Source organism: Pithys albifrons, chromosome 1 (genome assembly GCF_047495875.1).
Source record: "Pithys albifrons albifrons isolate INPA30051 chromosome 1, PitAlb_v1, whole genome shotgun sequence".
Lineage (NCBI taxonomy): Eukaryota > Metazoa > Chordata > Aves > Passeriformes > Thamnophilidae > Pithys > Pithys albifrons.
The window spans coordinates 54,455,819-54,599,997 of NC_092458.1; positions in this window are offsets into that span (position 1 = coordinate 54,455,819).

Consider the following 144,179-nt stretch of genomic DNA (forward strand, 5'->3'; position numbering starts at 1 on the left):
AGCAAGTCAGAACTACCATGAAGCTGCTTGCTTCCACCTCTTCAACTTGAAATGCCGTTACAGGTTCCTTAGGGAAGGATGAATAATCAGGTCTTTTTTACTGTGCATTAGCAGAGCAGTACACAAGTATTGGTGAATTAGGCTCAACTTTTAGTCACTGCACAATATGTTAGAAACTGGCAGGTCATGGGTAAAATCCTGACCTATAATTCTGTAGCCATGTAATATCATATTTCCAGTTGGGTAAGTCCATAAGTATATTGAGTTTGTAAGGGCTCAGGGCTACAGCTTGCCAGGCCCATTCCATCTGAACTTGTCTTGTTCAAGAATTAGTTTTAGTTAAAAATAATTATTACATTGAGAGAAAGAAGACATACATGCAGACAAAATATTAATAATTATGCACACTCCTTAGTTTCTATCCCTTTTCCTGGATCACTTTTCAAGTACTGTAATGGTTTTGATCCATGGCTTCCTCAGTAACTAAGTGTAACTAAGGAAGCAGATATCACAAGTATTCCACACGTGTTTTCCACGTAACAGAAGAAGAGTTTAGTTTTTCTTCTTCCGGGGAGCTGGGTGTGGGAGAAGCCTAGATGGTCTGTTCTGTTCTTGTGGTGTTCCTGGCCTGGGACATGGGTGAGATCATTTCATGCTTGTTTTTCTTCGATTGCATTTGTCTGTTTCATTTATTTAAGTTTGGTTTTGTTTCTTCCTCTTTTCTGGTTAACAAGTTGTTTGAGTTTCTTCCTTTTTTTCCCTTTTCCCTTTCCCCTGGGGGTGGGGTCCTACATAGTGTGTACACATTATATATATGTGTTTGCAAATGTCAGGAAAATATAATTTCTTTTTAATTCAGTTCAGTTTCTTTTGAGTTTTTCTCTTTTCAGTTTTCTTGCAAGTTTTTTTCCTTTGCTACGAAGACTCAGGGGGGAAGGAGAGGGCAGTCCAGGGTTGGTAGGAAGCTAGGCCAAACCTGAGACAAGTACAAATGCCAGAATCCTAGAATGATCAGGGTTGGAAGAGATCTTTAAGATCATCTGGTCCAATGTCAGCCTGGTTTAGAGGAAGGCAGGAGGCTTTGAACTAGATGATCTTCAAGGCCCCTTTCAATCCAAACCATCCTATGATTCTGTGATCCATTTCAAAGTATCATAGGTCATCATAAATCCTGAGTTGTTATCTGCTAATCTTATGTAGATGTCTTAGATATCTTGTAGTGTCTCAAAGGGCTCCCTAACTGAGTATTATCTCCATGGACTACAGAAGGAGCTTAAACATATATGTTGACATCTACAGGAAGGTTTCAACACATTATTGTAAGTTAATAATAGTTAATCTAAAGTAGAACCCAATAAATACATAAAAATTAATAACAACATACAGAATCTACTTTAGAGTGGAGATGTGCTTGAAAAAAGGCCACTAAATAACTTCAATTAAGATATAGAGACCCTCAAACAAAATCCATTTTCTGAAGCATATTGAAGCAGAGACATGAATCTGTGTCTTCTATTTCCTAGAAACCAGTATTTTAAGCACTTGCCTAACTAGTTAAAGTGGAAACTTTTCTTTTTTATTCAGCTGGACTAATTAATCAAATTCAGCATAGATTTTTCAGTGAATCTAGTTTTACCCAGACTGATTTATAATTTGGGAACCTTTCATCAAACAAATTATGTGTTAAAATAGAAGGAGAAATAACTACCTTTTCCTGTCCTAATTAAAATAACTTCACCAGAGTTCATTTTAGTATTAGTTCTCTAGGTGCTATTTTGTGAAATACTAAGATACTTTAACACTCTCAGTGATTATATTTACACTGCATTAGCTGTCATCTTATTTTTCAAGTCAGATTCCACTTGCCACATCTTTAACTCTTAGCTTTGTTACCAAGCATACTGCATCAGGTTTCGAAGGTGGAAATAGTATTTTTCCTTTTTTTTTTTCTTTTTCCCCACTGTCCTCTTTTTTTTTTCCCCTCTGCTGTATTTGTAAAGAAAAGGATTAATAATGCTTGGGAATAAATACTTTCATTATAGCAGAGGGTTTATGTAGAGAAGAAAACAATGCCACGTGTGCAATCTGCAACACATGATATGTTGGACAAAAGGCATTCACATTACATAACATATGCCAAATAAGGCCAAAATATTTATTGATAACCAGGTTAATTGCTCATCACTCAGAAAAGTTAATCGAGTCACAGTTTAATCTTTTAATTGTCACTTAGGCATACCATACTGGCTCAAAATATTCACAATACATACCTAACTAATCACATTACCTACAAAGATAGTAATTTAGAGTTTTGCCACGTATTTAATTAGTGTGTTATATTTTTTGTTATTCCACTGTTGTCACCTGTCACTCAGTGAAAACGCTTGCCTGGCAGCATACAGCATCAGTGATCTTTACCTCATGTGAAGGAGGTGACACAGATTACAGCTTCTTCAGTCATTTCTTGAATGTAAAAACTTTGCAAAGTTCCTTTATATGTCTAGGACGTCAGACTATAGATCACACTTCTCATCTGGAAAGCAAGGATGTTAATTCCTTCAAGACATTAACAGCAAAAGAAGAAAGGATTTTTCTATTATAATAGCATAACTGGGATTTTCCAAAGATGAAAAATTAATAATACTTAAGAAGAACAGAGAATATTTCAAAACAAGAACTATTCTTGAGGGATATATTAATGTTAACCCATTCTACTTATTAAAGGTTGTAGAATTGAACATAAGTCATATGACATGAAAATATTTATTTAAATAGGAATTAGCTCAAATTCTACTTTTAGGCACAAAAGGAACCTTTTTATGGATTGGATCTATCAAGAATATACTCAAAGCAGTACTAAGATTTGGATAACTTCACCAAGTTCTCAGAGTTTGCTTTAGGAAATTCAGTGTTTTGGAGACACAAAATGTTTTCTGTGCTTACACATGGCTATATTGGTTTTAAAACTTTGCACTACATATTTTTTAAATTAAATTGCTCCAGCTTATCCCCAAAAGCTGTTATACTTGAACTTTTATATAATTATGGTAGATATGAATTTGTTTAATACCAATATGAAGTCAAGAACTAAGTTAAAAAACCAGCAGGACTATAAAAGTTTTGTTTTCACAAAAATATTTTGAAATTGTTGAAGAAAATTGAAGACAATTTGATGACCTTCACCACTGTTACTACGATTTTAATGTTGTTTTGATATCTTAAATGCAAAAATGTTTTGCAAATTTCTCTTTATTTGTCATTGATAAAGAAATTTTGATATGAAAATAATAAATGAAGAAAAGGTAAACAATAATGAACAAAAAGCAAGATCAGAAGTTTGCTGAAGTGCAATAAGACATGAAATAGTGACTATACAAAAATTTAAGGATAATAGGAAGACAACTATATATTTGCATGTAATACATTGATTTTATCTCTGAGCTTATTTCCATGTGTACATGCAGATTACATGCATGTTTAGTGTATATATTTACATATTATATATATATCAATATATGTATACAAATAGACATTTATGTAGACATATATTTATATGTAGATCATTTTTTTATAAACTGCACTGTCTGGTAAACAGGAAAAATATTGATATAAAATAGACATACACCAATGAAAATGATGAAATAATTTATATCCAAAGAGTATCTAAGGGGTATTTTAAACAATAGCTCTAACAGTACTTTCAAACCTCGAAATTTTTGTGACCTACCTAAGAGTATTCTGAAAATGCTGACTGAGGAGCACACCAACTCACTAATACTGGTTTTTAGTGAGTGTTATACCATTGGGAAAATCATAAAATGAGAAGAAAGCTAATGGCGGATTAACACTTTAAAAAAGAAACCAGATAACCTGTGTCAGCCAATAAGAAGATATCAGCCCTTGCAAAACAATACACTAGATTACATATTATTTAATTAATATTAATTAATTAATTGGTAACTGATTATTTTGTCTTTCTTTGCTAAGATTTCAAATGTGATATACAAAATGTCATACATTTTGGATTCTGTAAGGAATCTCGCTCATTGCCAAGCACGTATGATCACTCTGATCTTGTCCCCATGTGGCATGTTAAATGGATTAAGAACTAGCTAATTCACAGATCTTGGCTTGATGGTATTTGACACTGACAATGAGAGGGAAATGGGGAAGGGGTGGGATTTCACATGGCTTCACATTGGTATGACTGTCTCAGAAGGTTCTGTTCGTTCCCTAATCAAAAAAGTGTTCTGATACAATGGTGAGTCAGTCTACATATATGAAGAATCAAAGTAACACCACACTTTAGGAGACCCATAGTGCTCTGATTTTAACAAAGAAGAAAACTACAGAGGGAACTGACCAAAATTTTATTTTCTTCTTTTTACTTTTTCTTCTTTTTCTTTTTTTTTTATATTTTCCCTAGATGAATACTCTCATTCAGACATTAAATGATTCTTCAAAGTCCTGTTCAGAAAGTTATAATGTCATATTGATAAACCACTACATGTATAATGATAGACAAACATATTAATTCTGAAAAGACAAAGTGTTTAAAGTCTACAGTGATGACTATAGGAGATAGTTTTCACACAGCACAATTTCATATTTGCTGTACATTCACTTACAAAAAAACAAATGAAGAGAAGAAAAAGGAGAATAAATTTCTAACATGACCTTGAAAAAAACAGGAAAGGGAGAGGAAATAATTGCAGAGATGTTGTAAAAGAGGACAGCTAGAATTTGTGGACCAGATGATTGAAGAATTCCAGCTTCTCTAGTGAAAAAGAGTGGTCATAAGCCTAAGGGCCCATTTAAACCATCTTTATATATTTTTTGAGATGTGCCTGAGGTGTAGAACAGGTACAGGAGATGTAGGAGCTGCATGTCTGGATTTGGCCCTGTGAATTGTGAGTTCTTTATTATGGTATTTTTGAGAAGCATAAGTAGTGACAAAGGCTATCTCACTTTATGCTACATATTACTAATATCTCCCTTCCAAATGGCATTATGTAACTGTCTTCTACCCACAGAAACTGCAAAGTTTATTGCCTCTTCATTGAATGTCATTTACACATCAGAGAACCAAGGTTAGTTGCACATCTCTTTCAGTAGTGCAGAGAAGAATCTTGCCATTCTTAACTAAAGACTGCATTTAAGCCAATATAAACAACTGTGTACCAAGTCTAACAAATTAAAACTTCTCAAAATGCATCTGCTTGAAATGATCGGTAATGAAGACCTAGGTAATTTTAGAAGTCACTTTTCAAGATGTGCTACTATTACAGAATTGTATTCTCTCACAAAATATTTAAGCAAGACAAGCTGTATGCTCTACATTCACTCTGTAAATTTAAATTCCTTCTTTTTTTACCTTCACTATAACCCCCAGAATCATTGATTGCTGAGGTGCAAGGCGCATATTTTCAACATATGTTTGTTAAAATATCCAGATATGCCTGATTTTCCTTCAGGAAAGCAGCTATGTGCTGGGATTTGCTCTTCAAATCATGAGGTAGTTTGGTGTCTAATGTCATTGAGGAGTGTGTTTTGTATGCAACGTGTTTTGTTCAGCTACAGCCACTTGGCAAAAGAAAAAGCAATAAAAATTCTTTACTGAAATTGTACTTTAAATTCTTCTGTAAATTCTAGCTGCTTAAATAGAGAACACAGCTTTACGTAAAGAAATAATCTAATGTCTTCTCTGATGTTTCTATACTAAGCAGAAAATAAAGTTAAAATTAAACAAAGAAGCCAGTAACTCCAAAGTCAAAATACAATAAAATTAGGTATAGACATCCACCATATTCTAAGTACATTCAAAACCAAATAAGAGGAGAATATGATAAATTCCTGAAAAGCTGAAACAATATATCCTTAGCTACATTATCCAAAGTTACAGGGCTTTTCAGGAGAGCTCAAGCCCTCTCCTTATTCAAACATACATCTGAAATTGAAACCTCTTTTTGCCAGGCAGCTTTACCCACTAACAGTCCTAATTTCTTCCTTGTATTACAGTTCCAGAATGTGCATGTAGTTTATTTCTTTCCTGTGAAGTCTGAGAAAAAGGTGAGAGAGATATATATCTTGGGTTGAGCTGGCAAAATGCCAACTGCCCAAGTACAGAGTTAGAAAAGGGAGAAGGAAAGAAAACCTTCACACTAGGTTTTTGCTTAGACTAACTACATATATATTTATACAGAAAAGAGTAAATCTACAATACACATTTACACAAGTTAGAAATAACAAGAAATAACTCCCCACTCCCCAGATTCTATCACTGTAGTTTTATAAGCACCCCAAAAGACACTCAACAAAGAACAGAAAGAGTAACAACAAAATGTTTCTACTTCCCTGAAACTTAAACAAAATGCAAGTAGCCGCAGCAGGAGCAGGGCCTAGCAGAGTAGAAGAGCTGTAGCACATCCTGCTTCTACTTCAGCCATGGTGGAACGGGTCTAACACCTCCTACTACTGCACTCATATCTTAGGTTTGCATCATCTGGTATGAAATATCTCCTTGGATACCCAGTCAGGTGATAGGTGTCTCTCCCAATCCATGTAGATTTTCTGAGTCTGCCAATTTGAGGCCTAACTAAAACCACTACAATATATCACTGAGTAGGTGAAATAGAATTTTTCTCAACTACAGTAGATTTCTCATCTGAAATGAAGATGCTTAACAGGTAAAGACCCAACTCAGAATATTGAAGAAGGCACAAAAGGGGAGATTGGGATGCAAAAATAAAATTCCAGTGTTGCAGGTTCTCTTGAGCATACTCCAGCTATGGCTCCAGAAGGCTGCAATTGATTTATGCCATGCTGTAACAGCCATCACCATGCAAAAGTTTTGGATTTCTTCAGGCATATGAAAATGATGCTATATGCCAGATAACAGTTTGATGTATATATTACCTTAGAAAAATGATGGGCTTTATATTCCAGGACATCTTGATGTGGTTCTGAATGTAATTTAACAAACTATCTGGAGCTGTATCATCTGTAATCTCTTCTTTATGTTATTCTAAGACAAATACTGGGATAGAAAGAAATGTCATATAAGATTCTAAAATTTCACTAATTTCTTGCAGAACTACTGTCCCTACATAGATATACTGTTAAGCTCTGAAATGTGAAGCATTCTTATGGACAGCAAAATGTAATTAGTGCTAAAATACTGGATATACTCTTCTCTTGAACTGAAAAGCACTTCAAGTTTTCATTGCCTTTTTGATTGCGTAGTACTTTCTTATTTAATTGTGCTTTTCACAAGAGTTATTGATGGCTATACACATTGAATATGTTTGATATGACCGAACTATGAAAACTGGGGTTTATACTTTTGATGAAGTTTGAAAATACAATCCAAACTGCAAATGTTTAAACAAAAGCTGTTGCTATGTCACACACACACACACACACACACACACACACACACACAAAAACCCAAAACCCACCCCTTATTAAGACCCTTACCTCCTTCATTACTTTCTTTATTAATTTATGGAGAAGTAGTTCATGTAACACCAAGATATTGTGGAGAAACTCTAGTGTTTTGATGAGATGTAATCTCTATAATTTAACAGGTCTGGTCCATAAAAGAAAAAAGAGCATTCTCCTGCATGTCAGCTTTCTAATGTAGTGATACATCAGGAATTTGGTGCAATAGAAGAGATGTTTTGTTCCACTCTGACCTTTTGTAGTAGGAGTGATGCGATTAAAACCAAATGAATGTTTGCTGTCCTGATAGTGCAGCTTCAGGGTGGAATTCTTGCCAAATGGTATCTAATTATCTACTAAATGTAATTCTGTATTAAAACGTGTTAAAACCTTACAATTTATGCGTTTCTAAGCAGAGGAAAAGGTAAATCTTCAAATAATATCCCTTAGAAGTGTGGAACAGGGAAATCAGAGCACATAACTTCATAACCAAATACGGTCCTTTGTTTCCATTTGTGTTAGAAAAATATTTCATGTTCAGCTGAAAACAACTGAATGAAAAAATAATTTTTTTTAAAAATCATGTAATTTGTAAACAGTGAACAAATCTAAAGATTCAACACACAAAAAATTCCACTGATGTTCCACTGACAATTTTCCCTCTGAAACTGATGCTTTCATTATGTCATTAAATATTTAATATTTTTGGATTAAAAATTTCCACTTTTGTTATTCTATTATGAACTAAAACTGAGTATGTAAGTAAAACATAAGACAGGAATGACTTTCAGGGGGAAAAACCCCAAAACTATTTACCACTGATAACAGCCTCCCATTTCAGTATGACTTGTTTACTATTTCCAAGATTAGTTTTGTCTAATTTGCCAAAACTACTCCCCTTGCTCAACAGTATTCTATATCCAGGAATATTTTGCATTATTGCAAGAATTAACATTAAAAATAATAATTTATTCTGATTTTGTACTATATTATTCTTGGTCAAAATGCTACCATTAAAATTATAAGAAAACAAAAGCAGGAATAGTTACCAAAAATTTAGTCTAAGAACATGCTCTGAACTCAGGCAATAGCACTGTTTGCTGTCATTTGCCACACCTGAAATGCTGTGTTGAATGTGGCATCATATGTTTCCCATTAACTCTCAAATTAGAAATTAAATCCGAACAAATAGAAACAAACAGTTGTTGTGCAGCATTAGAATTATTCATTTGCTCTCTGGCAGTACCTACCTCCCTCATTTATAACTCACCCATAGTATGGTCCCATAGCCTCTATTCATCTAGATCCTGCAGATACAGAAAAAAATCACTTCTTTAAGTCTCCTGAGAAGATAAAAACTCAGATTTGTATGTTAAATAGATGTCTAAGTTCAGTGTTTTTCCTCTAGATGTGTCAAGATCACAGATAGATACCATCTGCACAAGACCCAAAATATTTTTTTCCTTACAAGAGAATTCTAAAGCACATGCAAGAAGGCAGTACGAGATGGTTTGTTCTGACTTGCTCTTTTCTTCTGAACAGATTTTTCTGAATCTGTTCCATGTCATCAAAAGTAATTAAGTATGTATTGATACAAGATAAACAGTAATACAAACACTAGGACACTTGTTCAGATGGCTAAACATCTAATATAGATTTTTACATCAATAATTGTAGAAAACCAATGGATAGTTATCCAGTCTACAATTCTCATTTTTTGTTTAAATTATCAATATGGGCACTATCTGAAGATGGCTCATATTGCTTTAAATATCTATCTAAAGATGGTTGTCACAACCTCCAAAAACTCTTCTTTCCATTAATATGCAGGGAGCTTTGATAACTACAATATAGACATTAATTTCAAATATCTGAGTTAATTGGAATGAAACCTACCTAAAGACATGTATCCCTGGTGTAAACTGCCTTTATTAACAGGAAATCAAAGACTGTAATTCTGAGGATTTCTCATTCATGAATGTCTCTTTCAGGGGGATACTCTACCACACAGCAGTAGAACAGGTTTGAGACACTCCCCAGTGTGTGATCCAGCACAGGCAGCACACAGGAACAACCACAAATGAAATGCAAAGAGCAATATTTTTTTCTTTTTTTTCTTTTTTTAATCCAGAAAATCATTGGATCCCAAGTATCTGGTCAGAAGCACACAAACATGATGCAGGTCCTTCAGAGCTCAGTCCATGCAAGAGGATCACCATACCTGCTGGCTTCATCTGTATGTCAGGGATTCACGCAGGATTAGTTTACAATTCTGCTTTAATTTTTCAGCCAGCAAGAATCTCAAGCATGTTCAGTGGGGTGTCTCTAAGTTTAACACAGGCCTATGATATCGAAATACACATGTTCTTGTCATATAAGACATAAGACTAAACGAGAATTAACATGATATACGAGTTTTTCAGCATCTCAGCTGGAAGTCACTTGAGCATCTTTATAATCCTCTCCAGTTATTTTCTCACACCCCAGATAAGACTAATGTCCTTATTAGTGTAAAAATCTCCCCATTGAGTAAATGACAAATGCAAAAAGTGTTTCTAACGTGTACCACCACAGCTCTTCCTCTCACCGTTTTTCCTTATAAATACACATTGGATATTTTGTGCTAATAAATTCTAAATACTTAGATTTTTTTCCTTATTTTTATAAAGAAAACAGTAAAACCACATTTACATCAAACTCTGATGGGAGGGAGGGGGTAAGGCCTTTCTGTTCATCTGTCATACTGAATGCTTGATTGCTTGTGTATGGCATTGTGAAAGAGTACTACTGTAAGTTAAGAGATGTGGACTTCCTTTACTTTTTGCCTTTTTCTTCCTCTTTAGCTTTTATAGATACAATACAAAGGTGGAATCAGAAGCAACACAGATAGTGTCTCAGTATTAGATACTTTGATAGGAACATGTGAGCTGCAACTCATACATATGCTGTTCTTAATGTATCACTGGCCAATAACTGACTCTGAAGACAAAACCATGTCAACTCTGTTGGAATTTATTTTTTTAGCTTGAGCCATTTACCTGAAATTCATTAAGTTAAATGATATTCTCCATGGTATGGAAAATTATTTCATACCTCTATGTGTATGAAATTTTCCATACCTATGATAAATGAAAATATTGCTATGAAAATTCAAGCTCCACAATGAACAAATTATACCAAGAAACTGTCCAGTGATCTAAAAAATAAAGAAATTGCCAGCTATAGTCCCAAATCTACAAAGATTTTAAGCTGTCTAACACTTGAGGACATTATTCAGGTATTTAATTTTGAATGCATGTTTGTTAAGTCTATGTTATAACAGTATTGCATAACTGTTCTTTCACATTAAGAAAAGAAAAAGGGTTTATAGCCTTAGGTCATATGAATATTTTAGAGGCAGGAGAGTGACTTTAACTTTTCCTTGTGATACTCCCTATTGCTTCTTTCACAGTGACTTCTATAACAAAAGTCAAAGTCAAGTAAAGCATAAATATGAAAATCACATTCAAGTCTCCTTTTGATTTTAAATAAGGTAAACCAGAATTCAGTTCTTCTTTCTTCTGATAGTTAAGGAATCTCTTTTTAAAGATATCCAAAGGACAAGAATGACTAAGATCATTGCTTTTTTAGAATCAATTTATCTATTGAAGTTTCTAAAACATAGCCTGATCCTTTACAGCACAAAGTTGTAATCAATGCCATGACATTTAATAAATGTTATAATAAATACAATTAATATATTAAAATCAATAAATATATTCATGGACAGTATCTTATGAATTCTCAGATAGATGCACCATAGTGGAAAGATCAATAACATGATTGAAATTTTCTTAGCTAACTTTAGATCTCAAAAATGGTGTAGGTAAATCATGTACATCCCCTAGAGTCAGTGAAGATATGGGATATGTCCTTGAGAGAAAAATAAATACGTGTTATAGACCTCTGTGTAGGGTTGGGGACAGTGAATCACTTCTTTCTATATATTATTTTGGGTGGTTAACTGTAGAAATCCCAGATAGATAAACTCTATAGCAATGTTTTTGATGGTTGCTGTTTGGACTGATGAGCTGACACCGTTTGACTGCAGGACTGCCTGTGCTGTGGTGCACTAGTAGTACCGTGTGCTATTAACGAGCTAATCACTTCTGCTGTTTAAAGCTAAACTGCTGCTAAACTGTGTCAATGTGTTTGCTGAGGTCAATAGCACCAGTGTTGGGTGCTCCACTGAGCAGTGCAGTCATGTCCAAGTGAGTTCTAGGGGAAGGGGTTAGTACAGAAAGGACAGTAATTTGATCAGATGGACCCAAATATCTGTGAGAACAGCACAAAAAACCAAACCAAACTAAACCAAAACAACAACAAAAACAAAACAAAAAACCAAAACCCAACAAATACCAAAAAAACTCAACCACCCAGAAACAAACAAATAAAAAACCACTTTCACACAAAAAGCCAAACCAAAACCCCCCAAACAAACACAAGTGTTTCTGATTGCTGAAAGAAATAAGTTCTGCAGATATTTTCCAACCTATTTGAAAGCTATTGCGTTATTTAATTTCAATCAAAAAGTGTTAAAAAACACTTTTTAATTTAATCTTTTTAAATTATGTTCTTATATGAATTCTAGTTGTCTTGAATTAAAAAATTAATTGACAATATTTTTGTGATATAGGAAAATCTTTAACAACACCATTAGAATGGAGAGGAATCACACCTGAGAAAATGCTATATGTAAGGCTACAAAACAATCAAAATAGTTAGATGTCTCAATAATTAAGCGAGGTGTCTTTTAGTACTGATTATGCTGCCCTGCACAGTAAACAAATTCCTTTTTATATTTAGTAGGCTATATCATTAACAGCTTACTTTCATCACAAGCAGTGCTTCTTCCTTCCTTCCTTCCTTCCTTCCTTCCTTCCTTCCTTCCTTCCTTCCTTCCTTCCTTCCTTCCTTCCTTCCTTCCTTCCTTCCTTCCTTCCTTCCTTCCTTCCTTCCTTCCTTCCTTCCTTCCTTCCTTCCTTCCTTCCCTCCTTCCTTCTTCCCTCCTTCCCTCCCTCCCTCCATTTGGAATGGTGTTTTCACTTCCAGTCCTTGCAAGCAAATAGTTGTCAGCTACATTTTAATTCTTTTATAATTTATTCTAACACCTTTACAATCCAAACTCAATGCTTTCTAGGTGAATCAAAACAAAATAAACCTATTCTTTCTTGCTTCCCTAAAAAGAAGGCCTAGCTGAGCTATAATGCGGGGGGGGGGGGGGGGGGGGGGTTATAATGGTATTTTATAACAGAAAGAGAAATCCAATTCTGTTTTTAGAGCCTTACTATAGCACTATACAAATCTTGTTAGTCTCATTTCAACTATACTGAAAGATTTTGTCGTGGTGATGTAGAAAGGATTTAGAAGATTGGCACAAACAAAATGTCACAACAGACTTTGGGCAAAGAATACCCAGAAAGACAGGTGAGCAACTTGATGAATACTGAACATCTATGAAATATATGCTGTGAATGACAGATAGACTCTTTAACCACCGTAAGTAGATAAAGTTTTTTATCTATCTTACTATTATCTAGTATAAATTATTTAATGTTCTATGGGTATAGTGGATAGGTAAGATGGATTATAGAAAGAGTGAGTTGCCAAGTAAAATTGAAAAGGAATCCCATCTCTGAGGACAATATTGTTCCTTGTTAATATTTTGTCGATATCACCCTAAAAGACTATGGGTATGTACAGGAGGGGCAGTGTATATGCTTATGTAGTGTAGTAGGCACACTTTATTTGGCTAACCACTGCACACTCAGCAACTGAACACATGACAATAAATGCATAGAGAGTTTTGACCATCCTTTTCATTAAAAGAACAGAAGATACTATATGAGTACTGTATCCTACAGTTACTTTTTTGAAGCTCAATTAAAGTTGGAGTTACATACTTCCTTTTCTTTAGGTGGCCTAAATAGTAATACTACTGTAAACACCAGCTATGAATCTTAACTACAGAGAATTGCCTATTTGACCTCTGTTTGCACAAGAGCATAATACTGTTCATGAAACTGCAATATGAGATGCATTCCCACATAAAGCAGTTCATCATTCAATTTGAAAATAGCAGTGATGATGAGTCCTCAAGATGTTTGCCAAGTCCTCAAAGTCAACATTCTTACGAACATAGCAAATTATGTCACATAATTTGTATAGGAAATGAGTAGAGCTATGATTTCATTAATTTGAGACCATCGGTGGAGTAAGTTTACTCAGAAGTAATCCTAAATATAATTAATGGATATAACCATAAATAATATTAATGTGAAGTTGTTCTCCAAGCTTTAAGAGCTTGTTATGGTGATAATATATTAAACTAAAAATTACTATGAAATTTATTCAATATTAATTCCAAATTTGCAAAACTATCAAGAGAGTAAGGAAATTAAGATTTTTTAAAAATTAGTCAAAGCACCTGCATGTGTTTCATGTGCAAAATTAATTACCATATTAAATTAGCAGAATGACATTAACATTAAGGGATCATTAGTATCATTCATAATTATTCATTATCTTTAAGTTGAATCATATGTCATTTCCTTGACATACTGCATTTATTATTAAAAAGGTTAGCTTTTCAAAGCTCTAATTATGGGTACAGAACATATGGAAGATATAACAAACATAGTAAAGAAACATAAAAAGAAATGTTTTAAGCAACTTTTTCTGGAAAGAATGGAATATTTTACCTAGAAACTTAATCCACTTAGGATCAAAGCTGGGAGAAAGACAGTAATTTAGAATAATATATAGTGGTAAAAAAAGAAAAGCAATGTCATCAAGCTAATCAGTGACTGTTTTCATTAATAGTCTAGATGTAGCAATACACGTCTTCATATTCTTTGAACTAAGATTGGGCAAATGACTTCAAAGTGCTATTATGTGTATAGCTTAGTTTCAAGAGCTAAATATTTGATTTTTTTTCACTGATTAAAATATTTAGATTGTTCATATGAAGACACTTGCTTCTTTTTGAGACCCTACACACCAATTGTGCAACCAATCTGAAGTGTACTTTGAGTCTGTATTATTATCTTACACACAGATAAAAATATAATTTAACATTTATTCTGGTCCAGATTTCTGCTAGTAAAAACTACAGATTGCAGAGCCATGAATTTAACCTTTACTCAAGTTTTCTGACAGATGGATTACCTTCATGGTCCCACTTCTCTCCTGACACGCCTCTAAGTGGCAATCATTCGATGTCTACAAAGCCTCAGATGTTCTGCACTGACAATGATAAACAATAATAAAGCTCTACTGGCTTCAGCAGATTCACACTAGCTGAAAATGTGATTCTGCATTCCCAATATAATAATAGCTAGCAAAATCACACATTCAAGATTATCCTAAGTGTATTTTTAGGGAAAAAATAATATGAAATAACAAAAAACAAACAAACAACAACAAGAAAAAACAAACAAAAAACCCCAGGCAGGTGTTCAAACAACATAACCAATGTACTTGGTTTATAGGTTCAATATGTTTAGGAGACTGTGGCAAAGAATTTTGCCTTCCTTCCCGTCAACTCACATATGCACTAATATCTTTAGATACTTAATGTCTAAGTCTTGTTACACTCCTTGGAGACATCTTACTGTGTCAGTAGAGGAATCCAGAAAACAGTATCAAACCCTTGTCTAGGAGTTACATTTTTGAAAGAAAGGCAAATCCTAACAGAATTTTGCACAATCTTCTCTCTGGAGCCTTTTACCTTAAGTCTACTCTTTTCACATCTTTCTCTGAGAGTTAAACACTATTCTTTGATTATTTTGCACTAATACTATTTAGTATTTACAGGAGTTCACAAAGAAAAGGAAAGTTTCAGAAACAAATGGATAGACTGCATCTTTCCCAGAATATGCAAGTATATCGACAGAATTCAGCCTTTCACTGAGGGTTGCTTGAAAAGCCCACTTTTTCTTAGAAGCTGCTAGTTAGGAAAAATGGACCCTATAGCAACATATTCAGTTTTTCAATTAAAAAAAAAATCATGGAGATCAATTATTTGGCATAGCTCTTCAACTCTTTCTTGATAAAGTCAAAAATACTGAGCATTTATGGGCAGTGGTTGCTATAATTAATTAATTTTGATTTAAAGCTGTCAACAAATAGATTATGGTAACCTTGAATCACTTTTGATGATCTCGTTTAAATTGAAAAATAATAATTAATTAAGGTAGGAAAATATTAGGTTTTGCATCACCTGAAATGAACCCACTAAAACTGAATGATAACCTAATGAGCTGCAGTCAGCTGTTGTTAGTAGTGGAAACATAAAGATAGTTCATCATATTGATGTTTAGCTTCTCAGGCAACTCTTGCTCCATGCCCACCCTCCCTCTTTCCCCAGCAAACACTGAGAAATAAGCTATTTATCTACCTACCTTCTCCTTCACAGATGTTCTGCAGCATGTCCACTGATTGTCATTTCCCCACTTTAAAAGGGGGACACTCTTTTTACTGCCCATGTAGACTCACAGGCTGTATGCAGCTGGGTAATGGAAGTTAGCTATTGTGCAATGATCTCTTCTAAAATAGCTGGTGTGTTCCTGGTACCCCAGAACTGTGCCTGTTAGAAATCTGCTCTCTCTTTACTTGTAGTTTACTCTTTTGGCAGGAGGAAAACCACTAATCTGGAATAGCAAGTAACACCATTCAGCAAAATCAGTATGTGTGGCCTCTCATATACAAAGTCCTACTTCCAGAAAATCTTAAGGGCAGGGACAACATTGTTTGAGGATTTTTTCTTTTTTTTTTTTTAATCTCTAACTGAAATATCTGTCCTTAAATTCATTATTTTTCAAATTATGCTGTGCAACACAAGTTAAAAATAGTAAAATATTAAATAGGAGGAATTAAAAACCATAAAAAATAATCTTGCATGTTTTTCCTTCAGATACCTGGAGTTTTTCAGATGAAATTGCACATCTACTCCAACACATAACTTTTGAACTATCTTGCAATATTTGGATCAATTATTTAAAAAGCTTTCTTTTTTATCCCTTACATGTACAATTTTCTTCCTTTACTGTGATTGACTCTTCTCTGAAGTACCTCTAGGCTGTAAGTGAGGCAAGTACAGGTGGTGAATTGGAATGGAGTCATTGACTGGAGTCAATTGCCTGCACACAATTATCATCTAAATTGCTTTGTAAAACTATTTTACATGTTTCCTGCTTAAAAGCACAGTTCTTTATTCTTGACCTTTCTTCTAGTACTTTGAATATAATTTCAGATTATTGAAAATAGGTTTTTAATCTACCGATGTTGCTCACAGTCAACTTGGACATTTTGTGCTTCTATTTTCTCTCCAGCTTGGATTCTGAAGAAACAAGATTTCTTAAGATCTCTCAATCATTAACCCTCCACCCTTTCTTAGGGAGAAATCACCTCACACAGTCAAACTCCTGAATATTTAAACTGAAATGGAATCAGTGTGGTTTGTTTGCATAATAATAGCAATAATAACAACAATAACAAAAATTACTTATTCTGGGGTATCATTGATGGATGTATGACACATTCTTGTTTTCATGCTAATTATATCAATCAATATTCCAACACATTCAATTCTTACTCTATCATTGTCTCATGGACTAATTTTTATTTTCTTCATTTTTATCTCCATATACTTACAGACAACTGCTGTGTTTCCCCATCAAAGTTTGGAGAACCAAAACTCAAGTTTTCTATCTTTCGCACATATGAGGTACTATTAATTATTTCAATACTTTAATAATTTTTCTTTATAGATAAAATATAGATAAGTTTGAATAACATTTTCTTGAAACATGCACAGTTTTGTGGCCTGGGTCTTATCACTGACTTTTAATGGATTTTGTCTTTTTTTTCTTTTCTTTTTTTTTTTTTTAACTATTTTGGCAAGAGCATCATAAGAAGTATTTATAGGCAACTAACTTTTCTCCCTCCAGTAGAACAATTGTAATGGTATTTTTCCAATATCATCTTTGACTTTTTTAGTTTTACTGATATCTTTGCGTTCTATGCATGATTTTTTTGTGATTCTTTTATTTCTATCTCTCTGATGAGATAATACATTTCATACATGCAGTCCTTACTGTTGTTCTTCTAGATTTCACTTTTTCAGTCTCCAGATTCACTGCAGATACAGGACTGTTTTTTGTGGGGGTTTTTTTGGTTTTTTTTTGTTTTTTTTAGCAAAGAGTAAACAAGTGTGAGTCCTTACTGGTATCTGTGAATTGCAGCCTTCCATGTTCCACTCGCCTCAAGACTACCTTGTCAAAGACAGTCTTTTGTGTACTCCTGAGTCACCATCTTAATCAAACAATTACCAGTCATACTGATTAAAAATGTATAAAACTTATTACATTACTAGAATAAAAAAAAAAAGGAAAACTTTAAACTTCCAGTTTCCTTAGTCCAATATAAATGAACCTCTCAGGTACCTGTAATGCAGAACAAAAGCACTTCTTCATGTGACAAAAATTCCTACTCCTTCTGCTAGACAGATCTTGAAATGTTGTATTGGGTCTGGTTGAGATGGAGCTAATTTTCCCTACAGCAGCCTTCATAGTGCTGTGCATTCTACTGATAGCTAGAAAGGTTCCAATAGCACTCCAGTGTTTTGGGTCCTGCTGAGCAGTTCTTGCACAACATCAACATTGTCCCTCCAATATTCCCCCCTCACCAGCAAGCTGGGAGTGGGCAAGATCTTGGGAGGGAACATAGCCAGAACAGCCTACCCAAACTGACCAAAGGGATATTTAACACCCTATGATATCTGCTCAGCAATAAAAGCAAAGACAAAGGAGGAGGAAGGGGAAGGGAATTAATTATTACTCTCTTCCAGATCAGTGCAATGTGTGCTGAAGCTCTGTGAAGAATGAAACTACTGTTTTCCTTTGCTTCCATGTGCAGCATTTGGTTTTGCTTTATTCAGCTTCCTTTATCTTGACTTACAAGGCTTTTTCCATCTTCTTTTCTCTCCCCACCATGCTGCTGAGGAGCGCAGTGATAGAGCACCTTGATGGGTACCCGACATCCAGCCAAGGTCAACCCACGACAGTTGTGCATGAGTCCATTTGTTTCTCAGGACTTGATCCCAAGTAAGATTTTGATTGCTTCCAGTCTTGTACCACTGGTGTTATCTTCCAAGAAACTGGGCTGGTTTTGCACAATGAATACCTGTTATGTTATCTTTCTTCTTGCTTCTCAGACTCCAGCACCTGAATACATCACTTTCATCTTTCTGTTACCTCAAGAGTTGGCTGCTCTATTCTTGTTAATCTTCCCCCTTCATCTTTTTCTTCTCCCTCATCTATTCCTTTGAACTAGAATGCGTGAAAATAACCTTACAAAGTCTCTACGTAAGAAGCTCTTAAATCAATGAGAATACTGCAGGAATAATCATCCAAAAGTTATTTGGCTGATGTTAAAAAGTCAGCAGGAGGAGCTCACAACATTAATTTTCATCAGTTGTTTAATAATTCTTCAAAACAGTGTCTCTTATATAAAACCTGTTTGCACGAATCCTCTTGGTGTTTGGACACAGGATATATCTGAATATGACTGAACTTGTATTTAAAATTTAACAAATGTGATAGATATCTCTTGGGGAGAAGCAGCTGGACCTCTGGATGTAAAAGCTGTGAGTATTTATTGCCTGAACTAAATGACCTAGCTTTCCTAGCTCAAAGGCTAGATTAGATTAAAAAATGATTTGTAGTCCAGCTACTACAGAGGGAAAGAAAACCACACTAATTGTGGGTTATGTGCATATTCACATAATGTTTTACTTTATTATTTATCCTAGATTATTGCTTGGTCTAAGCAGGCTAGTCTGAGTTGGCTTCCAAAATCTGTTTGGTTTTCATTATACAAAAAAAACATTTGCTATTTATTTTCATCTACTTCCTGGAATGTTTGAAGAAGTCTGCACTTAACTTTCTGCCTTAGACACAGCTCTAAACCAAATCCACTGATCCAAAAATTAGTTTCATGAAGAAACACACTGAGGAGAGGAGTCAGAAATGGGAAAAGTCTATTAAGGCATTCTCCAGGCATTATATTCGTACATACACTCACTTGAGGAAAATGCCTGGAGGAGAAAATTGCACAATATAGATTTATAAAGTTCCTATGTGTAGCAGTAAATAGACAGCATTTAAATTTAAAACTGATAAAAGGATATACTTTGTTGCACATGCATAATTAACCCAGAGAGCTCATTGCCACAAAAATATCACTGAGGCCTTAAAGATTAGCAGAATTTTAAAAAGGATTAAACATTTATATGGATAATGAGAGCATTTACATTTGCATGGAATTCGAATTATTTCTTAAAGGAAAAAGTTACAAACTATCTTATTTCAGGACATAAAACAAAAGACAGTCACTGGGAATAGAGAGAAATTTCCCCTCTCAGTAAAATTATTGCATAATTGTTCATTTCAGCTTCTTTATGAGTATGTGCTTCTAGCCACTGACAGCAACAAGATGCTGGACTACACATAAATATTGCTCAATCCAGAATAGCAATTACCAGGCTCCTATTGACTTATGTTAATGACTTCACAGGTACTATGGTGGAAAAAGAAGTGTTTTATCATTCAAATTATTGCACAAGGAGATAAAGATGGCACGCAGACATAAAAGTGTCTTATAAAAAAATTCTTGTTTCTTTTGCAGGAGGGAATGCTTCTGGATAGATGTTTCAGAGAGTATTCAATGAGTGAGTGGCACAGAAATAAAATTATTGCCATGAACAAGTTAATGACCAATTAATTACAAAAACAAAACTAAATTACTTGCATTTGGTACCTCATTTAAAACTGTGATTTTAATCCAGGTAATGGAGCTCTGCTGGAAGTGTTCTTAGCACTCCCCTAACAAAAAAGTCATTACTGACTGGCCTGCTGCTTCATATAATTGCTGTGATAAGCCACCACAAATATAATTGGCTTCAGATAAAAAAATATTTCATCATAAAGCAAGAACTACAGTTATACTTTGATTTATGTATTTATAGCAACTTAACGAAGATCATTAACTCATTTGGTATTCAGACATTTTTACTGAGCCAGAAACTGTAAAGGAAAGATCTTAAATGATCTTTAAAACCAATTTAATTTTCCTTAAATTGTACTCCTTTTGAACACTGAAATAACTTAAATAAGGACATTTTGTCTGTTAAAGCCAAAAGGGACTTCAGATTCATTTCTGTACTCTTTTGGCAAGTTTTGCTCTTATAGTACAGTCTGAGAAGCTTTTTAGTCCTATAAGACTCTGATGAATTTGCATCTTTCCTATGCCTTCATTGATATCCACTATCATTCGCTGTTCTCTTTTTGTCTAGCTCAAACAAATATGAACTTGAGGTAGTGATAGATAAATATCTTAAAAATACAGTGTGAATATTCAGTAGAAAGCTATAAAAACAGAATTTTATTCTCTTAAGACCCTCCAATTCCCAATCCTCTGATGCTTATTCTAACAAAGAAGTTTATCAGTTAGAACTTGCTTAGAAATACTCATTTTAATTGATTATTAAGCATAGTCATGGCAAGTTAATTTTAAAAATCATGTACACTGAAAACTTAATTATAAAAAGCTGCAGTCAGCCAGTAAACATCAAATTGTATAACATGTGACTTGTGTGTCCAATGTGATCTAATCAAGGGCATTTAAAAAAATCAATATTGGCTACTACAATTAGCAATTTAGGTAGACATTTTTATGTATTTAGTATCTGTGTTGTCATATACAAACACAGATACTAAATATTCTCCTTGCCATTCCAATGGCAAATTGTATTGACTAGTTTGAGTATTTGGATCGCAGAGCCTCGAAATTTCAAATAAATAGATAAACACATACATAAATTACTAAACAGCAATCAATCATATGAGTACATGTGGGGTGGCAGAAATCATGCAAAAATATGATTTTCAGTAACTGGCACTTCTTATATTTGTTTTCATTAATCTGGCACTGGTTTTACTCTTCATAGGGACAAATGTACAGCAGAAATTGAAGTAAAACTGATGAATTAAAATTTAGGAAAGAAACATATAACATGATGTTTTGTTTAGGTTAGTTGACAAGTTTATTGCAAATATTCATGCTTTTTGACAGGGAAATTACTTCAATTTCATTAATTTTAAAATATTTCTGTACTGTGCTGTTTAAGTAAAAAATTTAAAAATTACTTTTTCCTAAACATCCTTTAAAAAACCCTGATATTATATTAAAGCATAAATTCAGTAATCTTAGATGTGTTTTTGTAGATAATAGTTATCAATGTCAGTTAAGGGGTTTAATAAAACTTTATAGAACATTGTACTAAGAACTCAAAAAATTCTTCATAATAACATGAAAGGTACATCTGGCTTAGCAATTTAGCCCGCATTTGCAAACCCTTCAGAGCATGTTGACCTCTGAGTATGAAAGAAGTCCCCCTGACACTAATGGATTTTGGATCAAACCATAAAAAGAATAGCAACTCTCATCCTTAGAGTACTGCATCTGTCATTTCCTGTACCATTAGCAAAAGAGCTAGTCATTCATCAAGGCTGCAATGTTGTTGTGAAAAAATTCAGGAGTCACTGATGCAGCCTTATAATCAGTGTATCTCTGGAAACATTCTATCATGCACTAAGTTAAAAAGTGATCTGATTCATTGTTACATAATACATGAATACATTAATATCATAGTACTACTTGATATTTATGTTCTTTTTGGACAGGGGAAAAGCAGAAGATAGGGAATATCTGTCTAATTTAAAATGTAAATATAAATATTTACAATATAAAAAATATAGAAGTTGGTCTCCTCTACTAAGCAGTAAAAACACAGTGGAGGAAATGATGTCCTGTTCCCCTGGGAAAGAACACAGAAATTTTTCTGCTAGAACATCTGTGTTTGAAATGCCAGTTTTTTCTTATAGATATGTTTTCCTTAAAAACAGTAACATTTTCATGAGCAAGCAATTGCTTTTCTATTGAACTATTGTACTTGATTTAGCTGGAGTGGAGTAAGCTTTTTTCACAGCAGCCCATCTGATGCTGTGTCTTTGATTTGTTCCAAGACAGTGTTGATAACAGACTAGTGTTTCAGCTGTTGCTAAGTAGTGCTTGAACAGTGTCAGAGTGTGGTTTGACCTTGGGTGGCCATCAGGTGCCCACCAAAGGCACTCTATCACACTCCATTGAAAACATAGGAGAAAAATAAAACAAAAACCTCATGGGTTGAGATAAGAACAAGGGGAATCATTTACTAGTTAACATCACTGGCAAAACAGACATCTTGGGGAAATTATTCTAATTTATTATTTATCAAATCAGAGTAAAATAATGAAAAATAAAAACAAATCTTAAAACACCTTCTCCCCATCTCTCTCTTCTTCCTGGGTTCAGCTTCACTCCTTATTTTTTCTGTCTCCTGATAGAGATGAGGGCAATTGAGATCTAATCTCTCCTGAACGGCACAAAGCAACAGGAGATGGGGCTTGTGATCAGTTCACTACACTCGTCTCTTACACTCTTTCTCCTTCCTGCTTTTCACTCTTCCCTTGCTCCTGTGTGGTGTTGCTCTCATGAGAGAAAGTCATTCACAAACTTTTCCCATGTGGATCCTTACCATGGACTGCTGCTCTTCATGAAGTGCTCCAGCATGGGTCCTTTCCAGTCTTTCAAGAATGGACTTCTCTTGGGTGAATTCCCCATTGGGTCACAGATTCTGCTAGAAAATTTTCTCTTCCATGGGGTCCACTTCATGGGCAGCTGTTCATGACTGGAGCCTGTCCCAATGCGAGCCCTTCACAGGCTGCAGCTTCCTTCAGCATTAATCCAAATACTCTTGCCTGGGGTTCTTCATGGGCTGCATGTGGATATCTGTTCCACTGTGGACCTGTTTCCCAGTGATCTTCTGCATGGGCTGTAGGAGACTGTCTGCACTGGGGGCCCAGCGCACCTCCTCCCCTACTTCTTCACTGACTTTTGTGTCTGTAGAGTTGTTTCTCTCACATACTCTCACTCCTCTCTACTAGCTGCTGTTGTACAGCAGCTACACCTTTTTACAGCTGTTTACCTCTTTTTAAATATATTTTCCATGGAATGCCACCACCATAATTGATTGGCTCAGCTTTTACCAGCATCAAGTTCATTTTGGAACAGTTGGAAGTGGCTCAATCCAGCATGGGGTCTGCTTGTAATATTTTCTCACAGAAGCCACTCATTCTGCTCACCCAGTATCTAAACCTTGCCACACAAAGCAAATACTCAGGGCTTTTTCTTTTACTCACTCTCCTCCTCAGCAAGGAGGCTGGGGTTGATCAAGAAACTGGGTGGGGACATAGCTAAGTTGGTTGACCCACACGGGGCAATGGGATATTCTGTCATATAATGACATGTTCAGCAATAAAAACCATAGTAAGTAAAGACAATTTGAAGATTTTGTCTTTCATGATGGCCATGAGTCAGACACTGGCTGGGCATTGGTCTGTTTGTGAGAGGTGGTGAGTGATTCTCTTTTGCATTTTTTTCTCTCTTTCTTTGACTTATTAAACTATATGTTAACCCATGAGTTTTACTGCTCTTTATTCTCTCTCATCTTATTTGAGAAAAGGGGATGGGGAAGGAGTGACTGACCATGTGAGTGCTTAGCTGCTGGGCAGGATATACCTACCACAGCTACATATGCATTAAAACTTGAAGCCAGTTCTACACCATAAATGAACTGAAATGATCTGAAGTTGTCAACATGCTGCAGACATCTAGGTATCTAATACCTGGTGGGTTACGTGATTTCATCTACTAGATACACAGACTATGAGAAGAGGAAAAGATCTCATCAACGGTTGGATTTGGCAATCTTAAAGGTCTCTTCCAAACTTAATAATGCTATGATTCTATAATCTGTGATCTCAACTAGCAGGACTACCATGTTCAAGAAGTAAATACTATGATTTTCTAAAATAACATTCAACAGACATAATGTGAGCAGACAATCTCATTGTATTTCTCCAAGTATTTTGAACCAGAACCACTGAATTCATCTGTTATTTAACTAGTTACCCTCTCTGTGTAAGCTATTCAGACATAACATTGTCACTCAAGAGGTAGTGACACAGCTGGAATTTTGATCACTGCTTATGTATAAACAGCATCAGAAAAAAAAATCAGCAAAACCCAATGTCACCCAAAAAAAGCCTGATCTTTATTCTGATGCTTATGTTTTAAAATACACTGAAGTATGGTGTTGTTTTGGTGTAATACTCCAAATACACAAATCTACAGAGAAATTTCAGTTTCATGTTTCATTTAGGTATACAATATGTTCACCCACATAAATCCATAGTCTTTAGAAATTATTTCATGGACCGAAATTCTTTCTTCTAATGGTACTCACTCCCCATAAAAAGCTAGTGCTGCCCTTATGAAATGTGTTAAAAAAAAGTGGAAAGAATTCTGTATATGCAAAGTCTGTATAATACAAGTGCTCTGTCACTTAGTATTGTTGTCTAGGTCCATAGAAATTTAGGTATTCATTGGCCTCAATCTAGTTACACTGTTTTTCAGTCCCCTGAGTGTTGTTTATTCTCTGCTTCATTAGAAATTAAAATAATTTAAAACTGTTCCTGACCTAGCTTTCAAGGGTTTTATTGGGACAATGATGCATGAGAAAATTCCAGCACAATGGAATGAGGAAAAAAAATTGTAGGATAAAAATAGGTCACTCGGAGGTGGACCCACTAAGAATTAGCAGAAGTCCCTCTAACTGGTGCATCAACTTACCACATTGAACAGTGCAGAAGACTCAATAAGAAAGGGAATCTTGATTTGCATTGGTAGGCTATTTTTGCAACCTTTCAAAAGGTGGTTTTGGTTTTGCTTGCTAAATTTCAGCTCACTAATCAATTTTATGTTTACTTATTAGACATGCCTTTAACAGATCCAAGGTCAATGAAGGTTATCTGCATCACAATACATGAAACAAATGCTCTTTGTTCAAACTAAGGGCTCTAGTCTTTATTTTCTGGGAAGAAAACTAAGATACTAACAGTTATGTTTTACAAAAAAAAAGGAATTTGGAGAACATTCTTTGTGGTTCTGTATGTGTGTGGTGTGTTGGAAACATAGTTACCAGGAGGTTGATTACAGTATTTGCTATTTAAAGCTGTGTTTTTACCCTTGCATGAATTTGAACAATTTAGGTATTGCTCTAAATTATGACTCCTGGCTGTGATTCCCCAAGGAATCACACTCTAGCTGGAAATCACCCAAAAAAGGCTTACTCCACCTCCAGCTTGCAAACAACCTGATTGCATCACACAACAGGAAAATATATGTATGCTATCCAAAAGAAAAAAAAAAAAAGAAAAGCTATTAGGAGTGGGGTCTCAGTTAATCTGATGTGCAAAACCACAATATTTTCAATAAAATTATAATCACAGAGAACAGTAGAAAATCTGGTCCCGAGAATTCAGCAACACTGAAAATTTTCAAAATGATTGAATTATGTAATCACTTATACAATAAAAATGTCATTCGTGCCTAATCTATGCACTTTTTACAATTCATTTTGTGATGAGTTTGCAGAATTATATTTTTTTTCTTCTTTTAGTATGGCAAAATCTTAAACCACTTAAATTATATATTTCTCCTTAACTTTCCTTCCAGTTGATTCTAGCAGACATCTTCCCAGCATTTTTAAAGGACCAAAGGAAAATTGGCACAAAAGTCATCCTTGAAGTACTTTCAAAAAATAGGCTTCTATCCTCACTGCAGGCCTTTCCTATTCTCTCCTCTCCATTCTCAAGTTTAAAACATCAGACTTGGTGATATTGAACAGTTTAGTTTTCCCTCTTTCTATATTTATATAAAGATCAATGTGTTATTTTCCCTGAATACAAATTGCTATTGCAAAGATTTTTACCAAGAGTGAAAAAGGTCTGCGTATTGCTCCAGAACTGGAGTTTCCACAATAGTTTCCTGAAGTATTTCCAGTTTATATCTTTTCTCCTGCATTGTCTAAAGGCCCTGTATTGTTTAAGTATCCAAGAATTCATAATTCTCCATGGTCCTTGTTATCCTCCACAGAGCCCAGTCTGCAGAGTGTTTAATCTCTCATTTTTAAAATCAATTGAGAGGAAGCAATTTTTCTTCTCCATTATGCACCTTCACACTTCCAGAATCAAAGTCTTTCATCATCAGAAAAATCTGAGGCCCTGCCTCCTGTTATGGATGGACTGAAATCCAATACTAATGAATAGTCTTTTGTCAGAGTGTGTGTTTAGACTCTTGCTTTGTTACTTTATTTCCCATTTTAAAGTACCATATACATGGAGCTTTCACAGTTCAGTACTCAGAGTCACAATTTTGTAGGGAAGAGTTCTAAATGATGCAGAGTTACCAGCTCCCTGAAAAGGGACTGGTTGCCAAAAAAGCCCTCCTATTAAAGAAACACATATGGTGTGGTTATGAAATATTTTCCAGTTTTAAACTTGTCTAGTGATGATTTGAATTCATGAGCTTGAACCATGTAAAAACTGGCTGCTCCTTTATTTTAAGAATGTTTTCTTCTTATGGCATTGGCAGTACATTGTGTTTTACTTATATTTGCCATTTCATGTTAGCTTAAACAAAGGACAAGGTTAAAGAATCAACTATATCTCTTTCCTTCTGCATTCTTTTTCCAAAAATAGTAATGTATTCTTGTGCTACTGGTATAATCCTTTCTACTAAACAAGTTTTTGTAATTAGTTATATGTTCCTCAGAGCAGGAAACTCATTTAGTGTACACATAGGTTGATGAGTTATAATGCAACCGTAAGATCTTAAATCTCATATTTTCCATGTTTTCCACGAAATATAAACTCACAACCCTCCCTTCTGAAAAAACTTAACCAAAAAGAAACTCTGTGAAATATTGAGCAGATTTCCACTGGAAATGCATCCATCAAAAAAGTTTGTCTTGTCCCTTTGACTATACATGTCTGAAATGTATACAGGCTTCTTCCACAACATTATGGCTTAATGGGCTTATTTGACTTCTGTCACTACAGTCTTCTTTACAACAAGGTAAGGGTTTGAAAAACAGTGTATTAATGATTACTTCCCAACTTAAGGAAATCCTCCTGTTGTACAGCTGAACGCTGTGTAGAAACTTTCTATATTAACATATTTGGTGTTCCATTTTGAAGATTACTTCCATGCAACAAAATCATACAAAGTAGTCTTGTTATTGCTCTGAGCCATGTGTAGGCTGCTGATGATGTTCAGACAGCTTTATATGCAAAGAGTCTGCAAGGATAACTGCAGCAATACAGCATATGTACAATCACACAAAAGCCAAAATCTAAAATATCTCTATAAGCAAGTATGGCTTGCTTTCCTAATATATTTTCTTTTAATTGTTAAAAAAGAGATTAATTGTTACTAAATTGTAGCAAGACAGCAGATATGGAGGATTGCATTTTTAAAGGTAAATTACAAGCAATTGAGACCATAATATAAAAGCCATGAAAAGGGAAAATATTCAATTAACTGAGAGTGTTATTTGTTAAAACCTTTTCACTGGCTAAAACTAATAAACTTCATAAATTAAGGACTTGAAATGCTGTTCTAGTCATGAACTGAACTTTCATCTTTTACAGAAACCTTCTCTTCAGATATTCTTATCATGTCAAAAAAAAAAGAATATTCACATGTTACTGCAGTGACTGAGGTGTTTTGCCTGATTTTCGGGGTACACAGTATGAGTTATTAGACATATGGCTGATTCTCTATACTTGTGACCCTATCCAATAATTTCAGCTTGTGTCAGGTAACACTCTGAATGCTACAAAACCAGGTGTTATTTTAAATCCTTTTTGCTGTGACTATGCAAAATTGTAGTGGGTTGGATGTCAGGTGCCCACCAAGCTGCCCTATCACTCCCCTTCCTAACCAGACAGGAGAGAAAATAAGATGGAAAATATCTCATAGGTTGAGATAAGGCAGTTTACTAAATCAAAATTTGCACATGCATAAGTGAAGAGGAAAATAACAAGGTTTGTTCTGTACTCCCCATTAGCAAGTGATGTCCAGCCACTTCCCGGGAAGCAGGGCTTCAGCATGCATAGCAGTTGCTCTGAAGGCAAATGTAAACACTGCATGCCCCTCCATCTTTCTTTTCCTAGCTTTTGTATCTAAGGTGATGTCATATGGTATGGAATATCCCTTTGGTTAACTTGGGTTAGCTGGCCTGGTTGTGACCCTTCTCAGGAGCTTGCCCTCAATGGGAGGGGGAGGAATGTTGAGAGATACCACTTGATGCTGTGCCAGCTCTGCCCAGTAGTAGACGAAACACTGGTGTGTTATCAACACCTTTCTGGTTACCAAGGCAAAGCACAGCACTCTGAGAGCTGCTATGAGGAAATGAAGTCCATCTCAGCCAGACACAATACAAAAGTGTAAGATGGCACAAAATAATTCTCTATATCTTCAAACCTTCTACAGTTGTCTGTTATTATGCTTATCAAGTTATGAACACAGGTATTGCCATAGATATATTCATCTTTTCTAACAATTGAATTTTTTTGAACAGCTGCATATTCTTCCTTATGTGTATCAGCTTTTCTATAGATTTTTAGTAAAGCTCTAGCAAACACATCCTCACAGTCTATTTCAATCACTTGTTAACTTTACCTTGATGAGATAATCACTGGTGTTTTTTATGTCAGTTGTCTTTGAAGACTGTTTGGTCAGTGAGTTGACACCACTAAAAAGGTGTGGGATTTAGAAAGACGCATAGGTAGAGCCTGCTTTCATAGGAATATATCTTTTTTTTTATGCAGAAAAAAAAATTAGGTATCTGGTAATTCAAATATCAAAGAAAGCAATTTATTTTCACCTGAGATCTATTTTTTTGAACTAGAGAACCAAAAACTTTAATCTGAATGGCCAAGACTAGCTGGCAGTAATTATTTTTGTACCCCAGTGAACTGATTTCGTAGTTTAGGGAAACTATTTTTAAACCAATTGGTAAAGGTAGAAAGCATTTGTACCTTTTGTACAGAAATCATAACTATATGCTTTTGGGCATCATGTGCACTGCTGTAATACTTAGATGTCTTAACATGTCTTTAACTGTAATTTAAACAACTAACTTCAAATGAACTTACCTTTTTTTTTTTTTTTTTTTTTTTTGTACTGCAAGAAAACAATTTCCTTCAGGATTGATCCTTTCCAGTTTAAGTTTGATTTTTGAGATAAGGTAGATAAATCACTTTTCAGATGTGTGTAACTCTTGCTATTGATTATAAAGGAAAGTGATTGTCTGAGACTTAGGAGTCTGGCTGTCGGATACAGTAAGTCAGTTAAAAAGAATTCTATGCAAAAGAAAGAAATCCAAGATTTCTTCATTCCAAAACCCCAACCAACTTAACCTCATGTGCCAAAATCAAATTCTTCTCTTACCATATTTTGGTTGCAGCTCTACACACTTGTTAGGTTAGTCTAAATGATAGACCACGTTAATTTTCCATCAGTAGGATACTGTTGGACACAAACACAATATCCATGTGCAGGAAATTCAGGCATTATTTCTCCATATTTTGTCTTTTCCTTCTTCATAACAGATATTTCATTTTAACTGTCTTTAGGCTGAAATTCTAAAAGAGAGTATCTTTGTAGTATTTGAAGAAAGAGAAGGATTATAATATGACGGAAAATGAGAACTGTTTCCATTCTGATTTGTATGGTTTGTCTTTTGGGGTTCTAAATATGTAGCACACTTTGAAAAATTGTGTAATTCCAGTAAAATAAAGAGAATTTTTAATATTTGCATTTTAAGTTATGACAAGGGTTCCCAGAACAAAAGAGTGGATATGAAATCTAAGTAAATTAATTAAAATTCCTTTAGAAAAGGGATCCACATTTCTCCAGAGAGATATTTTGATATTTTTAATACAAAGCCATCCTGCAATTTTAAAATAAGAAACCTCAGCTTGATGTTAATTTAAAATTTAATAGCATATTTTGATAGTGAATACTTTGCTGGAAATAATGTTCAGTAGCAAAATACATGACTATGTTTTCGTGTGTTAGCCTACAAACTCCTCTCACAATTGCAGCCTATTTTCTCATCATTAAAGAAGAAATTAACAAGTCAGTAATTGACATTCTGAACTTCAGTAGCAATCACACAGCACTTTCAGGATGGACAAGGGATTAGACCCAGCCAGCATGGGTTTAGGAGGGACAGGTTCTGTCTGACCAACCTGATCTCCTTTTACAATCAGGTGACCCACCTGGTGGATGAGGGGAAGGTTGTGGGTGTGGTCTATCTGGACTTCAACAAGGCCTTTGACATTGTCTCCTATAAAATACTCCTGGAAAAGCTGGTAGCTCATGGCCTGGACAAGTGTACCCTCTGCTGGGTTAAGAGCTGGCTGGAGGGCCGAGCCCAGAGAGTGCTGGTGAATGGAGATGCATCCAGCTGGTGGCTGGTCACCAGTGGTGTTCCCCAGGAGTCAGTGTTGGGTCCAGTTCTGCTCAACATCTTTATTGATGATTTAGATGAGGGGATTGAGTCCATTATCAGCAAATTAGCTGATGACACCAAGCTGGGAGGGAATGTCGACCTGCTGGAAGGCAGGAGGGCTCTGCAGAGGGATCTGGATAGACTTGAGAGATGGGCTGATTCCAGTGGGATGAAGTTCAATAAGGCCAAGTGCTGGGTCCTGCACTTTGGCCACAACAACCCCCTGCAGCGCTACAGGCTGGTCTCAGAGTGGCTGGAGAGCAGCCAGGCAGAAAGTGACCTGGGGGTACTAATTGACAGGAAGCTTAACGTGAGCCAACAGTGTGCCCAGGTGGCCCAGAAGGCCAGTGGCATCCTGTCCAGTATCAAAAATAGCATGGCTAGCAGGACCAGGGAAGTAATTCTTCCTCTGTACTCTGCGTTAGTGAAGCCACACCTTGAGTGTTGTGTTCAGTTCTCGGCCCCTCAGTTCAGAAAGATATTGAGGTGCTGGAGGAGGTCCAGAGAAGAGCAACAAGGCCGGTGAAGGGACTGGAGCCCAAGTCCTATGGGGAGAGGCTGAGGGAGCGGGGGTTGTTTAGTCTGGAGAAGAGGAGGCTTAGAGGTGACCTCATCACTGTCTAGAACTACTTGAAGGGAAGTTCTAACCAGGTGGGGGTGGGTCTCTTCTCCTGGGCAGTCAGCAGCAGAAAAAGGGGGCATGGCCTTAAGCTCTGCCAGGGGACATTTAAGTTGGATACCTGAAAAAAATTCTTTCCAGAGAGAGTAATCAGGCATTGGAATGGCCTGCCCAGAGAGGTGGTGGAATCACCGTCCCTGGAAGTTTTTAAACTGAGATTGGACGTAGCACTGAGTGCCATGATCTGGTAAACGGACTGGAGTTGGACCAAGGGTTGGACTTGATGATCTTGGAGGTCTTTTCCAACCCAATCAGTTCTATGATACAGCTCAACAACAATCTACCTCAGTATTTGCAGGTCAGGATACAGCCATTGTAGAACAAAATCCTCTTTTGATGATGGTTCTGAGTGAAAATATATGCATCCTTGCATTAAAATTCACCTCTCTATTTACATACACAAGGTTGACTGCCAAGGCTATTTTCATTAGGCCAGAGAGCACAGATCTGTCTTTTATGGAGGCAGAAGGCAAATATGACTGTATAGGAGAAACTTCTGTGAGGAAGGAAGGAAGGAAGGAAGGAAGGAAGGAAGGAAGGAAGGAAGGAAGGAAGGAAGGAAGGAAGGAAGGAAGGAAGGAAGGAAGGAAGGAAGGAAGGAAGGAAGGAAGGAAGGAAGGAAGGAAGGAAGGAAGGAAAAGAAAAAAGAAAAAGAAAAAGAAAAAGAAAAAGAAAAAGAAAAAGAAAAAGAAAAAGAAAAAAGAAAAAAAAGAAAAAAGAGAGGAAAAAGAAGAAGAAAAAAGGAAAAGATAAAGGTTGCGACCAAGGTTGAGGAAGAGAATGAAGAAAGATTAAGAAAAGCAGTTTATACAACAATGTCTTGTAGTGTTTTGTTTAGAGCTTTAATTTTTTTCCCTTTGCTGATAGCAAAGAAAGATTTTAACTATTTTGTTATTTATGTTTTTTAAATTGTTTTTCAGATTCAAACTATTTTCTCTTGTTTATTTCTATTAATGAAGTCCATATGAAATAAATTTTGTTAATTAATTGAGCACATGTTCTACACTGAATTTTAAAAGATTAGCATGACTGTGTGATGATATCCAGTGCAAAGAAAATTTAGTCATGAGAATTCAAGGAAGTTTTGAGGAGAAGTTGTTTATTTTAGTTTGTTTGAATTTTTTACTATCTGATAATGAGTTTTAGCATAACTCTTATTCAAGACAAAATCAGTTCTCTTTGCACTGAACAAGAACAGAACAGTTGGGTTTCTAATTTCTTAATAAGGACATAATTCTCAGAGGACCAAGAAAGACATATATAATGCTGAAATTAAATAGCAGGTAAGGGCCACTGAGAAGTATAAGATTTATCTCATGACAGTTTTAATAAAAGTTTTAAATATTTATACTTAGATCGGACAAGGGGACAAAGACATGTCACTAAAACCAGTATGTAGAAGAATACAACTGCAAATTCTATCATTAAATCTCTGTCTATGTTAATAAATATGATAGATCAGGGACTTTTTGGACCTCAGGCTAACTGGAACAACATAGTTTTCTTTACAGGTAAACTCTCTTTACTTCATAAATAGACTGGCTGTGTTCAAACTGGTATTGGGAATAATCCTTGGCTCAGGCATTGACTGGGAGAAAGTTGATCTTAAGAATGACGTTAGGGATCATGTTAACAATTCTGCAGTATAGGTGACTGTATGCCAGTGATCAGGCCCTTGCCACATCCTATTAGATTAACTGTTACAGGAGTATCTCAGAATCACAGCTTGCTTGGCTCACAGTACTTGGAGTGGATTAATACAGTGATATCTATCTACAAGGCTGAATAGGGTAGGTCTGGACTTATGTAAGTTTGGATTCTGATAGAGTTGACAAGTCTACTAGGGCACTTAAATGCAAATCTATTTTATCTATATTTAAATTAAAGAAATGAGTGCATTTACCCTATTGTTTTATGCAGACATAAGGTACTTTTTTTTCTCTTGAGGCCAGTGTAAACATACCTGGGATAAGTAGTGTTTTGAAGTCTCAGTTTGTTTAAAACCTAAGCCAGCTCTTTCAGTAATTGTTATACCTCACAGTGACTAAAGCAAATGTGACAAACCTGGTTCCTGGCAGTCTTTTTAATTCCTGGATCTTTCACAAATCTAACTGTTAAGGGATCCATAATTCTACTTCAGATTAATAGTGTAAAAAAAAAAAAAGAGAAGTTGAAAGATGTAATTGTGTATCTTACTTTGTAACTACCTCTCTTCATATAGGTAGTTAAATGCCAACCTGACACCCAATCCTATCAGATCTTGGAAGCTGAGCAGGGTCAGGCCCGGTTAGGACTTGGATGGGAGATCTCCTGGGAATACTGGGAACGGTAGGTTCTAGTCCTGAGGATTTCACTGTCACTGTCCAAGCTCACTTGGCCGTGGCAGATGAACCTGAGGAGTCAAAGGGTGGGGCCAGTTCCACGCACGCTGTGCCTCACCTAAAATGTCCACTGTGCAGGCTCGAAAGACACACCCATGTGAGCAAAACCCTTCCCAAATCTTCGTTCATGAATCCTAGCCATCATCATCACCTTTCTTCATGCACTTCAGAAATTCTTCTCATTTCTTGAAACTAGTCAGGGTGTAACTCTGGCACTAATGAAGACACCTGTTCCACTTCAGTCCAGTTTTACTAGAGGGCATCTAGAAAAGAACAAAAGGATTTCTACCTTTGAAAAAATTTCTTATAGTGAGAAGTGTAAGAAAATATTCAGCTTATTAAGAAATAGATTTTAAGGACTAATGAAGTTACCTTTGGCAAGAATGTATGATGAATTTAGCAGAAACGAAAGATGGAAAAAATTCAATGGTTGAAAACAGGACTAAAGAAATTCACACAAAATGTTGCAGCGACAATTTGTTAATAGCAAGATAATTTAAACATTGCAATAACTTGCTAGGTAGTATGGGAAAACACTTCATATTTAAAAGTATTTTTAAAAGTTTATGTTGTAACTGTTTCTCTGGAAAAGGTTGTAGCAGCAAGCCCGAGTAGGACTGGTTAACTACAGAGTTAGCAAACGAACTTAGCTGAAATTTTATGAAAAGAAAGTAGCCTAGTTTTAAGAGCGGAGAAGCACCTCCAATCCTCACAACCTTTCTCGCTGAGAAAGCTGCAAACATAATGAGAACCTTCCAGGTGGGTAGATTTTGTGCACCAGTGATGGCAACAACCAGATCTTATGCACGACTGGAATCTGAACAGGCTGATCAAGCTTCACATGTTTTCTACCTGATCCTACCCATGTTGGTATCCAGGAAGAGAATAGAACAAGAGGCCTGGGAACCCCATGGCCCAGCTCCAGGACCACACAATGTCTGGCAGGGGCCTCAGTGCTGACCTGCCAGAGCTTCCTTCTGGACTGTGCTATACCTCCCGCAGGATAGGGAACTCTTCAAAGTGTGCATTTAGCAATGGTTGAATTGTCTTGGTATTCAAGTGTCTGCACTGTCCTTTGGTGTCAGAAGTAAGGTAATGATTACATGAATCACAGATATCTGTAGGAAGGAGAGCAAGAGAGAGGAATGTCTGGTCCCTACACAGGAGGATGAAAAGGACCTTTTAAAATATTTGACCAAGACGCATGCTCCTCTTGGAAGGGGAGGGTAGAAATTCTGGATTATTGTGAAACTAAGTTCAGGAAAGTGTCAAATTTTGTAAGGCAAACGAGGAAAATTATGCAACATTAGTGTGGAGTAGTACTTTTGCATACAAGATTTTAGTGGAAAAATTACAGCAACTGGAAGAATAGGATGATCCAGAAAAAAAGAAAGTGCATTAGAAAATGGTATGGCTTGTTGAAGAGAAACTGACAACTGTCCACCAAGACTGTGATATAGAACAGAAAAATGTGCAGAGAGCAGCGGTGGAGCTAATGTACCCCCAAGTGAAAGTGGCTGCCAAGTGAAAAATGCTGTGTTCTTGTTCTCTAAGCTCACTGCAAAGATGTTCTCCTGACTGGGACCTGGGAAATTTTGATGAGGACATCTGGTCTTCCACTTCCTCCTCCAAGGGCAGGGGGATTTGCTGGCTCTACAGAAGGGGCAATCCCCATCACAATCATTAAACCAAGGTAGTAATGACTCAAATGTATTTGCATAATTTCTTGCTGAGGCATATAACCAAGGTGTTCAGGCTACAATGCAGCCTGAGTGGCCACAATGGCATGTCACCACCCAGCCCTGCACCCTAGCAGGGTTGTGAGAGCTGGAGGGGAAGTGATAACATAGTTGCTGCAAGGTAAGGGAAATAATGTAATTTATAAACCTGCATGCATCTGTGACTAGATGCTTTTTTATCCAAGTCTATTTAGTCCCTACACAGTCATTTGGTCTTAAACTGTGACAGATGTGACAGGGGTATATGTCTCCTCTTTTCAGACGTGCTTTTTGATGCTGCAGCAGAGCATAGCTATAAAGTTCTTACCACTTTCCACTTTCACTCATTGTTAACATTTTTGGCGTTAGTTACAGATTAAAAACAAATCATTATGTTCACGATGTGACTGTCTTGTCTGAAGAGTTGGTGAAGCCGAATGGCCATTTTAGTCTCTTCCATCCTTTGGTAAAAATTTATTCCAGTACATTGAACTTTCTCAGATAAACAGCGGCTTGAATTGGGATCTTTCCAAAGGCAAATGTCAGAAACGAAACCCTCACATCGCTATGCAAACAGATCTAAAATCACAAACAGACAGACTGAACTAGGCACACAGCTTTAGCCTGAAATCAGATGAAGTGAATCCATCTCATTTTTCTTTGCTTTGATGCTTCAGTTAGTTGCCTAAAAGCAGGTGGAAGAAACCTGGAGCCTGATATTAATGAACCTCTTTATTTCAAAAGACAGTTGTTTTCAATAACCCAATGATGTCAAGAGATTATTCTCTCTTCACAGAGCTTTCTTCTGTGTCTCCATTGTGAATTTAGAACAGACAATTATGGAATTCTGACAAATGATCCCCAGTTGTTCTTAGGAATGCAGACTTTAGATCAGACCATGGTTTGGGCCAAAATCAGTGGAGCCCACATCTGAGCTGGGCTGGGCAGGACAGGACTCTGGCATGCCTACAGCATCACTGAGGAATGGACACATGGATCTGGGTTGAGCGGAAATGGAGCTCCTGGACTAACTGGCAGGGGTTGTGAACAGGCTCAGGGGAAGCACAGGAGTAGGCAGCAAAAGTGAGGCACATTACAACATTGAGACAAGGCCCTGACAGTTTGCATTAATGAAAGTTGTATGTGCAGAGGAAATGCAGAATTATAGAAATTTAGAGGAACCTGAAACTGTTTCAAGGTGGAATCTTAGAATAACAGAATCATTAAAGTTGGAAAAAACCCATAAGAGCATTGAGTCCAACCATTAATCTAACTTTGCCAAGCCCACCACTAAACCATTTACCTAAGCACCACTCATATCTGAAAACATCACATTGATGCCGAAAGGGTTTTTGTTCTGATTTTCACATTTTGTAGATTTTAGGAACACAGTAGTTGTAGATTTTTAGAGGGTTAATATTTCTAACAGTTTAAGTTTAATGCCTTTCTATCACTACTCCTGTCCCAGAACAGGGAGCTCAAATTCCTTTAGTTAATTAATCTTGTTTAGACTCCTTTCCAAGGTAAAGAGCTGAAGGATATCAGAAGGCCTACAGAATGAAACATAAACACAGGTCAGAGTGACCCAAAAGCCAGAATCGGATGAACTCCAAGAGACCTTTGTGTGCCCGAAGAAGAAGAGCTGATGAAGACAGAGGGTCTTGATGACCCCAGACCCAATTCCAGGGGCTTGGACCAGGGGTGGGACTGGGGCTGGACTGAGAAATGTGTAAAGCACTGATTGGAGGGATCTTATTATAAAAGCCATGGAAACTAGAACTGAGACGCATGCATGTCATCCTGTATTCCTGTGGGCTGTAGGCCCTGTGTTATTAAAGGACCTTTACTTTTTATCTTACCCTACACTAACGTGGCTCGAAGTCCTGTTTTTGGGGGGAAGGGTCATTCACGGCATCACATCAAGATTGCACTGATTTTGTCTTATGCCTGGGTTTTCCCATGTGTATTTCATCATCTCATACTGTAATAGTTCAATAAAAGAACTTACTTGTGTGATGTTTTGTCTCTTGACACAGCTGATTGAAAGTCTCTTTGAATTGCTTTGAACTCAAAGTTTCAGTGTTGGGGCAGAGCACTTAGCAGCTTCATCTGTAAAAGGTGATTTTTTTTTTTTTTTTGCGGAGAATGACAGCACAGTTGGTACTAGAAGAGTTTGGGGGGGTTGTGTGTTTGGTTTTGTTTTTTTTTAGGGGGAAGAGGGATTGTTTGCTTTGGGTTTGTGTTTCAGTTGTTGTTGTTTTTGCTGCTTTTATTATTTTTCCATAGCACTTCTTTCATTGGCATTCAAGCTCCTGTTAATGCTTCAGCAGAACTCGGAAACATGTTTTGTTATGTCATAGCTGTCAAACAAAGGTTAGTACTTCAGTGGAAACACATCAAAAATGTGGACAACCTTGAGATAATTTCACAACACTGAAATAGTTAAACACTGATTGTAATGGCATGCCAATACAAAGTATAAATGGCTCTCAGATTTCTGCTGAGTGCCTACTTATCAAGGTACTCTGTCAATAGAAGTAAGGATATTTGTACCCACAGAACCTCTACTTTCCAATTTAATTCTATTGATTAATAGGTTTATCTAATTCCTTATTACCTGTAGGCATTAGATAATGTGAATTTAAAAAACAGAGCAGAGTAGAAGTCTGCAGCTGCATCCATGTATTGTGCTCTTTATTGTATCTTTAAGGAAGAGTATGTGTCAGAATCAATACAGGAAGCAAAACTACACCAGAGAAACTCTGGGAGTAATTGTGCTTGAAGCAAGAATAATTCCTTCTGTAATTTTGAAGGGTAGAGAGGATACGTGGATGTGGATATGCGGTATGTGCTAAAAATTATCATTTTAATCTTTCCCCAACAAGCTTTGAAATCTGACAGAGGCCAGGTGGATTGATAGAGCTATCACTTTTCAGAAACCAGTGACAATTCCAGAACACATTTGGAATTTAGAAATCTCTTGCTCAAGGAAAAAACAAAACAAAACAAAAAAACCCCCACCAATCAAATATTCACATTTTGCCTGATCGTCATTTGATGAAACAAGATATTTAGGAAAAAACTTTCTCTCTCTCGCAGTTAAAGCAAGGGCATTTGTACCCAAAAACTTTAAAGGAAGCATAAAACTAAATAATCTCAGTCTGTAAATGACACATCAGGTGTTCTGTAATGTCAGCTGCTTCAAAATTAGATATTTTAATTTTTATTTGAAGCCAAATGAACTACAGAAAATAATTCAATTGAAAACACATCAAAATCAAATATGAAATGGATTTTGCCAGCAAGCAGCCCACAGCTCATTACATATTCTAAGTTTTTCCCCCAAAATAAACTAGTTACCATTTTATTCTATAACCATAACAACTGTCCTGCTGTTCTTTTTGATTTATTAATTTACCTGATTAGGTTAAAATGTATTAGAAGTTAATCCACATTGTAACTGAGTACTATACACTTCCCATTCCATTGCCCTGATAGCCACGGTTTTAAAATAATAATACTAGGTGCATAGACTTCTCATCCAAACGATGAATAGCTAAGAAGATGTGAATTCTGAACTATGTCTTATGTTGAAACGTTGCAGCTCTGAACACTATTGAGATTTTTTAATAATAGTTACTATACATTAATATCTTCTCAGAAGATTTTTAAGACTTTCAAGAATGTTTAGTTATGAAAAAAGAACTCCAAAACAACAGAAAACTCTGCACCCACTAAAATAGCAATGGCATTTGACCTTCAGTTGGACAGTAAATCTTCAGTAGTTTTGGACATTGAACGCCCTTTCAAGGTGTAATTCCAGTCTCTCTAAAACAGAATCTGAAATATGGCTGATGAATGGAACTGTTGTGGTGTTTATTTCTCTTTTTTGACTATGAAAGGGAAACTGATGGTGACTTTGACAATAAACTTTAGACTTCTATGGTGAATTTAATCCCACTCAAGGAAATTCACCCTTTTTCTGATGATATACATAATCATGACTGTGCTACATTGGTTATCTTTGGTGAAACAACCTAGACTTAAAATACTGAGGCATGAATTGAGAAAAGCAATCAGATATCCCAATCTTCATTTTACACATTATAGATAATATAACACTGACAATAGGAAAAAGTAGTATCAAAGTGGATCAATAGAGTTGCTCTGTATTCCTCCCGTGTATTGGTTTTGAGATTTTGGGACTGCACAAAGAACAAAATATATGAAATGTCCTATCAGCTAGTAATGAAAGCATTCACTTGTAAAGGAAGCTGTTGTCTCTTCTAGGTAGAGCTAAAGCATTTCCACTAAACATTCACTGTATAAAATCCTAACAGACATTACAATAAACTGTCTGCCTTAAGATACTTAATTTTCATTTTTGTGGTAGCTTTTCTTGAACATCTCTATTTTTCCAGCAACCCATTTTAAAATCTGGACTTCAGCTCTGTAAAGTACCCTTGCATATGTCTCAGAGCATTAGCTTTCAGTATAAACTGTCATTGTGTGTCATTAAATACACAGGAGCAGTAAGTATAGGCATCTTCCTAGTTAATCCCTATCCAAAGTTTCCGATTTCTCTTACCACCTTCTATATCCTGTAGTATCATTAAGTGTACCTGGTCTCTATTAGACTCCCCATACAAAGCTGCCCTTTCTCTGAATCATCTCTGCCAAATTTTTTCCCTACTGCCAGAATTGCTTCAGTGCTGCTAATTTATGCATATGCCATTTGGCAGTCAGCGAGACTATCAGAATTTCCAATTTATTGGATGCCCTCTATTCTCCACTTGTCTCCCTCTCCTCAAATAATACTATGCTCCCTTTTATAGTCTTACAGCCACAATGCTGAATGAACTGACAAGAAGGAGAAAAGAGCGGAAATAGGATAAAGAACCTTGTTGTGTTTTGTACTAGTCTGCTACTTTTCATCTCTCCTCCCAGGCTTCCTGTCCTCTTTGGTCAAGTCTCTTATTGTCTGTATTTTCAGATTTATGGGTCTTGCTTACCTTATTACTTTAATAATTGTGGGGGGGTTTCAGTGTATTTTCTTCAAATAATACTGTATTTTCAGTTATCAGATGGACACAAATAAAAGACCAGTTTAAATATTTGAAGGATGTTCTCTTCCATGTCAGGAACATATATACTCCAGGTAAGCATATGCTCACTAGTCTTTCACACCTGCTAAAGGTGTATACACAGGCAGTTGCAAATAAGCCCCCCCATTTGAAACTTGCCATCTTCCTTATATATTAACATGCAGTCTCAGCCAGGGCAATACCAGCTAAGAGAGTACATCTTTTAGAAACCATGGCAAAGATAGAACCAATGGGGTAAATGATTTCTTTTGTCCTGGTAAAACACACACTCATGTTCACACACAGGACTTTATTATTAGAATCGAAGGCTAACTGTCTCATAATCTATTTTTAAGATAAGCCACAATAAGAGTCCTTCATATGTAAGGAAGTCAATGAAAAAAGGGTTTGTCTTCTAAACAGGAGCCAATAGTTATGTACTCAGGAATGACCTTAGTATGTTACTCTATTTCCAAATGAAGCTGAACAGTCACCTATCTGGGCTGCCTCCAAGGCTGACCCATTTAATTTTATCCCTGGGAGACATCTCCATGTTCTGCCTTCTCTTCCAGGCCAAAGTGAATAGTTACTTGCCTGGGAGGCATTGTATCAAGTTTGATGAATTACCTCACAGGCTGACCCAAACCTATGCCTGTCTAGAAGGCACTGTCTTTCTATTGACCTAATTATTAAGCAGACTGTAATAGATACATATCCTAAGATGTGTAATGTAAATTATATCTAAAAGTGAGTGTCTGTAACTTTAAATTAATAATTCATATTTGAAGTCATCTTGATATTTAAAAGTAGCAGCAACTTTTTCTTCTGACAAATATTTTTGTTGGGTTTTTGTTTTTTTTTTCTGTTCTGTTTTGTAGTGTGTTTTTTTTTTAATTGTTGGGGTTTGTGGTTTGGTTTTTGTTTGTGGGGGTTTTTTTGGTTGGTTGGTTGGTTTTTGTTTTCCTTTTCTTGTTTGTTTGGGTTTTTTTTGTTTTTTTGGGGTTTTTTGTTGTTGTTTTTTTGTTGTTTGTTTTTTTTTTATAACTTGATCAGTTTCCTGATCTTTACATTTCAAAATGTAGAAGAACAAGTGTTTAGATTTCAGGTTTCCAAGGTGATTGTAAAGTTTAATTATCATACCGAATTCCTTTGCAATCTTCATTTAAAATATATAAATGCAAAATAGCACTAGTATTTTATAAATCTGTTCTGAGATCTCCAAACTCTTAAAAGAATGACATCTAAGATTTGTAGGCAGTCATTGTCAATGACTGATGACTGCAGAAGAACACACAGGTGAATTTGATAGTGGATGAGTAATAAGATTTAATAACAAATAATATGTTAAATAAAAAAGGTTAAATAAAAAGACAAGTAAAAGATGACCTCAGTAGTAAGACTAAGGTATTAATAGATAATATAAACAAACTGGAAACTGAAAAAATCATGATATGAGACTCTTTCCAAAATGTTTAATTAGTATGAAAAAGTAATAATTAATTCCTTAAGGAATGTTATCTCCACCATTATCACAGTATATTTTGACTGCAAAATTTTTCAGAAGAAAAAATAACATAGAAAACATAACAAGAAATAGATTTCTAAAATTGACTTCTACATTATTGATAAAACATTATTTAAATTGCACTTCATGTGGGAGCTGAATGCTTCTCCTAAGATGAAAAGGAAAATTTTGGAATTCTCTACTCGTGTGGATGAAAGTCAGAGCAATTGGTTAAGCAAATTAAAAAGGCCAAAACAAAGTATTCCAATCCATTAAAATGTATACTGTTATTTTTTTACATTTTTTAGACTCACCTGGTATTTCCCTTGTAGTATTCAGAGGTATCTGCTTAGCTATTTTCTTCAAATTTCCATTTAGAAAGAACATGATTTTGAAAGAAAAGACTCTAAGTGAATTTCTATGTGTGATTAGTCAGGCATAAGGACCTGTATGTCTGCAGTAGGAAGTGTAGAGGGATTTAGACCCATGATAACATAGCCAACCTTAAAGTAAATAAATAATTTTCAGGGTTATGGATACAGAATGCAAGAGACAGAACAAAGAATGCCTCTGAAATCAGAGAATATGCCAGAGAAAGGAGGTCCAAGCCTCACAAGGCAGACTATGACAGAGGACTGAGATGTAGACTGTCTCTGTGGGATCCATTAATGAGATACACTGCATTATGGACACAGTCTCAAGGAAAATTGCTCCATTCTTTTTCTGCATACTGTGGATTGGTTTCAAGAGTGCTCAGTAATCATTGTACAGAAAGTAGGTGAAAAGCCTATTCAAACAATTGACTTCTTTCCCCTGGCTGACAACCAAACTTCCTTTTTTTTTTTGACATTCTGATTCTTCCAGATCTAAAGGCTCTCGGTCCTCTGTCCTGTGAATCTGAATAAAAATCTGGTGGCATTTTTCCTACTACTTCATAATGCTACCAAACTGTGTAATGATATCACAATTTTGGATACAGATAGATATTCATTTCTTAGAATTCCCATATGGACAGAGGTAGTAAACACTCTGCTTCTCTGATTAAAGTAATAATTAAGGCATTTCATACATTGAGAATAGTATTTTATCCTTACTATTAGTGTCAGTGCTGTTAGCACTAGAATTTATTAGACTGTGCCAGTGGTTTCATAAAGTTCCAGAACATCAAATGAAACACATCAAACAGCTTGCCCAGTCTTACAAACTTAGTTCAAAGGTAAATCAACGTGATTCTTTTACTATTAACAAAGTCTATGAAAAAAAAGTAAAAAAAAAAAAAGTCAATGGAATCAAATGTCTAAAGATAGAGATCTCAGTTTTCTAATGAACAGAACTGCTGAGTAATTGGAATTTCTACCCCACAAAATTCTTTATATTTAACAGACATAATTTTACTTTGAGTCACCATAAATATATGAAAATGTAGGTGTTCCCCTGGGAGGGAAATTTTCAGAAATTATTAGTTTTCTTGTATAATTCCCCCATTCTGCTGCTTTAGAATACCAGTCAGAAGGTGGTTTAGCTTTTTTTCTGATTTTCTTTTTTCCCTTTTATATTTTTAAAGCATAGGAAGACATTTTTTATTATTATTTAATATATCAGAAAACATATTTAAATAGAAAAGAATACTGTGTAAATTAAATGCTGTCTTACTGTTGAAATTAAATACTCTTATTTGCTATGTGCCATATATTTCATGCTCTTTTATTGTTTTAAGTCTTCAAAGTAAAAAATATCATAGAGGATCTTGATTTTTGAATGATGAAAAGGTGAGTTTTTATTTTTGCACATATATTTGTGTTTAAAAATACTTTCAGGACTTTTATAAGTAATATAATTAAAAGAAATAGTATAAATTCATAAGCAAAATGATTGAATAAATAAAATAAAAATACTGAAAGCTCAAGTCAGCTTGAAAGATCTGTGTAAAAATGGGTATCTTTTAAGATGTGGCTAAAAAGCCAAAAAGCCTGGAGGGTTAAAAAAAAATCGACTTTACTTTGTGCTTAAAAGCCCTAGGGGTTACATTTATAATGTGTCACCTTACTGCTCATGCTTGAAATGCTTTACTGCTTAGTCATGTAATACTCTCATCTTGAACAATATCAAAGAGAATGAAGAACCTCTGTCTTCTTCAAATCTCACTAGAGCATCATCTGTGATAGAGTAGAAGGTTTGGTCAATATGCTTTTGCTTTTTTACTTCTTGTTAAAATCCTGTAAAACTTATTGCAGAATTCCGAAAGTAGTAGTGAAAAAACTCTCCTCCACCAGGATTTCTCTCAGCCCACTTTTAAACATGATCCATAATTTGATCAAATGCTCTTGGGCACTATTAAATAGTAATAATGAACTTCACCTAAAGCCCTTAGTAATTTTGTTCCACATTTCCTTCTCTAATTATCCACTATTCCCTATTTATTATTGCTTCATTCCCTGCCTTGAGGCCTTCTAAAAATACTAAGAATGATAAATTAAACAATACATTTTGGCACCGAATTAACCAGGGGGGAGGGTTATAATTTAATGGATTGTCCTCTGAATTAATTATTTCTGTATTATTTAATTGCAGTTTCTAAACAAAATTTCTTACTCAAACAGTGACACTGTATTTTCCTATATTCTCTAACAAAAGAAAAAGCAAAACATTTTAAACATACATATTCAAATGAAATTCACAGGGTGTCTCTACACAGATCAATAAAAGCCTGTTTTTGCTAATCATCAGTGTCTCCTCCCAAGAATCAAAAAATTATTTTTCAGGATAATCTCGCAAGTGTAATCACTAGGCAAATGGCACTGTGGAGTTAACATATTTTTCCCATTTTTATTTTTTAAGTAAAAGTAGTCATTGGCTCTTGTATGACATCCTTATACTTTTCATTCAGAATTAATTTTAAATAAAGCTCTAATTTTACTTTTACTATTAGGACTCCTTGTTTACTTGCTGTTCTTTTCCATTTTTGTTATTATTAATTCCTGATACAATTTCACTTGTTCTTAGTTTCTAAAATAAATATTTTTATTATTTTGGGGGACATGACAATTGAACGAATAGTAAGTAAATGTTGGCATTTGTGTGTGTTATCTAAGCAAGATCATATGGATAAACCCATATAAAAATTTTATTGAGATACAGCAGAGCAAATCTGTCAGTATTTAGATGCATATTCTTCCTTGCCTTGATACTGAAAATTCTTTTTGTGGAAACAATTAAACATGCAATGCAGCCTGTCACTTGTCTGGGATCAACAAAAGAAAGAGGAAACCAGGTTGTATGATCCCTTTAGCATGATGACCTACATTTTGCAGGACCATGTTCTTTCTAAATAAAGGAAGACCATGTAATTGTTGCACTTAGTAGACTTTTGGAAATCTAAAGTTTTATTCCTCATCCTACTAATTAATGTCTCTTATTCAATTTAAAATTTTCAATACCATTGTGTACACAGTTCCCATGGATATGCAGCTTTATTTCAGATTGTTTGTTTTCTTACTATTTTTGGTGCTAAGGCTATGAGATGCCAGAGTAATACTCCATTATTTATCATCCTACCAACAACTGGTGCAGTGAAGGAAAGGAAAACACATCCCAGTCACTCAAAAATTTCACTTTAGTGTACATTTATTGGCTCCTAAGTAGTCACAGATAAGAATATACTCTAAGAAAATGTCCTGCTTTCAGCACTTAAATAGAAATTTACTGAAGCTTTGGTGACATATTTTTTTAGCACATATAAAGCAAGGTTGTTCCATCAAATCCATCATCTAACTAACTCTGTTTCTCCATACTCTCCTTGGGCATATGTGCAGACTCATCCAGGTTCACTTTAAGATAATAACTATCTTTGAATTAAGCAGGCAAAATTTATGCAACATGGTCACTAAGAACAAAAAAAGCACCACAAGAAAGGTGTAAGATTATATGAGCTAAAATTTAACACCATACCATTTTATTTATGCCTTCACCTCTTCCATACGCATATTTTTCTGCTTTTAATTTACCAAGAGAAACTGCTCCTGTAGGCTATTCAGTCACTCATGTTCTGGACATGAGGCAGAAAAATTCTCTGACCCAGCTTTTGTCACATAACATGCCACTTTTCTAACTCAAGACTAAGCTGTGAGCAGTGGTATCTGTAGCAGCTGTCTTCCTGGCCTAAGAAGAAGAAGATGATGATGATAAAATTACATGAGCTATACTCGCCTGGAGGATCCCAAACTGTAAGGCAAGGCAGCAAATTAGAACATCTGAATCTGCAGTACCCTGGAAACTTTCCATTTATTATCTGAAGCAAGGTAAGAGCCTTTGGGCCACAGTTTTCCTTACTGTTCTGACAATTCTTTTCCAGTCTACTCTGAATTTCAGTCTGAATCTCTGAGACCTTTTGGTCCAAGAATTAGAGACAAAAGCCTAACAATCCTTCGCTGCTAGAAAAATGCCTATCCATTTCTGCTGCTTTGGAGTACAAATACTCAACATTACATGACACTGTTGAGTCTCAGGCAGGGCTAAGATGGAAAGTGAGGTAGATGGAAAATGTGTTTATGGTACAAGGACTGAGTATTGCGTGCTTTCTGTATAGGCAGCAGTGAAGAAGGCTAAACATTTGCATTGCCTCAGTTTCTGATTTTTAGATCAAAAGAAAATTAACTATGGACACCTATCCATACTCTTTTGGAAGAACTTTCTAGAGAGTAGAACAACAGAAGCAATTAAAGGGATACAGCAAACTGATCTTTTGGAACATGATATGTTTAGGAAACTCCTGAGAAGAGTGTCTTTTCTTGCATTGAGCAAGATCCAAGAAACGATTGATGGAACAAAATCTTCCATAACACCCAAAGATGACTGTATGATTCTCTGCTATTCACAGATTCATAAAATGAAAAGGTGTGGAGCATCTGCCTTGTGAAACTGCAAAGGCATATGTTTAATTTTATTCAATTTGATTTATAATGACACCTGCAGTTTTCCCTGTTTGAAGAATTATTCTATTCTAGTATCTTATTTTCTGTTTCAAGCATATCATTGATCTAAAGCCTGGAAGCAAATAGGAAGACAGGCTTACTGGAACAGCTTCATAAACCAACCATTTGCCTGTGTTTCTCTGTTCTCTATAAGCCACTTAGAGGAAATTGGTTGATGAGTATCTTTTCTTTTGTTGTTAGTCTTGATCATCCAGGACATAATTAGTGATAAAGATGTTCCAAACTGCAGATCTTGCAAGTCCAGCTGATTAAATCTAGACATAATGGCCTCAATCTTTTTAATAAGCCTCCTTAATACATCTTCCTTAACTCAAAGTCTGGAAGCTGTTAATCATATCTGTGTTAAGTGTAGGTGATTTTGCTTTCCTTTACTCATCTTTTCATAAATCCTTGACACATATATGGCAATGATGTAGCTTATTTGATGAAAGCATGCAGTCATATATACTGGCAGTGCAATGAAATCTTGACTACAATAATAAAAATATCTCATTATCTGAAGACTAATAAACATTATGAAAAGAAATAATAATAATAATAATAATAATAATAATAATAATAATAATAATAATAATAATAATAATAATAATAGATTTGGATAAGGTTAATATATAAACAGGTTTGGAAAATAAAGTAAGAAAAACTGTTTTAAACAACAAGGAGGGGAAAGGGGTTTATATCTTATTTTTATTTCAACTCTTGTATTAGAAAAAAACCCTGGCAACAATGTTTCAGACCATATTCGTCCATTTACTAATAATTTGGATAAATACACTTTTTCAAAAGATTTTTACAAGGGCATGCATTGATAGGATGAGTGGTAATAGCTTCAGATTGAAAGAGGGAAGGTTTAGATGAGATATTAGATAGAGAATTCTTTACTGTGAGTCTGGTAAGGCACAACTTACCCAAAACGCTATGGATGCTCCATCCCTGGAAGTGTTTAAGGCCATGTTGGATGAGTCTGTGAGAAACCTAGTTTAGTGAAAGGTGACTATATCCATGGCAGGGGAGGGTGGAACTAGATGAATTTTAAGGTTCCTTACTACTGAAAATTTATAATGATTCTATCATTTAATATTAAAATTACCTGGAGTTCATAAATATAAAAATAAAATATATTCAGAGTATTTTATTTACTTCTAAGAAGGTTTTAGTCTGTTTGCAAAACTGCTTTCTCTTTCTTCAATCTATACCACAATGTCTCTGATTAATTATCTAACTAAAATTTTTAAGCAATGTTTTGATGCTGTGTTTTTCAAACTCATTTACGAGAACACGTGTTCTGTGTATTTGTTTTTGCTACTGTCCTAAGCTGTCAAATGTTGCTAAAATATATACATGGGTGTTTTCTGTTTAATAGAAGGTGAAAAAGAACTGCCACCCAGCTGAGTTTTGATATAAAGATTAATGTTTCTAGTATAATTCACATTCAGAAATCTTCCTTACAGTGTTCACATGATTTTGCTAGTAGCTCTATCAACACAAGTTTGATTTTTCCTTTAATTTCATTGCAAGATTCATGAGCTGAAGCCTACTACATTTTCTTTTCTATTTCTGCATTTTTCATTATCCCGCTGTCATGTACCTGGCATCCTCATGCAAATGTACATAGTGACCTGTTCTACTAACAGTTATTCAGACCTAAGTGGTGTAGTTATCTAGGGTGAATGTAAAAACTGAAGTAGCATTTTAAGTCTCAATGTGAATTTTTCAACTGAAACACCACAATAACATAATGTATTCTCTTCGTTGATCTTCCTATTGGTTTTGTACAAAATTGGAATTAAAGTTTTTGATAATTTTAAGTATCTCTATCTTTCAATTCCTGTAAAAATATTAAAAACATTTTGCGGAATTAAGTAAATTTGGGGTTTTTTTGATGTACTAGTATAAGCTAAATCACTTGGACACTTTTTTCAGAACACCTAATATAATCAACTTTGAGCTAAGTATCAGATGCACAAAAATAAATGCTCATAGGAAAGTGTTAGCAAACTTTTCTTTCACTGAGAAAGCAAGAGCCAGCTATTCATACATTTTCTGACTTTCCAGTCTTTACAGAGCTATAGAAGAATTCTTATTATAACTGGTATTGCAGAAATGTATAAGCTGCACACTTAGAAATGTTGGCATGTATGTATCTACCCAGAAATTCCTAAGACTATGTACTCAAGGCCCAAAAAATGCATATATGTGAAATGATTCTAATGTATCTGTGTAATAAATTCCATGGTGCAGAGTGTCCCAGACTTCTAGATTTTAGGCATAAAGTGGGAGACAAAGTAACACACACTAAAAAGGAGTTTGGTTGCTACACAATAGCTACTACAAAAGGTAGCAGATAACGTGCTCCTTATAGAATATCTCAAATATTTTACTGAGTATCTGTGTTAATTGAAATCAGAACTGTACTCCTGGTACTTTTTATGAATGGAGAATAAGAAAGATGTTAATTTAGGAAATCGAATGAAAATTCCAATTGCTTGGAAGTATTCTTCTTAGAGAGTATATTTCCTTTTAGATAATGTGTAGGTCAGGAGGCAAGGACCAAATTTGCTTTTCAGCTATGGTTTCTAGCTGTTAAGACAACTTCCTTCAGTGCAGTGACCAAGGTACAGGAAGGTCCTGACTTTTCTTAAAGCTTAGAAATGATGGGCTTCTCACAGCACTGCATGTCCAGTTCAGATCAACAGCAGCCAACTTTATTGAAATGCTGAACCCAGAGGTGGAGGGCTAGCTGGTACAGTAGGAGTAATGCTGAAGGCCTCTCCACCAGAAGAGCTGGCATATTTTGATTCTTACATTATTGCTGAAAATCTTAATAGCGCTCTGCTCTGCAGGCTGCCCTAAAGATATCTCTTTTCTATCTGAAGTTGTACTAGGATTACCCAATGGTGTTTTCTTCAACCTCTGACATACTGTGACATGTAAGGCAGTTGAGGTGTAGGGAAAAGCAAAGTTAAATTGTTTCTTTGCCCTCCTTTCTGCCATAAGGACCTTGGGAAGTCATAGCTGGTCTCTGAAGTTTAATTTCTTCCTTGGTAAATTGGAATGAGCTCCAGTTCTTCCTTGGCAAAGAATTTTTTGTTCCCTGGCTGAAAAAAGAAGAAACTGACACTAATTAGGTATTATGGAAATATTAAAGTGCTTAATAGGAAGTACTCCTATGTGTACTAAACAGAGAGATAGTTCTCTTGTACTTATTTGTAAAAAAGGTATCATGCTATGATTTCTAGAATCACAAAGTGAAACTGTTATTGACATGTTTCTAACTTCATTGTATGATTTGAAAGCATACTTTTCTTCCTATAGTGCTGTTACCTTGAGGAAGAGAGAGAAAAAAAAGCAATGGAATAAAATTGACTGTAAATCACTGAAAACTCAGGGAGTCAGATCTCTTATAGAGATCTGTTATGGAGAAGACCACTGTGGTATTGTTTTATTAGCTCTGCTTTCAAGATAACATGCTCTGAATACTAATGTTAGGTGTCAACAAAGAACAAGAGATAGAGTGCAGGTATACAATAAGCAATAATAGAATGTGTTTGTCAGCTGTAATTTCCATCTTTTATAGAATAATTATGTCTAATCTATAAGCTATGAATTTTGTTAAAAATTGTGTACATTCACACTGTAGTGCATTGATTCCAAATTTTTGAGCTGTTCCTAAACTAGATACTTTTTTCATTAGGCATGCGTACTGTCATGAAATAGGAAAATTCACAAGTTCTCTTTTAAAGGAAATTTAAGCAGCAATGCAGAAATATTACTTTAAAAATTCTTCTAAAAACCTCACTCAAAAACCCCACAAGCACTTAAACTTTCATCACATATCACACAACAATAGTAATGGATAGCAGGTTATGTGGCAGTATAAAATATGTTACACTATGCTGTCATTAAAAATATGCCCCAAAATGAACTATCAAAGGAAAGCAAAATATTTTCCAATAAACATACAGTACTCAAGATTGGTCATTCATTTGATCTTACCTCCTGCTATACATTAGGTGAGATTGATTGGAGCCTCCTACAGCTGAGTTCATAGAATTATAGAATCATAGAATCGATTGGGTTGGAAAAGACCTCCAAGATCATCGAGTCCAAACCTTGGTCCAACTCTAGTCCATTTACTAGATCATGGCACTCAGTGCCACGTCCAATCTGTGTTTAAAAATCTCTAAGGATGATGAATCCACCACCTCTCTGGGCAGCCCATTCCAATGCCTGATTACTCTCTCTGGAAAGAATTTTTTTCTGATCTCCAACTTAAATTTCCCCTGGCAGAGCTTGAGCCCGTGCCCCCTTGTCCTATTGCTGAGTGCCTGGGAGAAGAGACCAGCCCCCACCTGGCTAGAACTTCCCTTCAGGTAATTATAGACAGTGATGAAGTCACCTCTGAGCCTCCTCTTCTCTAGGCTAAACAACCCCCACTCCCTCAGCCTCTCCCCATAGGGCTTGTGCTCCAGTCCCTTCACCAGCCTTGTTGCTCTTCTCTGGACTCGCTCCAGCACCTCAATATCCTTTCTGAACTGAGGGGCCCAGAACTGAACACAGTACTCAAGGTGTGGCCTCACCAACACAGAGTACAGGGGAAGCATCACTACCCTGGTCCTGCTGGCCACGCTATTTTTGATACAGGCCAGGATCCCATTGGCCTTCTTGGCCACCTGGGCACACTGTTGGCTCATGTTGAGCTTCCTGCCTATTAGTACTCCAAGGTTCCTTTCTGCCTGGCTGCTCTCCAGCCACTCTGAGACCAGCCTGTAGCGCTGCAGGGGGTTGTTGTGGCCAAAGTGCAGGACCCGGCACTTGGCCTTATTGAACTTCATCCCATTGGAATCAGCCCATCAAGTCTATCCAGGTCCCTCTGCAGAGCCCTCCTGCCCTCCAGCAGGTCGACATTCCCTCCCAGCTTGGTGTCATCAGCAAATTTGCTGATGATGGTCTCAATCCCCTCATCTAAATCATCACTAAAGATGTTAAACAGGACTGGACCCAACACAGACCCCTGGGGAACACCACTGGTGACCAGCCACCAGCTGGATGCAGCTCCATTCACCAGCACTCTCTGAGCCCGACTCTCCAGCCAGCTCTTAATCCAGGAGAGGGTACACTTGTTCAGGCCATGGGCTACCAGCTTTTCCAGGAGAATATTATGGGAGACAGTGTCAAAGGCCTTGCTGAAGTCCAGATAGACCACATCCACAGCCTTCCCCTCATCCACCAGGTGGGTCTCCTGATCGTAAAAAGAGATCAGGTTGGTCAGACAGGACCTGCCCCTCCTAAACCCATGCTGGCTGGGTCTAATCCCTTGTCCACCCTGAAGGTGCTGTGTGATTGCACTCAGGATGAACTGCTCCATAACCCTGCCAGGCATGGAGGTCAGGCTGACAGGCCTGTAGTTGCCAGGGTCCTGCTTGCAGCCCTTTTTGTGGATTGGGGTGACATTCGCCAACCTCCAGTCATCTGGGACCTCCCCAGAGAGCCAGGACTGTTGGAAGATGATGGAGAGCGGTTTGGCAAGCTCTTCTGCCCGCTCCTTCATCAACCTGGGATGGATCCTTTCTGGTCCCATAGACTTGTTAGGATCCAGCTTGCTCAGTAAGTCAGTAACTATTTCCTCCTGGAATACAGGAGGGCTCTTCAGCTCCCTCTCCCTGTCTACCAGCTCCAGAGGCCAGTTGTCTTGAGGGCCACCTGTCTTACTGGTGAAAACTGAGGCAAAGTAGGTGTTAAATATCTCAGCTTTCTCCTCATCTTCCTTAACTATATTTCCCTCCAATTCCAACAGAGAATGAAGGTTTTCCTTGCCACTCCTTTTATTATTAATGTATTTATAAAAGGACTTTTTGTTATCTCAATATCTCAAAAAATTAAGGTTATCCAGCCTCTCTGGAGAACCTTTTCCAATGTTTGACTGTCCTCACTGCGAATTTATCTATACGTAGTCAATTTCCATTATGGCAGATTTTGACTGTTGTCTCTCAGCTTTTCACTTCACAGTTCCGATAAGATTCTGACACTGTCTTGTGTCTTGAAATGTAGCTAAATGTGGCAAACAGGTCACCTCGCAGCCTTCTTTTTTACATGTTGAAGAAACCCAATTTCCCCAGCTTTTTTGTAATTTCATAGGTTCCTCCAGTCTCCTCATTTTTCAATTTGTCAATATTTAAGATGTATTGAGGAGCCAGATGGAGACAATCCTGCAAGTGCAGCCTCAGAAATGCCCCACAGAGGAGCACAGGCTTCACTTTGCCCACTGACTATGCTTGCCCTAATGCAGACCAGTAAGTGGTTAACCTTCAGTAAAACTGAGATTCACTGCTGATTCAGGCTCAATTTGTTGACAACTACAACCACCAGATCTATTTATACAAAATTACATCCCATCCTGTTAGCATCCACCTATATTGTCCCACAGTGTCGTTGCATCACACGAATAGGACTTTGCCTGTATAAGTTGAATTTCATAATTTTTCTGCTAGCCCATTCCTCCAGCTCCTGTAATTCTCTCTGAAATGCAGTGTACTAGTTACGTCCCAAATTTGCTTTCTTCTATAAACTTACTAAGTGTGTTCTTTCCCAGTCTCTAGGCCATTGTTTTGGATGGAGTGAAACACTTCACTTGGGAGAGAGAAATAGCAGTCTCTTTATTGGTACAGAACAGTCATTTAACTAAGTTTGATAGTAAATGTAGTAGTAGTTCAACAAGATTCAATGTCAAGGTTATTTTTCATTGTTTACTGCATAGAGGACAGGGTCAAACAAAACTGTCAGGGAGATATTCTTGTTGAGTCATGAGGTTCAGAAAGGGCTTTCTTACATTCTAAACTCCTTTCTGAGGTGAGTCTAGGTGTGGCTGGATTCACATAGTACTACACCTGGTTAATGGCTTATGTCTAAAGGACTATATGTCCTTTATATCAGTTAGCTAAGATTTCCAAGTTTCCTCATGCTTATTCCAATTCACTTACCAAGTGTCTGATGAGATAAGGATTCTCTCAGCCTCGAGTAGTAACCTTGTGCGGTGTCCCTGTGCAAGGGTGGATCCTGGTGTGCAGCCCACAGCTATGCAGGAGAGCTCAATGGGCCCTGGACTGTCCCATTGTTCTGGAGGAAGATGACTGACTTCTAGGCATTTTGCAAATCAGCCATATTGAGTTGCTGCATGCTCAGACTATGAGCAAGATTTATGGCCTTTAACTTCTGTACTGTTATCTGTAATCCAAATGCAGCCAGCACTACAATCATTGGTAGCTATTGCTCAAAGAGAAAAAGTGAGGGGAGGGAGCACACCATCACAGTCATTGATCAAGGTCGCAAACAGGATGACGCCTAGTATTAATCCCAAAAGAACAACACTCGAAAACATGCTTTTGAACTGCTGATGATGTACAAGCAAGTTTTTTATCAGTGCTGTGAGTCTTACCTACCTTTTCTCCATCATTTTAGGCCATTTCTTTGCAGTTATACTACAGAGATTTTACAGCTGACCCTGCTGCACTTGCCCATTCAGCCAGTTAACTCAATGTAGAAGACAATCATGTTGAACAGGGATGATTTGTCCTTAGTGAATCCATGCTGGCTGTTTCCAACTACCTTTTTGCTTGGAAACAACTTCCAAGAGGATTTGCTGCATATTCTTCACAGACAGCCTGTATTACCTTGGATCTTCTTTCCATTATAGAAGATGGGCATAATAATTGCCTTTCTCCAGGCTACAGGGAACTCTTTTGACAGGTACAACCCTTTGAAGATGACAGAGAGGGACCTTGAAATGACATCTGACAGGTCTATCAGAAGTCTTGAATGTCTTCAGTCTGTCCCCATTGGATGTTTATACAGTTTGTTAACATGTTCCCTAACTTGATGTTTTACTGCTGTTAAGTTGTACTTCTTTTAGTCAGAGGCCTGACAGCAGACATCACAAGTACAAACTCACACAAATGAGAAAATTAGAATCTCTGCCTTTCAATTCTCTATCATCAGCAAACCGCTTGCCTCACTCATAGCAAACCTATATCATCTTTGATTTCCAATCTTGTTGGTGCCAATGAACTGACAGAAACCCTTTCTGTTGCGTTTCACATTCCCAGTTTGAACTATGAGCTTCAGTTTGCCTAACTGTCTAATTCCATCCATGCATCTCATGCAATATTCCTATTTTTCTCCAGGCAAGCTATCTCTATTTCCTCCTTCCATAGGTTTCCTGTTTGCATTTGAATTCAATCAGGAGATTTTAGCCATGCTGGCCTTATGCCAAACCAGTCTGACTTTATTATAATAGGATGGACCATCCTTGTATCTTGAACAGTTTGTCCTTTGTGATGACCAACTCTCTTGGGATATGGTTTGTTGGCGTTTTTTGGGTTTTTTTTCTTTTTCCCTTCCCTCCCTCTCCCCCCCCTTTCCCCCCCCCGACTTTGAAGCATCATCCAAGGGATTCTTTCTACCAATTCCCTGAGCAAGCAAAGATCAGATCTTCTAAATTCCATGTCTTTATTTTACCTGATTTTCCTGAAGGTGTTTAATTACATCATTTGATGGTGCTTGGAATGAAGGCTGCTGTTGACCAGTCACACTACTTAATTTTATTCAGAAGTAGCAGTTTTGGCAGATCTAACTTCCCAGTTTCTGTTCATACAGCATCTGCATCAAATATTTGTCCTTAATGCAGTCCAAAACTCTCCTTGTTTGCTTGTGTTCAATGATATTGTCCATCCAGAAGATGTTGGAGTAGTTGAAGTCCTCCATGATAACTTCATGTTGTAACCATGAGAATTCTTCATGTGTTTTGCAGCATCAAAAACTGCTTGATCAGGAGGTCAGTATCCAGCACCACCATAAAGTTTCGTCTGTCTCTCCTCCAATCCAGTTTCAAAAATAGCTGATCAGCCTGTTGCAACTACCACAGCAAACCTCTATGTAATTCATTAATTTCTTGACATAAAGCACAATATTCCTTTTTTATTTCCCTGACTCTTTTTCCAGTATGAGCCCACCCTAACTTGCCCCACATTCCACTATCACATGACTGCAAATTTAGAAAGATTTGTAATAACATTAGAACTAACTTTGTTTCTAAATTATCCATCTGTCACAAAAGCTGTTTGCCTCTTCTGTTCTTCATTTAATGACACTTCCCTTACCATTCTGCATTTGTTGGGAATAAGAAGTCAGGTTTTATCTCGCATTGAGCACAGCTCCATAATGTACTTTCCTAAGAATAAGAATATAGTGAATATAATTCCTACGATTTGTTCAGGGTTGTGGGTTTGGGGTTTTTTAATTATTCTTTTTTTTTCTTTTTCCTTTTTTTTTTTTTGTTGCCAGTTCACATGTTCACATCCTCAGTCAAATTTGCCTTAGCAGCACAGTATGCTATAATGCAAAGCTGCCTTTTTACTAGAAGTTATCAGCAAAAATGTATTAGGTTTCCTATATTCCTGTGTTCATGCTTGCATTTCAACTATTCTTATAGAAGACTTGAGCATTTTAATTTATATTTCGGCATAAAGTGAACAATTAGCTGTAGCATCATGACTTCACACACACAAATAAATTATGTGTTTATTCACTGAAAGAACAGTAATGTGAAAATAGCACCCTTCCTTAATCTTTGAAAACTTTCAGCTTTGAGAAAATATATATTTCTTGCAGCTGTAGTGATCCCTGCAGGTTTTTCGTACAGGGAACATAGACTTTCCAAAGCAATTTGTCTGTGTGATTCAGCAGCTAACATGGCTAGGGGACTATTACCAATCAACAGTTTGAATGTTGATATGTTTTAGAGAGTTTAAAAGAGTTTAAAAGTATCAACATAGTCTAGTCTATGCCAGTTGGCCTCAGAGACTGATAATGACCATGTACACACTTACTTTCCTAATACACACACATATAGTAGACAGTTTATTATTACTTATCAATCAAATCGAGTCCTAATTTCAAAAATTCTTTATTATGTATTGTGAAAAATCTAAAAACTGTATATTTTATAAATAGTGCATAGGAATTCATTTAATCATGTTAAAGAAATCACTCATAAGTAGGGAAGCACAAAGTAAATAGAAAAAAGTCATGATGGCACTGCAGATAAATAATTGTTCTTACTACTTTTCTGTCACGTGGATTTACAAGGCTTATCTTAGCATTAGGTTTAGGAACATCTTATTTTTAGTCAGCTTGGAGTTGTTACTTTATTTTGAGGATTAGTTACAATTATCTTATTAAAGTTCTTTTTAAAATCACGTCTTACAATATAGCGTACTGATTGGTGTGGTGGAGAGGTTTTATTGCCCTGATGTTAACACTTATTGAAAGATTAACTGGATTTAGGATACTCTTCAGCTATTCAGATCACAGCTTTCTTCCAAGTCATTGAATATTTTCCTTTTGTCAATTCAATGTTTTCATTCCATTTATGAATCTGTACAGGCTGCCACACATTATAAATGTAATATATCCACAATCTATCCTGTCCTTAAATTGAAAATACTTGAAGTTAGACTAGTGGTTAAAATGACTGAAATGAGTTAAAAGATATCAGGAGTGATGTGTTATGCTTTTATTTTAATTAGAAACTCATTGAAATGGGTACTAGCCAAGCCTCCATAAATGAGTGAAATTAAGTGCTAGATTATCTGCTCTACCATATATGCACACAAAACTTTAGTGTGAAATTGTACCTACCTAAAGCAGCACACTTCTTATTTTGCTTCTCTTGTCTACCCAACACTTAAGCTGTTTTTTTTTTACTTTATATAGCTGTTACAGTCTATGACTTGCTTGAGAATTCATTAGTAGCCCAGGTAGCTGCATTGCCTGCCACATTGAAGGGACAATATCATTTTTCCTTTTATGACCTTAACATCTTTTATCATTCTCCCTCAGTCTTAAGGGAGAGGTGAAAGAAATGTGGATTTTTTTCCATATACATAAATTTTGTGATGCAGGTCAGTACTGTAGGGTACCCAGCATCCCCGTAGATTTTCTGAAAATGAAACATGAGATAGACTTCCCTTGAAAAACAGAAGTTCATATTCTGACCTACCTTAACTTGAGCATGTAACAATTCAATGTCTAACAGATTTATGTCATGTGTGTTGTTTTTGCACTCAGAAAGATACAGTTGACTACCTCTAGAAGGTATTTCATGTCATGTTAAGATGAGCAATAAAAATTACATTAATAGGTCTCTGGAGGTTCCTACTTTTTCTACTAGGACATGAAAGAAAACTGAATACGACTACACTATAGATAGCTAAGTTTTAGACATACAAAATGAGGCAAAAGTAATTTTACCCTATGTCTAACAGCTGGTAAAGTTGTCTTACCTGTGATAAAGATTACACTTACACAAATTATACAGTCACTGAATAACAGGGGTTTTTTCCCTCTTGAAACACAAGTTCTGGACAACAGCTTCATATTGAAACTCTTTATTTTTTGAACAAATTTTAAAACCATATTTTCTGGCAAAAAGACAATCCACATAAATTTATAATATGGACAATAATGTTATTTATTTTGATTATTTTTTTGTAGGACAATGAAATTTTAATCCAGTCTCGTGACTTTTAAGAATCTGTGTTTGGCAATATTATTTTTTTTTTATAAAATATTTGTTTATTTCTTAGATACAGAAAATCAAAATAGGTAAAGAACTTGTCCTTCAGTGTGAATTTTTATAAGCAGTCAGGCATATAACACAGACAAAATACCTGAAAACTGTATCACAATTACTACTACTGTCTATAACACTTTTACTAAGCAAGTTTCTGATTGCCAGATGGAGAAAGAGTGGAACTGATTGTGCTGCAGAAGAAACAGTACATAACATCTTGCCAAAAGAGTTATCTCAGAGTAAGAGGAGAGAGATTATAATCAGAGAGATAGATAATACTGTCTTATTAATTAGTGTGTTACAGGAAGAAAGATCTAGGAGGCAGTCAATGCTCCCTGAGGAGTTTTTTTGAACTTGGATAGTTTTAAAAAACATAGACTACTGAAGCAGGATTTAATTGGAGTTTGGTATGATACCATTTGTAATTCTATCAGCATACATGTATGAACCCTTATGTATATTTAAGATGCATCCATTAAGCAATTAGAGCAGATTTAACACAAGTCCACATGATTAGGTTCTATGCATGTGAGTGGCAGTGTGGACATCTATCTTTGATAGAAAGTTTAGACAGGATTAAACCCTGTTAGAGAATCATTTGGTAGGTAGGGTATGTTAAATGATATATGTTGACTAAAAGCTCATATCCCTGTTCCTTTAAGCATGAAACTGAAGACCACATCAAACCCTGCCTGTGTTGTCCCGTATTCTCATCCTCCCTGCACTCTGCTTCTAACCTGAGCCACTTAGGTGTTTTGCAATTAACTTTTTTATTCCAGATCTGGAGCTTCCCTTAATGATCATCTATGGTCCATGTACATACGCAAAAATGAGTGTTAAAAAATCATCTTGTATATTTTGAATCAGTGTCTGCATGTATTGAGAGAGAGAAATAAGAAGATCACAACAGTGAAAGCAGGTTTGTTGTTTTTTGGGTTTTTTTCTCAGAAAATCTTTTTGTGGGTATCTAATCCTGGCAGAGGTGTTTGAAACCTACACAGCAGGGAAGGAACCAATGAAGACTTAAAACCTAGTATCTTAAACATTGACATTCATATTTGCAAAAACATTATCATACAAAGATCTAAAGTTATTTCTTTACCTCTGTAAAATAGAGATGGATATCCTTAGCTGCTCTGTGAAAGCACAGCAAAATATCTGGATAGACATAAATTACCTTGTGGAGTATTTTTATGCCATATTTTTTTTCCAAATGATATTTCAGTATGTGTTAAATATGTCCAATAGGATAATAATTTCCAGCAATACAGCAAAAAAAAGTGTATTTTTCACATTAGATGTAAGGAAACACTTACCACTGTAAGAAGTGGTTTGTCAGTGGAAAGCTATGTCCCTCTCCCTTATAAAAAGGACCTTAAACTTCAAAACCCGTCAGAGACATTCAGACCTAAAATCAGGAAAATTAACTTTATTATTCTTACTTACACAGTCTGTGACCCAAAAGGATATTTTTGATTGATTTTAGCAAGCTAAGGAGTAGTTTTACTTTTGTTTTGTCCTTCCACCTGATTTTTTCACTTCATTCTTTCCCCGTGTGTCTACAGGACAAAAAAGAAACTGATAGCATTTCAGATTAGAAAAATAGGAAAACCTCTAGAAATTCTTCAGATAGATCTGTCACAGTGTGATAACCAGAAGAAAAGAATAACATGGATTTCATACTGCTATGCCTTTCCTGACATGTCATCCCATTTTATACAAGCAGTTTCACATTCAGAAATTCGTACAATATATGGCAGAGGTATGGAGGGAAGGTTTTACCTCTGGAGTTTACAGTATCATTCAAATATCTGATTTCTACAGTTCGCTACATTATAATTTATAATCTAACTTCTAATTAAAAGGTATTATCTATCTATACTTTTGACCCTGCACTCTTAACTTCTGCCTTTTTCAGAGGTTTGGTGAATCAGTATTCCTCAGTAAATGCATAAACTCTGTCAAATTAGTGGAAAAGATTTTCCACTTGTGAGCATTTTGTGGATTTTGAGTCATAAATCATGATGTTGAGTTTGTCCCTTAAAAAAAAAAATACTTACTCCTGGGACAGAAACTTTAACCATAGAATTCTTATTTCAGGGGAAAAAAAAAAAAAAGGAAAAAAATAAAAATATGTTAGCCTTCAGAAATAACCACACTTCCTATCTCTCCAGTCCAGTAAACTTAGTATTATTTAAAGAAGGTGGATTAGTGATCACTTGAGACTCGGAGGGACTTTCCTCTATTTTCCCCCAAGTAGCTCAGAATAAAAAAGGTCTGGATAAAGCTTCCTGCTCCCTGGCACCTGAGACCATATCAAATAAGGGTTACTGCCTTTTAGTCAAGAGTTTACTAAAAAAAAAAAAAAAAAAAAGAAAAAGTGCTTACTTAACTTTCATGGAATTGTGCCTGCCAGGCATTCCATGGAAGCTCCCACCAAATCAGGGTCCAGCAGAGGAGACTGTGAAAAACATAGTTTCTTGTAGGATTTAGGCATAGGATGACTAAACACTGGGATTCGGGCTGTTTTCATATCCAATGTTAAACATTAAAAATGTCTTACAAACGTTGAGGAATTTCAACCCCTTTCATAAGGACTATTGTAGGTTGATGTGGTGGGTTGATTTTTACTGGTTGCCAGTCCCTCATCCAGCTCTCTCAGGAAGAGAAGATAAAATGGAAATTCTCATGGATTGAGACAGAGGCAGTTTAATGAGAAAAGCAAAATCTGTGTGCAGAAGAAAATCAAGATGGAATTTGTTCACTACTTTCCACTGGTTACTAAGTTAATGCTGGAAAAGAGCAATGAGAACCAAGACCAAATTCAGAGCTGTGTGAGGAGCAGAAATTTGGCACAGAACAAGTACAGGGTCCAAAGCTAGAAATAGGAATCTTAAACTGATGCATAGTCATGTGCTGAAGAAAAAGGAACCAGTTTATTCACTAATATGCAAATGGAATCACTTTGAGAAACCTCCTGCACCACACAGGACTGGGATAAACCCCCCTTTCTGTATGACACCTGCTGAGCAGAGTGTAATGATAAATTATTTCATATGGGTACGTAAAAACAGCCCCTGCAAGGTAGCTGTAGCAGAAGTGACTAGATACCCCATTATGTTGCCCACAGTAATTTGTGATAAGTATTTAGCTGCAAAAGACATATACAGAGAGATGTGCTCTTACATTCATGCATAGCTGGATTCTACATTTTGGAATTACTTTGTTTATTGTCAGCAAAGTATTTTTTGCTCTGTAGCTGAAGACTTTGTTTAAAAAAGCATGGTTGGTAGTACTGAAATCATGAAAATGTGAAAATGCTTTAGGTATGTATTTGTTGTTGTGCATTTAAGAGGGAAATTTCAAGACAGTAATTACATTGAATATTTGAAAATATAAGCACTATACTACAATCAGGTAGCTTGCATTTCCTTTCATAAAGTTTATAATTTGCAACTCATAATGTTAAAACTAACTTCAAGATATTCTATTACTTAATTGAAAATGACAATGAATGTTCCCTTCTAACTGCTGTCCAACTCATTTGCTGCACAGATGCAAAGTAAACTCTGAAAAAGTTATCTAATCCTTCAAGATGTGGTAACCTACATGAGAAAGGAGTTGAGCACCTTCCACATAAGCACCTGGGATGGAGATGAAAATCAGATATAAGGAAAATTTTAACCTTAAACTCAGCCAAGTTATGAAAACTTTTTGAAAACTTAAGGTAAGATTAAACTCACTTCCTCCTTAAAACAAACAAACAAACAAAAACCAACAACAACAAAAAAGATTTCTAGGTCTCAGTTGGTTTGTCCTACTCAGTGGAAAGAAGTAGTTACATTCTGAGAGCAATTAATCTTTTTCTGAGACAAGAAACTGTAGTAGGTCAGATGGATTACCTCTAAGGATTCATGGGACTGCTCTGTTATACAGTTGTGTTGCTATAAAGAGAAACTGGAAAATCATCTTAGATTTGATGGTTAGATGGCTAAATCTAGGTAAGATTAATCCTACCCTTAGTACCTAGTGTTTTGTATGCTTCCCACATTGTTGCAAAGCATGATACAAGAAACACAGCCTCAACATCGTGAATAGTCCATGCTTTTTCCAATACTGATCTAAATTTTAGATGATGTTTATGCTATTTATTGAGAGCAGATCATTAAAATTATTGAAGGAGAAAATAAGAGTAGCAAACCACAGAGATTTATCCCTATGCCTCTCTGCAGTGCACCATATACTAGAACTGCCTTAGTAACTGAGGCACAAAATTGCTGACTTGCAGCTCTGACCTGTGCTAGTAAGAGAATTGTACAACTCTCACTCTATGTAATTCACCTTAGAGTTGCTTTTCTTGGTCTGAGAATTTTATTAAGGAGACTATAGGATGGTAATACAGAAATAATTTGAAAATAAAAGGAAGCAGCTAATAAATTCAGAATGGATAGATAGAGAGTACTAGTGAACCTGTGACTTTGTTTTTAATGACTTGCTGCAAAATTTAAATAACAATGTAATGTATACTATTTAAATAAGATGTCTGGTGAATAAGTTTCCAATAGACTTTGCTTACTCTTGCATTTTTTTTATTTTATTTCTCAACCTGATTAGAACAAATTCTTTAGTATTCAAGGCATCTCAATCAGCAAAAGAATATGGTATATTATTAATAGTTTGTGAATGCTGCTAAAAAGACTTCTACAAGAAGCAGGCATAATTACCTTTTAAAATGCAATACTCTGATCTGCTGGCCATAAGGGGTATTGCTTTCTTATGAAAAGTAATATATTTTCTAATTAGTTCTCTTGACTCTTGTTATCACTGTATATGTCAGGACCATAAAGGAACTATAGGCTTTATTGCCTCTGCCCAGTCCCACCGAGGAGCTCCCCACACCCTACCCATGCACCCAGGAGCCCCACTTCATCTTAGCCCAAGATCTGCTCTGGCATCAGCAATGTAACAGAAGTGTTTGGATCGAGCTCTGCCAAAACCTTGTCCTGCTTCATCATGGAATCCCTTGATCTGAATTCCAACCCTTGGTCTGAATTACTGGTCTGATATCACCCACCACTGTTACATGGACCTGCCTGGTCACCACAAGACCTGATCTTAGCTCTAACCTATGGATTGGCTTTCCAACTTGACCTCAGACCTGCCTCTTCACGAGGATATATCCTTATAATCCAGACTCTTGTTTGGCTCTGACCATGCTCTCTGAGTCTGCCCTGCTCACCTCACTGGGTCCGATGGGACAGGGTCTGCTGGCCTGGGATTTCCCACCAGATGCCCAGCTCATTTTCCCTGACAGTGGATCAGCAGTACTTATGTTTAGTGCTGATCATATTAGGATGAAGAGATTTTATGTTGGCTTTGAAGATACATTAAGAAACGAAGGATTGCCTTACACCTCGTAGGGACACCACCAGGAAATTCAAAATAACACATTCCCAAGAGTCTCAGGGGAGCATTCAACAGAAAGCATGGAAATGAAATGAGGTAAAATGACTTAGGTACTTCAGTTATACTTTTTTTACTGAAAAATGGATAAGCAAATTACAATTTCAAAATGATCAAATCCTCTTTGGAATGTTCTTGTCCCAGTGTCACAGAGTAAGAGATCAATAACAGTTGTTTTATCCATAAACATCACTAAACAAATAGAAGATGAAAACAAAAAGTGCTAGAAAGATTTTTTACTTTATTCAAAATTCAGAGAAAAATTGGACTAGAAATTCGATCTTGTATTTTCCCAAATGTTTTCTATATTAGTATGTGGGCAATACATGATATGAAAATTTTCACCAAGTGGGTTCCCAGAAAGCCACAGAGCAAAGAAATAACTTTTAAATTTTCATTTTAAATTAGCACAGACTTCAACTGAGAACTACCTGTGTGCATCTTGTTCATGGTTTAACAGATCTTAAAGGTGGTTTCTGCTTTCTGTTCCCCTGGCAAAGGTACATCTGTTTTTACAATCCAGCAGTTATGTAGTCATAATATATAACAATTAGTTTCCACTTACCAGGAATAAAATAATAATTTAAGATTGTGGCACAATGCTATGTAAATTTTTTGGCTTTGTGCTATTTTTTATCTAGTCTGATAATCTCATCTAAGGAATTTTCTCCTTTAAAAACTACAGAGAAAATTGATTCAGGTCATAAAAGTCAGTGCATTAAGAACATTAACCAGAAAACAACTCTTGGAGATTTATAAATTAATGTGTGCCCTACTGACTATTAAAGACCATGAGTCTTGCTTTTATCCTGTTTATAGGGTTGCTGTGAGGTTGAACTGAAGAAAGTTGATGTATCTGTAATCTCCAGTGTGTCCACTAATCCCTCATCCTACTTCTGTCCAAGCATTAACCTGTGACATGACTTGAGATGCTGCTCTCATCAACGCCAAATGTCTGACAGGTACAGTATATCTATTCTTTACAGATGAATAGAAGTTTATAATGTTTAATAAAAATCCTGAACTTTTACATTTGTATTCCTTATGTTAATGTGGGCAATCTTTTGACTCATATTGTTGAGCTCAAATACATTTCCTTCTGAGCTCCTAAATTCCTAAAAGATTAAACCAAAAGGGATTTGTCAATCACAGCAAATTACATATTTAATACTATAGACAAAGGGAATTTACTAGGATATACTGATTTTTAAAAACTTTTGGCTTCATAAATCAAGTTTTCTGGTTTTGAGACTAATGCAATATGGGATAACTGATAACATATTATTACCATGTCTTTATTCCTATTAGTATATGAAAGTGAAATGTAATTGCCATAAAACATAAAATACAATCACAATTTTAAGCATCTAGTGATTTCTTTCACCATTTCCTTGATTCTATTACTTTTATTATTCAACAAAGTTTGGAATGAAACTGAAGTTCTGTGTTAAATGCAGTAAACCAGCATCCTTCAAAGTTCAGAGAGGGTAGGGATGAAAATGAGGGGCTCGGAGAGACTGGGGTGAGGGAAATGGGATGACACAGCTGTAGACAATGTGCCTCCCAGACTCCTGTTCAGCTATCAAAGACATGCAATCAAAGTGGGGAAAAATCCTCCCCAAAACATGACCCTCATTGGTAGATGCAGTGACCCAACTAAAGGCAAGGAATTCCTTATGTAAACTGATGCAGTATATAATACTCAGGAGAGGAATATTGAAGGTAGTGAAGGAATAATGTTGGTGAGTTGTAAATGAAGATGTAAAATAGGATTGCATAGGAAAGCGTGTGGTCTCTTACCTTCATGACTTGTGCTAGGAAGCAAGCCTCAAAGATGCCAGTAATTGTATTTTTGAATGTGGAGTTTGACTTGTTTTATTATCAAAGGGTGAAATTAATCAGGAAGGGATAAAAATGTGAGTCCAGAGTAACGACAGCAAAATTGAATTTTACTCTTCTCCCTGCCAATTTTATAATTGAATTGTAATTAAAGCTTGAAAGTTTCCTGTTTTATTTCTCTAGATTTCTTGAGACCAGAGTAAAACAAAGAGGTGGACTTAAACTACAAAGTTCATTCTCTCCTGCTACTTACACCAAAACTGTTCATTCAGGCCAAAGTTCTTTGTTTGAATCATCTCAGGCTTCATTAGCTTTCAGGCTCAGCACAGAAACAATTCTGCACGTGGGCCTTCAAATCTGAACCCCTGTGACTTTTGTGTAGCAACTCCCCTTTCCTGCAGGGGGGAAGGAATAATGCAGCCTGCACTTTTCTGGGGTCTGTCTCAGTTTGGAACATTGTCAGCAGCTTAAGAAGCGCACCACTCTGCTGGTTGTGTTCTTCTGGAACACAAGAGCCCAAGGAAAAAAATTCTAAAGATGGATTGTAGCAAACTCCCAAAAGGAACATTTTTTTTCTTTTCCTCTCATGCATCTTATCAGCTTGACCTCTTTGTTGGAGTACTCAGTCAAGTACTTACATATGTGAGAGAGTTCGTCCAAGGTTTCTTGATGCAGACACTACAGACTGTAACTTCTTCATAATTGTGTAAGCTCCACTGTCTTTTCCTATTAAACCTGATCCTATATTTTTCTAGAGCTCCTATTCTCCTGCAATATAGATTTACAGATTGTGCCAACTAAATTCTAGATTTATTTGTTCTTTTGTGGAGTATAACAACATAAGTAAAGGAATACAAAGACTTTGAAAGGCTGTCTTAAAAAAATTTAGATCTTATTTTATACAGCACAAAATAAGATTATGTGTAATGAATATACAATATCTATTCATGTCAAAAATAAATTTCTGTCTTCTATTGAACCACTTTTCTTGATAATAGCAAGTTATCGATGTATTATTTTTTTGATTCTTTATATTTTCTTATTTTTCTCTGACCTATTTAATTGAATATAACTTTTCTTCCTGGTCCCTGCCCTCCCTGTCATCTGTAGCAACATCCCTTCCACTCTATTTCTCTTATTGCAACTTTTGACTGATGTCTTTTTATTTTCCAGAACCCTTAACAAAGCAAATCTTTGTTGCTTGGTCCTTCCTATGTGAACTTACTGGTTCATGTCATTTGGTGTCTTTCTCTTTCCTTGACAGAGGTGTTAAGATACCCGTGTATGTCCACATGGAAGACCTGTGGAGGCCACAGGTACCTAAGCTGCATAATTGTCCATTAGACATGTATTTCCTGCATACAGTAAATATCTCTGGGCAGAAAAAAACCCCACTAAAAAGTAATTAAACTAAGAAATGTTATATGTTGGATTTTTAAACAAATCAGATTTTTTCAAACTTTGTTTATTTTAATTTTAGAGGTTGGACTATTTGACAAAACAAAATATCTTCCACTATTTCTCACTTGGTACTGCTTTCAGATTTGGACTACCCATAACTTGGGTTTTCCTTAACCCTTAAATTGGAGATTTTCTTATTTGGCATTAAAATTTCAATATATCTATACAACAAAGCAAAGACATGCATTAGAGATTAGCAAGAAGACCACACCAGAATATAGATCATGATTACTATAAATCAGTTATGCCAGGCAGCAAACAAAGAATTGAAGAATAAAAGCTCCTGCAGACAAACCCAGAAACAACATTGTATTTTCTTGATTCATTTTCAATATGTTATATTCATCCTGGATGCAAGATTTCCTTCATAGTCTAAAATATAAGTGGTTCTTCCCCCAAAAAATAAATCAGTTTTTTTAAAAGGGAGATTGAGAATAGTGGGAGAAGGTTGTGATGCCCAGAAAGCATTCATAGTATGTAAGTCAATGGTAATGCTCAGTCAACAAAATTCAGGGAAAAAATACCACTACCATTCTACACATTAAGCATATTTGGCTTACGTCAGGACCAGCTGTCCTTGGAGAAGACTCAGATTCTGCAGAAAGCTATGTTTCGAGGCATAGTGCTGTTTAAAGGTCTTGGGGAAAAAAAAAAGGAAAATTAGTGCTCCTTCTTTATCTTTCCCTCTCAGAAAAAAACAAAATGGGCACCTTTAGATTCCCTTCACCTTCATGTTTTAACTTAAGAAAAAGTGTAATTTCCTTAATGATAGTACTACTTCCAGAATCCATTACAGATGTTATAAATGGTAATCAGTCTACAGTACTGGGACCTTATACTTATTTCTAAAGACCTCCTGGACAGTTAGTCTTGGGATTATTATATTTTTTGATGTCTCTTCTGATGATACCTGGAAAACTTCATTTCATCTTATGAACCTGATGCTCATTTCTGGTGTTATTCTGTCTCATAAACTCTGCAGTTATCCAAATGTCATTGAGTGCATTGTTAGTGGTGTCAAAGGATGAGAAGACAGGAATGCATTACAGTTTCTGGATTGTCATGGCTACCTACAAGGACTTCACAGACATCCAGTTACATCATTCTCAGTAAATCAATTCAGATTCTTGTGTCTGAAATTGATAGCAAGTATCTAATTCAAAGAAGATTTTCTTTTAAGTTGTACTATGTGAAATAAATTAAATCATATTATGCTGTGTTATGTTGGTATACTAGATGTTACTTAGGGTTAGGTAGACAATAACCATAGACTTTCCCTCATCCACTAAATGAGTTACATTGCCATAGAAGAAGATCAGATTAGCCAAAGAGAACTTGCCTTTCATAAACCCTTGCTGGCTGGACCTGATGGCCTGGTTGTTCTCCATGTGCCACATGAAGGAACTTAAGATGATCTGCTTCATGACCATTCTTGGTACTGAGGTCAGGCTGACAGGCTTGTAGTTGCCTGGGTCATTCCTCTTATCTTTCTTGTAGGTGCATTTACTAGCTTCCAGTCCATTGTGACTTGGCCTGTTATCCAGGACTGCTGATAAATGATGGAGAGTGGCTGGGTGAGCTCTTCTGCCAGCTCCCGCAGTACCCTTTGGTGGATTCCATTCAGCCTCACAGTCTTGTGTGTCTCAGTGCTACAACAGTTCACTGAACATTAATCCTTGGATTCAACTTTTGCCTCTAACTTCCCACACTTGTTTGCCCTCAGCTCATGCTGGGCTTCCTCTTTCATTTTTCCAGTTTAATCCTGGTGAGATTCGCTGGAAGATCCCCGGTCTAAGTTTTCTACTTTGATGGCTGTAGGAAATGTTCCAATTGGAATATTTCAATATTCCTTTAGTTCCTCTACCCTTTATTGTTCCTCTGATCCTCCTTCATCTTTATGTTTACTGTGATTAGCTACTTATCATATCAACTAATAGTATGTATAGAATATTTTATGACTAATAGTATCATAGAATCATACAGTACCAGTTTGAAAAGGAAGCTCTAGGATTATCTTGGCAAAAGCACAAGCTAAAAAAGACAGCCCAGCACCCTGTCCAGCTGAATTCTAAAAGAGAGCAAAGTTGAGGAATTCATCACTTCCCTGGGGAGATTATTCCAATGGCTGATTGTTCTCATTGTGTAAAAATTTCTTGTTATGTCTACTCTGAATCTCCCCAGGAGTATTTTTTACCCATTATGCCTACTCTTTTCTATGTGACTCTGTGAAAAGGGAGTTTCCATCTTCTCTGTAGACATCCCTTAAAATGACACATACTCTGCCAATGATGTGGCACAATGACATCGCATGCTGGGAGTAGTGAGTGAAACGCGCAGGACTATTTTCTGGTGCAGAGCTCATCTGATATGGAATGCTAAATCTACATACCATCATATATTTTTCTACCCAGAACATGGTGGTTGCATCAAAACAGTATGTTAGAAAAGCGTCTTCTAACTGTTCCTGGGAATTATGTGGGACTGTTCAGGCTGCTCTGTGTCAAAACTGTGTCAAAACCCAATTCTATTAAATTAGCAATAAGAATCACCAGTTCTAGTTTTAGGAACATTTTCAGGCACTGTTCAATATCCTAATATAGCTGCAACGTGTATTTTGCGTGTAAACGTCTGTCCATAAAATCAAGAGACAATTCAGGACTGTGAACCTTAATTAGAGAACCACATTTTATTGTAAGATACAGACAAACAGGAGAATTGTGAGGATTAAGTTGCATGTGCATACACTGCACTGACTCCCATGATACTAGGTGCATACAACACTGGCTGGTCCCAATGGAGGTTTGTTCTCCTGTTATTGGGTTGTCTAGGTAGATCCACACTCCTAGTTTTGGTACAAATCTAATCATTAAGTGAGAAAAAATAGTTACATTTCTTTCACTGAGTCACTGAGGTTACTCCATCTAAATCAAGTTTTTACTCTTAATGTGTTTATTTTACACTCAACTTCCAGAGAGTCACTTAGAACAGAATTCCAAAATATCTGATTTAAGTCTTCTTCTGAAGGGCATGCCTCTCGCTCATTGCTAACAAAAGAGACCTTTATGTGAACAGTTTATAACAACTTTTGCATAAATCAAGTGTCTGCAATTGAGTTTAAAAAAATCTTGTTCTTCATAAAGTTGTTTTGCATGAGCGTCATTAAAATCAAAACCTTGGAAGCAATTTAAAATGTTGAGATTCACAAAATTTAGTTGAATACTGGGAAAGAAAACTAAGGGAATTATTTGCCAATCTTCCAGTAGCTCCAGCACTGAATGATTGCAATTGTCATTAATTACTGAAAGATCTAAATAGCAAATACTTGACTTTCAGTTACATCTATATTCAATTGCATTTTCCAAAACTGTTAGAAATTCAATTACAAGAAGAAAAGTAGAAGACAATTTATTTCCTTAAGGATGCAAAAATGCATGCCAATTGGACTGCCTGAAAGTGGAGGGCTGCCCTTCTATGGAACGGTATTTAGGGGAAAACATCTTTAAGCCCTGATTCTCAGGAAACGTAATGTAATTTTCTGTCCTATTTGTAAAATGAAATTTAAATTTATAGATATAACATAAGTTGAGGTCAAAGCACTGTGCCATGATTCATGATCAGTCTACTAGTCTTGCTCTGCCACAGATTCATGGTGTAGTCTTTGCAAGATGTGATTTTCGTGTGTTTTAGCCTGGTATGGGGAATATAGAAGTAATGTATTCTCCATGAAGAAAGAAGAAACTACCAATAGAAACATCCTATTGTTGCATAAAAACTGTAATAGTACTCATAATCAATCCTGCCTTAAGCAAAACTACATATTTTTTAAAAAGCGACATATAATCTTACTTGAGAAATTGTTACTGATATAAAATCCACTTTAGCCATAGATTAGTAAAATTTTATTGACATTTCATAAGTCACTAACTTGATTATTAGAAGCCATGTATTTGTTTTAGATCAGTTTGCGCTGTTATTTCATTGTCTATTTTTTATGAAAAAATTGTAGTCACAGAGCCTAATCATAAAGGAAATTTCTGTTGCTGAATTATTTTCTACCCATCAGCTTAACTTTAAAAATCGTGTTGAAGACTGTTGACTAAGGAGTCAAATATTTGAATGACCTGGGCACTTCAGAGCAATTTTCTGAAGTATATATGATCGAAGAAACAGATGGCTTATTATCTAACCTTCCTTGACTTCAAGGGCAGTTGAGCATCTAGATCCTTGCAACAAAATTCCACTCTTCTGTGAGCAAAGGATTAAGTTAAGGAGCTGGTAGAATTATGTTAGCTGTGTAAAACTTATTATCAACAGTCTAAAAGTAAGAAGAAGGTAGAAAACATTAAGACACTAAGGCCCTTATGAAATTTGTACATAAATAGGACAATTCATACAAAGTATATTAAGAACAGATGCATGAAATTCCTGAGCTAGAGCTATATGTCTATAGATATTAAAATTTCCTCATATCATTTTCAAATAAAATAAAAATCCCTTGTCATGCCTTTCATGTGTTCTTCCAATTTTATTTTGCCTGTCTAGTCAGACTTTTCCTTGCCCGTGGATATAAATATACATTCAAACCCAAAATTATATGTCTTTACATAAATATTGTAAACTACTGATCAGTAACCACCAAATTTGACAGGAAGAAAAACAGCAGAAAAAAATTGCCATAAATTTTTTTGGTTGAGTAGAGAAGAAAAATTAGTAAATCTTATTGCTAAGATATGATACATTTAGCAGAATCCAAATAACCAGTAGGCATGTATACTCTTATAGACATGACATAAACATGCCATATTTTATAGAAATAGATATACATTGTCTAATTTTTACTAAAGAAAATTAATGAACACATGGAATTTTTATGAGGTAATAGCAGAGGAACAATTGATTTATTTTTCAGTAGGGTATATGATAAAGGAAGAGTCTCTGATCCAGAATCAGGACAGGTAATAATGAGCAATTAAGTAATGAAATCTTCAATTACTATAATCTATACTACACCTCGTGTATAACACTAATATCAGAATAGGAATATTGAATCACAATATTTTTTTTATTCTTCCTTCTTTTAAATTAGAAATTTATTCTGTATTTGAGTGATGCTGCTGTTGATCACACAGATGAAATTTATTTTTACTTAGTGTATAGAATTCATAAGTGGCAAAGAGGATCAGAATTTGCCTGTCGCTGAGCATCACATCATCTATTAGCCACATGTTGCCCAAGGAAATGGGCAAGCTGTTAGCCTGTTACTAATTTTGGTTTGTTTTTATTCAGCTTGGCTTGTTCTGTTGGGTCACTTATTAAAGTTTATATGCTATGATTCAAAATTAAGAGTTCTTCTTTTGTCTTGAAAATATTTGCTATAATGAATAGTTAGATCAATTTCTTATCATTTATCCTAGATTGCCAGATGCTACATTTTTTGCCTTTATAGAAACAGAGCAGAGTATTTTGTAATTTTTGATTGATCTAACAGTTCCCATCATACTTACTGATGTAAAAAAGTGGTTCCAAATGAGCTTGTTATTTGTGTGACCCCAAAAAACTGTGAAAAATAAGCAATTTTGGGTGTGAAATTTTTGTTGAGAGTAAATTTGAGAAATACACAATGTAGAATTCTGTGAAGAATAAATTACAACTTCACACTCTTTTCAAACCACTATTCAAAAAGACATTCTGAGACACAGTGGCAAATTGATCAACATAAAATTAAACATAGACTTGACTTTGAATGCAAACAGCATAAAAAATATATATTCAACTTTTTTCTTGATTTTACTATTTTTTGTTCTGGTAACCAACAGAACAATTTGAAAAGTTTATATGAATTTTAAAGAAAAGCTATTGCTGCTTTTTTTTTCCTTCTTTAAGCGCTGATTACAAATTATAGGATAATGTAAGTCTGAAGGGACCTCAGGAGCTCATCTTATCCAACCTCAATAAGACTTGTTACCTTAAAATCTTCAAAAGAATGTAGAATCAGGTCTAATATTCAATACGAAATGTCATTTAATAAGATTATTAACATAAACCCTACAATTCTTAATAAAAAAATCCAATACATAATGATTAAAATCCAAACATTCTCAGTTAGAAACATGGTGGTACATATTTGCTACCCACTACCATTTATGTGACTCTTCTAGTATACACATTTGCAGAGACTGTTTCACAAGAGGTTACAACGTATTTTTAAGTTTTCTCTCTATATAATGAAAGGCTAAAAGTAATCAGATTACCATGAGGCTTCTTACTCTGACCTCTCCACTGCATACTCTAATTCTTCCCCATCATCTGATACATGGTAAATGGAGAAGGAGGAGGAACTAATATTATTACCCCTGTACTAATCTGCAGAACCTTACAGCCGTTGACTGGGGAAAGTGACCTACTCTGCACCCGATGGAATGATGGCACAAAAGTGAATATTTATTGAGGAACAACACGAATATTTATAGGGTTCTGAGGGGAAAGTTCTGGAAGTTAGATGTGATTACGTGAGTGTAGGGATGCAGGAAGTAACTGGCAACTGGATAGCCAATGGGGAACAACTGGTCAAATGACAGGAAAACTAACCAATAGCAACCAGGGATTAGGGCAGAGGTGGAAACAGGTAGGAGGGGGCGGGTGCAGCACAGGCAGCAGCTCCATCATCAGCTGGGGTCAGGGACAGTCCTCAAATGGGGCCGCCCTGGCCCAGACCCACTGGAGGAACCCCCTGGCACATCCTGGATGCTCCTGTGCAGCAGTGGCGGCTACAGCGGCAGCTGCAGTGGCAGCACAAGGCAGGGACTATTCCCTGGGTGGGGCCACCCTGTCCTGGGAGACAGCCCCAGCACCTCAGGGCATGGTGATTAACTGGGGACAAAGCCATAAGGGGAACAAATGTGAGCAGTGAACAGTAAAGTCTTTTCAACAAAAACCTGTACAATGAAAACGCATAACTTTTAAACTTCAAGCTGTGAAAGTCTCTAATCTGTGTGGCTGGTCTGGTCCAGGCTGCTCCCCAGCACCATCCTCCTCATAAGTCCATTTTAGTGTTCTCTGATAAGAACCATTAAGAGACGGGAGTCATTGATCAGATGGGAAAGTCAACAAGCTCCTCTGATGCAACTTTAGGACATTCCCTCGGGTCCTGTCTCTGGTCACCACAGAGAATAGATCAGTGAGTGTCCCTCCTGCTCCCCTCACAAGGAAGTTGTAACTGCAGTGAGTTCTCCCCTCAGTCTCCTCTGTGCCAGGTTGAACAAAGTGACCTCAGCTGCTCCTCATATGGCTTTACCTCTGTTCCCTTCACCATCCTAACCAATATCATCACCAATTAAATCACTTTATTTTAGATGATGATTTTTTTTAAAAATACTGTGTTATATATCTATGGCCAAGATTGCTTTAGAGTTTAAGAAAATTGCTACATGGGACACGTTTATCAAACTATATGAATTTACGGCAAACTATATAACTAAATATTATGAGGGCAGTGAGTTATGACCAACAGGTATAAGAAGGAATTATCTACCTTGTTTATTTTTCTTAAGCTTTTCATCAGACTTGTTCACTTCTGCATATTCTATTTCTACGCATGATTCAAGAAAATATTTTATTCACACTACCCTGTACTATGTGTTTGAGCATCAGTGTAAATAGAGTTTAACTTACTCATATCCTTTCATGCCTTCTAGTTTTGTGTTAGGCTCGTTAACAACATATCCTAAATTAATATTACTATGTGTGTGGGGGGTGGTGTGTTCTGTCAAAAATCTTTTATGCAACTGCCCAGATATGCAGATAATATTTGCATCAAATAAATAATATTTAAAAAACAACTTTGCCTTCTTTTGTTACAGATATGTGACTTGAATCTGCTTAAAACCATGAAATTTGAAATAGTGGAAACTAACACATCTTTTGGCAGAAGTAGCATTTTTTTATTGGTCACTAGAAAACACAATGAATGAAATTCTTTGGATAAATGGCAAAACATGAACACAGATTAAAGTTCTATTCTGATGAATATGAAAAAATGAATTATGTGGAAATTGATTTTGCTGTTTCAGTGGATTGTTGAATAAGAAAAATATTTAGTATGACTCAGAAAAATCCAATAGTTTGCATACCTGCAATACCTTAAAGATATGCCAAGAGCTAAAAGAAAAATGAAAAAACACCCAGTATTCTCTCTGAGATCTTCAGTTATCTTTGTTTCCTATCTTACCTATTCCAACGACATCCATCCAGAAACTCTGATTTCTGCAGCTATGTAAAGTGAACCTTACAGAGATGTAGCAAATATCTGAAAATACTCTTCTATGGAGACATTTCCAGACAGTAAATGGTCTTCACTTTACTGTGTACTCTCACTTTTTACTAAAATCTTCTTTGGAAATGCTATGGAAAAAAGTACAGCCTTTTTAAGATCATATTTGAAATATTCAGAAGTGATGTATAAGAGAATCATGCTAAATAGATGATTTGTCATTGATTAACTATTATGTGAAGTGAGGAAAAGAAAAATGCCAAAGAAATGATTTATTTTCTATCTCTCCATAACCAGACTTATTTTTCTTTGCTTTTCTTAACATGTCTGTTCAAAGAATCTCTAGTGTGGATCATGGAGGCAATCACATTTGTGTGATCTTTGACTTATTTGGCTTTTTTAACCCCTTTCCAGTCATATAAAATCACAAAGAATAAAGGAGTCTGAAGCTAATGCTTATGAATTAAAAGTGGCATGCATGCAGGAAGGGAGCTCAACTCCAAAAATACCTTTACAGAGGTTTCTCTTCTTTAAGTTGATATCTGGTAAAATAAAGCATTTTATTAACTCTGTCATATATATGGATCTTGCTTTTGCTGGGAAGAGTATTGTAACTCAGTTTACAAAGCTATAAACTAGTATATTATAGTGCTAAACATCTCAAAACTGGTGTTTTGAGTAACTTACTATTTTAAATTTTACTAGGCCAAAGAGTATCTTGTAGTTAAAGCCTGCACATTTACAAATATGTTTTGTCTATGCATTGCTGTGAAAAAGAAGGAAAAGTGAGCAACAGCATTTTTCTGAATTATAGTTAGGTTCATTAAGAGTTGTTCCCAAAAGACTTAGCAGAATGAAATGCCAAGAATTTGAAAGAATCTTAGAACATACATAAACATGCATGTCTTCTTGAGCTGATGTACTTGGATTCTGACCATACTGATGATTAATTGTTTCTGATTCATGATTACAGCCAGAACCTATAGATTAAATCATGAATGGAGCACATCCCTAAGGCAGAAAGAACTAATTGTAAGAACAAAATGGCCCAGATTAGTTTTCACATAACTTAAGTACTAATTGGAAGAAAATAAGTTAGAGGATTAATTGAACTTCATAATTCATGCAGAGATCTTTCAGAAGCTGAGAATTTATTAGCTTTTCTTCTTAAACAGGCAGATGATCCTTGATACTGTTATAAAAGGGTATAGAGTTATGACAGGTATTACAGAAGTACGCTGAAAGACAGCAAAAAACTTTAAATCTGAAGTCAATGATTGCACCCCTGTGACACTGTACATGTACATGAATAAGGAGAAAACTGGTTTTGTGAGAGAAAAATTTTTTTTTTCAGTAACTTGAAATCAAGGAAGAAAGGAAATAATGTCTATTATAAGCCTTTCTACTTGTGTTGTTATTGCATAGTGTCTCTTCGAAGACCTTTGCTTTAACAAGATTTGGACAATTTTACATGAGTGGAAAAAAACACCCCTAAGAATATAAGTAAAATGCCCCTACCAAGATATGCCTCTGAATATTGAAAAGTGTATAAATAAGATGTGAAACCTACAAACTGTATTGCTTTATACATTAATGGAAATGTCTAAAAGAATAGTAATAACGGTATACAACTTATAGGTAAAGTAACATACAAAAAGAAATTAAAGGCTGATAATAGATAGAAGAATATGGTTGTTCAAGATAAGTCAGATTTAAAAAGTAAATTACGTAAGTTACTTCCTAAATCATTTTCTAGTAAAGCTTATCAGGCCTTAAAACAGCATAGCTAATGGTGTTCATTTTCAGTACATGCTCATCACAAAAGATTTTACTTCAGCTCGTCTTTGCTTTTATCACTCCTTGAAGTTGCACTGCCACATTGTCTAAGAGTTATGTAATTTATCTAATACATTTACTGCTCTGAATAAATGTCCCTTTCCAATCAGTGTTTTGTGTTAATCATCTGCTCTCAAAAGGGATACTGTTATTTTTAGTTGCCATCCAGACTTCTACATGCTACCACTTCAAGGAGAATAGCAAACAAAAGTGCCATCTAGTATCAAATTTAATAGTGTAAATCAAAGGAAAGAAAAGTTAGGAAGAGGTGCTCAAGATTATCCCAAGGAGTTCTTCATAACTGCTGCCAAGGCAACTCTGGGAGAAAATCATTTTCATAATACCAAGTCCAAATAAGTTAGTTATAATCACAGAAAATACTACTAATAAAAAAAAAAAAGGTGATGCACTCTGGGCAAAAAATAAAATGTAAACTGCATCTGGCCAAAAGGAGTTTGTTTTTTCTTGTTTTTTTTTTTTTTTCCACAGGACCAATCTTTTCAATAACCTAATTTTCTACATGTTTAAGCAATAAAGAAGCCTAGGATAAATGATGCAATTTAGCTGGGCATTGCTTCTTGAAAAAAAGGCTGAACATAATGTGCAATCTTGATGCAGTATAAGAAGGAGTGTAATTGGGTTTTGTTTATCCAATATGTATGCCAATATGTGGACAGCACAACAGTCTATTGAGTTTGTTGGCAGGTAAATTTCTCATTTAGTGAGAAGATAGCTCTTCTAAAAAAGCAAACACAGAACTTAATTGATAGTGAATGTTTAATTCATTTTCATAAAAATCAATAGTGTTTCTCAAGGGGATGAAGGTGAATTAATTAATTTATCTAGATGTTTAAAGCTGCTGCATAGTAAACATGAGACATTTAACAAAGGTTAAAGACTGCTTGTTGATAGGCCTTCAAAATAGCAACCCTATTTTGATTTGTTTGATTTCTTAACACTGGGAGGATTATTTATATTAAATTGTCATTGTATCATTCCGCACTAAAACAGGTGCTTCCTCATGTCCTTGTCCTACTACTAGTAAATTCATAACACATGCAACACAATCAAAACAGGAAAGAAAGTATTTTTTTAATAAATATAGTGAATTTAATTGTTTGGATGTGAAAAGCATTTTAAAATATATATGTTTGTGTGTGTGTGTGTGTGTGTGTGTGTGTGTATACACACTGGATACTATGTGCCAGTACTAGTCTGAGCAATGTAAAGATAAAAACACACTTTTACAAACTTGTTAGATGTTATATGCCTCAAGAGTTTTAGAGTCTCAGGAATAATAAAAAGAACGAAGAATAGGAAAAAGGGTATATATCTGAAAATTGCAGGGTTTTAATACTAGTCTATTATTAATGGTTTGATTTGCTGTTCCCTCCTTTGATAATTCCATCACATGTTTTTTTTTGGGGGGGGTTCTTTTGGTTTGTTTTTTCCTACAATCTTTACTGTCTGCTACAAATCAAAAAATGTAAAGTCAAAAATCAACCAAAAAAGTAAAGAAACAAATATTACAAAGAAATAAGCATCTTTTTCTGGATTTAAACGGCATTTAAAAACATATATATGTTATGATATACACTTTACAAATTTGTTTGCAACAGCATAAATCCTTTTTTTTCAGGATATATGCCTACAGTTTTCTGTTGATCAGCAGAAAACTCTTGGTACTGAAGAGTTGTGAAATTGTCACCAGGAGAGGAGACGACCTTGTTGAGAGTGAACAGTTTCTCTTCATGTTCAGAATAAAGTGAATACTTCAGTCACTGGCATTTTTTTAATTATAAAACATTGTTTGATCGGCCTCCCTTTGAGATAAGACTTTAGCAACTTATTAACAATAGTCATGCAGGTCCTAGTTTTAAGAGCACTAAATGCATATTGCATTTCTACATTGTTTGCTTCCTCCAAAACCAGCAAAGGACCAGCAGAACTGTTGGTTCAAAGAGGTTTGGTTGTACTTGCAAAAGTCACATTTCTAAATTCGGCACCAAATATAAGGACTCAGCCACTGAGTCACATTGCTATTTATTTGTTGATGAACATTTGTAACTACAAAGAAGTGGCTTTAGTGGCTATCGTTTGCAGCTAGGCTCATTTTTATCAAGAATTGCCAGAAATCTTAGAGTATGAGAAGACTTAATTCCATCAGCTGCAAAATCCACTGAAAAGTGGTTTAGCTACTAGAATGACCTTAATGGAACTCAGTAACTGAGAAGAGGAATGTACACCTCAGTTCTGTTCTGTCTAGCACCGAGAGCTAGGGCAAATTTGGAATACTTTACATTCAGCTTTGTAAATTTGGTATGATGCCATTTAGTCTGGTTTATGGTGATTGATCCTAACATAATGGCCAGTCAATAAGATAACCAGGAATAAATTGCAAGCTGTAGATGAAGGTCTAGTCAAGGTCTGACTTCTAGCATGCAGCTACTATAATAACATGAAGTAAGCAAAAGTCTGAATCAATAGCATATTAACTATATTTTATATCTAATTACAAAAATGGAAAGCTACAGGCAAATGCAACTATATAGGAAACGTGATATAGCTTATTCATCTATGTTCACTGTCCTGATTACAAAGAAAGGGGGTGGAGTTTTAGCACTGTGTGGGTGTGACCAAGCTGTTCATTCCATACCATCTGTGTCATCACTGAGAGTGTGGTTTTGACAGGAAAAGCTGGTGTCTGGAACCTATAAGTGTGCCTGGCTCCCTCCAGGGAAAAGGTGTTGAGGTCAGCCTCTGTGGACACAGTCTCTCTGCCAGCCTCTCTGCTCTGCCACCACTGATTCCCTTTCTGTTCCTTCAAGCTGCATCTCCAAGATATAATGTCAAAAGACAGCAGCAATGAGCTCAAGACGCTGCTCCAAGAAAAGTGGCAACAAGCCTAAGCCCATCGAGGTGGAGCCGTGCTCTGAGAAAAGTGGCAGTGGTGCCTCTAAGCCCAAAGTGCATGTCCCCAGTGCCAGCAGAGTGGAAGCAGCTGTGGAGGGAACAGAAAAATGGTGAACCAGGAGCAGCAGCAGGGAACAAGACAGCAGTGGACCACAGCACAAGGAAACAAGTTGAGCCAGATACTGACAACCGCAACCGAGCACAGTGGTCCAGAAAAGTGGGCGGTGTGATGTGGACAATCTAGGTTTTGGGGATTTGTCTGTCATTACTTTCCATTGTCTTGGGGTGGGGGATGAAGAGCATTAGCTGCAGAGCTCCCCCTGCCACATTGCCTTTGTTCCCAAATACCACATGGTGCAAAGTGCTGGAATGGTCACCATATTGCATTTATCTGGAGACCAGGTGGGAGTGATTTATAAGAATCACCCACCAACTTGGAGTTTTTAGTTTCCAGTGGTGAATACCCTTTTGTGGGCAAAACCCCCTCTCTTTTGGATAGTTTTGCTATTAATACTGCTGTTGTTATTGTGCATGTCTCATCCCATTGCTTTGTGCTTTTAGTAAATGTTTATTTCAATCCATAATCTCTCCATTACCAGAAGGGGTGGGGGAAAAGGTGTGGCTTATTTGGAGGTTAAGTTCCTGATGGTGTTAAAACCAGCACACTCACATATTAGCTACCTTAAAGGGGATAAAAAAATGCAACTTCATGTTGTTAAAGAGTAGTTAGTTATCTGACATGTTATCTTTTGCTGTTAACTACACAGACAGCTTTAAGATATCTTATTTATATTCTTTTATTTTTATTCAAAATATATAGCCTTGGTGGGTGTATTCTTTATCACTGCAGTAAAATGGTCTGCATGTGGTTTTACTTAGATTTCATTTTTTCCCTAAAGAATGCTATTATTCCTGTTTTTCTGGGTGAAAAAGAGAAAATAAAACTTAATTAACTTCCACCCCAAATAATAAACCCAAGAGCATATAGTAGTTAACAGATGTAGACACAAATTACATAATATGATGTTTTAATTTTTAAGTTAATGAGAAATCAACTCATCTTCATTTAAACCACTCCTAGAAAAAATCATCTTTCCAATGATGCAGTGTAATAAATAATGTCAGTATGTATAAATAAACATGCTATAGATGCTATAATCGGGTGCAGTATTATAGCAAAACTGTTACTGTGGGTTCATAACCTATACAGATCTATGCTGCGTCACTCAGTGTCATATAGAGATATTCAAGCTACCCCAGCACAAGCTGCATCTGGAACTAGAAGAACTACTGTTGTGCCAACATTGTGCTGTGCGAGAGCCAAATAATCCTGTTAGGAGGCTGCTCTGATGCCAAGACCAAGTGTGTATTTCTGTCTGATATTGCACAGTTCTTTACATACATCCTAGGTTGTTTGGACATTCCTCAAATGATACTGTATTTTATGGTGTAGGAATAGACATATATCCTTATTTACTATGCAAAACACAATGGACCTTGATATGCAGGATTTAGTGTTCATTCCCCTACTGTTATGAAAACTACTTATATTTGTAAGAACTCATTTTATGGCATCAGGATTTCACAGCGTCTAAGATTAAAATTGTTCCAACTCTACTTCAGAGAAAGGCTGGTACTATTCCAGGCTAGAGGGATTTTTATTTTTTTTTCACTTCAAAAATGCAACTGAGTTTCATGTAAACATATGAAGAAAAAGCCAGACCACCTAACACTGGTACTTCTGGCATTCTACCCATGACAACATAGATGTCCAAGCGAGTGCACTATGAAATAGTGGATAAGTATTCACAGGATAATGTCTGATGCATTATAGTCCTAAGGTGAAGAAGTTACACTTGTTCAAGGAAATTAAAAAGGTAAGACAGCTATTCTCTTATACTGCTATTAGTGTCTAAGCTGACTGCTTTCAAGAGACCTTGTATTTGCCTACACAAGCTGTAGTTGCACATTTAAACAGCAATGTGCTTGTACAGAGTTAGTGATTTTACGTGCTTGCCTTAGTTATAAAATTAGCCCTGTTCTTATTAATAAGGAAACTTTTCTCTAAATCAGAGAACAAAAACAAAAAATCATTTAATTGAGATCTTGCCTGCTCTGAATATGTCTACTTTGAATGTTCTCTTTTCCATAGTGTATTGATTCTGTGTGTTGTTAATCCTTCAAGCGCTTAAACTCTGCATAACTGTTCTCTCTATATATCAGCACATATACTGCAAATACACTTTAAATAGATGATGTAAGACAAGAAAGCAAGTACCATTAAGATAAAATGCTGTCAAATACAATGTAGAGTATGCATAACTCAGGGTTGAAGTTGTCCCCTTTCTTGCTAATGTTGAAAATACACCAGAAACTTCTAAGTTTAATGGAAGGAAATAAGATATAGTACAGATTTCTTACTTTGGACTTCATCAATACCCTAAAAAGAATACAATTCTATACCTGTACCACTGCAATAATGTATAATATGTGACATCAGTTAAAGAAAACTAAGGTACTAACAAGGTATTGTTTTATCTGAGTGTCAAAAAGGATCCAGACCTTTTGCATGGTGGAGCCATCTACAGCTTTCTTTCATGGTTTTCCAGCTATTGCATTGTGTTGTGATATATTTATAGGATCAGTAACCAAATTTTGCCCTATTCTAGAGACAGACTAAATACCATTACTTGCTCAGATTGCAATAGGATAAAACAGTTCTTAGCTATGCACCAAGTTTTGAGACCCTGTGCTTGAATATCTTATAAAGCACCTTTGCCTACACACAGCATGAAATATGTGATCTCTTTTTCCAGCAAAAATAATGGTGGCTTTCAAATTAGATCCATTACAAAGACTGATAAAAAGAAGCACCTTAAAAAGTGACAAGTCTTTAAATTCTTGTTGAAGAAAATGTTTAGATTAAAAATCTTGGTGAAACATTAAAAAAAAGCCCTGCCAGGGGAAATTTCAGTGGGATACCAGAAAAAAATTCTTTACAGAGAGAGTAATCAGGCATTGGAATGGGCTGCCCAGTGAAGTGGCAGGTTTCACCACCCCTGGAGGTTTTTAAACTGAGATTGGATGTGGCACTGAGTGCCATGATCTAGTAAATGAACTGGAGTGGACCAAGGGTTGAACTTGATGATTTCAGAGGTCTTTTCCAACCCAATTGATTCTATGATTCTATGATATTTAAGTTTTTAATTTGTTTCTTTTCTGACCATCATTCCTTGTCTCCTCTCAGAAAAGTAATAGGAAAAATAGATTTTACTGCACTTTATTCTTAATAAAGTATTTCTTCTTGTCAGACTTTTACATCACTCTTACAATTTCTCTAATGTAACATAAATACAGAAGCTGGTATATTATCTGATATGGCTAATTTAAGAAGAAAGTATTTTTTTCCACATCTAGTAGTATAAGGAATATATAGACTAGGGAACCAGAAAATAAGTCTGGAATTTTTTTTTTCTGCAATGACCCTTCATTTCCAAGTGTCTGTGCTATCTCAGTTTGCTTTCCTGTAGTTTTTAAATCGATATTGATCTTGAATCTTTGTAGAAACCCATGCTGACAACTCTGCAATAATTGTCTTTTCTTTAAAGCACATGGAACTTTAGCATTTTCAAACAGTATGTGAGAAGCCCAATCACAACTAGTAGATCTTCTGGACATGCTGACATGCTGACATGTCCAGAGAAGTAGCTTGGATCCTAATCCCAATTTCTCTAACTATTTAGCAATGTAGTAGCAATTACATAGGCCAGTGCGCATCCTGCATCTGTAGAGAAAATGTTTCTGTCTAGTGAAAAAGAAAATAAACAATTCCTGTTATACATAAAACACATATAAATTAAGTATACTACAGTAGAGAAGTATATATCAAGTAGTAACTTATTTGTTTGCAGCATATACCATGTTCCTAAACACATATCTTCCTGGGTTTATTTATAGTCAATAACCACTCAATAATCTTGGGACACTACAGACTACTTTGCTTCAAGCACATGATTTTCTTGGTGAGGGAGTGCACAGAGTGAGAAAAGGCATGGGGGATAAGGGGAGATGGCAAGGGAGAGAATTTTAATTTTTATTTAAAGTTTAATAGGAAATAGGATTATGGGGATGCGAACATTTAGGGTTCCTGTTAAAATTATAAGAACTTTGAAAATTATAAGTGGTGCTTCTCTCTTTAGAAAAGATAGAATTAGTCAAATGATTTCATCTCATGTTTTGAAAATATTTTTTTCTCTTTTTCATTTTTTTACTTGTTAATTATAATCAATATTTTAAGATGTAGTTTTCTTAAAAGGTATGATTTGCTTTTCCCCTTTGCAAAATATTAAATAAGGTGCTTCAATAATTTCAACACTTTCTTTAAAAAAACTTTTGAAGTGTAAATTTTTTTTAAACAGTCTTTTCCTCAGAAATTGTTATAATTTCAATAAGTGAATGTATATATAGGAAGAGAAAGAATGGGACACTTCTTTCAAAAATATGATAAATTTTGCAACTTGGCTTCTAAAAGCACTCCCAGTGTACCTCTCCACAGTGTGTGAAGGGGCACTTTTAGAAGCAGGTAAAAAATGACAATGTAATTAAGGCATGAGGCTGGGACTGAGAAGACTAGTAAACATGTGAGTTAAGCTACCGGGTTCCTCTGTGATGTCTGGTAATATAGTTGCTCTCTGTTTCAATCAGCTCCTTGAATGAATCAGGTTTACCTTGCAGACATATTGTAAGGGTAAAAGTATTAATGCCAAGCTGCTGTGGGGATGAAAGTTCTGTAAGTACCCACATAAAAATAGTGAATGTACTTGGACTGCAGTTCATTCAACAACTAATGAAAAGGTGTATTTCCTTGAATATAACTATGGTAGAACTATTCAATGCAGTGGTTCTTTATTATAATATATTATTCATTACAGTACCACTTTTATCTTTAAAATGAAATAGTCTCTGCAAATTTGTCCTTTGTGCCCTTAGCTCTCCTGTTAATCACTACTGAAAGGAATATTTTAAACATCCCAATATCTGTGCTTCTTCGGAAATTAGGAAAAATATGGAGGTCCTTAAAATCTTTCAAAGTACTATAATTATATGCACAATCAATATAATTGTGTTAGTCAGATGGGTGTATAGATTAGCACTAGCCCACTTCCCTTAGAATTCAAGGTTCCCAAAAATCCGTTTCATGTTTACATTTCTATATAGGTAAAAATGCATACATACGACATATAAGTTAAATACATAATTGGATATTAAAAAAACCCCAAAAAATAGGTGATTTGAAAATAACAAATACATTCTAAATATATGATGCTACATATACCCAATTCTAAACCATTCTGCGTTTAACTGACTGAAGATAGGAGTAGTATTGACCAGATCTTGTCCCGTAACAGCATGAGTTCTTTAATTTTGAAAAGTTTTCTGCTGCTTCAAGCCAGGTTACTTAGATACAGAAACAAAAGTAGGCATCGAATATAAGACCAAAAAAAAAATAGATTAAAGCACCAATATATGAAAATTATTATTCACAGTCCTTTCTGTAATAAGATTTAAGAAAATGGAATAGCGCCACTAGCGCAGTACTTTCTAAGCAAGCTAGATATCTGAAATATGCCAATGAAATTTTGGTCCTATATATTGGAAAGAAATAGGACAAAAAATACACTTTTTTGATCAGTCTTTAGTAAAACAGAATACTGAGCCAAATTTTTTTTCCGAATTTATTTTCCTAAAATACTTTTATGTCCTAACAAAGCTATACAGAGGAGAAAGCAAGAAAGCAGACTGGTAAGAAAGCAAACAAACAAGACAAGGCAAGAAAACAAGAAAACAGGGAAGCAAGGAATTGCTTTCGTCCACAGAAATTTATTTTGAAAGTAATATAAATTTTAAAACTTGAATTCCACAAAACTTTTGGACTTGTACCTTGCTTTACTTTTTAATGTCCAAGTGATCTGTCAATGGCTTACATAGAATAATCACACTATTTATTAATTCTACTGGAGAACATTTAATTAATGAACATAGGTATGTATGCATGTATGGCCAAACTTCACAAACAAAGATTTGGGAAGGACTCTTCCCACATGGGTGTGCCCTTCCAGCCTGCGCAGTGGATTTTTTAGGTGAGACACAGCGTGTGCAGAACTGGCCCCACCATTTAAGTCCTGAGGTCCATCTGCCATGGCAGAGTGAGCTTGGACAGTGACAGTGAAGTCCTCGGGACTGTCACAGCACCTGGTACTAACTGGGGCTGACCCTGCTGAGCATCCGAGATCTGATGGGATGGGATGGCAGGGAGGCATTGAACTGCCAGGGGATGGTCCCTACTGAGACTCGAACTCATGACCTTGGGTTTCGAAGTCCAGAGTGCTCTCCATTACACCATGGGTCCGCCCTCAGTGAACATAAGTATTTGCTTTTAAAATGTACCTCAGAGCTTTTCCAGTTGACAAAACTGGAAAGTCAGATGAAGAAAATAAAAATAATTCCAATAAAATAAGTAAATACTATTGTGAAAGTCATAGAAACAATCTTTTTTTGAGAATTTAAGTTATGTGGTTTCTCTTAAAGAAGTTTGTTCTTTGAAAACTATACTATTATGCATTTTAAGTTTACTATACCTGATAAGTATATTTTTTAACATTTTAAATAATAAACAGCTTTTGTTCCTGTTAGCATTTGTAACCCTACTTTCTGCATAGACGACTGACAACTTCTTAATTTCCTGACTTTTTTTTTTTATTTTTGAATTATTTCATTAAGGTAGTTTGTCAAATAATTGGTAATCTTCCTCTTCTCAATGCAACTATAAACTTCTTTTGTTGGTGGTCTTTCTTTAGTCTAATCATGCTTGATTTTATTTGTTTTCCACAGAAAGAGATACTTGGTTGCCTTCAGAATCGGCATTAAGAGAAACTCGTGCTTAGCAGTATACCATAGAAATTATTAGATCATTTTTTAACAAAAACGACTTGATTCACAAAGTCAGAAGCTTTTTCTGTAATTCTTCCCACTCCTATGCCCTTGAATTCTGACTTGTCTCAATTGTCATAAACTCCATTTGGGAAATCAGTCAGTTTCTAGGGTGAAAACCAGACTGCTGTGTCTCCTTTAGTTCATGCCCTGTTACATGCCCACTGAATAGGCTTTTATGTATGACTCTTACCTTGAGTTTTGAAAATGATGAAAAAGAGAAAGGACAATGGAAGTGAGCCTAGTTTCTCTGTTATGTTCTAAAATTTGTGGTGCACATTGCCATCTGAAGTTATAGATTATACCAGCAAATGTCATAATCAATGACTGACCATAGACCATGGCACATTACTTAAAGTAATAAACTCCTATTTGTTCTCAAGTTGGCGTTCATTGTTTCTTACATTCACACCTGATTATTTTACCTACATTTCACTGGCATCTTTTGTAAGTAAAGTGCAATGTAATCTGAAAGTTAAGACTTATTGTCTTAGATTTATCACACTAAATGTTGATCTATTTATACTCATTCTAGTTCATCTTATCTTGTTCCGTCATGAATAAGAATACTTTGGAATCATTACAAACAGAAATGATTTTTCCCCCACAGTTTTCCAGTGATTAAAAGAGATGGTAGAAGTTTTTAATTTTTGTATGTAAACATTTCTTAATTCTACAGGGCTGGGACAACACTGAATGTCATGATCCTTAGACTTAGAGGTCCCTTCTGTTTCTAACTATTCTGTGATTCTGTAATTTCTCGTCATAGAAACATTCTGGGTTTTGGGTTACAGTATTTCTCCTAATCCGTGGGCTCACTATCTTCCCTGATTCCGTGGGGTAACCATCTGTAGAAACTCCTACTGGGTTAATTTGTATATTATCAAGCATTTTTTTCTTCATAAAGGCTAGATATGACCCAGAGACAAAACAAACATTAGACAGATTGTAAAATCTATGCTACGTAAATGGTGACATTTATGGCTGTGGCTAATATATTTCATCAGGCAGAAGCATTAAACTCATATCTATATCTCAGCATTTTTCAGTTTCTACAGATGCCAAAGTGAAACTTGCCATCAAATATTAAAAAATAATCTTTCTTGCAAATATAGCAAATTACTCTTATCTGTAATGATCGAAGCTGGATACATGGTTTCCTTACTAAAATTATTTATTCAATAAAATCCACAAAATCATAACCAAGGTCTCTCATACTTAAACTCTCTTTATTAAGCATTACATTTATGGCCTAAAAATGTTTTCACCTCCATTTGCATAAAATGACTGTACATATGTGGCTAGTCAAGTTGATCTAGGTTGAAAAAAACCCCCAAACCTCAAACCCCACAACATTCCCTGTGGGTGATCAGCACATAGTTATCCAAGACCTGTCTTCTGCTGGAAGAAGGTATTCTTAGATGTAATTCAATACCATACTTCATCAAAGTTTAAAAAATTTCAAAATGCACTGGGTTTAACTTTGGATTTTTTCTCAACATGTATAGACCTTGATTTTTCTCCCACTACCTTTATTATCTACTGCCTTGCCCAATAACGTGTGGGTTTTTAAATAGTTCCTCCAGGTTCTACCTTCCTTATTCTGTCCTCTGAGCTTTTACTTCAGGTTCCTCTCAATCTGTTTCTCAAGCAGGTATCCCAACTAACTGTTCAGCCTTACATTTCATGTTTTTTTCTCTCATCTCATAAGAGAAATCATGACATATAGGAGTCAACAATATTCTGTCAGTGACTCAGTTATTGCTCTCTGTGAGAACATGCTCTCCAATTTTGTGTCATCAAATTAAATAAAAAATATTACTTTCATATGTAATGATTTGGGGGTTTTAACCAAATCTTTAATAGTTAGATCTCAATGACCTGCACTCTGGAAATGTCATTCTGTACATGCTTTTCTCCTTTATTTATTATATTTTAATTATACTTTGTCTGTGTGAAAATATATTATATACCTTGACTGAAGAGATCTTGTTAGTTAAAAAGAAACATACAGTAATAAAAATAAAAAGCAAGTAAATGTCCTGCAACTAAAATAAAATATTGTTATGAAATTAACAAATTGAATTAAAAATAAAATCTAAATTTTGCATGCAGAAATCATAGTTTCAGTTTTTATATTAATGGCGATAAATTGCAAAAACTCATTTAATTTTCCAGAGATCCAGAACAAAGAATGTGTCATTTATAACTTGCTGTACCTCAAACATGTACAATTAGAAGTTTTCTTATGGTTGTCAAGGAGTTGTAAGCTTACAAAACTCAACAGGTAACTTCTGACAACAAATAATTTCTTATGCACAAAAAGAGGTCAATTTAATGAAATAAATTTGACATGTTGAATGGCCTTTCAGGCCCAGTGATATTTTATTTTAGGCATCATAATTCTGCTGTTCCCTCTGATAGGCTCTTACTGGCTATTCTATACAACACTTGCATACACAAGAACTTTCCTAGTTTAGAAATTTCTCCATCTGCACTGCCCTCTTCTACCTCAGAAAATTTTGAAATTTATTAAATCAGTTAGTGGTGGCCTGGGAAAAAGTCCTATTAGTCAAAACTACAAAATTACAAAGGCATGCTATGACACCAGCTGCTTCTTTCTTTTTCATAAATAAACTGTAGCTCATTGCTATTGAGCCTGAAGATTGAATTTGCTACTGATACAGACTGGGTTTTTTGCATGTGAGTTTTTTGGCCACAGAGAAGAGGATGTTTGTTGAAGATGAACTCGATCCTTTCATCTACATAATTAATGAATGTTTAAATAACATTGGTGCTGGTATGAAACCTGGAGGGGTACACCACTTCTCACCAATTTCCATTGGGACTCTGCACTAGCATAAAGTAAAGTACAACAGTTACCTCCTGCAACTAACTGGTCATGCTGTGTCTGATGTATTTGAGGCCATGGTTGGCCCTCCCACCTGCCAGAACACACACTGCTGACTCATATTCAATTTGCCATCAACTAGGAACCCCAGGTTCCTTTCTGTGGTGCTGGTCCCCAGCCTCCTGTTCCCCCATCTGTAGGTACATCCATGCTTGCCCTGTCCCAGGTGCAGAACCTTAGAATAGAGTCATAGAATCAACAAGGTTGGAAAAGACCTCCAAGACTGAGTCCAGTCTTAGCCTGAATACCTCCTTCTAAACTAGACCACAGCACCAGAGCCATGTCTAAGCATTAAGCATAGCACTTCCAGGCATTTATTGAACACTTCCAGAAACAGTAATTCCATGTCCATAGGCAACTTTTTCTGACACCTTATCACTCTTTACTGATTTGTTTTACTAATATATAATCTGTACTTCCTGTCTTGGTTTGAGATAAGCAACTGCCAACCCCCCAAGCACAGAGAGAAAAGCCTCCCTCCTAACACCACGGAAAGGGAGGAACAGAGAGGGGAAAGAAAAAAAACACTTCAAACTGCATTTATACTAAATCTACATATATTTTTCACAGAAAGAAAGAGACAATTAGAAGAGAGTACAAATATACACTCACACAAGTCTACAACAACAAGTTCCCCACGTCAACTTCTTAACAAACACACAAATTCTACTGTCCTAACTACACATTACTTAAGAAGAAGCTTATTCCCCAGGGAGACAAACCCAAGCAGAAAGGAGAGACCCAGAACAACACATTTTACTTTCCTGAGGTACCCTGTGAGCCAGTGGTGGGCCTGGTCCTCTCCATCCCCCCTGGGACAGCATCGTGCGTCCTCTCCAGAGGAGGGCTGAGAAGCGACTGCCTTAACCACTCCCACACTGGTTCCTACTTCCCTGGAGATGATGTCATAACGTGGTATGGAATACAAAATTACTGGCTACAAGAGGTCAGCTGTCAGCTCAGCCCAGCTCAAGTCAGCTGACAGCTTCGGCCTAGTCCGAACTCCAGAGCCCAAATTTAGGCCCACCTAGGTGAACCAATAACATTCTCCACCCCTTATTCCATACCATATTATGTCACTCATATCTTAGGTTCTCATGCTTAAACCCTTATTTTTTCAGGGCTGATTTCCACCCCTCCATAATGTGGCTAAGAGTCCATTAGGATGGGGTAGATATTTCAGATGGAAACAAAGCAGGTCATCTCAGGTTATCTTATCTGATGGTTCATGTCTTTCAATAGGGTTACCATCCTCTCTTCAGGAGTCTCTAGTTTCCCACTGGGGTTAAAATAGTGTTCACAGTCAGATCCACCCCTTGGCCTCATCCACCTACAGGTGGTCTGAGGCATCATAGGCCCACTGAGCCAGGAACAACCCTCCCCCAGCCAGTCCAGGGTGTGATGTTCTTCATTGGCTCGGCTCTTGGGCACATCAACACTCACATGATGGGTTTTCAAAGATTCAACTCAAACCGCAGTGTCCCACCACACATCAACAGCTTACGCAGGCTTCTCTTCATGTCTTTCTCCTCGGTCACACAGAAGTACTACAGTTCACCATGTGAGCCATCCCCCTTAGCAGCAGTCCTAACAGCTTTGGCAGCCTCGGAAGCAGCCCCGACAGCAGCACAAGCAAGCAGCAGAGGCAGGAGCAGCCCCAGCGGCTCGCCAGCCCTGGCTCGCTTGCAGCCCTGGCTTGGCTTGCAGCCTCTCACGGCTCGCGGCCTCTCATGGCTCGCAGCCTCTCAGGGCTCACAGCCTCTCACGGCTCGTGGCCTCTCATGGCTCGTGGCCTCTCACAGCTCACAGCCTCTCACGGCTCGTGGCCTCTCACAGCTCACAGCCTCTCACGGCTCGCAGCCTCCCCCGGCTCGCTCGCAGCCCTGGTGGCAGCCCCGCCAGTGACAGCTCCGGCTCCTGCGGGTCGCTCAGCACTGCGGGCGCTGGTTCTGGGTGCCGCATCTGTTGGGTTCTCTGCAGGGGGCTCCGCAGCACCTCTTTTCCCTGTTCACTGGGGTCTCACAATGGCAAGCACTCTTCACAACTGTGGATAACCTTAGGAACAGTGTTCACGGTTAAATCCACCCCTCGACTTTATCCACCTGCAGGTGGCCTGAGGGACGATGGGCCCATTGAGCCAGGAACAACTCCTCCCCATGCCAGTCCAGGTGAGATGCTCCTCATCAGCTCCTGGGCACATCAGCATTCACATGATGAGTCCTCAGGGATTCAACTCAAACAGCCGTGTCTTGCCACACACGAACAGCTTTCATGGGCCTCTCTTTTCTGCAGTGGCTGCATTCACAGCAGGCACCAGTCGAGCTGTTTGAACTCACAAAGACAGTGAAACAGTGAAAACGAGCATTCAACAGCAAGGGAGAGTTGTTTACATTTTCTGTTCTGGATGTACTTAAACAAGGCACTTATCAATCTATGTTTCTACAACAATCCTCCCGGGAAGCCTGCCAAGATCCTGGGACACCCGCCAAGGTCCTCCGTCGCTCCCGAGTTTCCCGGCCAACGCACCATTAACTGTCTTGGTTTGAGATAAGCAACTGCCAACCCCCCAAGCACAGAGAGAAAAGCCTCCCTCCTAACACCACGGAAAGGGAGGAACAGAGAGGGGAAAGAAAAAAAACACTTCAAACTGCATTTATACTAAATCTACATATATTTTTCACAGAAAGAAAGAGACAATTAGAAGAGAGTACAAATATACACTCACACAAGTCTACAACAACAAGTTCCCCACGTCAACTTCTTAACAAACACACAAATTCTACTGTCCTAACTACACATTACTTAAGAAGAAGCTTATTCCCCAGGGAGACAAACCCAAGCAGAAAGGAGAGACCCAGAACAACACATTTTACTTTCCTGAGGTACCCTGTGAGCCAGTGGTGGGCCTGGTCCTCTCCATCCCCCCTGGGACAGCATCGTGCGTCCTCTCCAGAGGAGGGCTGAGAAGCGACTGCCTTAACCACTCCCACACTGGTTCCTACTTCCCTGGAGATGATGTCATAACGTGGTATGGAATACAAAATTACTGGCTACAAGAGGTCAGCTGTCAGCTCAGCCCAGCTCAAGTCAGCTGACAGCTTCGGCCTAGTCCGAACTCCAGAGCCCAAATTTAGGCCCACCTAGGTGAACCCATAACACTTCCCCTGGTGCAACTTGAGGTAATTTTCTCTTATCTTGTCTCTTGCTGCCTTGGAGAAGAGACCAATCCCCACCTTGCTAGAAATCCTTTCAGGTAGTTGTAAAGAGCAATAAGGTCATCCCTGAGCCTCCTTTTCTTCAGGCTAAACAATCCCAGCTTCCTCAGGCACACTTCATAAGACTTGTGCTCTAGACCTTTCACCAGCTTTGCGGCCCTTCTCTGGACTTGCTCCAGCACCCCAATGTCTTTCTTGTAGTCAAGGGCACAGAACTGAACACAGGACTTGATATGTGGCCTCACAAGTGCTGAGTACAGAGGGACAATCACTTTCCTAGTCCTGCTGGCCACACTATTTCTGATACAGGCCAGGATACTATTAGCCTTCTTGGGCACCTGGGCACACTGCTGTCTCGTGTTCAGCCAACTATCAACCAGCACTCTCAGGTCTTTTTCTGCTAGGTTCCTTTCCAGCCACTCTTCCTCAAACCTCTAGCGCTTCATGTAGTTGTTGTGACTAAAGTGTATCATAGAATCATAAAATCAAGTGGGTTGGAAGAGAACTCTGAGATCATCAAGTCCAACCCTTGATCCAACACACTGTGATTACTAGATCATGGCACTAAGTGCCACATCCAGTCTCATCTTAAAAACTTCAAGGGATGGTGAATCCACCACCTCTCTGAGCAGGCCATTCCAATGCCTGATTACTCTCTCTATAAAGAACTTCTTTCTAATATCCAACCTAAACCTACCCTGGCAGACCTTAAGCCCATGTCCCCTTGTCCAATCTCCATCTGGCTACAACCTCCTTTCATGTAGTTGTACAGAGCAATGGGGTCACCTCTGAGCCTCCTCTTCTCCAAACTAAACAACCCCAGCTCCCTCAGCCTTTCGTTATAGGACTTGTGCTCCAGTCTCTTCACCAGCCTTGTTGCTCTTCTCTGGACCAGCTCCAACACCTCAGTATCTTTCCTGAACTGAGGGGCCCAGAACTGAACACAACACTCAAGCTGTGGCCTCACCAATGCTGAGTATGGAGAAAGGATCACCTGCCTCATCCTGCTGGCCACACTGTACTTGATACAGGCCAGGATCCCATTAGCCTTCTTGGCCACCTGGGCACATTGCTGGCCCATATTCAGCCTCCTGTCAATCCAAACCCCTAGGTCCCTTTCTGCCTCGCTGCTTTCCAGTGACTCTGTCCCCAGCCTGTAGCGCTGCAGGGGGTTGTTGTGGCCAAAGTGCAGGACCCGGCACTTGGCCTTGTTGAACTTCATCCCATTGGAATCAGCCCATCTCTCAAGTCTATCCAGATCCCTCTGCAGAGCCCTCCTGCCTTCCAGCAGGTTGACACTTCCTCCCAACTTGGTGCCATCTGCAAACTTGCTAATGATGGACTCAATCCCCTCATCTAAATCATCAGTAAAGATGTTAAAAAAACTGGGCCCTACACTGATTCCTGGGGGACACCACCGGTGACCAGCTGCTAGCTGGACACAGCCCCATTTACCAACACTCTCTGGGCCCTGCCATCCAACCAGCTCTTAACACAGCAGAGAGTGCCCCTGTCCAAGCCATGGGCTGCCAACTTTTCCAGGAGCATGTTATGGGAGATGGTGTCAAAAGCTTTGCTGAGGTCCGGATAGACCACATCCACAGCCTTGCCCTCATCCACCAGGTGGGTCACCTGATCGTGAAAAGAGATCAGGTTGGTCAGCCAGGACCTGCCCCTCCTAAACCCATGCTGGCTGGGTCTGATCCCTTGTCCATCCTGTAGGTGCTGTGTGATTGCACTCAGTATGATCTGCTCCATAACCTTGCCAGGCACTGAGGTCAGGCTGACAGGCCTGTAGTTGCCAGGGTCCTCCTTGTAGCCCTTTTAGTGGATTGGGGTGACATTGGCCAACTTCCAGTCATCTGGGACCTCCCCAGAGAGCTAGGACTGTTGAAAGATGATGGAGAGCAGCTCGGCAAGCCCTTCTTCCAACTCCCTCATCACCCTACAATAGATCCTGTCTGGTCCCGTAGACTTGTGAGGACACAGCTGGCTCAGTAAGTCACTAACTATATCCTCTTGGAACACAGAGGAGTTATTTGGCTCCCTGTCTCTGTCTACCAGTGGAGGAAGCCAGTTGCCCTGAGGGCCACCTGTCTTACTGGTGAAAACTGGGGCAAGGTAAGTATTAAGTATCTCAGTCTTCTCCTAATCTCTGTTAATTATGTCGTCGTCCTCCCCCCCAAGTCCAACAAAGAATGGAGGTTTTCCTTGCCCCTCCTTTTGTTATTAATGTATTTATAAAAGCAGATTTTGTTATCCCTAACAGATTTAGCCAAATTGATTTCAAATTTTGCTTTTGTCTCTCTCATTTTCTTTCTCAATAACCTAATTATATTCCTAAACTAGCCAGCCCTTTTTCCCCCAGTCAGTAAGCTTTCTTTTTTTGACCTAAGTTCCTTCAGAATCTTCCTGTTCAACCATACTGGTCGTCCTCCCCTCCAGCTAGCCTTTTGGCAAACTGCTGGCTAGTCTGTTCCTGCACACTCAAGACTTCCTTCTTGAAGTACGTCCATCCCTCCTGTATGCCCTTGTTTTCAAGGCTTGTTTCCCTGGGTATGCTCTGAGTTAGGCTTCTGAATAGGCTGAAATCTGCCCTCCAAAGTCCAGCAGAGAGGTGTTATTGATGGCCATCCTTGCATCCCTGAGTTTTGAAAACTCTATTATTTTCATGTATTATTTCAAGTGTAGGGCCAGCACTTCACCTTATTGAACTTTATACTGTTGGCGTCAGCCCATCAATCCAGGCTGTCTAGATTCCTCTGCAGAGCCTTCCTACCCTCCATCAGATCAACACTCCCACCCAACTAAATGTCATCTGCACACTAATTGAGGGTAAACTTCATATGGTTGACCATTAAATGATGCTGAGCCAAAGATCATCAAGAAGTACCTTGTGTCTGCTGTGTTCCCAGGGATCTGTTTATATGCATGTTATCGCTATGCATGAATTTCCCATTTGTAAGTTTATAATTGCAATGTCCCATATTTCACAGATGTGTTGTTATGGTAACTGCATTAAAAGGAAAAATTAAATGGGGGAGAGTTGAGTATCTATCTTAAAAAGCTAAAAATTAAAAGCGGATCTCTTTGTGTGAATCAGATGAAGATATGGCATTAACTTATGGGAATAGCAGGGAAGGAACAGAAACAGACAGGATGTGCCATGTTAACAAAGGAAATGCTGATTCAGGAAGGAAAAGGTTTCAGAAAACCAGGTGGGCAGTAGAGTAGACCCTAAGGCAAAACTAATTTGCCTGAGTGATACTTGTACAACAGTAAATGCAACCTGACATTGACCTTGTCAGTACTGCAGTCGCAATGTTTTCATAACGAAAATAGATCCTTGAAAATGGATTTCAATTGAGTGAAAACACACAGTATCCTTCCACATAGTGCAAATTTCTTCTATTTCTACACAAACCAGCCGTGAGAAACAAAAGTGATTTCCAATTTTCACTTGCTTCAGTTTTCTCCTTTCTTTATAGGAGTGGAGAATCAATGAATGCACTTGTATGATGTTTTTTCAAGGTTTTTGTTAACACAGGCTTAGGCAACATTTATCAGTGCTAAATATCCTCCCACATTTATTTTTTATTACTGTCTTGTAGAGACGCAAATTTTTGCCTTTTCTTATTGCTGCACTACAATCATGGAATAATTTTTAAATAGAAGTGGGGAAAAAATCCACCAAAAATGACAAAAACGAAACAAAATAAAAACCAACAACAAAATCCCCATAATCTTCAAGAGTCTTCTGTATATAGCTGCAGTACTCTGACAGCACTACTTCTGGAGTGAGAATGAAACACTGACTAAAAAGCCAAACATTATTGCTACACAGGACACTGAAAAAGGATAAACATTCTTCTTTGCAAGAAAGGTTGTGATAGTACGAGACATAAGGACTATTCCTCTGCAGTCACTTTATCCTCCCTGTCTTTGCTTCTTCTCCACAAACCTTTTGAAAATGTCACATAGTAAGGAAATGTGTTTCAGACGAAGACATTCAGGGCATGACTCCTGCACATGTAAGCTCTTTGGTGAGTTTACATATACAGCAAGTGCAGATTTGCTCCCATTGCTCACATAGCCATGATTTAAGGCTCAGGGAGAAGAAATGTAAATGGGAAATAGCTCAAAAGACCTGACTTTGTACTCCAGCTCTGATGGCATCGACACTAGATACTTGATATGACAAGTCAGTTCCTTCTTCATATCAGCATATAGGGTTGAAAGAGAAGAACAAAACAATGCATGATTATGCCTGGTAGCATAGTAATTCTTCTGACTTTGTACTGATCTACAAAACTGGTAGCCATATCACTTTACAGTATTAGGTATTGAGATTGTGTTCAAGGTTTTGGTTGCGGGGGGATGCAGCTATGGTTTCTGTGAGAAGCTACCAGAAGTTTCCCCCATGTCTTACAGAGCCAATGTCAGTAGGGTCCAAGATAGACCCATCAATGGCCAGGGGTGAGCCCATTAGCAACAGTGGTAGTGCCTCTGGGATAACAGAGTTGAGAAAAATGGGGGAAAAAATGAAGATAAAAGAACAGCAAGAAAGGAGTAAGAATATGTGGAAGAAACAACTTTGCAGGCACCAAGATTAGCGTAAGAGGCCTGGGAGGAGGTGCTCCAGGGGCCAGAGCAGATATTCCCCTGCAGCCTGCAGGGAAGATCATGGTTAAGCAGGCTGTCCCTCTGCAACCCATGTAGGTTCATGGTGGAGCAGATATCCACCTGCAGCCTTTTAAGGATACCATGCTAAAGCAGGTGGATTCATAAAGGGGGCTGTACCCCTGTGGGAAGGCCATATTGGGGCAGGTTCTTGACAGGATCTGTGGTCCTGTGGAGACAGGAGCCTATGCTGGAGCAGATTTGCTGGAAGGATGTTTGTGACCCTGAGAGGGATCCATGCTGGAGCAGTTCATGAAGGACTGTAACCTGTTGGAGGGACTCACACTGGAGAAGTTCATGGAGGACTATCTCACATGGGAGGAACACTATGGAGCAGGAGAAGGATGCAAGGAGTCCTTCCCCTGAGAAGGAAGAAGTGGCAAACACAATGTGTGATACACTGACCACTCCATTTCCATTCCCCTTGTGCAGCTGGGGCATAGGAGACAGAGAAATAGGGAGTGAAGTTGAACCCTGAAAGAAGGAGGGGTGGGGGAAAGTATTCTAAGATTTACTTTTTATTTCTCATTACTCTACTCTGATTTTGATTGATAATAAAATTAAATTAATTTCTCCAAATCAAGTCTGTTTTGTCTGTGATGGTAATTGGTGTGTGATCTTTCCCTGTCCTTACCTCAATCCATGAGCTTTTTGTTATATTTTCTCTCCTCTGTCCAGCTGAGGCAAGAAGTGATAGAGTGGCTTTGATGAGCATCTAACATCCAGCCAGGGTCAACACAACATGCTGTTTCAACATGATCAGGTTCAATGAGCAGAAAAATCACTCTGAAAGTCTTTAACTAGTATTCCTTGTAGAAATGAAATGAAAATCTGCCCATGTCACATAGTTCTATTCTTGCCTCTGACCTTCTTAAATCTGGTCACCTGAGGTTACTTACTGTTTCATATTTAAAGCATTGTTTACAGTAGAATGAAAACACGAGTTACAAACTGACTTTTTGTGGAAAGAATTATTTGTCAACAATGCAGATTAAATAGTAAATCTTGATCAACAAAGAAGTACAGCAATTCTTACCTTTAGGATTAAGGGAGTGGATTTGACACAGTTTTAGTTAGTTACTTACTAAATTATCCATGTCATTTAGTTATTTAAAGGGCTTGTTTCCTTGGGTAAAATCCCTCTGGCCTAATTTTGCATGTAAAATAGCTTACGACTTCCAAAAGGTGACTTGTATCATCCTAAGACAAGTGTTCAAAATGGAACACCTAAATCACACTTCAGTCATGATTATTTTTGTTCATTGACTGTAAGTGGACATTTGATGACCTAGTGACACTTTCTTGTCTAACTTTTAAGATTTCTGAAACTAGGCAAGATGAATAGCATGTACAATATAAAAGCAAAGCATTTTAGAATGAATGAACACCAAATATGTGTGTTATCAATAAAATCAAAGCCTATATTGCAATATAGATGATATTTTCCTATAGTGTCATGGTTCTCTGTATCCACTTGAAAGTTCTGTCTTTATTACCCTATAGTTCTACCCAATGGTAAATATCTTATTCATCTAACTAACTGCTGTGAACTAGCATCTCCCTTTTCCTCTACCTTCCCTATATCTTCATTCATCACTTTGTTGAACTTCTACAGACCACTCTAAGTTGTCTTTATTCTTACCCAACTTCTACCACATGCCTACAAGTCTCTATGTCATCTGTCTCTACCAAATTCCTTGTTTTTTTCACCTTACCCCAGGATTTCTTTTTACTTATTTTCACTTTATCTGTGTTTCTCAGTCATAAGGCTCAACTGGAGAGCAAGACAGACAGGTTAAGAGAAGTCTTCTTTTATTTACTAAGTGCATTGTTCTAGGGAGCAACTTCAGGCACTGTATGAAATAAGTCCTTCAGTGGGAGGTGGAAAGAAGAAGCACCTACCATTGCATTTGAACCTTCAGAGGGCTATGTGATGCTGCAATCTTGAGCAAAGCTTAAGTGTACAGTAATTTAAACAGTGTCTATCTCTGGGACTTCACTTGAACAACTCTGTCCAAGAATAAGAGCATTCAAAAGTGGGTTTTGTTTGAATGTACAGATTTATAACTCAGAAAGTAATGTCAGTCTTTATTGAAACTCCGTATTTCACATGACATAAAAAATGCAACAACAAAACAAACCTGTATCAAATTCCAATTTTAAAATAGTATTGAAAAGTACATAGTTTGTTTCAGTTGCTATCTTGAAAAGCAACCTAAACCCAAAGCAGAACTTTTCTACTGAAGAGCAAACAACATGAAAAACTCCTGTCGCTGTTGTTGCTTCAGTTTTTGCCTTGCATATGTGTCAGAGACTAGATTCGTATCTCACTGATTGATAGGTCGAATCAACCATCTTCTCTGAGGGGAAGGGTTGGGCTAGGCCTGCAGGCACCTGATCTGCAGCCCCATGGCTGTAGTGCCCGTGTAAGGCCAGTGGCCAATGTGGCCACACCCATGAAGAGCACATGGCAGCACCAAGAACCATGTGGATGGGCTGTCAATCAATAAGGCCTGCCTAGTAGCCCACTCACCACCACACCACCAGAGCCTCTGCCTGGCTACTGAAGCCCTCACTTTGGCTAGGAAGATACTTGAGTGGTCAGTGAACAAAGGAGGGCTCCATCTTGCCATCATGACACCTCTTAGTGGTAACTATATTTTCTGTCTTATTCTTCCTTCTCTTTATCTCTCTTCCTTTAGACTTTTTTCCCTCTTGTGAGTAAGTTATGTACCTATTTTTTGTATTTCACTTTAGTTTGTGTGTTGGTGTTTGCTTAGTAATTATTGAGTGCAATGCTTCTGTGGTATATTTTCCTTGGTTGTATAGTGCTCCTGTAAACCCCTTTTGTGAAAACGCCTATTTTCTCACCAAATTAAAAGAAATTTCTTAGAGAAAACTGTGTAGCTTTTTCTCCAGATGTAAACTCAAGTTATCAAAGAATCAAAAGCTCTGCAAGAGTTTGTGAGGGATGAAATCCCTTGAAGTCTGAAATTAAAGTCTAAACCCAGTAAAGCTTGGAGCTTCTGAACTGGGGTGTAACAATATGCCAAAAACATTCCTCTGGCTCTTGAAACAGAATTCCATTCCTGACAACTACTGAATTATGGCAGAACAACAAGTGCCTGAAAACCATGAAGTTACAATATTTGAGTTCAAACATCAGACAGTTTTGTCTTCAGTAAAAAAATTCATCAGTCACAATATTTATCAAATATGATGCTCTAATGGAATTGGCCATAGACCCACAATATTGACAATTGTGGATAACAGTAATGTTAAATCTGACATTTGATCATTTAGAAACTCAACTCACATAAACCCAGTACTTTCATTGATAATATGTTTTTCTGCTTCCCACAGAACCTCAGATTAAATGTAGCCAATGTCTGAGTTATTTTGTAAATCAAGATTTTCTGAGCTGGTATTTATTGTCTTATTTTAATTATATGACCTTTATTGAATATACATTGTCTTTCTTCACAGGCTTGAAAAAAATGCCATAAACCAAAACTTTACCAGCATATAAATAGAAATCATATAAATTTTACAAAGATCCCTACACAGCCAGCCTAGTACGATAATAACCATATACTTTCCATTGCTGCCCAATACTCCTACAGCTATGTCCCAAAGTTTTGTTACTGTATTGACTCAGTTTGGTGGATTTAGCTGCAACATTTGTTAAAAAAAAACAAACAAAAAAACCAAAACCAAAACCAACCAAAGAAAAAACCCCAACAACCTCCTCCCCCAAAACCAAAACCAAAATCCCCAGCCAAAGCCAAACAAAAAATGCTACACATCATTAACTTATTTTTTAAGTAATTTTGAGGGTTAATTTCATTATATGCTTATAAAGCTGAGATATTTATTAAGTTTACTTCTAGACTTAATAAATGCATAGTTTCTTTTTTGATGGTATACTTATAATTTTATATCTCCTACTGTATGCCTGTGAGTCTACATGTCTCATCCTGCATTGAATTCCTTGTTCCCTTCACCATTTCCCTGGGTAAGTTCTTACTTACTACAATGGATTTATTTCATGGGGTTTTTTTATACATTTTGTCTTCTTTTTGATCTAAGAAGAATGAAACTTTCTCTGGTTTTCTATTGGACATATGGGTTGCATCCATGAATTTCTTTTTTGAAAAACTCATACTGAAATGTTTTCATGTTTTATTTAATTCAAAAATTTATTTAATTGAAAATACTGATGAGCAAATATTAACAAAGCATTATTTTGAAACTTGAAATAAAACCCCCTTATCATTACATTTAAAGGAAAATTAACTCCTTTATTTAAATATTTTTCTTCCATTTCAGATGAATTCAGATTACATTTGAGAAAGTTCCATTACTTGTTATATCTTTAATATTCAAAGCAAGAAATAACAAATAAAAAATGAAATGCCAGAGTAAAATTAGGAACCTTGTCATTTTTCCTCTTCTTCCCCCTTGAAAATCTGGTAAACTTTTCAAGTTATGGGTATTCTCAGCCCTATAAAATCTATTTCCCACTCACAGAAGTAAAATACTTTAAGGGCTCTCTTTATAGAATCCAACATTTTTCTTTAAACTCTCTAGTGAGTGTAACCATCCTGTTTACTTGTTTTACCAAGATTCATTTCCTTTTTTTTAATTTTCATTAGATTTAGATCTGCATTTGAATCACATCCTATCTCAGTAAATTAATTTCTCAGTAACTCTGGAATTCAAAAGGATACGGAGAAGATAGATGTTTTCTTGTTTGCTTTATTTCCTGTTAATCATAATTGTATTTTAAATTTTAAGTTTGGGCTTTTTGGTTAGGTTTGGTTTGGTTTGGTTTTTTTTTTGGGGGGGGGCGGTGGGTTGTCACACTGGTATTTCCCAAGGTCAAAAGCAGAATGTTGGCTATTCAGGCTAATCACCTGGGCTGATATATCAAAATAAGCTTATGAAAAATCACTTGTTAAGAAAAGAGTGGCAGATTTTAAAATCAGACTTCTGCTGTTATTCTTGCTGGCCTTGCCTCCAAATAGCTTTCCAAGTGTTTTTGCAGTTTATTTTAAATAATACAATAATTTAAGTTCTTAAGAAACTTCTTTCACTAAAATTTCAGATGCCAGATAAGCTTTCTATCTGCATCTACAAGCAGTTCCAAATTTAGATTTTTTTGTTCATATGCAGTACCACACTTTATATGTTAAATATGTAACTAGTGCTATATCCAGCAGAGAAGGCAGGCATAGGAAGAGTCTGATCCACCATCTGTAGTTCTTTCTTCATCTTCTTAGCCTCACATTTTTATAAACTTCAGTATTCAGACAAAAGGGCTGTTAAATATCTGCTTAATATTAGTAATTTTTTTGTTCTTTTGTTTCGGAAAGTTCCATTGTAATTTTTCTTTTAACATATCTCTGAACTATCTTTTTCTTCTGAGGATTATGGCAAACACTAATCTCATGTGGGTATTGAAAATAACCTAATATATCAGTTTGGAATGCTTCTAGCTGTAGAAAATCTCATTCTTCTAGACTCTATACATTTCTTCTAAGAATGTTATATATCACAAAAGGGGCCTTCAATCCATCTTTTAGAACTACATTTTCGTTTTGCTAGCTGATTTTGTAGATAATTTTATCATTCATTCTGTTATTTCTCATGTTTCCAAGGTAGTATACCACAGCTGGTATTTACATTCAAAAATACCCAGTTATCCCCTCTGTGTCAGAGTTGAATACTTACAGCTGGTCAACATTAGTGGAAACGAGGCCTCAGTTTTGTCATAAAGATCTGAAATATTTCCAATGTAAACGAATTTTCTAAATGCTTGATAAAACAAGAACAAAACCAAAATCAAAACACCCCAAAACCAAACCAAACCAAACTCCTGAATTCTTGAGAACCATAGCATGAATTACAGAATGGTATTGGAAGGGACCTGCAAGTTCCAACACACCCGTCATGGGTAGGGACCTCTTTCAAAATATCATGTTTCTCAAAGCTCCATTTAGCCTGACCCTTAACACTTCCAAGGATGGGACATCCACAAATTCTCTGGCCAACCTGTTCCACTGTCTCACCACCCTCATCATACAAAAGTCTTCCTTATGTCCACTCTAAACCTACCCAGTTTCAGATTAAAACTGATGAGAGGTCTCCCGCCATCTGGTTTTCATATATGTACATATCATTTTGTCATAAACACGAAATTTTCAGTTTGTGTCTATGCTTATCCTCATGTGTGTAAGTTACTTACTGTGTGATACAATCGGTGTAAGCAAGAAAGTGGTTATCTGTCTCACAATCAAGATTTTGTTTTACATGGTAGTTAGTCACCAGATTTGCTACTGTTTAAATGATTTAGATCAGCAACTTTCAGGCAACATTGCATTTCTAGCAATTCACTACTTATTCTTCTAGGTAGAGTTAACTTGAATATGTAAGGCCTTAGGCTGCTTCTGCAGAACCTCAAATTTAGATGTATTCATCCTACACAATATCTCTTTTATTCTTCATGCAATTATTATTATTATTATTATTATTATTATTATTATTATTATTATTATTATTATTACTACTACTACTACTACTACTACTACTACTACTACTACTACTATACATTACAAGCATGAATTGGGGGAAAGGGAGGTGGGATTTTTTTTTGTTTGCTTTTCTTTGTTGTGTTAATTCACTGTGCAGCAACTGGCATGTAACAGATGCCATACTTCCTGTTGAATCACCTGAACATCCCATCTCAGTAATGGTTAAAATCCACCTGTTTCAAACAGAGATTGGAAAGTTCTTCATGACTAGACAACTGCAGAACAGCTTGTCCATGAGGAAAGAGTTTAATGATGAAAGATTTTAACCCTATTTCACCTTTCTTTTCCTGTGCTAAGGTAGCAACCCTTTATGGCAACCCTTTGTGGATCCCCAGTCTGACTCATCAATCAACATCCTGATAGTGAGGTAAAGGTGTGGCAGATATGGTAAAGTATGCTTACCTAAAAACGCTAAGCTGACACAGCTGACCTGGAGACATATGACTCACAGTCAAACACTATAAAATTCCTATCCCATTTTCAAATGGCAGGTTCTTCTAACATACCCCTTCTTGGAGTGTGTGTGAAGATTCCTCCCTCGGATACAGATGCTCCTCAAGGTTACTCCTCAAGGCTGAGTGAAAGAGATTTGCTAGCGGTCATTGGTATGTATGAGTAACATCAATTTCTACTTAATAATTGGTGGATTTTGCTAGTTTTAATATAATTGCTTTAATGTAATTGCTTTGATCTACTACATTATACAATACTAGTGGTTTTAGCTTCTATAATATGTAGTAAATAATTCTGTTGAAGATCTTTTTGTAGAATAATTTATCTTAATAAGTCATTCCTTTTATATAAATATGTCTGGTTTGCTATCCTTAATCCTGTGGGACAAAGTTGTACAAATGTTCCATCACACCTCTGTAACTCCTTAGACTTAAACCCTTGAAAAGTCTGGTGAATAAATTGGATCCAGCTGCACCCGGACTCCTCTGAGAAAGACTTTAGAAAGCAAGGAGGTACTTTCTACTCCTCATGACTCAACAGGAGTGATTCTCTAATAAAGTTAGCCTGAAACTCACACTTCACAACAGCTTCCCTACAAGCTGCACATTCCTTCATGAAATATCCACATGCTCCTATCCATGCGTGGCAGGGGAGCAACCTGTGTCACCATGGTCTTCACCACAGACTGCAGGGGAATCTCTGCTCCAGTGCCCAAAGGACCTCCTCCCTTTTCTCTTTGCTGATCTTGGTGTCTACAGGGCTGTTTCGCTCACATATTCTCACTGTTCTCCACATGACCTGTTGAAAGGCAATTTTTACTCTTTGTTAAATATTTTATTACAGAGGTATCACTGGCTGACTCAGCTCTGGCCAGTGGCAGGTCCATTATAGAGTGAGCTGTAACTGGCTTTCTCCAACACAGTGGCAGCTTCTGTCCTCTTCTCACAGAAGCCACCCCTGCGGGTCCACCATTGCTAAAACTTTGACATGTAAACATCATAGTCACCTATTTATAGGCCAATAAACCCCACCTTTGTCCCAGAGAAGGTGATGGAGCAAATCTTTCTAAAAGCCATTTTCAGGCACATGAACAATAAAGTGATTGAAAACAGTCAGCATGGATTTGGCAAGAAAAAATTGTGCAACAACCGCATGGTCTTTTATGATGAGATTTCTGGTCACATGGATAAAAGTGGACTGGAAATCAGAATTATAGTAATCAGAAGGTCCAAAGTCCAACTGATGATCAGTTAACAGTGTTTTCCCTCAAGTAGTTATAATGGGGCCAAACTGTTTTTATTAATGCTGTGTGGGAAGGGGTGAGTTTACTCCACGAAGGTAACACCCAGTTTGTAGAAGTATTTATTATGGGAGGGCATGACTGTTACTCAGAAGGACCTAGACAGGCTAGAAAAACAGTCTGACAGGAACCTTGTGAAATTTAATAAAGAGACACATTCAGTCATGCATTTGGGATGTAATAACTGTATGCAATGACATAGCAACTGGATGACATCTTTTCAATGAAGACAAATACAATAACTTTGATAAATGCTATTTTTTGAAGACTGAATTTTCAAAGAAACTGTTAGAAAAATAAAATAAATACAATGAGAAAATCTAAGAAGTCATATATGAAATACTAAGTCATTATTTACTGAAAAAAGGGAAAATATAGGAATTTATCCCTTAAAACATTTTGTTTATTTAGCATTTGAGGTAAAATGGTGAGGCATTTAATTAAATCAATTAAGAGACAAAAGTGTTTTTCTTTTTTATGGAATCTAAGCAGTAAGATGACATCCTAAATTATCTAATTCATAAAGATTTTAAATTGGCTGTCCAGTTAGACATAGAGAAAATATCTAAATAGAAAAGCATGAGTTTGGCTCAGAATAATTGTGTTCAACTGTGCATTTAATATATAGTTACTGATACTGTTTTATTCTTTCCCTTGAGTTTCAACAGAGATTAAAGAAAAGAGGCAGGATGCAGGTTTCATTATTGATTACATTGTCTACAACTTTGCACACAGATTTCTTTTTGCCAGTTTATAAGAGCAATAATTGCCTTATTAAAAGAATTTCTGAAGGATTGAAGTAATTGAATGACTAGGTGTGATAAGCCTTTTCAACTAAGATTTGGTTGCTTAAAGTTTTTTGTATGTATTTAGGCTCATCTGTGAGATTGGTCAAAAATTGGCTTAAATAATTTTGCCAGCACCTTCATTTCAGCAGGGGGCAAAAAATGACAACAATTCATTTCATATACATTTAACCACTGGCCAGTATTTTATGATTATTCACAAAAATGCTATTTCCCAAGCCAATATGTATAAGTATACTATGAGGAAATTATATTTTCCTTCTACTAATCAAATAAGCAGTTTTCTGCTTAACTGGAACTGGAATCAACACTGGACTAAGAGTCTTGAAAGAATAAAGATTGCTGCATTTTCTGGAAAATAAGGGATCATTCATACAGAATCAAACTCAAAGGTCCCCCTCTATTCCAGAAGGACCTTTGTCCACCTCATCAGGTGTCTGGCCTTCTGTTTCCAGAGCCTCATACCTGTTGTACAAGGTGCCAGTCCTACTTGTCAGATTCTGAGGATGAGGAAACTTTCTCCTGTTATTTGTGGTGACCTGGTTCTTTGAGAAACAGGCATTTGACTAATTACCCTGCAGAGTTCTGAGTCCACCTGTTTCTCCTCTATAATGGAAGCTCAAACTCCCCAGAGTCTTGAGACTGTAGGTGTAATTAACCAGTCAATCTCATGCTCAATCATTCGAATACTATGCAGCCTGTTCACTTCTTCCTGTAGCTCTTTCACCTGGCAACCCAGCTCTTCAACCACAGCACACTTTCTGCAAAATAATTGTTTGTCCCAACCTCCCAAAGAGGCATCAGGCACTTCTACCAATGTGTGACCTGGAGAGCTGTGTCTGCCATCAGCAGATCTCTCCGGCTGGAAGTCTCTGACATGGCTGGTTCAGTGACTCCTGCAGCTACACAGGACTGAGCTCTACAGTGTGTCAATACTGTAACTAAAGAAGATAGTAAGACTGGTGTTGAAAGGATTTCTTCATGCTCTTCCTTACCAGCTACTGAGTCCATTTACTGCCTCTGTTGGCTGCCCCTGTATAGTCAGACGGAAGCCCTTCCTGCTCACCCTGCCTGTGCAAACTGCCTCGCAAACTTCCACCCTCACTGCCATGGCACAACACTGTTTGCTTGCTCCTGCTCACCACACTTTAGGTTGCTCACACTCCCTGGAGCCATTTAAGTCTTCTGTGGATGCTTCTGGCACTGCCCGCTCTCAGTTGGTTGGCTGCTGAGCACTTCCAGGTGTCCCTGACAAGGCTCGGGGCTCCTGTTTGTGTGCTCCTGAGCTTGGGAACCCTCACGTGCAGCCTGATCTAACCCTGACCCCTGGACTTACCTCAATTGCTGCCTCCTCCATTTCTGCTGCTACCTCATTGACTGACAGCTCTTCCCAATTTGGTATTGTTGCCAAATTTATATGCCTTCAAGTCTTGCATTTATGAAAATGCTGAAGAACACAAGGGCCTAAGATGGAGCCCTGTGGAACCCCACTAGTGACAGGTTTTAACTCTGATGTTATCTATTCACTATTATGCTCTTAGTCTGACCCACAAGCCAATTGCTCACCCACCATGTGATGTGTTTATCCAGTTGTGTGTTAGACATTTTGTCCAGAAGGATCACATAAGAGTATCAACAAATTTACTGAAATCCAAAAAGATTGTATCAACCAGCTTCTCTTGATCACCTAGGTGAGTTACCTTGTCATAAATGAAATTAATTTTGCTAAGTAAGACTTTCCTCTCATGAAGCCATGCTGGCTGTGACCAACGACTGTGCTGTTGTTCAGGTGTTTTTCAATACCTCACAGAATAATCTTCTCCATAATTTAACCAATCACTGAAGTGAAACTGACTGACCTGTAGTATCCTAGTTCATTCTTCTTGCCCCTCTTGAAAATGGGACAAACATTAGCCACCTGCCAGTCATCTGGGACTTCTCCAGATTCTCAAGACTGTTCAAAAATCATTGAGAGAGGCATTGCAATGACATCAGCCAGCCCTTTGAGTATTTTTGTATGTTTCCCATCAGGCCCCATAGACTTTTAGGGATCCAGCTGGAGCAGTAGGTTCTGTACCAGTTCAGGGTCGAATGGGAGTTTATCATTCTCACAGCCATGGTTTGTCTATATTCCTGTTTGTGAGGTTACCATCCCCATCCAGTATTAGACCAATGTTGTTTCTGCATTCTATTAACATATTTTTAAAAACTGTTTGTCTCCCACAATTCTGGCCAGCTTCAGCTTCAGTGGAGCTTTGGCTCCTACATCACCTTACCTTGCTTCCACTGGGCAAAAACCTTCCTTTTTTTTTTTTTTTTTTTTTTTGCCTTAGCTCCAAAAGAAGATCCCTGCTCAACCAAACCGGACTTTTGCCTCTCCTGCTTGACTTCCGACATCTGGGAGGTGATTTCTAAAATGTGACTAGCACTGTTGGACTCCAGCATCTGCATAAGCCTAATCCCAGGGGACCTTACTCAGCAGTTATCTGAGTAGCCTTAAGTCTGCTCTCCTCATGCCCAGAGTTGAGGTTTGGCTGGCCATTTTCCTCCTGTCAACAGATTTTTTAAACTATATCACTTCATGATGACTGTAGTCAAGATGGACATGAACCTTCACTCACAAGACCCTCTCCATTAGCAAGCAACAAAGCAAGGAGGTTATTTTTCTGAGTCCACTCCCTTAGAACCAGTACTGTGAAGTTATCTTACAGGTGTTTTAGGAATTTTCTGGATGTGTTTGTGCCAACTGTGTGGTGTTCCCAGTTAATATTCGACAAGATGAAGTCGCCCATAAGGATAAGGACAGTTGATTTCAATGTGTTCCTTAGTTCTTCAAGGATTTACTTATTGATGTCATCATACTGGCTAGGTTATCTATGGTAGACTCCTGTATATGTAGGATTCCTGTACTATATTTACAGGTTATTATTCATGATTGCAGGGAAAAATAAATCTTCAACCTCAGATTTAGGTTATTTATTTTTAACAGAGTATCTTTTGTTCTTTTTATACATAAACCCTCAGATCTCAGAAAAAAATACATAAGCAATGCATATGCATACATTTTATTATGAATAAATTTTGAATTATGCTAGTTTATTCATTATTAAAATAGTAAAATTTTTTCAAGAAATACATTTCTATTACAAAATAAGAAAGCACATGAACAGTTATTCTATTTCATTCAAAGGGCAAGTAAAAAAGCAGTATGATTCTCTAGTTGCTTCAAAAAACCCTGCAGTATTTACATTTCCCAAACAAATAAGGATTGACTATAGCATAATTACCAATTTGTATGACAGCTATATAGCCTGAAGGGTCTGAGCATTAGCTGCAAGCAGTAAAAAAAGATGACATTTCAAAAAAATTTTTTTTTTCTTAGAAGGATATACAGATTGTTCTCTGCTTGTTCTGTTTGTTAGCTGGTCACATACATTACTGAAATAGGAAATTCTGAGTTGTGGACTGAATTCTTGGAGAGTGTGCTGGCTCCCGCCATGCTTTCCTTTCCCTGAAAACTGGGTCAGCATAGAAAAGATTGCCCTGTACCTAGATGTCATTCAAAATACAGTCATGAGTCAGTAAGCCATGAGAGTAAAACAGACAAGCCTAGGCATGCCCTTCCAGCAAGCAGGTGGAACTGAGCACAGGGAAAGAAACTTGAAATGAGAAGAGGGTGAAATATGAAGATTAGGTAGAAATTATTTTCTTAATAAATACATTATAAAAATTGGTGATAATTTGAAAGAGAAAGGCCCAGAAAAGCTGGCTATCATTGTCGGAAGTCTTTGACGTAATCTTCCTGGATTTTGCAAGTATTCTGCATCTGCTTGCAATTTTTCATGAATAGCTTAATTTGAACTTAGGTACTGACTAAGTAATGGTATTTAGTAACTTTAAATAGACAAAGTCCTGTAAGAGGTCTTCTTCCTCAGGATAGTCAGTTGTAAAATCTGACAAATTAGTTGATTAAATGTTCTGCTTGACACAGGTAAGTACATCCTGCCTCAGAAAATCTCTGTCTCTCATGTTATATGTAACTAGTTTATAAACACCAGGTAGACCAGTGAAAAGTAGGTGATAAACAATGTTGGGAGTAGAAGGAAATACACAAGAAAACGTGCCAAGCTATTTTTAATCCTTCATGAAAACTATGTTCATCTCCCTGTTCTGGCTTTTTCTTCCAAAACTTCCTAGGAACAGCTGCAGCCTGAAGTGAAAGGGCATCACATGTGGTCCTTTCTGTTGTGTCAGTCAGAGCAAGAGGCAACCAGAATTCCATCCCATCAATTGATGAGAGAAAATATGGAAGTAGAGCTGCTCGCAAGGAGGTGAATTCTTACATTCTCCCCTGCTGTGTTTTTGGTTTTTAATTTTTTGTTTGTTTATTTGTTTTTGATTTTGGAGGGGGGTGTAATTTCTTTGGTTTGTTTTGGTTTTTTGGAGCAGGGGAGGGGGATTGGGAGTTTTTTTGGAGGGTTGGTTTTTTTTTCTTTTTTAGTGGGATTTGCTCTTGCTATAGATTTTGGCGTGTGACTTTTGGGAACCAGAGCTAAGAAACGTAATGGGGAGCTGGTTGAAAAAGAGCTAATTCTTCATTATTCCCTCCTGGAAAACCTGCACCTGTGTGCTTAGTCTATTTGTATTAAGGTTAACTTATAAAGTCATGTTGTCTTTGAGGTCCCATAACTTACATTTTATTTTAAGAATTCACTTGACTAAAAATGAAATTATATAGCTATACTTTACCCCTTTCCAAATTATTTATATTCTTTGTAGTAAGGTGAAAGCTTAAGCACTAGCATGACTGTTATCATAAGCAATATTTTTTGCACAAATAAATACTTTTTAATTGAAGGTCAAGCAGATATATATGGATATGTATTCTGTTATGCAAAATTCCCAAAGATATAAATCACAGAAAAAAAAGGAGAAATTAATTTGGCTAAATCTACACATTAAGAGTGTGAATGCCTGCACCTGAGCTAATCACTTCAGACTCCCTTGTAGTCAGAGAAGAGAAATAGGCACTTCTAGGTCACAATTCTTATCCTAAAATAGGCACCTGAAGTAGGTCGGATTAACTGTGCCCTGAGAGTGTCTATTATTTTCTACCAACTATAAAGGGAGCCCTGGTTGATTAATTCAGATTCAATGCAGATGTTTAAGGAAGATGAGGTGAATCCCATTTAGGGAATCCAGAATGACTATTTAGAGACCAGCAGCAAGAAGTGAGAATTCTTGTTATCCAGATGTATAAAATCCAAGATAATTGCATACATCTAGTCACTGACTTTAGGTTCCTAAGTAATTCAGGCATTTTGGAATATTAAATCTTATTTCATGCTTTATTTTCCTTTTGCTCAGACAAACTATCATCAACTTTTTATTATTGTATTTCAGTCTCTTTCATTACGAAAAATTAAAGCCCTTCCCAACCTTAACAGACTTTTATGAATAAAAACTTAACAAAACAAATTAATTCACCTTTTCATTTATTAAAGAAGTCCAGTACTAACAATAGCTTGGGAAATACAACAGTAAAGACATATCTGCTACTAGGCTCACCAGTATAACTTCATTTCAGCAGGAATGTTATGAACATTTTATCAAATGAACATCTGATTTTCAAATCAAGCCAAAATGCCTTGGATTTTCTCTTCCAAATTTATGTGGTGAAATAATGGAGTCCAAACATATTTGTCCTCCTTACCTGTGACTCTGTTCCAGTACTGAAAATACTGTCTTATTTAAGAAACTCTTGGTTCAAATGTTAGAATGAAACAGTAAATAATAGAAAAAGATTTTTAATGAAAAATATTTTAAAGGAGATGTAAGAATATCTTAACTACACTGTACCTCTCAGATCCTTATCCACTTAAAGTACATGGGGATTGTTGCTGTAAAAGTCTGTAAAAAAGACTCCGAGCCAAGTTTTCTAGGAGATAAGATAATGGGCAGGCACTTTAATGAGCAACCCCGCTCATCCAGGAATACATCGACGTGCGTGCCAGCAAGCTCTAAGTTCTATAGCTTTTATAATATAACCTATCCAATCACTACTGTCCACATGTCCAGTCCCACCTCCGTCCCCTCCCAGTTCCCACCCCTGTTGAATTGGGGCTGGGGTAGTTGGGACCCTCTGTCTTCATCCACCTCCTCTTCTTTGGCACACAAAGGTTCTTTGGACGCTCTCCAGGGCTTCAGGTCATGCTGCTCCATGTTTATGTTCTCTTCTGATATGCTTTAATCTGGTACCTTGAGAGAGAGACTAAATAGCTGGCAGATCTTAGCTGCCTGTTCTGGAGCAGGGGTAGAGATAGAAGGACTTTATGCTACAAGCTGCTGAATATTAATTCACTAAAATCTACAACATTACATTTACTGTGTTCCTAAAATCTACAAAATATGAAAATTGAAAAATCAAAAAACCCCTTTGGCATCAGGATAATTCATAATGTCTCTAATCAGTAAATGAGTAAATTCTACAGTGTTGGTGAAAAAATTCTGATCTAAAAGGTTATTTTTCAGCCTTTAGCTATTTGTCCTAGCAAAGAAAGTATTCCATTCCATTTTAACACTGTCAATGTGGGTATATTATGATAATTTTTAAAAGAAAATTTAAATTAAAAAGAAATCCAACCCATAATTTTTTGTCATTTTTCAAGTTATTTGTTGGAGACAAACTGTAAGAGTAATTTTAGATAACAATTTTTTCCTAGTCTTTGGTATCCCAAACAAGAGAAAAAGCAATGAGGATAATAGAAGAAATAATTATAGGATTTAAAACCCAATGAGTAATAGGATGCTTTCCACTGACTTTGGACTTTTGATTAGATTCTAAAGTAATGAAATACATTGAATTGCTTCAAGTGTTTGTAGCTTGCTAACTAAAGAATTTCATTAAATATATGATGGTTTCAAATGAAAAAAAGAAACGATGTATCCTTTGAGATTTTTGCTAGTTCTGTCCTTCATAAAGATATTTGTAACAAGCAAGATACATCTAAGCAGCAAATAATAATGAGATTAATGTTACTTATCTTAAAATCTTCATCCATTTCAGCATTTCAGCAATTTATGAAGGCTTGTTCAATACAAAATAAGAACCTCTAGAAATTATTGCAAATATTTTCACACCTATTTGAAGTTACTCTCACCCTAGTTGGTGGATCTCTTCAGTGATGATAGATGAAGTTTAGACTTCTAGTGACTACAAATGACCAACTTCTAAAGAGCTAAAGTTTGTTTACCTCAGTCCTTCTGAAACTCTTGAAATCTTGAACAAGTCAAATATTAACACCTGTGCACGTGTATTCTGTTGGGAGAGACCACCAGCAAGAGATCAATGTATGAAGAGAAGATAAAAAATATCTCTCATATCTCTTTCATTTCCTTTGGAGAATTCAATAAACAGTAAAATTATTTAAGCTGTTTAGCAATATATTTCTTTAGCAATGTATTTATGGTATTTCATGCTTGAACCCTTTGGTGTTTTGGTGTTTGGTTGGTTTTGCTTTTTTTGTGTAGGTTACTGTCTTGGTTTGAGGGGAAAAACCCCAAAATGTTTACCCACAAGCAGGGGAGGGGCCTCCTCCACGATAATCACACCACTCTTTATCAAATTTAAGAAAAGGAATTTTAATACAAGAAGGATAACTGATATATATATATATATATATATATATATATATATATATATGTAAACAGACTAGTGCTACCCACTTCCCCAACTCCACAAGAAAAAAACAAACAAACAAACAACAATAAAACCCAGCAGGTTTTCCTCCGGGAGGAAAAGTTAAACTTAAGTGTCAATGTCACAGCCCGGCTGGCTGCAGAGTGAGTTTCAGTCCCTTTCCAGTGAGACGGAAGAGCAGTGAGTTTTCAGATGGACTCAATCTCTTCCCCCTGTGTTCCCCGTCCAAGAAGCAGAAAAGTACGAGCAACCAGAAGCAAATCCAAGGCAGGCAGCAGCAGCAGCGCAGCCAGAAAGCAGTCAGGGGCAGGCAGCAGCAGCAACGCGGCCAGAACCAGTCAGGGGCAGGCAGCAGCAGCCGCGTGGCCAGAAAGCAGTCCGGGCACAGTGGCAGCGAGACAGCCAGGAAAGCCCCAGCAGTAACCAGCAGGGCAGCCTGCCTCCTTGGAGCCCCCACTCCCGCATTCTGCCGAGCCAAGACTGGAAAACATATCCAAAAAAAACACCAAAAGAGACAAACCTGCCCCCACCCAAGTGATCAACAGTTAACTACTTCTTTTGTTAACTACTGGCCTGGGCAGTTAAGTGGCAGGGGAGAGAATTTACATAATAATCCCAAACTACAACAGTTACTTTGTTTCGAAGCAGATTAAAGCTCAGATTTCAACCTTTGCCTCTATGGAGGATTTCAACCTTTGCCTCTATGGAGGCATAATGGAGATTTAACAGCTTCTGTCTCACAACTGAGAGCCGATTTTCGTGAGCAGCATATTAATTCCATAGTTTAACCTTTCAATATTTAGCTTAACTAAAATTATACAGTAGGTGTTTAAGTGGCTTACTGGAGACATAAAATAACAGGAATATATGTATATGCATAGAGACACATGGATGTTTCATATTTGAAAGTTTCATTTCATTCCAAGTGCTTGAAATGATGCAAAGATGTATTCTGTCCCACAATACTGGTGTCTTAATGAAGCTGGGGTATACAATTCATGCCATGACATCTTTGTGATTTTAAAGTCCTCTGAGATACTGTTGAAGGACTCCGCAAAACAGAGAGGAAAATGGGAAGAAACTCATTTATCATGGTTTAGTAGCTCTTGTGAATCTGAAAAGTAATTGTTCCGAACTCCAGAAAGTCACCTGGATTTTGTCTGTAGAGACAACCTGATAGACAACGGAGTCTTGGTTGACTCCAAAAGACAGTCAGGGAAAAATGAATGGTTATACAGAACAACAAGTCTAATTTTAAGCATTTGGGGGGAAAATGGAGAGCTATGTCATTTGACAGTGTAGAAATACTTGCTAGGGCTAAAAACCCCACTCTTTGGCAATGTTAAAAACTGAGAAGGAAATTTGAGTGCATTTATGCTATGTATAACAGTAGCCAGTGTATGGTTGAAGTTTTCACACAAGTTTCAAGTCCATTGTTTTGTCCAAAACATTTTTACAAAATATTTCCTGTACATATTCTCCTCTACTCAGCTTTACTGATGCCACATCTGGTATCATATGTCCCATTCTGGGCTCCTGAGTCCAAAAGAATCATGAGCATACTTAGAGAGAGTAGACCAAAGGGTAACGAAGATCATTAGTGTACCGGAGCATCTGATATATGAAGAAAAGCTGGAAAAGCTGTGTCTATTCAGCCTGGAGAAAAGAAGGTTTGGGGGAAAACTTGCCATTGTGCATAAGGACTTGAAGGAATGGTGTGAAGAAGATAGAGCCAGGCTCTTTTCAGTGATGCTCACTGAGAGGACTAGAGCAGTGAAATATGTGAGGTTCCATCTGAACATCAGGAAACACTTTTCACTGTGAAAAAAGGAACTGAGATCAGGGTGACTGAGCACTGGCCCAGGTTGCCCAGGGAGGTTGTGAAGTCTCCCTCCTTTGTTATGTTCAAAAGCCATCTGAACATCACACCAGGCAGTCTGCTCTAGGTGGCCCTGCTTGAGCAGGGTGGCTGGACCAGGGCCAGAGCTTCCTTCCAAACTCAACCATTGTGATTCTGATATAATTTATTTGTACTGCTGCAATAATGCAGGTCTGTGATCTTTAATTCTGTAAATGGTTTACTAGGAGTTACTTTGACCATGTCAGCATAGCAAAATACTTTTAAAAAAAAATCACAGATCATCAGGACCACTGATTTGTATCTAAGAATTTTAATATGATACAATACACCCATAGAGAAAATTACAGAGTGAAATTGGATACTGCTAGCTAGACAGCAGATTGTTACTTTTAGGTGTTATTAAAAGAAGTGAGTAAGCAGTTGGCAGTCTTATCAGATCATCTGTCTGCATGTCTGTTTCTCTTTCTCTCCTTCTGTCTCACTAAAGTGTACAGTCTAGCATAGTAGTTGCTGGAAATTGTGCCTTTTGTCCAACCAAAATATATTTTAGGGCAGATTTTCATTCCCTATTTTGACTTAGTCTCAAGTGTCCATCCTGTTTCTATACCTGAAAAAAGAGACTAAAGTGCAATCCAAACAGTATATTAAACTTTGAGAAATTTCTGCTCTATGAGAAGAAGAATTTGTACGTTCCTGAAAGATGCCGTATAACACCTTGAAAGGCTGTAGGTAAAATTCAAAGGTTTCTTGCAGTCTCTTGCAAGTGCTGTATTCAGGACATGCTGGTGGAATGCTTACTTTCCATGATTTTACCTGTGTTCAGCATGCAGCACAAATTAGAGATGCTAAGCTGTCAAGGATTTTCCTCTATCAGGGACCTCTCTAGATCAGTTTAAATCCATGTGGAAGAATAGTGCATGGAAGACAAGGCTAGATTGGAAAACAGATTCAGATGCAAATTTAGTTAACACATGTAAGACTTAAATTTTAGGAGGTTGACCTTGCTTTTCTTAAAACACCCCCATTGATGCAGTTTTAGCCTACAACAATTTACATTCTAAATAACTAAGATCATGATATTCCAGTATTTCAGTCTTCTGGGTTTAGTACTGACTTTTATTTGGAAGAGGGTTCCAGTTTTGGAAATTTTAGGTACTAGTTTCTAGGGCCTTATTTTATAGGAAGAGTGTGTATTACTAGCAGGAACCTAGAGAAAAAAAAATGATTGACTGATTAGTACATCAATTTCACAATATAAAACAGTAAAAAATATTTTTTTCTAAATGAATTTCAGAGAAAAATTCCTTAGACCTTTAAAGAACGAGATTAGCTTTATTTTTATTTTTCTTTCCTTTTTTCCTGCAGTCTTCCATTGCTCATCCATTGTTAAAATAAAAAATACATAATCTATTTGAAAGGTAGCAAGAGTCCTAGAACACTTAAACTGCTTGGGAGAGAAATACCGAGGTTACCCAATAATCTGAACAAAAATAAGCTACCAGCTAGAGGGAGGGTAGGAAATATGAAAATTCTTCAAAGGAGGCAGAGAATGAATCTCCATATTTTTAACAAGATAAATAAAGCATGTACTCACATCTATAGACCATCCTGTTCAAAAGCTATTGAAAATTTCTTTCTTTTAAACCTGTCCAGCTCACCTCCACAGGACATAATTTAATCTTAGTATATATATAAGTTTTCTCCACTCCCATCTGTGTGTGCTGAAATATCACACTATGGATTCTGAGGCAGAAATGTGCTTTCTTTTTTGGACAATCACATCACTTATGCTACTGACAGTGCAAAGAATGTACATCAGTGGTTGAATATTTAAAATCTTCAAAATCTATGGAATAATGAAGACAGTATGTCCATCCAAGGGAATAGTTGCTTCATGGGGAGTCTGTGCATCTCATATTAGTTGATTCCTGGACTTTAAATTAGCCCTTGTTCCTGTTGTTTAAAGCCAGCAAAGAGTACCACTGGCAGGAAAGCTGCCTGCCAGAAAAGGGCATTTTCAAAGTCACACAGCATGAACATTTTCTTGTCAAAATCCATTACAAGAAAAATTTAGAGGTATTTCAATTAAATCATGAGGATGGGGGCTTTTTGGTGGTGTAGTATGGGAATTTTGTTGTTATTTTGTGGTTTATTGGTTGGTTGGTTGGTTGTTTTGTTTTTGTTTTTTTTTTGGGGGGAGGGGGTATGTTATTTGTAACTAGGTGGAGATGCTACTAGGTGGAGTACCTGCTACTGATTCTGAGAAAATAGAGGCATCTGTCTATTGCAAGCAGAGACATGTTTGGAATAAGAAATTCTAATTACTATATTTCTTACTTTCTTGCACTCCTTTTAAATTTTGTTTTAAATTATATGCAGTCATTGCACTTTTGTCACATTACATTAGGTTAAACATATTCGATGATGTGACATAACTTGATGTGACCTGCCCAAACCAGATGAAAATGTCTCGTTGTAACACTTATTATTTGGAGAGAAAAAAGTGCCTATAATTTGCTTTTAAATCTATTTTAAAAATATTTATTAAAAGTTAAACAGGCCTTCTTCTGTATTAATTTCCTGCATACCTGGGACAGACAAAATAACAACATACATCTGAACCTACTATAAGGTTCAGATCTATACATTAACAAAACATCACTAACTTTATATATAAACAATGAATTTCCACTTATTTCATAGACATTTTATTGGCTATTGCATTTTTTCTACTTCAACTATTTTCTAAGTTAATAATCAGTGCTTATTTTGGGAAGGCTTATTAACTGACAAAAATTGGAGTTCAAGTGGCAGTATCAACATCGATATGAAGTTCACCCTTATTCTTCAAAATTCTTCATTTCATATTATGTTAAGTGCAGAGTTTGGATTGTAGTCTTTCTTCCAGCTCTGTGAAACTGTGTTATGAGTCTGCTCTTAAAACCTTTTTTTCTCATAGATATTCTTAGCAAGTAGGAAGATGTTTTACAAATTCCTACAAGCCAGGTACTTTTCTGCCTAACATTTAAATCAACCACCAGTACTGTTCAAGAAGAAAGATACTGAAAAACTGGTGAAAAAAAAATCAGTAGGTGACTCTTACTGGCAATTAGCATTATTGTTTCCTGATCTTTTAATATTTGTGCCACTGAGCATTGCAAAAATAGTAGTTGCTATCCTTTTGATTGTTCAAAGACGAGGACTGCAACTGTTAGTATTTCTGCAGGCAGCTTGATGAAAACACAGGGCTTTTACAAGATCTGCTGGAAATAAATACTGAGTTATATGTGTCCAGTTACTCTATCAACTGCCCAGATATGGCCATGGCCCTTCAGCAGCTCACTTTGAGAGGTAATTTGAAGTCTAGTCCTGTGCATCTATGGACTCACATCTGTCTATACAGTTAGGTAAAAACAGATGAGCTCTCTGAAAAAGACATAAGATTCGACTCTAGCATGGGAGGCTTATACCTCCTTAATGAGATTCTTTGTATTCCTTTGGTATTCGTATATTCTGATTTTACTACCATAAAGTACAGTACTGCACACAAAGCAACAGAGGCTGATTCACATTCTTTGGGTTAGATATAAGCAGAGAAATTCATGTTTGTCTGCACCCATCCATGTAGGCAGATCTGTTTTCCAAAGGCCTCAGTGCAGCAGGGAATAGAGCTTCTATAGTACATGAAGAAGTTTATAAGGCATGACAATATAAGGGACAAAGTCAACATCCAGGAGATTTCAAAAATTTTTTGTATATCATAAAACAATGCTCAGAGAGTTCCTAGGATGAAAAGTCATGAGTAGTTGATTACACAGTTAGGATTCTTTCCTGAGTACATATCCAAAGGGCTATTATTGGGTGATGTGGACTGCAGTATGTGGTCTGGTTGTAGGGACCCCATGTTCCTCATTGCTTGATTGTGACTGAGTGTAAATATGTAACCTCATAAGGCAGTATTGCCAGTGTTAATAACAGGCTGTAAGCTTTGAACTGACTTTGCACAGCTTCAGGAAAGAGCCTCATCAGGTCTATTCTGACTGGGTTTCTCTTGACCTGCCTCCAGGAATTACTTGATTTCACAATGGAAGCATCCCTCTAACTTACTGAGTATCCATTGGCTTACTGGCTTACCATTGTTTATATTTGTGTGGAACTACAGTTTTATATAGAGGTAACAAGTAGTTTTTCCAGGTAGAAAGAGATATATGTCACTCTAAAATAAATATTTAGAGAGAAACATGCATGCAACACAAACAATGCAAGTGTATGGTGACAGGGACTAGGTCAAAAAATGGTGTTAGCTTGTGTAGTGAAAACTCATCTGCACCCCAAAAAGGAGGACAGAGACAATAGCAGATGAGAGAGCTCAAATTCTGCCTTAGCTCATCCTAGGCCCATCACAGGAGTCATTACCCCATCAGAAGCCCATCTCCACAAGATTAGAGGAGTAATGAGACACAGTGGAGGCAAGAATTCAAATTACAGACTCCTGAGGAACAAACACTGTGCCCAGGCTCATCACACTCAGTCTCACTACTGGCAGAGCTGGGGATGTGGAGCTGGAGGAATGCAGCTCTGACAGCCTTACCTCTTTTGAGCAACTAAATCTGAGCTTCCATTGGAACTGGAGACCCCAAAGCTATAACCAGCTTAGGACACTTAAAAGGTAATTCAGACCTAGAGATGAATAAAACTGGTTTTAGGGGTAAGATGGAATACAAAAGGAACAGTACCTGACATACATAAAAGACATCACACATAGTAAACTTGGATGCAACCTGGAGCTGCTGATCACTGAAGAAGAGAAATTTGTAAAAGATCCTGCATGGGGGAAAAGAAGTTTAAAAAAATGTGGAAGAGAAAATTATAAATATGATCACCATATTCCTTGCAACAAAGGGACTCCAGATGTTGACAAGTTGTTGTAATACTTTCCTCACCACTGTGAACACCACAGTGAAACCACTGACACTAGGACTCAGGGTGGCAGTACATGGGAAGGCACAGCACCAGAGGAAGGGTAGAAACAAAGAAGTATGTGTATTAAATATTTACATTAATTATATTACTGCAGGTTTGTGCCTTTTCCTCTATTATAGCTTTTTTTCTCCACTCTAACTAATTAGATCTACTCTAATGATAACTCTTGAATTAGAGTGAAAAGTTTTTCACTATATTAAGAATAAATCCTTGACCTCTTTTTTTGTTTGTTTTTGTTTTTCCTTTTTTTTTTTTTTTTAGTAGTTTGGGCTTCCTCTTTGCCCATAAACAAGATTTTGAACATGACAGAAGATGCTGTTCTGCTCGTGACCAAGTACTTTTTTCTTAAGGTCATCTCTGGAGTTACCTATTGACTATGTATATTAAAAGAACAACACAGTTGCTCATTTTAGACATTTCATTTAATTAAAAATTTACAGTATTTTGCTTTCAGAGCAAATTAATTCCTAGGACTCAAAACTCAGGAAAACAAAAAGTCAGTTTTGTAAGTCTGGTAATGTTCAAAGAAAACATATCTTGTGGTATCCATTCTACTACACTACTTAGCAAGTTTCCACCATGAACTTATTTTATACAGAAAATAAAAATCCTTTCAATTGTAACTTATATGGCGTATTAATAGTCCCCAGGTTTTAGGTCTACTTATTTCAGTGGTTGTACATATGAAAAAATTCTTCTTGTAAAGAGCGTTTCTTAGTTCCCTCAGTAGTTAATTGACCATCAATGAATCAGTATTTTCAGAAGTAGTATATGCAGAATAAAAGAGAAAGCACAGCTGGAAATGAAACCTGTCAAACATTGATCTCTGAGTCAGTATGTTTTACTTGAATTTGGGAAAACATTAATGGTTAAAAAAAATCAGTTAAAATGTCCCTGTTTGAAGACAGCATTTGTAAATATCCAAGGAAGGAGACTCCACAACCTTCCTGGGCAACCTGTGCCACTGCTCGGTCACTCTGACCTCAGTTCCTTTTTTCAGAGTGCAGAGTGTTATCTGATATTCAGATGGAGCTTTCTGTATTTCAGTGAGTGTCCACTGCCTCTGGTCACCTCACTGGGCATCACTGAAACCTGTGTTGCCCTTCCAACTAATGATAAGTTTTATTTATCTTGGATTATCATGGAGAGCCACCTCTGCAGCCAATACCACAAAAACCTTGTCATCTAAATACAATACATATATTTATATGACTAAAGATTTTGGGGTTTTGTTGGTGCTAACTGAAATTGATTTGCAAATGAAAGCAGTAATTTACAATGCTCAATATAGGAGAAGTCAAAAATAAACACATTCAAAAAGTAATCTCTTGAGTAGAGAGACATGACTATGACTTTTTTTTTTATTTAATTGTGTTGAATTATCACAAAAGTGATATGATTATAAATGGGCACCAAATCACACTCCTTTTGTTCCTGAGGAGTTATGGTTCAACTGGGCTCCATGTAGACACAGAATTTTTGGCTTTAGATTTCTGTTATGTCACATGGGTTATAGTCTGAAAATTTGCTGACACAGAATGAAATATATCAATTTTTATAAACTCATATGTGAAACTCTGTGACCTAGCAAGTCCTCTGATACCACTGGACATAATAATTTGATCTTTGAAAATCTGAGGTTAACTAGTCAAGAGATATTTTCATGCCAAAAAAAAATTACCGTTATACCAAAGACACACCAAAAAAATCAAGAGACAAACCCCTGTGTTAACTGTATGTAGAAGTAAGGTAAATAGTAATTTTGGTAAATGTGACTGAAATATTTCAATAAGGCCCTTTTGTAATAGTAGACACTGGGAGGTGTTAAACAGGTGTGCAAAGTACCTTTATTCATCCTAATGGTAGGAAACTCTAGTAACTACTGACCCATGCAGAGCATGAATATTATTTTACTGTAGGCTACAGATAGCTGCTTCTGAAATACAGCATTTCTTTAATGTGAATCTGACAGAATTTGACATGCATAAGAATTATGGAAACAGTATGTATGTAGCATGCATCCTTGTGACATTCAGACAGCCTGGATTTGGCAACAGCTTAGTTTTGCAGGCTACTTTTGACATTTAAGTAGAAGCATCTTTCTGAAAGAAGCTGGGGTTGCTTGCCAGGTATGAATATATATATATACATCTTCACAAAGGACATCCTTAGGTGAAAAAATCTGTAGAATTGTTGTTGGAGGTGACATGTTGCAGTTGAGATACTTTGAGGAAAAATAGCTTGAATACCACCTGAGAAAAATATACTTAGGTCTAACTGTGAATCCTTCAATTATATAAAGACCTTCACTTGGCATAGATCATCTGAAGTTCCCTTGACTCAGCTTTATCATTTTCATTTCACTTTATTTATGGTGTTTATTTATCAGGATCTTATACCTTCTGCTTGTATCTGAAGGCTCTGGCGATTTGTTGTTACTTTGGTAATTTTCTGCATTTGGCAATAGTGTTCAAATTTACATTTGTAATGTATACTAATGGGAGATAAGCCCCCACAAAAACATTGGTTTACTCTAACCGCATAATTTTTCCCTCAACTTAAGAGGAGGCACATATTGTTTGTTTTCTATTATTAATTTCATGCTGAAAGAAGTTTAGGAGGATAGTTGACCTATACATCTTTTCTGTTTTCCAACCTTGAAGGTAGTAAAAATGGCCTTTTTCATAAATGTTTGTTTGTATAGATACATATGTATGGATATAAATTCTTTGAAGTTCCACACAATTTTTTGGTTTTGTTGTTAAGTTTTGCCTACAATGATCAGTGAGTTTATATGCTCTATTTGACTCTCCAAACCTTAAAAGTCATATAGGTTTTCTTCTGTCTTCTTCCCAGAGAAGAAAACCTTTCCCAGAAGCATAAAGCATATGTCTTTTAGGTACTTTCAATTTTTTTCTGTATTTTATCAAGAGCTTTTGTTTCCCCTGGAGACATCATTGCATGCTTCCCCAAGCCTTCTTCTGTTCCAGTGGGTAGCACAGCTTTTTATAAGACCAAAAACCTTGAGACTTTTTTGGCTCCATGATGAGTATGGTTTTTTCCCTCCTGTCCTTTTCAGATGCAACCTACAACTATTTTATCTGGTTCTTCTAGGGATAAAGCTTAGGATACTTAGTTATGTTCATCCATCATGATTCTTCTTCACTTGTTGCTTTTTTGTCATTTTGCTCACTGGTAGCACTTTTTCTTGTTCACCCATAGCCAGCTTGATATTAACCAGGGTCGCCAGTTCCGGGCAGTCACTTGTCATATGAGGATTTCTTGGGTGACCACAGTTCATGTTCACAAAGTAGTGATACTCAGGGAAGTGTCAGACATAAAATTTCTGTCCAGAGCAAGTTGTGCATTTTTCAGAAAACACCAGTTCAACTAACATTTGTGCTACACATTTGTAGATCATGTTGAAACTCTCTGTTTTCAGCTTATTTCTGTATTGTCTTGAAAAGAAATGTTTGATTTACAGGTTTCATTTTTGCCTGAAGTAACTTTTGAAATTTCTTCAGGAGAGTTACAGGATTCACAGGAGTCTAAGCAAACAATTCAAGTTAAAGAAAGACTACATAAAACCCAAGCATTTGAAATAGGTTCATTCCATCAAGAAAGTTTTCTGATATGCCTTCATTTTGGCTTGTGCCATTAGTTTTGAATTCAGAGTGGACATGTGTCTGTGTCTTACTTATTTGTCTTCCACAATTCTTTGTCTGGGCTCTAAACAACTGGCTCCCTGTTCAGCTGGGTGAGTTGCTTTCCTGTGTTTTGGTAATCACTCAGACCTAAGAAGACTGAGAGGTTTGCTGTGCTCAGTGGCTGGAGCTGATCTGCACTGTATAATTACTGGTGCTGCTGTGAGCAGCACCAGTATAAACAAGCCTGTTTAGCGGTTATGGCTTCATTCTTTGTCAGCTTCTCTACAAGGAGATATAACTGGAGGGGACTGGGCTTGTGCATTAGCTCCAAGCCAGAATTCACATTGAGGAATCTTTCATATGAAAGAGATGTATGTGTAATCAGGTATATGCTCCTCTCTTTGGCTTTTTATATGCAATTGTGTGTGTAAACAGAATCCTTTTATCCATGTTTTACTCCTGATTCAGGTAGTCTGTGCTCAGTGTGCTCTTCGTGGGAAGCTGGTTACCTCAGTTTGAGTGGTAACTCCTTCAACAGTTGTCTAAGGTTTGGTGTGATGATTTGACTAGTAAAAAAGCTGTGCAACTCTTAAGGATTCAGACCAGAAGTATTACTGATGTCCTGCAATGTGATGTCATGCAGGTGTCAGGAAACAATGTATTTATGAAATTGCTAGTAAATATTATAGGTAGCCTCTGCATATGTCCAAATAGTTTTTACTGATTGAGTCTGCAACTATTCTTGCAACTAGGTAAGTAAAACAAAAGATAAAGGCATAAGCACATACTAACAAACATGCATAAGTATGCCTTGTCTCTCCACCACTAAGTACATGTTTTAGCTGACAATCCAAAACCAGATATATTTGATGGGCAACCCATTTAAATATCACACATTGTTGAAATCAGAATAACTACCTCAATACTAGCAAGTATTGTGGTACAAAGAAAAATTTTGGATGAGAAAGGAGTATGATTCGAGTTCTGTAGTTCCTAGCTACTTCCTTTTCTACAGGTTATCTGATCTTATAGGGAAGCTGGAGCTCTTGCTGGAGGCTTTCATCCTGTGTTGGAGGATGTTTTATACATTGGCACTGTTGGTGCTGAAATTCCCTTTCCCTTTCCTGACAACTTTTGGGATACAAGAGGAGATACTTCAAACATAGACACCACTGGTATTTTAAGCCCAACAATTTTGCTCTGGTCTGCTCCTTCAAAAGAGAAAAGATAAACAGCTTTAGGGACAGAAGGGAAGGGTTTTTCCCGGTTCATTCTTGAAATAGCACTAGGGCAGAAAGAAACACAGCTCTGCCAAAGGGATTTGGAAAGCCAGAGGCAAACAGACCACAGCAGGTGATGGCAAAATTCAGAATCAATCTTTTTTTATTGTTATTTTTATTATTCAATTTCATTTATACTCATCATCTCACATTTAATCATCATCTGTTCAGTACCAGCATCTTACCCAGTATTGATATCCTGGCAGATATTATAAATTAAGCATGATAACCACACTTTTCAATGTCTACAGAAAATACAAAATTGTTCAAAATGGACATATAATTGATGTGGTATTTTTATTCTTTACTGTGTTCATGGGGTTCAATTTTTCTTCTTTTCATTGTCACTTTATATGTTTGATGACTTTGGTTTACAGAACACATGCTTTTATTAATTTCTAGGTGTATTACATGAAAGATTTTGCTCAGCCTAAGCTACTGCAAATAGTGGTAAACAGAAACTAGTATTGCTGCATATCATTTGTTTATTTCAGATCCAGTAACATTTAATAGGTGTGCTTATGTTTGCCTAATAAATTATACCACCTCAAATATTTAGCTGATTCTAAAACAAAAAGAATGAGAGTCCTTTTACTAAAAATTTTTAGACTATTGTTATGTAGGAAAACCAGACCAATTTAAGGGGTTTTCAAATGTTTTACCACCAGATTAAATTTTTAGATACAATGCACTGAAAATGAGGTATCAGTATATATTCTGAAAAATTGCGCAGGTCAGTCTTTCAGTGGTTTAGCACAGAGAAAAAGTCTATTTCATTTGAAATTCACACATATTTTTACTTTTGCTTTATTTTAATATGAGACATCTAATGGTATATGTTTATTGTATAATATACTTGCATGTTGCAACAGGTAAAAGGAATACATGAAACATGTATGTGTGTGGATCTACTGCCCCCACCAGACCTGGGTATGTTGAAACAAGAAGAAACACCTTCTGTTATAAGTGAGGGCAGAAATATTAAGACCAAGAGTAAATTTCATAGAATTTTTACTGTGAATGCCTTTCAAAAGATGAATAATATGACACTCTTACCTTGTTCTCTTTCTAAACTAGTCTTTACATAGTGGTACTGGAATGTACTGTAAACTTCTATTCCTTGGTATTCAGGGATATCTGTAAAAGACTTGTGGAGTAAATGTCCGTAAATGACTTTCAAAATCATATCTTGTATGTGTGTTGTCTCTACTCCAGCTGATATTTTTTTTTTTTATTTCACCTTCCTTCTCAGTTAAATTTAGAAGTATCTGCTCTTAGGGATACTTCAGTCAAAGACACTAACCTTTACGCTTAGTTCTCTTTTTCCCTGTCTTTCAGATAGGCAGTTGCAAGGCATTATTCTTAAAGAAGCAGAAATTTCAAATCCCTACATGGTTCACTAAATAGCTAATATTCTATTCTTATGTTTGAAGAACAATGTCTTTAAAATATTTAATTGTCCAGGCCAGATAAAATTTATTCAATATAACAGCTGAATCATGCAATTTTAGAGACATTGCAAGGCATATCAGTATTCCTGAACACAAATGAAACCCTGTGTTATAGATATTTAATTAAAAAAATGAGATTTCATTAAATTCTGATTATGTTTAAATGCAGAAGTTTAGCAGAGGGACTAAGGCACAGATAACCAGGCCTGTTACAATTTTAATCTTTGCTCCATTCAGTGGACATTGCTGCATATTTTTGACCTTTTATCTTTGACATGAGATGCACATTTGATGTTGAACAATACCCTTTGTTGTAAGGAGCTGCTAAAGAGTTTTAAAGCAAGTATTAAAGCCTGCTTTGGAAAAAAAAAAAACAAAAAACCAAAAAACCAAAAACAACAAAACAAAATTATTTGAATATACTTTCAATTATGTAGTAACATTATGCCCATCCTGTGCAAGACAAGTTGAAGGCAAGCATGGATTCCAAAGTGCTATGTATTTGACAATGTCTTCTTAAGTTTTAATGTATGCTTTTTGTGCCAAAGTGTCTGAGGGGTGTAAAGATGTGTGGTCTGCCTTTCTCTCACCTAACCCATAGTGCTCAGTACTCAGGAGCCCTTAGTGCCCATCAGTAGTGACAAGAGTTATTGACTGAATTTTCATGGGATTCCTTTAATTTTAATACTTTCTCATTCTGTCTCCTTGTAATCTCCTTTTGATAAGACTTTTTGCAATGCAGACTCCCTCAACATATGTTTTCCTTTCTTGATTTTCAAACATATGTTGGGAAGAGTTGTAAAGCTTATAAAACAATAGTTCCTCCTGTCCTGACCAATTGCCAGATTGCAACTTCCTATGAATAAAATATTACATTTTTAAGTACTGAACAAATACAAAACCAACCTCACTATTGAAGATTCCCACAGCATACAGACAGCAGGCTCGCAGTTCACTCAGATGTGGTTATTATAGAACAGTCACCTAAAATTATCATGGTTTTAGTGCTGGTTTCTGATTTAATCCAATTGCTATTCCAGAATTGGAAACACTAAAATGCTGGTCACCCAAGAGGAGGTGGCAACAACCCTAAATCTCAAAAAGAAATACTGAAACACTGAACCCTATATCCCTAGGTGCTTCAGGATATAATTACGGGTGAAATCTTGCAAGAAAGAGCCTATCACAAAATTGTTGCTCACCACACAGATGTTGTGTTTGAGTTAAGGCTACACAGTTTGTGTCTTCTCTACGTTTATATGTTCTATAGCAGAATGTGAATACACAGTTTCCTTTTAATTTTCTTCATAATTAATCAGAAACTACCCTGCCGTCACACATTTCCCTTCATTTTCCTGCACTCCTCATCACTGGAACATTAAGATGGGTGCTGTGAATCCCTGTCAGTGCCATGAGACACCACAGAAAGTACAGCTGACATTGGCACACCCTTTAAAGAAATTTTCTATTTATAAACAGCACATCAACAGCTATGAAGCTCAGTCAAAACCCCTGTGAGCTACCGGCAGAGACCTTCCCTTTTTACAAACAACATTGTGTTCTGCTCTGGAAACTGATGGTGTCAAAAGCAAATGTAGAAATCACCCAACATCCTCCTCCTGACATCAGTATTCCTCACAAATAAACACAGTTTTAATTCAAAAAGATTACATTTTTTTATTGTCCCTCTTAGGTGCAAGTCCATTGCAATTATCTGACTTCCTATCTCTATCCATTTTGCTAAAAGAGTCAAGTTTTTTTCCCATCAGAATGGAAATGCAAATATTTTTATGGAAAGAAACAAATGAAAACTTCAGGATAGAAAATGAGTTTTATCCACTAATATTTCAGTCATTCCAAATGTAGGACTGCGACCTTTTCAAATTACAGTTTTTACACTATAATGCAAGGCTTTTTCAAAAAGAAGATAATTTTAGTTGTATTTATCTAAAATTAATATGTATGTTCAAGTGTGTGCATTTTGCCTCTGCTGTACACATCAAAATAAAAGTGTGGGGAGAGACATCAAAAGAAGGGGGTATCTTAAGCTTCATAAAATCTTTCCATTTGCAGTGTTATACACGTATTCCCAAACTGTCTTACAACAAGCCTGTTTCTGTACAGCTGCAGGAACTGGATTTCCAGGAGCTTTTTTTATTCCTTGCTAGATTAAAAAAATATATATACATTCCCCGAATCAAAGTGAATTCAAAGGAAATGACATGCAAGGGGAAAAAGTAGCTCAGATTTCTCATCAGCAGTCTAATCATGAGTGACCCAGAGGCAACTTGAAAGCTACCCACACAATTACTCATGGAGTCTTCTTAGAAACAGGCATCTCTGCCAGGAAAATCTCTTTCTTACCTTGAATCCAAGTTTAGTGATTGCCACTTATAATAGGAATTGGTGGAGAGGAATATGAAGTACAAAGCACTGCATTAAACTGACACTATATATCACTGTTTGGCAGGCTGTACATTTTTATGTGATGCATTTTACAGACATAGATAAATATACACAACTAAGGCAAGTAGGAGCAACGGTGTAATTCCTAGTGTAGTTTCTCTTTTCAGTTGTGCCAGTCTCACTGAAGTTAATAGAGCTGCCTCAGTATGAGAAACAAGACTTTTTGAGTGTGCTGGGTGAGAGAGTGGTACTTTCTGTCTCATACCATGCTGCAGGCACACTAAGTGCTGTGAACTTCCAAGTAATGAAAAGCTATGAGATCAAAGCACAACTGCCTCTGTAACCACCATGGCTAAAACTTGATCATGGTTTAAGTGACTTCAAAAGCATTATGTGAGGGATGACTTTAGCATTTAAACTTAACCTACAGTGATACTCCAGCAACATTATGCATATAAAGGAGGCTTTTCTGCTGTCTATTGCTCTGTTAGCAGCAGACATGACCAGCTTTCAACCACTAGAAAGGAAGTCTTTATTAGTTTTTTTTTTCATTTAATACATGTTTTCCCCAAAATAAATCTATATTGCAGGGATGGAAGGCAGTATTCAAATTATTTCCAAAATCAAATAAAGTTCTCTCAAAAAATTCAACAAAAAAATTTGTGTGTCAAGAAAGCCTGAATATTTTGAGAGTTTGGTTGCTTTTTAATGAACTAAATATAAAATAACATCAATATGAGCATTAAAAAGCCCTTAAAAATAAGAAAAAAATCTTTTCAGCCTAACAAAATATGCCTCTATATCTGGAATAAAATTTTATTGAAAAATATGACTTTAATTCTTGCAGCACTATTTTATGATGGAATGGAATTATTCTTTCACTCATTTGACAGCTGATCTGAAATAATTGATTCATATGTCATTTGCACGGAGACAAAATGATGTGGTTGAATAGTCTCTAAATATATTTTAATACTACATTGTTATGTATCCATATGTGAATGTTTTAAAGTTTCTGTATTCATTGCAAACACTGACTGATGTGACTATACAATACATTACATATTACAAACACAATATTCCAGCTTGGCAGGAAAACTCAAAAGAAAAAGAAACAGGCTGATTAAACTGGAAGATGGCCTCTTTTCATCAACATCATTTTTTTCAGCTTTTTGCTATCAAATTATTTTTATTCAAGTGACAGGGAGATTTTTTTGTTATTCATTCCACTCCTAAATCACCTTTAAAAAACAGAAGTTTATATAGCAAATCAGTGTCAATAGAATCTTTTTTTAATTAATCTGTAAAATGTGGAATGCTCATATATTGATGCTTGTTCTAATCAAGTTCAAATACTTGCATGTAATTTAAACTGTTTTCCAATAGGTAGTTGAAATACTATTGAAGTCACTCAGGGTTATTGCTCTAAATAATCTGTGGAGTCACTGGTTTCATTATTCTGCCATAATACTGAAAGATGTTCCTTTTAGAGTTGTGCACTTGAAGAAGTATGTTACAACATCAGTGCTTTTTAATATTTCAGGATTTTATAAGAACCAAGATCCTTAGCTAGACTGATTTGCAAACTCTGAGGATTTCCACTTCAATTAACTTTTACCTTTCCATCTCCAAATATGCTCAGAATCAAATTGCCTAATAATAAGCTTCCTTAGGGGATGTACATCTGCAGTGAAAAATATATAAGGCCCTGCATATTAGAGTGCATAATATCTGTGGAGGAAAAAGAGATTGTGTGGGCTTTTCTTGTTTAAGTGAAACAATCAGCATTGGTTTGCCTGAGTTAGTAAGGTTATTGCAAATCAGTGAGACCAAGCAAAGTTTCCATTCAAATCAATGGCAAACTCCTTTAGACTCACGTTGACTGTTGTCAGAAAACTCATATTATTGTTTAAGGAAAAAGGTGCAATTTTTGGCAATTTCTTTGAGAATTGTATGTAAAGATAAGAGAGCTAATGTAATAAGTGAAATGGAAAGGAGACATGAACATGATGATGCACTGTTTAATTTAGATATACAGAGAGTTTGTAGATTATTTTTCAGGATTGAATCACTTATGCATTCTGAACATATAGAAGAGGTTGCAATAGAAAGCAAATGCAGCGATTTGATTTTGAACTCTGATCTCCTTTGCCCTTCATTATAGAGAGCTTCTTGCTTTCTTAAGCAAATTACAGCTAAACTCAGAAGCTACTGAGTAATATTGAAGTGGGGTGGAAATTTTCTAAGCTCAAGTTGCTTTGGGTGTGAAATTGTTCTAAATGCTGTGCATTATATTGTAGGAAAATCATGAAAAAAATAACATTCTCAGTATTATGGAGAAAGCCTCTGGGATCTCAGATGTCAGTTTGAGGAGAGAGATTGCTCTGCCTATAAATTTGTCTCTCCCAGAACTGACATGCAAGGTCCCAGAGCCTTTTCCATATCATTAAAGACTTTTTTCATGCAATTCCAGCAACATAGTGCATTCCATTCTTTACAAGAAGTGTTCAGCTATTCCTGTTGCAGGCAGCCAGACATCATTCTGACTGCCTAAGAATATTAGAGATGTTAAGAATGGAGGTACCAAAATACCATATTGCACTTAATTTTCAATAAGCTTTCATAAACTAGAATCCATGAAAAATGTCATTTTCAAAAAGCAAACAAAATAATCCTAACAAAAATATAAAGCAACTGAAGTATAATCTATTAAAAATGTTCTATGTTCACATTTTAATTTATATATGTGTGTGTGTATGTCTCTTCAGCGTAAACTAGGAGAAGTGCAAATGTATCTCTCCATGGGTCATCAGACTCACTTTGGTGTTACAGCACCTTCAGCTGTGTACTGAAAATACTCTTTGCCTTCAGGTAATAACAAATAACAGTCAGAGATCAACTGCATTAAAAGATAAAAGAAATTTACATTTTTGGTGGTGAGCTTTGGCTCTGTTCAAATTTACTGCTTTAGTTACAATTAGAAAATGCTACAAGGACTTTAAGACAATTTTTATCTTCATATGGATTGTAGGGGAAAGCAATGAGATTTATTTAAAGCAAGTTAGAGATGTGTGTAGCATGAAGGTGTTCTGCTAAGAGCTCAAGGATATTAATTTGAGCAATACTTTTCCCCAGTTAGGAGCATATGGTCATTAGTAAACAGAGTAAAGAGAGAAACTTTTTCAGATTCACACTACAGCAGCTGAACATTGAGGGATTCGACAGCTGAACAGCTCTGAGCTACCATTACACTGTTTTTAGGCATTAATAGACTAATATAGCTCTATTATATGACCACAATATGAGCTTGTCTTAGTTCAGCAGCTGGGACCAGTTTATCACTGTGTGGGTGTGACCAAAGCTATTTATTCTATACCCTGTATTCATTTCCTATGAACTTTTAACAATGGACTGTTTGCAGCATCTGCCCAGGGCACACCCAACCCCTCAGGATGTAAGCTGGGTGTTAATGAAGCCTGTGAGATAGGAACTGTGATAACTCCCCTCCAAGGAGTCATAGGCACCTCCACACCCAGCCTGAGGGGGCGTGTCTGCTAACAATTCCAAAAATACCCCATGACTCACAGAGTCAGATAACCCACTGTGGAAATCCCTGCTCTGGGGGAGGTACTGGGTGTTCCCACCTGAACTTGAGGGTGTATAATCTTGGGGTTTGGAGGTCTCTGGTGGCACTCATCGGATCCAGATGAGGACCAGAACCTCAACAGGACTGCGACCACTACTCTTGACCAAACTGCAACCATCATCTGCATCAACAGGTTTTTCCTTTCCTTTTACTTTGGACTCAGAGGAACCACAGGGGTCTCAAGACAGGGGCTACACCATACTGTCTGTGCCCCAAGGTGCTGGGTTATACTTCTGGCGTTTGTGGGTTAAAATCAATTTCTCTTTGTATCATTGTGATGCCGTGAATGACCCCACCCCCCAAAAACAGGACTCCGAGCACGTTAGTGTAGGGTAAGATAAAAAGTAAAGGTCCTTTAATAACACAGGGCCTACAGCCCACAGGAATACAGGATGACATGCATGTGTCTCAGTTCTTGTTTCCATGGCTTTTATACTAAGATCCCTCCAATCATTGCTTTACACATTTCTCAGTCCAGCCCCAGTCCCACCCCTGGTCCAACCCCCTGGAATTGGGTCTGGGGTCGTCAAGACCCTCTGTCTTCATCAGCTCTTCTTCTTCAGGCACACAAAGGTCTCTTGGAGCTCATCCAATTCTGACTTCTGGGTCACTCTGACCTATGTTTATGTTTCATTCTGTAGGCCTTCTGATATCCTTCAGCTCTTTACCTTGGAAAGGAGTCTAAACAAGATTAATTAACTAAAGGAATTTGAGCTCCCTGTTCTGGGACAGGGGTAGTGATAGAAAGGCATTAAACTGTTAGAAATCTTAACCCTCTAAAAATCTACAACTACTGTGTTCCTAAAATCTACCAAATGTGAAAATCAGAACAAAAACCCTTTCGGCATCAATTGCATATATTGTAGTACTTTTATTAAATTGTAACTCTGACTTATAATCTCTTTTGCGTTGGGTTCATTTTTCGTCCTGGTTTACTTTTAAACCAGCACAGAGCTTCAGAAGTATCATGTAAGCACAGTACTTATACTGCTTAACAGGTGCATAATTTTAAGTGTTTTAAAAGGTATTTCTGGAGTTTGATGTGAGTTAATTTAGTTGACAAAGTAAACCTGAGTGATACTGTAGTCATGTACCTGAGTGCATCCCTTTTCCTAGGGATGTGAAAGGGAGGGGGGGAGAAAAAAAGAAAAATACATGGAAAAAAAAAAGAAAAAAGAGGAGAGAGGGTGGAGAGGAGGGGAGAAGGGAGGAGAGGGCAAGGGAAGAGAAGGAAAGAAAAAAAAAGGACAGTTGAAACGACGAAGGGAGAGTGGAGGAAAGCCTTGATCTGACTGTGAAGCTTCTCTGAAAACCTGTACAAATGGCCCTAAGGACATGAAACTGTGCAACAGAGCAACTGCCGGCTAAGGTCAGGGTACTTCACAAAGAGTGTAGTCAGGTAGGTGACTACAACTTCAACCAAGAGGTATTCTAAAAGCAGCTGAGATTTTGATAACAATTAGTTTTATACATTTACAACTGAAGTTTTGGAATCTTAAATGATCCAAATAATCATTAATATATTCTTGAATCAGAAAAGTCAGAGGGTAGGCTTGCCTGACTCAGGTATTTCTGTTCTGATATTAGATTTTTTGGAAAATTTTTCACACTCTGTTGCCTGTCCTTCAGAATCACAAGGCTTTATTTCAGTCATTGTCATGACTACAGACCAATAGCTTTATCAGCCATCACTTTTGAGAAGATGCATGCTTTCTGACTGAACTGCAAAAATGCTTGTTATTGTTGACAACCATTTAATATCCAGAACAAATAGTTTTTCACACTGGAAACAAAAATATTAATTGTTTTAGATGTGGTTGTTTTTTTAACAGCAAATTGGACAGATCTACTGTCTGGGAAGCAGCTAAATAGCCTTTTGTTTTCTTTGTACTAGAAATTCATAGAAATTTGGGAAGTGTGTTTTATCTGTCACTTCTGTTACAGAGGACTATATTTGCCTACATCTGACTCTGACGTACGGAGTAATTTTTTCTCCCTTTAGCCTCTGCATCTTATTTGGATTGTAATGACACAATAGATAAAAGGCAAGGGGTCTGTTGGGATGTTATGTAGGGGTGAGTGGGATCCATTCCCCCCATAAATCTCTCTAAAATATTTCTGTGTTTTATTTATTTGCTTTTTTTGAATGATAACCAGTTCCAGGAGATTAAAAGACCCAGAAGGAAAGAAGAGGAAACATTTCACACCTTCGTAATAGCAGGATTTCCCTGAATACCACCAAGCTCCAGCACTGACCAGATGGAATTTTGGGCTCAGCAAAAAAAGGGACACAGAATCATAGAATTATCTGGGTTAGGAAGTACCTTGAAGATCATCTAGTTCCAACCAGCCCACCATGAGCAGAGATGCCACCCGGTAAATCAGATTGCTCAGGGTCCCATCCAACCTGGCCTTGAACACTTCCAGAAATGGAGTATTCTCAACTTCTTTGGGCAACCTGTTCCAGTGATTCAATACCTTCACAGTAAAAAATCTCTTCTCTTCTAGTTTAAAACTGTTCCTCCTTTTCCTATCACTATCTGCCTGTGTAAGAAGTCACTTTTCCTCCTTTTTATAAACCACGGTACTGGAATGCTGCAATGAGATCTCTCCAGAGTCTTCTCTGTGCCAAGTAACCCCTGTTCTCTTAGCCTGTCTTCAAAGGAGAGGGGCTCCAGCCCCCACTGATCAACATTTTGCCCTCATGAAACAGCAGGTCCTCATCTTTATTGTGCTGAGGACGCCAGACCTAGATGCAGTACTCTCAGCTGGGGTCTCACCAGAGCAGGGGGATGGAATCATCTTCCTCAACCTGCTGATCACTCCTCTTTTTGCACAGCTCAGCATGCAGTTTGCCCACTGGGCTGCAAGCACATATTGCTGGTCTATGTCCAGATTTTCATTCACTGGAAACCCCAAGACCTTCTCTGCAGGGCTGCTCTCTATAAGTTCATCTCCTGGTCTGTACTCATATCTGGGATTGCTTTGACCCAGGTGCAGCACCTTGCACTTGGATTTGTTGAACTTCGTAAGGTTCCTGTGAGCCCAATTCTCAAGTTTTTTGCAGTTCCCCCTGGATGGCATCCCTTCTTTTGTCAACTGCACTGCTCAGTTTCACATCTACAAACTTGCTGAGAGTGCACCCTATCCCACTATCCGTGACTTTGATGAAGATACTGAAGAACAGCCATCCCAGTACAGAGCCCTGAGGGACACCACTCATCACTGGCCTCCAGCTAGACAGAGCCATTGATCGCAAATCTGGCTCCATCCATCTGTTCATCCATCCCTCCAATTCCTTGTCCACAGAACAGTCCAACTTTCAAATCTGTATTTCTCTAATTTAGAGATAAGGATGTTGTGTGAGATTGTGTCAAAGGTCTTACAGAAGTCTAGGTAGATGACATCACTCAGTCTTCCCTTGTTGACCATTGCAGTCACTCCATTATAGAAGGCCACTGGATTTGCAGGCATGATTTGCCCTCAGTTAAGCCATGTCTCTGGTCACCTTCTTGTCTTGCATACACCTTAACATTTATTCCATGAGCATCCCATCCTAACATAGGAGAGAGGTAAAATGATGCTTTACAAATATAGCCATTTCTTCAATGTGTATGATGTAAATACAGTCATCTAGACAATATCTTCTTGTTGATGATTATCCTATTTTTGTATGTGTTGCTCTTTTAAATTTCACTCTTACATGTGTTCATACCCACACAGACCCAATTATACTATTTTTTTTTCAAAAATAGTTGTAATTTGCTAAGAAGAAATAAGAGTGTCATTGATAAGGACTCATCTGAGTTTTCTAACTTAGACAAGCAGTTAACTTCTCCTATAGTAAATGAAGTGGAAAAGATAGCATGAAAGATTAGTTCTACATTGGGACAACTAGACTTTAACTAAGCCTTTGCTGTTCCTGTGGCAGTATCATACTCTTCAAAGATATTGTCATAGTCCTGCAGGTAGAATAGAATTACTTTTTACTAAATCTAAGATCTTATCCTAGCCACAACCTCATAAATCTATTGCATCTGGTTCTGGGCTCTTTGTAGCATCTGCAAGCCATAAATAAACATCACTGGAAATTTTTTCATATGATAGTAGTTTAGATATGAATAAAATACTTTATTTGGGACACCATATGGTGAAAAGGAGGGCTGTAAAATAGCTAGATGACAAGAAAATTAGTCCATTTGAGAGAGACCTACTCACAACTTAAAAATATCTTACTTAGGTGAGACATATGGCCTTTGTGATGCTATTCCTCTGCCTGGAGATGTAAAAAACCCCCAAAAACTAAACAAAAAAAAAAAAAACCAAAAAAACAACAACAACAAAACACCCTCAAACAGTAATGAAGGATGGTTAAAAAAGAAGCAATTAATTCTGTAAAGGAGTAACACCATTTGCTTGAGCTGCTCCTTCTCTTTGTCTGTAGAAAATTGCTTTGTTTTGCCTTTGTCAAAATTCTCTTAACTTTTTGAAATTTCCTCAGTCAAAGATCAACTCTTCTGAATTGGCTTTCCCTAAGCAGAAGTCTCAGAAGTCTGAAGGCAACTCTGCAGACACCTGTTAAACAATAAAACCCACAGGGAAAAAAATAACAAACCAAAACAAATTTAGGTCTAATTTACACTTCACCTTCACTGTTCATAGAAATACAGCAAATGAGAGGAAAAACATTTTTTTTTGCTTTAGTCCTGGATGTAGGTGTGTAGGAGAACATCATGTCAAGGTTTTGCTTTTCTAGCATTAGGGTGTACAAAAGGTTAACAAGAGAGAAAGAAAATAAAAAGAAATAAAGAAATAAAAAGAACACAGAAGGATAGATAAGGGAGAAAAAAAAGATTATATATCAGGAGAAAATGAAAAGTTACAAGACAACTGCTTGCAAGGATGTACAGGAGGAACAGAAAGGGTACAAGTGAGAGAAGCAGAATCCAGAGGCCCATGAAGACACACAAGCCAATAACAATGGTCGTGCCTTCAGGCTCATCACTTTGCCACAGTTTTAATAATCTAACATCTCTAGAGTATATATCTATCATCTTTCAGTACCTCCAAGACAGTCCACCCGTGAATATTGAGGGAAATGGTGTTTTACTTAGGAAATAAAAGCAGTATATAAAAATTGAAACCCAGGTTGCACTATTTGGCATATACAGTAAGTGATTAGACTTTATTAATTAATCTGGGCTTTCATAAACCACCCGTGTATTTGAGCAGATTTTTTTCACTCTTTTTAGAAGAATAAGTAGCATGCAGACATTTTAGTAACTTCACATCTCAAGTGTATATATTTCTAGTACCTGCAAGTGGCATGATTCATCTGTCAACCACTTAATTTCCTAACTTCAAGGATAGTAAGCTATTTAAACAGAAGGAGAGAAATGCATGATGAGAAATAAAGAGGTCATTCTATTTTTAATAACTTAGCCTGCATCTCCTGTTTTTTTCTTCTTATATATTCTTCTTATCCTTGATAAAATTATAGGCTACCTGCTGTCAAGCAGAAATGAAGATCATATGAGTAATATAACAAGTAAAATGTAACGAGGCAGCTGATCTGTTTCCTGCATCTTCATAGCTTATGGGATTAAAGCATGACAAGCAGAAAAGTACAGGGATCACAGTTACACAGATCAATCTTCATTTGGGATTGTTACTTTGATGTGATCCAAATAAATTCCTTTTAAGAAGTAAGGATGTGGTTGCCACTTATGGTGATTAAGTGTAATCTAGTTTGATTTAATGTATTTTAATAATTTTTTTCCAGGTTCTTTTCTAAAGATTCAGAAAATTTCACACTTACAAGTTTCTGCTCACTGGGAACCTATTTCTACAAACTTATCGAAGCAGTAAATTGAATAGGGAAGAGAGGTTACCAGTTTTCCTCCTTCAGAAGTATCAAACAAGTGTTATTATAAATAAATTTAAATATTCTGCATCTCTTATGTCTGGCCTACCAAGTAGGTTAATAAAGTCTTACATCAACTTTGACTTTCTGAAGGCTTAATAGCTTCTCTCACCCAGACTCTCAAATGAGTTGCTGGTAGGTCAATGTTAAACAAACCCAAAATCAGATAGCATCAAAGTGGATCTTTCTGAATTCTTTCTCTGAGGTGAGCATGCCAGAACCACTGAAAAAGCTTAAAATTTGAAAAAAAAAATAATTTAAAAATGAAAGTAACTAACACCACTGGTTTTTTTGAAGAAACCACAGGAGGAGAGGCAATATAAATAAAAACAATTTGCGAAGAAATCTTTTTCAGAGCATTTTCTTCAAAGCAAGATTTCAATGTATGAGGCTAGTGACTATAAACTATCAAAATAAACTATTGCCTATCAAATTGCCTTTTAAAGCAGTTTCATTTTTACTCCAGCTAAATCCCATACCATTATGACAACTATAACTTTCCTCTCCACATCATTTCACACATCCATAAAATTTTATTGAAGGTTTGTACTAGCAAGTTACAGTTTGGTGAGTGTCTTTGCACAGCTCAATCTCCAGTTTCAGGGAGCTGCTTGCCATGAACTACTTGTTTGGCTACTGGTTTACTCACTGATTGCAAACATTAGAATTTAACAGGAGGAGATCTTTTTTCCTATGACAGCAAAAACTAATGGGCTTGAAAAGCCAACAAAAACCTAAAAGGCTTAAAACCTTTAATCAAACCTGGTTACCTGGAACCAGTGACACTTACATAAATATACAAATCTCTCAGCATGAGATAAATTAGAATATAAAGATTAGACAGTTTATCAAGAAGGAGGCTGTTACCACTTTTCCCTTTCTCTAGCAGAAAAAACAATATGCATTTTCCCTAAGACTCTGGTGGGTACATTAATCCCATAGGTGTGTTTGCACTAAAGAAAATTGCCTACAAACAGGAAAAAGTAAAGATTTGATATTATCACACTTAGCATCACTAATCAAATAAGGTACATGAATTTACCCTTTGCAAATTGCATTGCACATATAAATTTGATTAGTGACTGTGGTGAACAGTTTGTGAATTACAGTATGATTAATGGAAACTGGTAGAATTCAATCCATGCTCTTGCCAGAGGTATGAAATAGTGTATGCAGTTGTATATGACTCCTGAAGGCTTGACACTCAGGCATATAAATGAGTCTGGCAAGCATCTGGCTGCTGCCTTTGCAAAGTAGCCTGCGCATGTCTTCACAACTGAAATTACTTGAAAAAACAACACATAAAATCTGTTGATTAATTCATGAGTTTGGACTCTATCCCCCGCTTAAGTCAGGGAGATAACCAGATAGTTTTAACTGAGGAGCCTTACGTAGCGCTCTTTAAGATCTGACTTTTCTAGATCTATTTGTAAGCACTCTCCAAGTTGCTCCCTTTTTCAGTCTGCTTCTTAACTTTTTAGAGAAAATGCTGATATTTAGTGCAGCTACTTGCACTGAAAATTCTCACTCTAATGTTTCAGTGTTTTCCAAATATCAGCAGTGTAAGACACAGGCCACATGAAATCTCTCATATATTTTCAAGAAAAAATTCTGCTCAGGGTAAGTGAGAAGAGAGCATGCAAGACAGAGCATGCAAAGGAAAAACGAGTATTGTCAATTCTTTTTCTCAATTACAATCAAAGTCCATCTTTAGCTCATCTCCCCTATTGTTAATCTTTGGTCAATCTCTGAGTCCTTTCTACCCCTGCAGACCTATTCTTTCTTAACTCTCACATCTTTCCCTCCCTTAAGTCTTAACACTTTATAGCTAGAAGCTTTTTCTTCATGGCCTCTCCCCATGATACCACTCTATTACCAGACTCCCACACTGGCTTCTGACTGACTTCCACAATCACTCTCTAAATCCTTATTCTTGCCTTCAGTATTCTATTCCTGCCTATTTTTGTCTCATCTCTCTCCTGTTTTGATGGCTGCGTGTATCTTATATTCTTTAAACTCAGAATCATGACTCTCTTTATCTCAGCTGTGAAATCTGTGCTGAAACATCATGTGCTTATTCCTCATATTTCAGCTTCTGAGATTCCCTAGAGAACCCCCCCAAAAAACAATTAAAACAAAACATGCAATCCTTAACATTGCTATAATCACACTTCAGATAAAAACACATAGTCACTGACTTTAGCATAATAAAATTGAATATAGCTCCTAGCAATGTTTAACATAACAAACCACTTAAAAGTAGTGATGGCAAAGACTTGGAGACTGCAACACATTATTCTTTTTCAACATATAGACCTTTCTCTCATGCAAGCCTAATGATGTATCACACCTCCCACACCAGTGCTTTCTGAAGTTGTTTCTTAAAATGAAACAAAATGAGACCAATGCCCTGGTCATCATTCCCGTGGGATCTTTAATGAAAAAAAGCCTTGCCCAATCTTCTGGACCTGCTCAGATTGTCTTTGGTCTGGATTAGATATTTCTGTCCTGCTAGAGCAGAAAAAACCCTACAAAACCATTCACTGAAGTTGCAGAAATATCACCTGTCTTTTCAAGGGCAATCCCAGCATTAAAGCAACAGAACATGAAAGAGAATATATGGGCTTTTTAAAATATATTTGAAGAAGGCACATTACTAAAAGTAGTTACTCTAAAAAGGAGAAATAATTTTGATTTCCTGTACAAGATCTCAGAGAAGACAGTGGAGGCACAGCTAATTAAATGCCAATTGTTGAAAATCCAGCCTATAAAAAAATCTAATTTGAAATTCAAGTGCCTTAAAGAAATCTTTCCAAAATCTCCATGGGCATATGGACAGTGAAGATGTTATACCAACCACTGGCAAAAATTCCACCGAAAAGAAATGTTCTCTCCGAGACATTGAAGATAAAAAATCCTGACTTTGTTGAAGTCAACAGCAAATCTCCCATGGACTTCTCAAGGGCCACAGTTTCAAGTTCTTTGTAAGAACTGTGAATCTAAAGAGAAGAAAATTGTTAATGGGTAAAATTTTGCATGGAACATATACAGCCTTTGTGTGCATCTCTATATATCTATCTACATCTAATCTATCTATATCTATATGTTCTCAGGTAAGTACATACATAACTTTCAACATTTTAAAAGATATAAACACAGCTACTGAAAATATATGGGGCAAGTAGAAAGGTGATATGTGAAAAAAAATTCTCAAAGTCTTTGAAGAGATATAACAAGGAAAGAATGATGACTGACCTGACAAACATCACTAAGCAAAAACAAAAACTGCTTATGCAGAGAACTTATCATACTGACTAATGCCACTTACTTATCATATATTTCCTTATCTGGTTCCACTTGTGTTGCTATTTTATTTTTCCTATTTGCCAGTTTGATCTTTAGTTCTTATGGACATGGACTTTCTCTTCCATTCCTATATATTCAGTGTCTTTCTCATTAGGGACTTGATATAGCATTTCACCTGCATCCACCTGCTCTGGTATGTGGTCCTCCAGAGGCTGCTCCACCCTGGACATTCATGGGCTGCAGAGGGACAGCCTGCTTA